The sequence below is a fragment of the Heterocephalus glaber genome, unplaced genomic scaffold, assembly GCF_053883595.1.
Source record: "Heterocephalus glaber isolate CG9 unplaced genomic scaffold, H.glaber_assembly_v1.0 deba00001561, whole genome shotgun sequence".
Classification (NCBI taxonomy): domain Eukaryota; kingdom Metazoa; phylum Chordata; class Mammalia; order Rodentia; family Bathyergidae; genus Heterocephalus; species Heterocephalus glaber.
The window spans coordinates 4891339-5013234 of NW_028258349.1; the positions used below are offsets into that span (position 1 = coordinate 4891339).

Below are 121896 nucleotides of genomic sequence, written 5' to 3' on the forward strand. Positions count from 1 at the left end.
CAGTTTGTGATAGCTAAAACTTGGAAACAGCCCAAATGCACATTAACTGGAGACTGGATAAAGAAAATGTGGGGGTTTTTTGTAAAATGGAGTACTACTCAGCCATAAAAAATGAGAAATTAGAGACATTTATAGCTAAGTGGATGCACATTGAGGCAATACTCTTAAGTGAAATAAATAGGACACACATGTATAAATACTGAATAGTTTCTCTTGTGTGAGAAACTGAAAGTGTAAATAAGGACTAAAATGTATAATAGGTAATGTGAAATAGGAAGAAAAGGGGCAAATGGGAAGGAAGTGGGAGGGCTAGGGGAAAGGATAGAAGGGAATGGGATTAATATGAGAAAATGGAAAAATAGGAACAAGATCTTTGTAAATAGTGAGGAATGGAGGGGTTGAAGGGAGGGCTGGGCAAGGGTGAAAAATAAGAACCAAGAGAGACTATGTAAAGGTACAAATTTCCAATGATGAATGTCATTATATTGTATACCTAAAATGTACCAATGATTAGAATGAATAATCGATAATGTGAAATAGGAAGAAAAGGTCCAAAGGGGTAGTGGGAGGGTCAGGGGAAAGGAAAGAAGGGAAAGGAAAAATGATGAGAAATGGAAAAAATGGAAATAAAGTCTTTGTAAATAGGGAAGGGTGGAGGGGGTGAAGAGAGGGCTAGGAATGGGGAAAAAATAAGAACCAAGATGCATCATGTAAAGGTACAATTCCCAACGAGAAATGTAATCGTGTTGTATACCTACAATGTACCAATAAAAGAATTTAATAAAAAAATAGATATTTAAGCTAAACTCAAACTAGAATTCCTTCCCAGTTGTAGCACTGCGTGAAATTTGGTTGAAACTCTGATTTGCCCAAGGTTAACCCTGAAGGACGGGGGAGGAAAGCTGTTAGAAAATGGGATGGAGAATGGGAAGCAGCCTAGGAGACCTACCATCTGCTTCACAAGTTTCTTAGGAGCCAGTTCTGCTTCGTAGACCGCTGTGGATTAAAGTGTCCGCTGACTTAAAGTCGAACCTGAAAAGCAGGGTCCTTGTGCCCTGAGGTGCTACCCTCTCCTCATTTTATCTCATTACCTTCCTGAGTTTCAGCTTGTTGTTGAAGACAGAATTCTGTTTGCTGTTCAGGTTGGCGTGTCATTGTCAAGGATTTTCTTTTCCAGCTGAGACAATTTTGGCCCCTAATTTCTGACTGACACTGTCGGTCCTCCTTTTTTATACCCTGCATCAAGCCTGCCTGCTCTTCCTGAAGAGCTTCTGATGCATTCAGATCCCACCATACCTATGAGTAAGTCAGGGCACCATATGCGCTGCACTGATATTTGACTGCCCTCTCTTTCCTATTAGCTCTAACCTATGGGCCATGCCCATCCTCTCACCTTCTTCCTCTATTAGCACTTTAAGATTTTCAGGATACCAAGGTATCATTATATCATCAGGGCAGCACAAGACAATTGAGGCTGAAATTGCCACACTGACGCAGTGATAATTTTATTTTAAACAGACCCTTCTCACTTGGCGACTGAGTTCCAGATATAAACTCAGGGGAGGCTCTTGAGGGTTTCTCCCATTACATTTTTCCTCAGGACTAGCAACTGAGTAGCTGTAGGTCTTCTCAGGGATATTGATGGTATTATGCACACTCATCCTTTACCTGCTTTGACTGCTCCCTTTCATCATCAATTCCCTCATACCTATTGTTCATCCCTTGACTTAATCTTCTGTCACATCAGAGTTCTCCCAGGTGCCACTCTATTTTCTACCTCTGGTCTTTTGCACATGAATAAAAGTACAATAAATACGAGTGTCTCTGTGAAGACCATGCCTGTCCAGTGGGTCCCTCACTTCTGGTGCTGTGACAAGACTCCTCCATTAACAGATCTATGGGATAATGATGTATTTACCTGAATTTTCCTCCTCCAGAGGAGATACTTTCACTTCTTTTTCTATTCAACTGAAGTTCAGTGCTTTGTATGTGATAGGATTTGATATTTATCAAATAAAGAAATAACTTAGGAACTTGAAAATTTACTCTTTCTTGTGAGTCTCAGGAGTGGTAAGCTGAACCTGTTTTCTAAGATGTCAAACAGTGTCCCTGCTGCTGACGGTGATGATATCCATTATTCCTATATGAACGGACTATAAGACAATCAAACAGAAAGTTTAGCTGAAGATGATTTGCACACACTGTGAAATGAATAATTTATTATTTTTAAATACATTGATGATTCCATAGGTCTAAGGGCCTGAAACTATATAAACATCATTTTGAATAACCCAATTGACTACTTAGAAGGAAAATTGCCTGAATTTTGGTGTCAGCTTTACCTCCTGGATGTTAAATGAAGCCTGAACTTCAGCACATTGCTTAGCCTCTAATGATATTGCTCAGGAAGCAGCACAACCCATCTGGAGGCCATTAGGCACAATATGAATAGCGCTGTACAGAGGCACATCCCATTCCAGAGGAAACTATGTTTTACTTTTTTCTGTGGTTTGTTTCTATAAATTCTTCATTTTATCAATTTAAAGATGTGATGCATTAAAGAACTCAATGCACAAGCAAAAACCTCGGTGAATCAACAACTGCGGACAATCTAGAGTTGTTACAATGACTTTCTCAGTGTCTACAAGGCATACAAAGGTGCTGGGCACAGAGTGCTCTTCATATGCTGACTTAATCCTCACAACCGCCCAATGTTTTCAGCACCTTTACCTCTATTCATAACTGATGTGAAAAGATGAATGATTTTTCTAAGGCCATTTATCTAAGAAATGTGGAGATGGGGGTAAATGCAGGTAATCTGTCTATGGACATACACTGGCAAATATCCTCCCTGCAGATAAGTAGATGTCTATGGGTATAGCCAGATGGATTCAATTCTGTACAAACAGAAGTTGTTTGTTTGTTTGGCTTCTCTATACATGGCAGTCAGAGTCCATCAACTGTGTTTAAAACTTCACTTGAAATTAGTCTGTGTAGATACGGTAATGATAGGTATGGCTTTGGGCCTGGCATTAGGGCACAGGTATATTATCCCCTAAATATATCAGGATTGCCCCCTGCCTCTCTTACCATCGCGCTGTGCTTTCTGGGTTCCCCCTTCCCGTATACAATTTTCTACCTTGTCCAACATCTTTATACAACTGCAGAATTTTACCACATTTTTATTTTAAATATCCCTTATGAGATGCAAATCAAAATCATAGTAAGGTTTTATTTGAATACCACTAGAATGGTTATTATTAAAAAAAAGCAAAGGTAGAAAATACTGGAAAAAATGCAGTGAAAGGGGAATTCTTATCACTGCTGGTGGGAATGTAATGTAGTAGAGCCGTTATAGAGAACAGATTGGAAGCTCCTCAAAAACTAAAAATAGATTTACTGTATGATCCAGCCACTTCACTTTCAGTATATATCTAAAGGAAGTGAAATCAGCACATCAAAGTGATCCCTGTACTCCCATGTTTATTGCAGCACTATTCACAATCGCTACCATATGAAATCAACTGAAGTGTCCATTAAAGGACAATGGATAAACAAAATGTAGCTATAACACGGGATATCATGTACCCATCAAAAAGAATGAAAGTTTGTTATTTGCAGCAATATGGATAGAACTGGAGAACATTAAATAAGCAAAATAAGTCACTCACAGAATGACAACTACTACATATTCTTCCTCACAGGGAGAAACTAAAAAGTTTGATCACCAAGCAGAAGAGTACAATAGGGTCTACTAGAGTCTAAGAAGTATATGGGAATGAAGGGTAGAAGAGGGTTGTGTAACAGTTACCTAAACACTAATAGATAGAAGTAATGGAATCCAATATTTGACAGAACAGTGGGGTAACTATAGTTTACAATAACTCATTATCAGTTATTAAGAACTATAACAAAAAAGCTCAAAGTATCCAAACATGAAGAAATGAGGAGATGGAACTGATAATTTGATCATTACACATTACATACACTTACCGAGATAACACATTATGCCCCAAAAGTATGTATAAATATTAGATTCTGATTAAAAAGCAAAAAATAAAAGCACCTTGAGAATATTTTAAAAATACTCCTTAGGTACTATATCCATAAATTTACAGGTTTAAGAATCAGTAGCAGGATACTGACAAAGATATGTTTGGATTAAGGTTTTTAAATGCAATCTCATTGAACATCTGGGTAAAGTAAGGAGATTTTCAAGTTTATGAGGGATCTGAAACCATAGGAATGATGAAGGACCAGAGAGTGTGTAACCTGGGTAAGAATAAAATGTCCCACAGAGGCCCACCTAGTTCTTTCGTTGCCTGTCCTCCACATTCCTTCTCATTCCCTGTCTGGATAGCTGTCAATAGTCTGGTTACCTGTCATTTCAAGGCAGGGACAGTCTGCCCCAGGTACTCTTCAGTAACACTGATACATCAGGCTGGTCCCTGAGTCATGTGTGGCATGACAGCACAAATGTTAGTTAGATGGTCCCTGAAGCAACAAGGACAGCAGTAGCCAGCCTTTTCATCGGCACTGCCCCTCACCAGGGACAGTGCCTCTTAGGGCATATTGTCATGGTGACCTTCCTTTTCCCAACAAGACTGTGGCCAAGTCACCTTAGGGACCATTTTTAGGGCACCTGTGATATAATGAAGAGCAGGATGGACTCACAGATGTGTACTGAAGTAGAATAAAGACCTTTAGTTCACTGCCTGAATGTACCACTTTTCAGAGGTGCTAAAGAGGTAGATAGATATGAAAACCCAAGACTAAGACTCTTTTGAGAAATAGAACAATAAAGTAAGAGAGTTGTGGACAAATGAATCCTGGCATTATTAAATTTTGACAGTATTTTCAAAATCTATCTTATCACTTCTGTGTGTTCATATGTGAACGTCAGATTATTTATCTCCCTTTCTTAAGTCTGGAAGATGCAGGAAGAAAACATCTTTCTTTACTCACCTTTTTTTTTTTATTCATCTCTTTGTAAATAAAACTGGGCTAGAAGAGCACACAGGGAAGACCTCAGGATAACTGAAGTGAGGATGGACAGAGGAGTTATTGTAGATTGTTGATTTGGGCTTATATTTGGGTCTGTATTGAACATGATAGAGGTCTTCCTTTCCTTACAACTCTGATTTTCCTGATCACCCAAAAGCTTACTCCCTTGGTTATTCTACTGGAGCTGCCATAAATGAAGACACTTCCTGGGGTATGTGCAAAGTTCTTGCTACTGAAAGGGTTCAAGAAAGATGAAATGACGCACACAGGATGTAATATTAGACAAGGGGTTCAGAGAAGCAAAAGTGTTTGCCGCCACCCTTCGGTAATTGTTAGTAGAGAATAATAGACTTACAAATAGAGTCATGTACCACATAAAGACATTTCTGTCACCAATGGACTACATATATTGTCTCATAAGATTATAATGATGCTGAAAAATTCATAACATCTGGAGAAGTTAAAACATGTGCATTACACAAGTATTTGCGGTGATACTAGCATAGACAAGCTTTCTGAAATACGTAATACATTTTCATTATCTATAGTCACCCTACCAGAACTTCTCACTCCCATCTAACTATGGCTTAGTGTTCATTAATCAACCTTCCTCTATCCTTGTTTCCCTCCTTTCCACTCTTCGCAGCCTCCAGTAAGCATCATTCTATTCTCAACTTCCATAAGATCAACTTGTTTAGAATTCATAATGAGATCATGTGATACTTTTCTGTACCTGATTTATTTCATCTAACATGATGTATTCCACTTTCATTCATGTTATTTCTCTTTTCTTCTTCTTATATTAAAGGGAATATTTTCTTTTTTTAAATTTTTAAAAATTTTATTTTATTGGTACATTTTAGGTAAACAATATAATGACATTCATCATTGGAAATTTGCACCTTTACATAATCTCTCTTGGTTCTTATTTTTTCCTCCTTCCTCTACCCTCCCTTCAACCCCTCCACCCCTCCCTATTTACAAATACTTTGTTTCCATTTTTTCATTTTCTCATATTAATTCCATTCGCTTCTTTCCTTTCTCCTACCCCTCCTAATTCCCCTTCCCCTTTGCCCCTTTTCTTCCTATTTCACATTAGCTATTATACCTTTTAGTCCTTATTTACACTTTCAGTTTCTCACACTAGAGAAACTATTTGGTATTTACATATGTGTGTCCTGTTTATTTCACTTAAGCGTATTGCCTCAATGTGCATCCATTTAGCTATAAATGTCTCTGATTTCTCATTTTTTATGGCTGAGTAGTACTCCATTTTACTAAAAAAAAATCACATTTTCTTTATCCAGTCTCCAGTTGATGGGCATTTGGGCTGTTTCCAAGTTTTAGCTATTACAAACTGTGCCACTATGAACATGGGTGCACATATATCATTGTGGTATGATTCTTTTAATTCTTGGGGGAAGATCCCCAGCAAGGGAATAGCTGGGTTAAATGAGACTTCCAGTCTTAGTTCTTTGAGATGTCTCCATACTGACTTCCACAGTGGTTAAACCAGTCTATACTCCCACCAGCAGTGGAGCAGGGTTCCTCTTTCTTCATAGCCCAACCAGCATTTGTTATTATTTGATTTCATGATAGCAGCCATTCTTTCTGGGGTGAGGTGGAATCTCAGTGTTGTTTTCATTTGCATCTCTCGAATGACCAGTGATGTTGAACATTTTATCATATGTTTATTTGCTATTTCTACTTCTTTGTCTGAGAAATGTCTGTTCATTTCAGATGCCCATTTCCAGATTGGGTCTTTAAATGTGGGAGGTCTGATTTTTTTAAGTTCTTTATAGATTCTAGATACTAGGCCTTTGTCTGAGGGACAGCTGGTGAAAAATTTTTCCCACATTGTGGGTTGTCTCTTCACACTGCTGGTGGTTTCTCTTGCTGTGCAGAAGCTTTTTAGTAAGAAGAGATCCCACTTGCTGATTGTGGTAGTTCACGCGCAACTGAGGTTTTGTTCATAAAATCTTTTCCTACACCAGTGTCTTCAAGAGTTCTTCCTAAACTCTCTTCCAGCTGGTTTAATGTTTCTATTTTAATATTTAGATCTTTAATCCATTTCAATTTTAGTTTAGTGCATGGTGAGAGATAAAGATCTAATTTTAGTCTTTGGCAAGTTGAAACACAATTTTTCCAGCATCATTTATTAAAGAGGCTATCTTTCCTCCAGTGAGGGTGTTTGGCTCCTTTAGCAAAGATGAGATGGCTGAGTGTGTCTGGCGTTGTTTCTGCATCTTCTAATCTGTTCCACTGGTCCTCAGGTCTGTTTCTTTGCCAGTACCATGTTTTCATCAGAGTAGCTTTGTAGTATAGTTCCAAGCTGGGGGTTGTGATACCCCCTGCCATGTCTCTGTTACCTAGAATTGCTTTTGCTACTCTGGGTCTCTTCTTGGATTGTTTTCTCAAGGTCCCTGAAGTATGCTGCTGGGATTTCAATTGGAATTGCATAGCGGCTGGCATAGGTCTTACTATTTACATCTTCACTTATTAGAATTAGATTTAGAGTTATAGTAACTCAGTTCAAGTGAGATATATAAATGTTACTTCTTCTTTTTTTGGTACCAAGCATCAAACTCAGGACCTTGCACTTGCAAGGCAGGCATGGTACCCCTGAGCTAAATCCGTGGCCCTAGAAATGTTACTTCTCTATAGCATAGTTCTATTCATTTCCATGTTGCATTAGTTTTTCATTATTTCTTTCCTTTATTGCCTGCGTTGCGTGTTTTTCATCAGTCTAACTTTGAATTTCCTATTTATTCTCCTGCCAGTTCAAATCTATCATTGCACTGTTTTGTTCATTTTTCATTTCAGTGAGTTTTTTTCAACTTCAGAGTTATCATTTGCTTCCTCCTCACAATTTCTATTTGTAACTTCTCATTTCTAACTTATAATGCACTGAAATTCTATATCAGATATGATATTGTCATATTTTCTTTCTTTCTTTAAACATGGTTTTCTTAAATGTTTGAATGTATTTATATTGCATTAATAGTGAAGCCATTGTCTCTTAAATATGGCTTATAGTCACTCTCACGGGATGCTTCTGTATCCTGCTTCTGTTGGGAAAGTCACACTTTCTTATTTTTTGCATAGATTACAATTTTTGGTAACTAAATATTTTACATAATATGATGTAGAAACTCTAGACACCGGCCTGCCCACTGCTATCACAACACACTTCAAGTCTTCATTTTATTATTTGCTTGTTTATTTGTGTAGTGACTGGATGGGTCATTTTAGTAAAATTACCTTTTCCTGTGCTCCTTGGTGAGTGAAGTCTCTGGCGTTGCTCCTCAGGAACCACAGCCACAGTATATGCCACAGTCATTTGTGAAAACAATAGTTTTAGCAGGACTGAATCTGGCTTCCATTTTTCCTTACATACCCAGATTTTAAGTACCAGATTGCAGTGACTACAGCATCTTCTTTTCTAAATTGTCAATTTCCAACCAAAATCTGGTACTTATGCAAATAATAGCAAATAGCAATCCACACACAAGAAAAAGAATAATATATAGAAATTAATTTCACGTAAATGCAATTTGGATTTTTTTACTCTTCACATCAAGGATTATAAGTATGTGTGAAAAATGAAAGGGAAATATAGAATTAAAGAGTAAACAGATGGATAATAGTATGGAAATGGAAATTGTAACAAGGAAGCAATTGTAGCCAGGTATGGTGTTGCATGCCTGTAAGCCTAGAATTTAAGAGGCTGAAGCAGGAGAATCACCATAAGTTAGAGGCCAGCATGGGTCATTGGTGAGTTAAAGGCAAGCCTGAAGTAAGTGAGAACTTGTCTCCAAAAAAATGAAAAGAAACAAAAAGAAGGAAATCAATTGAAAACCTGAAGTTTAAATGTATAATAGCTGAACTGAAATATCCAGGAATTGGCCTGAATAAAGGTTGGAAATAGTAGGAGAAAGAGTAGTGAATTTGAAACTAAATCAAAAGCAATTATCTGACCTGAAAAATATAGACAGAAGTAGAGATGAAGTGGATAGCTTGTTTTAGACATTTTAGATAGTATTCAGTAGTTTAATACAGGTGCAATTAAAATCTAAAGAGTGGAAAAGAAACAAAAAGCAATTGAAGAAATAATAGAGTCCACCAAAAATGTTTACACTCTTCAGGAAAGAAAAATAGTATACTTTTTTTTTCAAAGATGATGTGACCCTTCTATGTGGGACCCTAAAGGATATCTTATATCACAGAAAACACAATACACTGCCAGCCCGTGGAGAAGAAAGTGAAAATGCATGTGCAGTAATCTCAATGGCCAAGGTTACCCAAGCAGGAGTTCACTGTACTAATAAGTGTCTGAAAGCTAGTGGCCACCACTTTGGCACCTCTTGTAATTGGAGAGCCTGAAGGTAACCTGTACTAATCTCATGATGTCTCAATAAACTTAGTTTTAAATATTTATAAAAGTTTTTCTTTTCCTGAATTATGTATACATTTTTTGGCAGACTCTGTACTTAAATACTTTCTAATTTGGGTGGAAAATATGAAGTTATTAGCTCATCATATTTAACAAACCAAAAGTAAGAGAAAGATAGGAAGTACACCAAGCCCATTATAGTCAAATTATTTTATGTGCATTATAGTAATAATAAATTTTTTTAACTTATAAGGTTATTTTATGATAATTACCCAAAGAGTCAAATGCAAGGGAGTGCAAGAGATTAACCACACGCTAGAAGACCAAAGGATTCAACCGAGGGCCTAGATCCCAGCAATTTCCCACACAAGTCCAGCTGAAGGCCTAGAGTCCAAGGCAATGTCCTCCGGGAGTCCAGCCAGTGACCTAGGGCCCACAGCAATGTACCATGCTTGTTCGTATTGAGGATCTGCACCTGGGAGGCCCGAAGGCCAGTGGTGGAAGCCAGAATATCTACACTGGTGAGATGGAGGATTTCTGCCCCCGAGCTGAGAGATCCACATTGGAGCCAGGAAGTGATGCTTACAGTGAAGATAAGAGCTCCCCTAATGAAAACAGCAGCCATTCCCAGCGACAGCGAAGTCCGGAGCTCCTCCTCCGAGGAGAGCAGTCTAGTTTGCATGGGGAAAACCATCTGTAGCAAGCTTCTCCTAGCAAATCAACAGGCCAAGATCTTCCCCTACAGTTCTTTTTTATGGCTATTGGTAGCAGTCTTCAGGTGGATCCTCCACACCCAGACCATGCTGATTCGGTTCAGCTGGGTGTTACAAGTTCACCATTAGTCAATCCACCACAATCCACCCCTGGTCAACTTAATAACCGAACATATTTCCTTAAACCATAGTCTCTAGTGGCAGATTTGTGAAAAGTTAACATATCTTGATCTCTTCAGATTTGCAGCAATATAACGATCACGTGAACACAGTTATTGCACTAATTTCCATTATGGGTTCAAATTTTAAAATTCTTGGGTTTCCATTTACATACATAAACACTTAAAAACAGAATCACATACATCAACATACACTACATGTAAATCTTAGGCTAAAGGGAAAGTGTTGAAACGAGAAAAATGAAACATAACAGTAACTTGGTTATACTGAAAAGAATGAAGAGCACTGGAAACAGTAAGCATTGGTTAAAAGCAAAAACGATTATGCATATAGAGAAATTCTCTTATTTTCTTTATTTATTTTTAATTTATTAGTATATGTTTGAGATACATGATGAGTACATACTTTCACTGTGAATATTTGGTACATGTATAAGACATATTTTAATTATTTTTATGTCCCCTTCCCCTCCTTCCTTACCCACTCCCACCATCTCTTGTCTTTTGTTCCATTGGCTGTAGATCTATCTCCCTATTTCCTTTTATCCATCTTTTATTTTGCTCTTACTTTATCATACTTTGGATTTCTCATGTAAGAGAAACCATACAGTATTTAAGCTTGTGTGTCAGATTTATTTCACTTCACATTATGTTTAAAAGGTGCATGCATTTTCTTACAAATGACTCAAATGTATCCTTCTTTTTAGCAGAGAAGTAGTCCATTATGTATAAATACCACATTTTCTTTATCCATTTGTCAGCTGATGAAGACATAGGCTACTTCCAAGAATTAGCTATTACCAACTGTGATGCTATAAACATTGATATGCACATATCACTGTAATATGATGCATTTGACTCTTTGGAAAGATGACTAGTAGGGGTCTGGCTAGGCTCAATCCATTTTCTAGCTTTAGTTGTTCATACAAATTCCTTCAGAAGTTTTATTAGTTTACATTTCCACCAATAATGTAGGAGAGTTTCTTTGTCATCACAGCCTCATCATCATTTGTTTGCTTGATAGTTGCTATTCTTTTTTGAATAAGATGAAATCTCAGTGTTGTTCTAATTTGAACTTCTTCAATGATGAGTGATGTTGAACATTTTTCATCTACTTATTTTCCATTTGTAATTCTGAGAAGTATCTGTTCATTTCAGTTGCCCATTTCTGATTGGGTTTTTTATTTGGGGGGTCTAGTATTTTTTTAGTCTTTATTAGATATTAGTCCTGTGTCCAAGGTATAGCTGGAAAAACATATTTTCACATTCTGTTTCTTCACTCTTAATTGTTTTGTTTGCTGTACAGAAGCTTTTTAATTTGATGTAATCCCATTTGTTTATTCAATGTTATTTCTTGTGAAATTGGTGTTCTGTTCAGAAAATCTTTACGTATGCCTATGACTTCAAGAATTTTACCAATTTTGTCTTACAATGGATTAAGTGTTTCTGTTTTAATTTTTAGATCTTTGATTCATTTTGATTTTAGTTTAGTACATGGCAAGAGATAACGGATCTAAATTCAGTCTTCTGCATGTATATAGCCAGTTTTCCCAGAACATTTGCAATAGAGGCTATCTTTCCTCCAGCATATATTTTCTGTTCCCTTTGTCACAGGTGGCTACCTGTGCCTGGGATTGTTTCTGTGCCCTCTATTTTGTTCCATTGATCCACATGTCCATTTTTGTGTCAGTACTATGCTGTTATACCATTATAATTTGTAATATACCTTGAAATATGGGATTGTGATCCCACCTCATTTGCTCTTGTTACCCAGAATTGCTCTTGCTATTCTGGGTCTCTTCTGGTTTCATATGAACTTTAGGATTTTTTTGCAGTTCTGCAAACAATGCTATTAGTATTTTGATTTCAATTGCCTTAGATCCATGTAACAGTTTTGCAAATATGGCCATTTTGACATTGATTCTCCCTATCCAGGAACAGGGGATACCTTTCTATTTTCCAGTGTCCTCTTTGATCCTTTTTTTTTCTTTTGGTATCGGGGATCAAACTCAGGTCCTTGTGCTTGCACAACAGGCTGCGAAACCACTGAGCTAAATCACCCACTCCATCTTTGATCCTTTTTTTAAAAAAGAGTATTGTAGTTCTTGTTTTTGAGGTTTTTCATGGCCTTGGTCAAGTTAATTTCTAAGTATTTAATTTTTCTTGGTGCTATTGAGAATGGTATTGTTTTCTTAATTTCTTTGTCAGTGAGTTGATCATTGGTGTACATGAATGTTATTGATTTTTATATATTGATTTTATATCCTGCCACATTTGGATCTGTATACTGCTAAATTTGCTTATTAATTGTAGAAGACATTGGTGGAATGTTTTTGGATCTTCTATGTAGAGGACAATGTCATCTGCAAATAATGATAATTCAATTTCTTCCATTTCTATAATATTCCTTTCATTTCTTTCTTCATCTTGATTGCTCTGGGTAATGTTTTGAGCACTCTATTGAACAGGAGTGAGCAGCCTCCTTTTCTTGTTCCTGATTTTAGAGGGAAAGCTTTTAGCTTCTCTCCAACTTAATGTGATGTTGGCAGTTGGGTTATCATAAATGGCTTTTATCAGACTGAGGTAAGATCCTTCTACACCTAGTTTCGTCTGGGTTTTTTAAAATCACAAATGGGTTTAAAATTGTAAACATGTGATTTAGATTTAAATAAATGAAATTATACCATTGGAAACTTTCAATATTTTATTGAAAATAATTTAATATGAACCTACATAGATTATGGTTAAAATCCATACTGTAAATCCTAGACCAAAAGCTATAACAAGAGCACAAGAAAAGTAGTTATAAATCCAGTGTTTATACTAACACTGTACTCACTTTCACATCTTACTCATCTTTTAGCTCTTCCTAATTGAAACAAGGTACCAGAAATGACTTTATAGTCAGGACAAAAAGTTCTGAGTCTACTTGCCATGTGTTGTCAATTGACTGTGTTATTTTAAGATATTTAATTTCCCCATGCCTCAATTATTTACCTGAAAAACAGATAATAATCTTTTAATCCATACAATGGATTTAGTCATTTTCTGGCCTTAAATTCATTATCATTATTGTTATATTGAGTCATTGAATGAATGAAGATAAATATTGAAATGGAAATATTGTAGAAACACACATTTTGAAAATGAGCAGTCAGATAAAGTGTTTATCTATGCTGTTATTTGGAACATTTCCAGCTTTCAGGACAATCTATGGATGGAGAGTCCATTGAAAATTTGGGCACAGACATTATAATACTATAGAAAAATAAAAGAGGATGAAAATAAGTAAAGCTGTGTTAAGAAAGTGGGATAGATAGATGAGGATAAAGGAAGAAACTGACCCTGAGAGAGACCAAGATACTCTTCAGAATGGTTTTGATAATTCCTGATTATTACATTATAAAATTATGTCTTATAGTGTGACTATAAAAGCACAAATCCTGAGTTCCGTGATCTTGTACTAGTCATTGCATCACTATTGGACTCTGTTTTCTCTTCTGTAAAATGTAAATATGAACATTATCTAACTAGCTTGTAAGTTTTAAGAGATTTATCATGTAAAAACAATATATTCAGCACATAATAGATACACAAATTATGGCTTGAATCACAATCTTAGCATTTCTTTGTTCACATTCTCTTTTCTACTTGCCCCAAAAGGATATTCCCAACTAATGACAAGAAGCACAATTAGATGGGCTTCCTGAAATAGTACCCAATGGGACTGCAGAGTCCTCAGAGAGACACTGTTTGGATAGAAGCAAATGTGATTCATCACTTGGGGCCAGAGGTTTTTGAAAGAGGTTTTTTGGTATCATTTGGAGATCACTGTACTCAGAATAGGGGTTTCTGAGATGGACTTCAGGTCTTTCACCTTCTATAATACAGTATAGTGCATGGCTGCTAAAGGGTAGAATTTACTCTCACTGTGAGTCTCTTTGGGTAAGTAGAGAATCTTCCCTGAATTAATCTCTCCCACAGTTTGGCTTTTCCTTCACAGCACACTTTTTTGGGGGGGTCAGCAGAATGTAATAGTTGATCTTGATGCAATAGGGATGCTTGATGCAAGACCCACCCAAGCCCTGTTCTTCCTCCAGTGCTCAGCATGGTTGAACATGTAAAAGTCTACTCTACTCTGCCCAAGGAGTTGGGAAAGGGTAAAGCAACTTGGGGAGAGTTGAATAGAAGAAAGTGATTAATGTTGAACAAGATGTTCCTTAATTTATATTCACAGGGATAAGTTTCCCACCATGCCTAAAGAGAGTAATCATTGTATGAGTAAATTAAAGTTAGATTAGAACTCTACATATTCTCTTCTGTGTAACTTCAAGAGAGTCACTTCACCTTTCTTGGTCTTTGTTGTCTGATCTATAAAATTATGTCCATCAAGCCCTCTATTTCCACTGCACACTCTAATAGACAATGTATATTTGTGTCTTTGTGTGCATTCCAGTATATGTACAATCAGTATGAACGTGTATGTGGAACATGGTTCTTCTAATCTGCTGATTATCTGAATACTTATGTGTTTGTCATGTAAGGACATGACTTTTATATTTATGGATATGGTAATAGTAGTGTGCAATGCATAATTCTGAATATGTGAAATATGCATAATTAGAATGTATGTATTTTCTATGTGCCTGTATATATGCAGTCATATATGTGTTCATTGTGAGTGTGGGCACATGAATATGTATAATGATTGTGTATCTGTGCACATGTCTATGTACATGCATGCATGTGAGAGTGGATCCATACATTTTTGTTCCTAATATAACAAATAACTTTATGAAATTTGACTCTAGAGTAAATCAGATCTTCCTTTTTTGTTTACAACAGGCACAAAGCAAAGAGTCTCCCGTGCCTTTTAAGGAAGCTAGACATCTACTGGTATGGTGGAAGGAATCAACAAACCTGTCAGCAATATCACTCAGAATGGTGCAGAAAAATGTAACCTGCTGGAGGGGCTTTGTCTTTCTGGGCTTCTCCAGCTTTGGAGAGGTGCAACTCCTGCTTTTTGCCTTGTTCCTGTCTCTGTATCTCATTACACTGACCAGCAATGTCTTCATTATTGTAGTCATAAGGCTGGATAGTCATCTACACACTCCCATGTACCTTTTCCTTTCCTTCCTGTCCTTCTCTGAAACCTGCTACACTTTGGGTATCATCCCTAAGATGCTCTGCGGCCTGGCTGTGGGAAGCCAGGCCATCTCCTATGCAGGCTGCGCTGCCCAGATGTTCTTCTCTGCCTCGTGGGCCTGTACCAACTGCTTCCTTCTGGCTGTTATGGGCTTTGACAGATATGTGGCCATCTGTGCCCCGCTGCACTATGCCAGCTTCATGAATCCCACCCTCTGTTGTCAACTAGTCATTGCCTCCTTTCTGAGCGGATACCTCTTTGGCCTGGGAATGACACTGGTGATTTTCTGCCTCTCCTTCTGCAGCTCCCATGAGATCCAACACTTTTTCTGTGACACACCTCCTGTCCTGAGCCTCGCCTGTGGGGACACAGCACTGAGTGAGCTGGGGATCCTCATCCTCAGCTTGGTGGTCCTCTTGGTCTCCTTCATCTTCATCACCATCTCCTACACTTACATCCTGGCAAATATCCTGAGGATCCCCTCTGCCAAGGGCCGGAAGAAGGCTTTTTCCACCTGTGCCTCACACTTCACAGTGGTCATTATTCACTATGGCTGTGCCTCTTTCATTTACTTGAGGCCCAAAGCTAGCTACTCTCCTGAAAGGGATCAGCTTATTGCTGTCACCTATACTGTGGTGACCCCTCTCCTCAATCCCATTGTTTATTGTCTAAGAAATCAGGCTGTGCAGACCGCTCTGAAAAATGCTTTCCAAGGGAGCTTACTGGGTAAGGGGTGAAGGATAGTGCAAAGGGGCACTTGCCTCTTGGAGGCTAGATCAAAGACTGGGAATCAAAGTCTGCTAAGTCAGTTATCCCAGGACTTGGGGCAAAATTTTACCACCCGCCAGGCCTGAAAGAGCCCACTCTGCCTGTGCCTGCCCTTCTTCCCAGCTGCTTGGGTATGCAGAGACAGGTTTCCTGATCTGCCTACTTTGATCCACTCATGGTGGGCTCAAAACCAGAATTTTCACTTTCAACTCCATAGATGGTGCCCCTCATTACTGAAACCCATTAAGAAGTAAGACTTTCCTTAATACAGTAAGATCATTACATGTTTTCTAACCAAGCTGAAAAAAAATGATGATTTTAAAGTGTCCAATTTTAAGGTAGAGTTGGCAGGAACTCTACTGGGAACACTAGAGAGATTTCTAAGATCATTACATAATTAGTATATTGTGTACAATGTTTTCCCAGGATCTGAAATTCAGTGTATGACAATTTGAGAGATTAGTTTAATGCCTTGCTAAATGGAGGGATAGGTTATTCTTGTTCTCTCCCACTGGGTGCCTTTATTTTATAGAGTAGAATTCTCTATCTCTGATTTATTATTATTTTACCTATTTCATTTTAATTTGTTATCTAAGCTGAGCAGATTCTATTTAAGAAACTGTATTTATTTTCTTTGATAATTGCTCATGCTCTCTGGTATCAAGGGCCCCTCTCATTCCCCAAATAGAGTATTATCTTTTGTATCTCTTGTAGAACTACGTATTCTATCTAGTCTCCTTCCTGCCTACAATAACAGTTCACACATGGCTTACACACATTGTTAGTGATAAGTAAAAGTGTAGTGAATTCTCACAGCTGTCAGGTAGGAGACTGAATGCAAGGTCTAAAGCTTACCAGCTTTGCATCTCTGAGTAATCTTCCTAATCCTTTTTAGCTTCTAAGTCCTCATCAGCAAGATGTTTGTTACATCATAATTTTTGTAATGACCAAACAGAATCATATATAAGTAATGTAACACAATACTTGGGTCATAATGGTGTTGCAATGAATGTCAACTGCTACTATCAATGTGTTAAGGAAAATGATGTTGGGATTTAGTTTAAGGAAAGTTTACTCTAGAAGGAGGGTCAGAGAAGGCTGCATGTCAAAGATAGTGATTGATCTTGTTCCTAAAGAATGAGTGACTCTCAAGTGCAGAGACTGGAGACATTCAAAGAGACAACAGAATAACCAAAGGCTGGGTAGTAAGACAATACACCCTGTTTCAGAGCCCAGTGAGGTGTCCGGATGGGTTGGTAATGCTGCACAAATCCTGCTGCAAAATTTACTTGGGAGAGGATTTCTTTGTAGGGGGAGGGCAGCAATTAGAATGTGTCACTTCAGACATGATCCTTTTGGTGTGGGAGACAAGACATAGTCAACCTATGAGCAGAGAGTTTAGCAGCTTCCCTGAAGCGACTTAAGGAAATTAACCAATTAGCAGGGAGGATAATTCATTTCAGCATTAAAACAACAGAGACAAAGAGACAAAGAGAAATTAAGAAATGTATTGCCATCTACTACAGAGGGATAGAGGCCTGAATAGGGATAATGACAATGGACACTGAAGGACATTACAAAACATTTTAAAATGGTAGGATCCAGACCCACAGCATTTATCAATGAGATAGAAGAGGGGAATAACTTGCAAGATCAAGGAGGAATTAGGCTCAGATGATACTTTTTCAGATTGGAATTGATATTTTTATGAAATTTTATTTTATTTTAAGAAATTTTATTTTAAGAAATATATCTTCTAGTTAGAATTTGATGCAAAATAAATTTGAAAGTAAGGGACTTAAATCTCAGAGAAGAAAATAGGCCAGAGAGAGGTAGATGAGTCAGTCAGATGGCAGAAAGGTTCTGTGTCAGAGAGGGTCCTTTTCACTGCAGGTTGGATGTCTTCCCCAGTGTACTGAGGATGTTTGAGCAAATTGATTTTCACAAGCTATTCTGTCCACTCAGTACAACAGTCCCCAAACACACGCACCACTAGTAGGTAAGGATGTTTCAAATATTGCTAATTAATAACCAAAATTATACTTTCCAAATATGGTAGTCTTTTTTTATTCATTAAGTTTATTGGTACATTTTAGGTATACAATATAATGACATTCATCACTGGAGAATTGTCCCTTTACATGATATATCTTGTTTCTTATTTTTCCCCATTCCCCTGCCCTCCCTTCACCCCCTCCACCCTTCCCTATTTACAAAGATTGTTTCCATTATTTTCTTTTCTCATACTTATTCTTTTTCCTCCTTTCCTTTCCTCTACCCTTTCCACTTTCCCTTCCCCTTTGGACCTTTTCTTCCTATTTCACATTATCTATTATACATTTGGATCATTATTTACACTTTCAGTTTCTCACACTAGAGAAACTATTTGATATTTACACATATGTGTCCTATTTATTTCACTTAAGAGTATGGCCTCAATGTGCATCCACTTAGCTATAAATGTCTCTAGTTTTTCATCCTTTATGGCTAAGTAGTGCTACATTTTTTTTAAAAAGCCACATCTTCTTTATCCAATCTCCAATTGATGGACACTAGGGCTGTTTCAAAGTTTTAGCTATTAAAAACTGTGCTGCTATAAACATGGGTGTGCATGTATCACTGTGGTATGATTTCTTTAATTCTTTTGGGAGGATACCCAGCAGGGGAATAGCTGGGTCAAATGGGACCTCTAATCCTAGTTTTCTGAGGTATCGTCATACTGATTTCCACAGTGGTTGCACCAGTGTACACTCCCACCAACAGTGGAGGGTTCCTTTTACCCTGCCAGCATTTGTTATTAGTTGATTTCTTGACAACAGCCATTCTTTCTGGGGTGAGGTGGGACCTCAGCATAAATATGGTAGTCTTAAGTGTAGAAGGATATAAAATCACTTGGTGGTATTTTTCAGAGCAAAAACTCCTGGAATCTATCTCTATAGATCTTTCCATAACTGATCTGTGGTAGAGACAACAGGAACAGTCTACAAAATCTCCCTCCATGATTCAAATTTCCTGTGTTAGGTAAGGAGCTGTACATGTTCTTCAAAAGGACACATTATTCTAGGTGGAGCTGCAAATGTCTCTCTGACGTGAACATATCCACTTATGCAATGTTCTTATAAAGGAATAAATTAATACCAGAGGCCTTAATGTTTTAAGTGTAGGTTCTACCATTTATTTCTATATGTGATCTAGAACAAGTGTCGTAAACATTCTGCGTCTCTACTTTTCAACTGACCAATAGAGTGATAACAATATCTGTCAGATAGGTTTCTTTTTTATGAAGATTAATATCAAATTTTTAGGGCAAAATCTGCTACACATTAAGTACAAAATACAACCATTATTTAGAATTTCTAGACTGTATCACTTTAGGGTACCCAGTATTTTGCCTAGCTAATGCTAGTGGAAACCAAAGCTGGGAGTGTGGATCATCTTATATTTCATGATATATCAGGGGGAAGAGGGTGTCAGAAGAGCACAGGAAGATTCCAGAAACCTGAGAGGATTAAACACTGGAAAATCAGTCAAGCTCTATGTAACATGGAAACAAGCATAGGATGGATGGTATCAGAAAGGTCCATAAGATGTAAATGTAATAACATTCTGTTATAAGTGAAATAATTTTGGAGAGCAAATCAAGCAAGGAAAATAAAGTTTGAAGCTATATGCTGGGGCTCGGAGAAGAATGTAATCTTTAAATTATAAAGAAGGTAATTAGCAAAAATTTAAAAAGAGGATTCCAGTTTAAAGTGAGTAGGTAGTAGATCAACAGAAGAGATTTAGTTAGGAAGAACTTAACTCAGATTAAGGAGGGCATGTTGTAGAAGTCCTAATTGTTATGCTTTGAATATCTGTAGTCTCTTACTAAATTATGTATCCTGTTTCTAACACTATTTTTTTTTTGCTTGATGTGTAGGTGGTCAGAATCTAACTTCAGAAGGCATTGTATGTCATTGTACTGACATTTTTACTGCTTTTTCAGATACTATCTAGCCTTTATATTACTCAATCTTGTAAAAAATGGCATTATGAAACATTTTTGCCTTAACATTTTTTTAACTCATCAAATGCCTAATATTCTAATTTGGCCTTGAAAATCCTTGGTAGTGGTGGAACTGGGGAGGAATGAACCACACCCACACTTCCTTTTGATTATTTTTAGCACAATATTATTAGAACTCCCCATACTTGGTAACTGTGATATTAAATAAAACTGATTATAAATTGCCTATCGGGCTGTATAATTTCATCTTTAAAGTTTTGGGTTATTTGTAATCAGGCAATGTAGGCTTTTGTAAACATGCATTTTCAGGATAGTTGCTGATTGTTACATTGCATAGTATTTCCTTGCTTATGTAAAAATCAGTAAAATGGTTATATATTACTAGTAGCAAAGAAAACTTGAATTTTAACTGCAGCCCTATTAAATGGCTCCTCTGATAGGATATCCTGCTAGACTAAGCAGGAGTAATTTCTGTGTGGTGACAGGGATTCAGGCTTAAAATGGCAATCACATGGCAGTATTTATGGATTGGGGCATGATGGTAGTTTTTGCAGGATACTAGCAGTTTTATACATGGCAAAAAAAAATGACTTGGGAATTCTCACCAGCAAATTACACCATCATCTTTTATAGGTCAGATCAGAATGTTAGCTTTTTAATCTGTTCAGATCAAAATTGTTTGAAAGACAGCACTACTTATTCTTACTTTTTCCTTAATTTGTAAATTTATAAACAATTCTACTTGCTCTAACTCTAATACAAGATGGATGCAAATAAACAAAAATGTTCTTTTTATCACATTGAAACTTAAGGGGAAATTCATGGTATTAGAAGATGAGAGGGAGCCCTGCTATGCTGGAATTGTGTTATTCTGAAAATAATAGCATCTAATATAGTATTTAAATAAAAAAGGGACAAATGTATGCAGGTGTGGTAGGACACACCTGTAACTTCAGCACTGAGGAGGCCAAGGCAGGAAGACTGCCAGTTTCAGCCCAGCCTGGGCTTCATAGAGTTCCAGGCCTACCTGATTATGCAATAAAAACTTGTTTCAAAAAAAGAGAGACAAGTTAAGAAGGAAACAGGTGCTATGCCTATCTCTGTGCAGTTCAGTTTCACAGACTAAAATATTGCACTCCCCAGATATCAAATGTCTTCATTTTCAAATGTAAGAATTTAAACATATTTTAAAATGAAAAAGAAATTGCAAATCAGTTTGGATTTTATTATTTCTTCTACAACGGCTCCTTTTTACAGTAAAATTAGCTGTTCATATCTAGACAATAGTGTGGTTCCTAGAAATACAGAAGCTCAATTGGGCAAGAAATACTTTATTTAATTTTGTTCTTTTAAAAATAAACACTTTGTTCTATACTCACAACACACACACAGAGAAAAAAAACTGATAAAGGTAAGCAGAACACAACAAAATGGTTAAAAAGTAAAAACACTAGCACTCGCTCCTCAACAGTGACTAATTACTTACAAAATAAACCCATGGCCTCTTTTCCTCCAATTTGACTGACACCTATACCCACCAAGCTTGATTGGTGTCTTTTTCAGATCTGGAAAAAATTATTATACACACACACAACAGTCTTTACACCCCCACACTTGCCTGTCTCTTTTATCCCTCATACTTCCCAGGAGGTCAGTTGTCTATGATCCAGGAGGATCTGCTAATCAGTTACCAAAGTAGGAATTGGTGAAGCCAACATAATCATAGCCAGCGGGTTGGCTTCGACCTCGTGGGTCCACATATTGCTGCATATGTATGGTACAGAATGACACTTGTTCTGGAGTGAGGGCCTGAAAAGCATAAAAAGAGAAAGACATAGTTATAGAGATTGAAAGTCTTTATAGAGATTGAAAGGTTTGGGGGATTTCTGACAGGATCTAAATGCAGAAGTTGGAGAGCCTTTGGAAGGACAGGCAAGCCCTATTCCTATCATATCCTTTTCTCTAAAATGGATGGTTTTTAATCAATAAGACCAACTCAAACTTTTAGTTTATCTCTTTTTTGAAGAAAAGATCTAATTCACTTTGAGTATTCTATATTTCTCATTTCCTAAATTTCATTTATTAAGCAAAAGGGATAAAGATTGCCTAAAAAACTAAGTCACATGTTTTAGATTGACTCTGATAGTTAATAAAGAGTCACTGTAGGTTTCTGAGCTGGATCAAGACAAAATGAATTAAAACAAATGACATCCTATGAAAGAGGAGGTCTTAGGAAGAAAAAAATAGGTGGCTTGGTGAGAGTTTAGTTTAAGTAGACAACCAAGAACGAGATGACCCAAGTGGAGAATATCAGAGCATAACAAGGGGAATCTGACCTGTTTCAGGTCGTCTTTGGTAATGTAAGACTTTCCCTCTGCCAGAGCCTGGAAAGCACTCTCTATGTCATCGCTGGTCTTGATATTTTCCGACTCCTTGTCAATCAGGAAAGACGTGTAATCCTCCAGTGAGACATAGCCCTTCCTATAGGAGAAATGGATCAGGAGCTGTGCTTCCTCAAGACAGGAAGAAGGTCCTTCCCCATCCTATGCAGGCCGAGGGAAGATGGATTCTCTATGTTCTCTTTCAAATAAGCTCTCTGAGACTATGAGTTGCACTCTGCATTCTGACTTCTCCTCTCTCCCTCTTACAGGTAAATAAACACTGTTTCCCAAACTTCAGACTCAGCTTCTAGCTTGGTTCTCTTCAAAGAGTTTTGAAATTTCCCATCAGCACGAGTCCCCAGATACCCAAATAATTTCTGGTGTTCTTGTGTCTTTGCAATTAGAAAGAATTAGTCCCTGAAGACCAACTTGATCTATCTATAACTCTGACCCCTGCAACACAACTCTACCCACTGGCTTTTTGGTTATCCATGTCTCCTTAAAATTCCACATCTATGAAATGATTCTTCTCTCAATTCTTATCTTCAGAACCAGCTAAGATTCATAGAGCAAAGACAAATTATGAATTGAGTAATTTGCAGAGCTAGGTCCTGAGAGAACTGGTGTCATTTACTTCTGGGATAATCTTGAAAAGATACCAAGAGCTGCCCAATTACTTATTGTCTGTATTGCCCTATTTTTCAAATCAGTGAGTTTCATCTTTTATGGATGACTTTACTCTTTGAACTTTTCCCTCTAAGTCCCAATCCTCCCCTGATCTGGCCTTTGGTCTTCTTCTTACCTCCCTGGATCCACAGCATCCAAGAATTTCTGAAACTTGGGCTCAGGTTCATCATCCTCTACCATGGGCAAATAGTAATTGAGTCCTCTCAAGCAGGATCGGAATTCCTTGTGAGTCAAACGCCCTGTCAAATTTTCATCAAAATGTCTAAAGAATAAAACATGCTATCAAGCTCAAGAAAGAGTCAGATTAGAACAGAAAGGAATAGGTCTTATTGCATCAGCTAGAGCTTTAATAACATATAAAAACATCAGAGAGCTGAGAAGTGAGTTGTCTATACCTCTGTATTTCTTCTCCTTTACATAACGGTTAGAGGGAAAAACATAAATCATTAAGTGTGAAAGAAATATATTTTTAAACTCCAAGAATCTCATAGGAATTATGTTATATTACATTATAATTGTATTTTCTTACTATATTACAACTAAAGTTAATTAACATATCTAGAACCAGTTAACTATGAAGTTATACTCACTTATAGGTGGTACTAAACTCCTTTAGCGTGTCCTCACTCACACCTATGGTATCCCTGAAAGGAAAATCATGAATTAAACATGAGATAAAATAGAACAGTAGCAAAAGATATGTTACAGGAAAGAGAGAGGAATGTTGACAGCTAATGTGCTACTTGATCATCTTGTTCAGAGTTTGGTAATCTATTCTCCATGGCTCAAGTCCAACTTGCCACCTGTTACTACACAGTCCATGTTTAATATGATTGAAAATAATTCAAAAAAGACTATTTTTATCAAATATAAAAATAACATTAAAAATGGCCAGATTCAAATTTTAGCATCCACGAATTAAGTTTCATTGCAGCAGCCTTGCTTATCCACTTGCAAATTATCTATGGCTGTTTTTCTACTGTGTTGGGAGAAATGAAAAGTCAACATGAGTCACATGACTCACGAAGACTAAATTATTTTAAATAAGACTCTTTATAGAAACAAGTTTGCCAATTCCTGATCTAGATAAAAACACTGCACCTATTGAGACCTAAAGCCACTTTGGTATAATTAGTTTTTCTAGAAAAAAATTAATTTCTGCTCTTTTGCTCTATTAGGCCATATTTTGAATATTTCTTCAGTTCTAGATATTGTATTCTGAATGGGATTTTACAAAAGGGATGCTTTCTGAAAAGACCATATAATATGGTAAAGGGACTCTGAGAACTGGATGGAGGAACCATTTGCTCTGACAGATGATGAGGAGAACGAGAGAGAGGCAGATATCTCTTATCTCGTGATAGACACAGTACGAAAGTCAATAATCCCTCCTTGGAGCAGTAAAGAGAGTGTTGGCTTTGGAGGTAAGTGTGTGATCTCTGAGGCAGCTCTTTAATCTAGTACCCCAAGCCCTAGCCCATAGATATGCTCCTGCCACCCCTGCATTCCTCCTCATCCTGGCTGTGGACCCTCAGTACTTGGCTTGGATCTGCTGCTCCAGGTTGTGCTGCATCCGCATCCCCAGTTGGTGGAGCTGGTCCCACTGCTGGGCCAGTCCAATGGTGCTGTATTTTATGTCAAGGATCAGAGCCTCCTCCATGCTGTCCCCCAGGTCCTCAATCTTGGTTAGCTGACGCTTCATTGCTTGGATCTCCTTCTGTTTCCTCTGGATAAAGACAGAGAAGAGAGTCGGTCATTCAGGCCACTAGCTCCAAACCTAAAGATGGGAGAGAGGGAAAAAGGCTGATGCGTTTGAGTTTTCTTTTCAATTATTTTCAGGGATCTTCTTGTCCTCTATAAAAAATGAACAACTCAAGAGAACCATTTCTTTTCTGTTTTTCTCACTTATTAAATAGTGAGAGATTCAGGTGTGACAATGCCTGTAATTCTTGTACTCTTCATTATGTAAATTTAAGAGTTACTGGTTATATAATGCAGGTGAAGAAGAGTACACTTCCTAGGACTCATGTATCATTAGCTTCCTGTGGTCTGCATTGTGAATTATCTGGATCATCAATTGTGGCTGAGTTCTAAGGTTCATCTAACTGTCCCAGTGTTCACTCCTGGGTCTCCTTCACCAGCTTGGGCAGATATGTATTTGCTGCTCCTGCCAATCAAGCATGCTACATGCAAAATTTCTGCATCCTGTCCATGAGTTCTCAATGAGGAGATATTATTATTCCTAAAGGATAGGAGGGGGAGATTGGGTATGATGACAGTGAGGTGTGTGTGAAAAATTTTAAATGTTATAAGGCTTGTGGCCCTCCAAAGAGCAACTACACCTGGAATCATACTCTACTTTCATAAGGCAGAATTAAATTTAATTATTTTTTTCTTCTGAAAGGAGGTAATATTGAAAACAAGACTGAGAAACCCAATATGCTAGCACATTGCTACACTAATTGTTGGGAAAGTATTTAGATTCAATTATATCATTTCATCAAATCAGATAAAAAATAAAATTTGTTAATATTCCTCATTGTAGGCTAGGAACTTTTATATCTGGTCTCTTACTTAATCATTACGGCAACTCTGTAATGTAAGTTCCAACTCTATTTTATGCAGAAACAAAAGTTCAGAAATTTTAAGTAAACTGAGGGTTCATAACCACAGAGTGGTAGTCTGTGGTTAGAATGCAAACGGATGGCAGAGTCAGCACTAAGCCTTGGCTTTTTAACTTGGGGTGATATGTACCTAAAAACATCACCAAGTTGCCTTTACATAGTTTCTCTTGCACTTTTATAATTCTAGCCACGTCTTCATCTAATGAGCAAACATTACTTACTTTATTTGCCTCCAGTTGGGATTCCAGAGTTCCTGTTTCTTTGAGCAAAGATCTAATTCAGAACCAAAATGAAACATTATTTATAATATCAGAGGTCAATGGTTCATACATATATACCAACTCAAAACTCCTACATTTCTGTTTCTACTCCTTACAAATTATATGGTCTTTATTTTTTATTATTTTAGTTTATTAGCATGTGTGTAATATATCACGTTTACTTTCCTTGTGGGAAGTTGTTGCATGCATATAACACATCCCAATTCCTTTTTTCATCACTTTTTCCTCCCCTTCCTCCTCCTTCAGCCATCCTTCATCCCCTTCTTCTTCTTTTTTGCTTTGTCCATGTTTGCGGTACATAATGTTTCCATTCTTTGTGTGGAGTTCTCAAAGGGGGAAGGGGATAAAGGATGGAGGAGGGAGGGAAGGTTAAGGGATGAAAAAAGAAATTGGGATGCGTTATGTATATGATATTTCTGAAATGATATTTCAAAAAGTCACATTTTTACAATCAAACCCTGTATCTTCGCATCTTTCCCGATTCAGGAGAAGGGAAGTAAAACCTTCCCTATTTCTTCCCTGCCTAGAAGAGGGCTCTTACATGTCTCTTGTAATTCTATTGTCACTAACAGTCATACTTGGTATCCATGTGTGAGTTGCTCCAGTGACCTTGCAGATACCAAAATAAAGGATGCTCAAGCCCCTTATATAAAATAACACAGTATTTGCATAAAACCTATATACATCCCCCATATACTTAACTCATCTCTAGACTACTGACGTAAAACCTAATACAATGTAAATGATAAATAAATAGTTGCAATACTGTATTGTTTAGGAAATAAGGATAAGAAAAAGCTGTACATTTTCAGTACCGACACCTTTTAAAAAATATTTTCAATCTATGTTTGGTTGAATTCAAAGTTTCAGACCCAATGGAGACATAAGATTGACTCTACATACTTAAGTGATATAGGCAAGGCCCCACTGACTGAAGTTCAGGGGCAGAGAGAAATATAACAGGCTTCTGCTTCTTTAGGCACTATCAGATCAGGATGGTACAGTGGTGCCTCAGTAATAAGCCCTCTTTAATACTTCCACAATATTACAAGAAAACAGAAATGATAACATAAAATACTGACCCATCCAGAAAATAAGACCTGGACATAGAGGACCGGAACAGGAATCAGAAGAGAGAAAAGAAAAATCATTGTTAGCATGGATTATTTCAACTGACCTTACTTCATCAGATTTTAAGTCTTCTGTAGCCACAAAATATGACCCTGTTCACAGGTCTCAAAGTCTCTCCTACTCTGAGAAGCTCAAAGCCTCCTATGAAGCACCTTGCTTTAGGGAAAAGAGCACAGATGTCAAAGGATATGCTCTTCATTGAGGGCTCACTGCCAGGCTGTCATAAAGGGCCCAGAACCAGAGGCAGAGGAGGGTTTATGGTTTCCTCTAACTTCAGTTGGATTTTCTTTTAGATATGTTGCAAGATTTCTTTGTGTTCATTGTCTTATTTATTTTTCCCAATGAGTATGTACGAAAAGTAAATATCCTGGATTGTCTGGCCACCCCCTTCGCCTTACAACCACCACAATGCTGACCCACCTAATGGATACAGTCTGATAACCTTGAGCATTTGTTCTAACATTTTACTATCTTTCTCTTTTTATTCTCTTTTCTAGGCCATTTACCCAGATGATGTGATAAATGTTATCCTAATTACAGACTATTTTGCATTTAATGAAAACAGCCTATATTATCTCACTTGATTTTCATTACAGCTTTACCAGGCAGGCAACATAGCAACATGAAGATATTAGGGTGTTCATATTAGGTGTATATTCTGTTTCTGGTAGTTCCAATAAATACATATGCGACCTTGAGCAAGTCAATTTATCTACTTTTTTCCCACATTTGGAAGCAGAGGAAATAAGATCTTCTGTGTGCACTTTTCAAGGTTCCTTTGAAAGTAACAAAATGGATATAAAAGTGCTTTTAAAGTGCAACGTGGCATCATCAAACATAAAGATCATTATTATTTTGCATTATAATAATAAGCAACAGGAGGAAAATTGATTGTCAAGAAGAGAAAAAAAGAGGGCTGGGGATTTAGCTCAATGGCACTGAGCCTGCCTCGCAAGCGCAAGGTCCTGAGTTTGATCCTGGGTACCAAAAAAAAAAAAAGAGAGAGAGAAAAAAACAAAGTTGCAAAAATGGGGAGCAAGATGAAATTCCCATTTCCTGATTTTGGAAAAATTGATTCAGAGAACAGTGAGGTCCAAATATAAAGCACAGTGAAGATGTGGTGATCTGGAGACAGATCACAGGCAGTGAAAGTCTCTCCACTCCCCTTCAGATATCTACGCCATCCCTCCGGCACATGGTGTGTGTGGCGTAAGGGTCATGGGTTTGGAGGCAACACAGCTTACCTGGTCTCCTGGATCCACTGAAGGAAGGCACTGGCATTCTGTTCAAACTCTTGGCACATCTCAAAGTTCTTCATCTGTCTTTCCTCTTCTTTTTGCAGCTCCTGCTCCCGCTCCTAAAACCCCAAATCACAGACAGTAGGGCTCACAGGAAGCCTCTTCTCTGCCATTGGGAAACCAATTTGCAGTCTCAACTGCATATCTCTCTCCTAGATCTAATCTTCCTTCCGTATGCATGTGCCTAAGGGCTCATATTTCTTCTAGCCCACCTCTTCTGACCTCAAAGGCAAGAACATAGTCCATCTCACTCCCCGTAAGTACTTACGGATGTTTCTAAGATCAAGTCCAGGAACAAGTAAACTAGTAATAAAAGCAAACATCCCTTCTCTCAATCTCTTTGCTCTGATTGGGGGAGAGGGTAAGTTTAACCTAAGTTGACCTAAGGGGGAAAGTAGTAAGTAATAAGAGTTGTTGCACAAAAATGATGATAGAGCAAGATTTTTTGCTAACCTTTTTTGAAAACTTTTCAGTTTGAATATTGAATATTATAGATAGACCAAAAATTAAGGATAAACACATAAAAGGCACCTTGGGAGGTGCATACAAAGTAAAGAATATCTTGGATGGGGGGATACATAGGATTTGGGAATTTTTTTATCACTACTGTAACCACCTATTGAGCTTTTATTTATTTCATTGAATCATAGAAATATGGCCCTATCTATACTGCAGGGAATGAGGTATACATATTGTGACACGACACAGGTATACACACTTCTCTATTTTTCCTAGACAGTCTCATCTGATGACTGCTGTCGAGGTATAATTATTAACAGTCTTTTATTGTTTCCCCAGAGTTCCCCAACTTGGACAATGAATCAAGCAGTCAGGCTCACTGTAGACCACAATCTCTGTTGTGCCCACACAAATTACCTTGACGACCTCAGATAAGTGTTTCCAGATCCTTTCCAGCACCTCCACTGTCAGCCAGGTGTAAGGGCTAGAAGGCACATTTAAGGCCTTAATCTTCTGGTCAAGCTCTAGTAAATACTTAAAGTCTTCTTGAGGCCCAACCAGGGAAGCCACAAATGCCTCATGGTCCTTCTGCAGCTGCCGAATCTCATTCAGGGAAACACAGTGCACAGGCTCTGATAGGTCCTCCTCTGCATTCTCACACCAGTTGTTGAAAGCTGAAGCCTTGTGTGCAAACTCCATGAACAGCTCCTCAGCCTTCAGAAAAAAGAAGACACCACTATCTGTCCTTGTACAGCCTCTCAGCAGAAGAGAATCTTGAGAGGAAAAATCATGACTATTTTGAAGTATTTCAGGGCAAGCACTCTAAAATGACAGAGCTAAAACCAGTGGGGACCATGGGATCCTATGTCTGGACATTAAAGTTAGAGGAACAGCTCTGGTCTTAGCATTTTCTCACTGTGTGAAATTAGTCAAGTCTTCCATCATTTACAAAAGAAAAGAGGACTGACTTCTAAATTTATTTCACCTCTAAGATTCTAAGGGGTAGTTTTCAATTATGTGATTTCTTATTCTAAAGTCTGTGCTCCAGTTCTGCCTTGCTTATAACAAACATGCAGAAATAGGTGTTATTATGGTATGCATCTGAAATGTCTACCAAAAGACTCTTAAGTTCAGGGGTGGAGCTTTTAGAAGGTGATTGGGTGATGAGGTGATGTACTGATCAGTGGATTAACCCATGGATGCATTCAGTGCTCAATGTGCTCTTAGGAGGAGGGCTTGTTTAAAGGTGAGTCACTGGGGCATGACCTAGAAGGGTGTATCTCCCTCCCAGCTCCTTCCTTCTCTCTCTGCTTCCTGCTCACCATGACATGAGCAGCTTTCCTCTGCCAGGCCCTTCCACTTCTTCTACCTTAGAGCCAGCCAATCAGAGACTGGTAACCATGAGTCAAAATAAACTTCTCATCCTTTCATTTGTGGGGATCCAGTATTTTGTCTCAGAGACAGGAAAAAGATTAAGATGGGTATTGAATGAATCCATGGAAAATGACTGAATATTCAAGCCAGGGAAGTTTGTTTCATCCTTTATCCACTTCCTCTTTCTCTTGTCCAAGTTTCTGCAGGCCAAAGCCTGCTCGTGTCTCTTGGGCTACACTAAGTCATTTCCCTGACTTCTTTTTGAACCTTTTTCAGGTCTCATCTTATGCCTGGAGTTTTTCAAGCCACTTCTTCAATCCATTTCCTGCACTGTGAACTGCATCCTTACCATGAATCCTTATGCCCCTATATTATTGTCTGGAGCTATTCGCATATTCTGAATGACTCTACATTGTGTATGTTACTGAAAGAGAGAAAAGACATGGGTTGTTTGGAACATCAGACAATTAAAAAAAGTTTGAGACTTAAAATGCTTCTTAGATTTTGGGTCAGCAGATTGCATTTGTAAGGAGATTTGTCTGAAGAAAATTTTAAAAAATGAATTTTCTTCCCCCCATAAAAGGGAGTTGCAAAGAAAAAATTGCCCTAACTGGAGGGAGAATGACAAGGCATCACGTTACCTCTTGCTGTGTACTAATTTCACTAATATGTATGCTAAAGTAAACAAATGAGAGAAAATTAACATGGCCCTTACACAAGAAGAACACAAAAACCCACAAAGGACTTCATATTCCTTTCATAATATTATGGATTAATTGAACAGTTTATAAATATTTTATAATCAGAAAATAAAATAACACAACCCCCTTGGCAGTTTAAATACTGAGCAAAACAATAAAAAAGTGAAGGAACTTCCTCTATAGAATGTGTGTGTAAGTACGCAAGCTTGACAATTTGATGGTTTTACTTTTTGTTTTAAGATTTATTTCTGTTGTCTTATATCCTTGAATAGATGAGAAATTAACTTAAGGTCCAGACTGATTGATATTCATTTGTAAGTTTCTTTTCAAATTTCTCTAACTCCCTGCCTTAACTTATTGTCAGAGTTCTTTATGCTTCAGAAGTGTTCAGTAACTTCACTGATCATCCTGATTTCTTTTAATTATTGATATATTCTATGCTCAGCCTCCAACGTCTTAGCAGCCATCCTTAAAAAGAATATTTTATTCATTTACATCTACATAGAACTTAGTTGTTTATACTGCAGTTTTAGAACTTAGCTATTTATACTTCAATTTTTAGATCCAATATCTCTTTTAATAGTAATAATACAGAAAAGCAGGTGAAGATGGCAATACCGTCCTATTTCTTAAATAGAAGCAAAATTCAACACGTTAAGTGATACATGCAAGGTTTCTCACCCAAGAAGGTCAATCTAAGTTAAAAATAAACTTTACGGTTTCTTATAGTGCTCCTTCTATGTTGGCTACATTAAAGTACAAAGACAACCTTGAACCCTTCCTGCCTTCATTGTATCATGTACAAAGGCCTTTGACTGTCTTGTCCTATCCACTTTTCCCACTAACATGTGTCTGGCTTCTATTTCAACTCAGTTCATTCCTAAAAACCTTCCTAGCCAGATGTACTGCTGCACCCCTGTAATCCCAGGTACTTGGGAAGGGAGTCTAAGGCAGAGAGATTGCAAGTTCAAGGCCAGCCTGGGCAACTTAGACCTTGTCTTCAAAAGCTGGGGGGCTAGCAATGTAACTTGATGATAGGGTGCTTGCTTAGCATGTGTAAAGTCTGTTTTCAATTACCAGTAGTACAAATAACAAACAAAAAAATCTTATGAATCTAAAAATCACGAACTCCTTTTTACTCAATGAGAATCTCTTCTTGTGTCTTTTCAATGCCCCAGACTATCTGTGGATTTTTGAAACAAGGTTTCCAGCATATATTTCTAAATTCTTTGGCTTATAGCTAGATAATAGAGGCCTCACCAAGCCTCATCACTTTTCTTTCCTTCTTTATACCTGCTGTAGAGGCAACTGCTTCTCCAGCAGTTTCTGTCTGTGGGTTGCAGCCGCTTCCAGCAACTGCTCCCAGCGCTTCAGCAGGGCAGCATGGCGCTCCTCAATGGCTTTGGCCTGGCTGTGCTGAGCAGCCAGCAATTGGTCTTTGAGGTCAGTGATCTCAGAAAGTTGTTCTTTCTGGAAGGTTTGAAGACTGGCATCCAGTGTGTCCTGAGAAAAAACAATACAGAGGCTATGAACAGGAAAATAGTAGAAGCTTCAAGGACCCATTCTTAACCAGGTTCCGCCAGATTTCTATCATGGACAGGATGAAGGGTAGGTAAGAATTAGCATGCTGACTAAGAAAAACAAAATGTAACTAAGAGACTAAGTGAACATTTGGAGTTGAAATTATGCTTAATTTCTACCATATGTATATTTTGTAATTAGAATTTGGATTAGATGTAAAATTAATATTAAGGAAATATTAGAACATAATATGATATTCCAAATTTTCCCAATTAGTACACAATCTAACAAGAGCTCCTACTGGTGAAAGGTACACAAAGTCTTTATATAAAATTGATATCAATGGGCCGGGAATTTAGCTCAGTGGTCCCACTGTCTGCTGCGCAAGCACAAAGACCCGAGTTCGATCCCTGGTACCAAAATTAAAATAAAATAAAATAAAATTGATATCAAAATCACAAAATTGGAAGTTACACTTGCAACTTTAACAGAGTGGCTTGCATTGGGCGAATTCCTCCTTTGAGAACAACTCTGACAGCTACATACCAGTTCAAATAGAAAACAACGAAAGAACTGTTTGAAAGGAATCCAAATGCAACTCAGGTAGCTACAACTCAAGAGCCTAAAATTCCAGATTGCAGAGAGTAGGACTGAGTAGAGCACAGTTCTCTCCACTGTCCCCTTTGAAGTATAAGCTGTACAACGTAAGTGGCTGAGAAGAGTCTCTCAAGACAGTGTGACAATCCCATGGAGTTTCAGGAACAACACTGGCATACTAAAATGTTGGAGAAGCCAGGATTATAAGAGCCATTAAAAGGGAAAGGCTAAAAAGTGGTTTCAACATTGTGCTGTCTTTCCCTCTCAAGGAATTTTAGATTCCTAAATTGTATAGGACACAAGTTCTAGAAGCCAGGTAGAAACAGTAGCTGAGACTCTAAAACACTGAATAGGTTTTTGGTGTTATAAGAGTGATGACTTCAAGATCCATCAAGTAGAAGCAGCCCTGTTTCCAGGACTATAAATGAAACCTCAGAAATGCCCTGGGAGTAAGAACAAACTTAACACACACGAGTCCACAAACAAAACAAAACAACCCTGAAACTGTCTTGAGTCATTGCAATTCCTGAACAAAAAGTAAAGGAGGGAAGGAGGGGTGGGGTGTTAAATTATAGCTTCAAACCAAAATTCATAAGTTAAATTCTTTAAATCTAAATGGACACGTTTTTCCAATAAAAATTATTAAAATAGAAAAATTAAGTAGTAGCCAATTTTATGCAATATATAATACTTACAGGAGACACATCTAATTTAAATACACAAAAATGCAAAAATAAATCCTAAAGCATGGAATAGATATACATGGCAAATATTATAAAAGAAAGTTGGTGTAGCATATTAATATCTAAAAAAGAAAACTTAAATGATGAAATGTTGTTAGAGAAAATGAGGAACATTCCATAAGTAAAAATATCCATTCATCAAGACGATTCCACAATTCTACATGTGAAAACAACTTTTAGTCTAGACCAAAGTATGTAAAAATAACAAAGTATTTTTAAAGCATAGTTAACAACCAAAATTTGATTAATATAAACTGCTGTAAAATACATATTCTTTTAAGTTGTATCCGGAATATTTACAAGCATAGAGCTTCTCAAATAATGGAGCATATTTTCAAATCACAGAGGAATTAAACTAAATATAACTAAATATAATGAGAAAATTCTGCAGTCTTTGGAAATAACAGTACACTGCCAAATAATTCATAGACCAGAAGAAATTAAAGTAAAATTGTCAGGAAAGGTTTGATTAAAAAATGACCTAAAATTTGTGGGAAGCAGCTAAATTTTTGTTTGGAGAGAAAATAACTGAAATTTATATGCTTATATACATAAAATAGAAGGGCTGAATTTTGATCATGTAATTGTCCATCTTTTTAAAATTAAGGACGAAAAGCAAGAACATCAAGTTAATCTAAAAAAAGTAAAAGAAACTGATAAAGATGCAAAAATATATTGCTGCATTTTGGATATGAGTTAAATGTATTCACCAAAGGTTCATGCATTGGAAGCCTTATCTTCAGCATAGTGATAATGGTGTGGAATATCTAAGAGTCAGGGTTTAAGTCAACTGGAGGCTGCCCTCAGAAGAGATTGGGGACCCAACTCTCCTCTCTCTCTCTCTCTCTCTCTCTCTCTCTCTCTCCCCTTCTCCCTCTCCCTCTCCTTCTCTCCCTCCTCTCTCTCATTTTGTAGCTGTGCTCTCTTCTTTCCATCCTTATTCTTGCCACTTTCTAATAGGTCCTCAGTATTCTTCTCAGACTTTTACTACCAAACTGTGAGCTACATAAACCGCTTCTCTTCATATAAAGTTAGCTTTCATCAGGCATTTAATTATAAAAAATAGACTAGTACAGACATCAGTAGGATATACAAATAAACAAACAAACAGAAAAACCAGAAAGCCAAACACTGCTTTTTGGAGATGGTAAAGGAATCTGGGGATGGGGAGAAATAGGAGGGAAGGGAAAGTAAAAAGGATCAAGATGCAATATGTTTAAAAGGATTAAAACAAATAATTGATAATTTGAAACAGGAAGAAAAGGTCCAAGGGGGTAGGGGTGGCGGGAGGGGAAGGGGAAAGAAGGGAAAGGAAAAATTATGAGAAAAGAAAAAAAGGGAAACAAAGTCTATGTAAATAGGGAAGGGTGGAGGAGGTGAAAGCCGCACAGGTAATGGGGAAAACATAAGAACTGAGATACATCATGTACAGGTACAAGCATCCAATGATAAATGTAAACGTATTATATACCTAAAATGTACCAATAAAAGAATTTAAGGGGAAAAAAAGATGCAATATATATATACACCAATTCTCTGCGATGGATGCATCCATTGTGTATTTAAGCATACATTATACTTTTAAAAAGAGAAGAAAAAGTGTTGGTTCTCCAAGAAAATAATAAACACTTAATACCAATACTAATATGAGAAGAGAGAGAGAGAGAAAGAGAGAGAGAGAAGAGCAGTTTTTAAATATTGAGAAGGGAGAAAGAATACAGATGGTACAGACAATAAAAATCACAAAATTCCAAGTGAAACAATCCTAGAGGACTGAACATCCCTGTCTTGTGCTCCTGGCCCTCCAGGCACCTGACCCCATGGAAGCCTGCTCTTACCTGTTTCGCCAATGGCATGAGAAAGGCAGTGAGGTCTGCACCATTGGCTTTTATTTTCAGGCTTACTTCTTTCTCACCTAAAAAGCAAAGCAGATTAATGAAAAGATAAAGATAGTTGATCTTATATGAACAATGGTGATTATTTATAACAGACAACAAACAAGTCTCTGACTGAGAAGTTGTTTCCTGATTCTCTTAGACTGCAGAATATGTATTCTAGGCCACTCATTGGAACATGGGAGCATTGAAGAATAATGGATTGCTTTTCTATTCTTATGCAAGGTAGAACTGACTAAAGCAGAATTATGGCTAAGGGAAATTCTGCCTTCCATTAAAAAAAAGAACATTGCAGATCAGATATAAATTGTGCTTAAATCACACACTGTAGCTTCACTCTTAGAATGTTTTGTGATAGCCAAATATCATGTGTTAAATCACCAATTCCTGCTTCCCCAAAAATGTGACACTTAGTTCCTCTATCAGATATTTGCTTGGGTGTGTGCATTTGTGTGTGTGTGTGTGTGTGTGTATTTGTGTGCCTGTGTGTGTGAGTGATTAGTAAAGAGAAAACATCTTTTCCCACAGCAAGAGAAAAAAGCCTTAGAGAACATTCTGTAAATGCAATTTATTATTAGTATTCTTAATTCCAATGGATGCTGGACCTGACATATCATACCTATCCAGGACTCTGCCACATCAGCCTTCCAGTTGAACTGCTGAAAGGCAACATCATCTTCCAATTGCAACTTCCAAGAAGCTAGTGCCTTGTCAAGAGAAGAAGTCATTTCATTCAGAGCTGCAATCTTAGCAGAAATCTTCTCCTTGTTTTTACTTTCCTCCTGCAACAACAAGGTTTAGGGGAAAAGGAGACAGGTAAAAATACTGATGCATGTCCAGAGCTAGAAGTGTTAATTTCCACAGTACCATTAAGAAGCTTTAATCTCTTTGAGCCTAAATATGTAACTACTGTCTCTAGCACTAGTGTAGTTATTCCATTATTCATTCATCTCTAAAAATGTTTTTTTAAATTTTATTGGTACATTTTAGGTATACAATAAAATGACATTCATAATTGGAGATTTGTACCTTTACATAATATATCTTGATTCTTATTTTTCCCCGTATTCTTCCCTCCCTTCAATCCCTGCACCGTTCCTTATTTACAGAGTCTTTGTTTCTATTTTTCATTTTCTAATGTTAATTCCATTCCCCTCTTTCTTTTCCCCTACCCCTCCCAATTTCCCTTTGCACCATTTCTTCCTATTTCACATTATCAATTATACATTTTGATCCTTATTTACACTTTCAGTTTCTCACATCAGAGAAACTATTCGGTATTTACACATGTGTGTCTTATTTACTTCACTTAAGAGTATCGCCTCAGTGTGCATCCATTTAGCTATGATTGCCTCTACTTTCTCATTCTTTATAGCTGAGTAGTACTTCATTTTATATTTTTTTAAAAATCCACATTTTTCTCTATCCAGTCTCTAGTTGATGGGCAATTGGGCTGCTTCCAAGTTTTAGCTATTAAAAACTGTGCTGCTATGAACATGGGTGCACATATATCACTGTGATATGATTCTTTTAATTCTTTGGGGAAGATACCCAGCAAGGGAATAGCTGGGTCAAATGGGACCTCTAATCCTAGCTCTTTGAGGTATCTCCATACTGATTTCCACAGTGCTTGCACCAATCTACACTCCTACCAACAGTGGTGAAGGGTTCCTTTTTCCCCACAGCCCTGCCAGCATTTGTTATTGGTTGATTTCATGATAGCAGCCATTCTTTCTAGGGTGAGGTGGAATCTCAGCATTGGCATTGTTTTCACTTGCAACTCTCAAATGACCAGTGACGTCGAACATTTTTTCATGTTTATTTGTTATTTCTACCTCTGTCTGAGAAATGTCTGTTCATTTCAGATGCCCATTTTTGGACTGGATCTTTAAATTTGGAAGGTCTGGTTTTTTTAGGTTCTTTATATACTCTAAATAGCGGTCCTTTGTCTGAGGAATAGCTGGTAACAATTTTTTTCCCACATTGTGGGTTGTGTCTTCACACTGTTGGTGGTTTCTCTTGCTGTGCAGAGGCTTTTTAATAGCCTCTTTAATAAATGGTGCTGGGAAAATTGGGTTTCAACTTGCCAAAGATTAAACCTAGACCTATATCTCTCACCATGCACTAAACTAAAATCAAAATGGATTAAAGATCTAAATATTAAAACAGAAACACTAAACCGGTTGGAAGAGAGGTTAGGTAGAACTCTAGAAGACATTGGCATAGGAAAAGATTTCATGAACAAAACTTCAGTTGCACGTGAACTAGCACAAAGAATCAACAAGTGGGATCTCTTCTTATTAAAAAGCTTCTGCATCTCTAAAAATGATACTTCTATTCCAGTATTTAAAGGATTTTATCATGTTTGGCCACATAAATGTGATCTTTGTTGGTGTAAGCATCTCACATTTATGGTGCCATCTCTGCTTTGGGTCTTCATATAGCACTCAGATTAGTGAGGTTTTGTAAGAATAACATTGAAACAAAACAATGATTCTCAAGCTACAATAAGGTTGTTTTTTGGTCTTCCTTTTTGGAGACTTAGAAGGAAATTTCTTCAGATTCTTAAAATACATTTTTTTTTTTTTTTGCCGCAACCAGTGGTAAAATCCACATAGGGCAGTAAGGATATCAACAAAGGATTTAAGGGAATCCTTTAAGGAAATATATGTGTGTGTGTGTGTGTGTGTGTGTGTGTGTGTGTGTATGTGTGTATCTTTAAAAAATACTTTCCATAAAACAGTAATTAAGTAAATAATGAATTGCTGGCAGCAGCAAAAATAAGGCACAGCTTAAAAGAGATTGTTAAAGTTTTAGATATAGTTTTAGCACTACTCAAAAACACTATCTATGATTTTAGCCACTTTTTGTTTTCAGCCATCACTTTCTGAAATGGAAGTTTGACTGGGAAACCCTGGTTGAGCTCACCTTACTCAGGATGTCTTCTCCTTGTGCACACAAATTTTGCACTCGAGTCTCATGAACAGTGAAGTCACTAGCCAAAGCTTCATGCTTCTTTAGCAGGTTCTGCATAAATGAGTCAGTGAAAATCAGAAAGTTCAAGGGTGGAAAATCAGTCTCTACCCACATTCAAGCTCATTGTGATGTTATTCATAAGGATTAATTGAGCTAAAGAGGCAGACCACATGAATGTCCACTTCCTCTGGAACAATTTTACTAAATTCATCTCCCCAAACTCTCCCCTTGTTAAAGAAGAAAATATTACTGGGAAAAAAAAGAAAAGAGTCAAAGGAATACAAGTTTCACTGAATTTAAATTACTATGTGACTTTAAGCTTTTTTGATTCTGGAATGATGGTGCTGATCAAGTTGATATAAAAGGATTTTCCAGTATTGACATTTATACAAGTCTATGTAATACAGCATATATTAAAATATTATGTAACAAGAATATCCTAAACTAATAAGGAGGGAGAAGTAAAAAATGAGGAAGGGAAACATGGAGCTGGCTTTGAATATTACTCCAAATCTTCTTTGCTTTTGAGTACTCTCTGGAAACATAGCATCTGTGTAGCTGGAAGAATGGAAAGAGAATAGTGAAGCATGAAGAGTAATACTTCTCCATCTTCTGCTGCATGTTCCTAAGAAATATCTCACTGCCGCCCACCTTCCACTCTTGACTTTTGCCTCTGTCTTGTCATACAGGCATCTCATTAATATTTTTCCTATATAACTTAGAAATCCAGGCTAGAGGAAGAAACAAAATTTCAATGACTAATATATCTTTTCAAAATCACCACTTGTAAATAAAAGAACTTCTGATGCATGATATTTTGGGGCATTAAAATAAGACAATTACTCCTTTTAAAACAAGATGGGCTACATTATATTTAATGTTCTATCTTTTTGAACAGACTGTAATTAGATGTTAGAAAGGTAAAGTGCATTATAAGAATGAACCCCTGAATTAACCATGTTTTGGGGCATACATCCTGCATTCAATAAAATCTCTTTAACACCTTCACTTTTGTCTTCTATTTCCAAATTTTATATATACAAACATATATGAAGTGAAAAGAGAGATATTAAAACTGATGCCACCAAAATAAAAAGATCATAAGAAATAATAGTGTTACATGTATATGTCAACAAACTGGATAAATTAGAAAATATGGTTGAATTCCTTCAAACATACAATCTGCCAAAAATAAGTCAAGAAGAAATAGTCCAAATAGTCCAATAAGTTATATAGAGATAGAATCAGAAAACAATAACCTCTCAAGAAAATTTAGGACCAGATGACTTCACTGATGAATTCAGTAATAAAACAATCAGGAAAGTTGCAAGACAAAAATCAACTCATAAAAGTCAGTTGCACTTCTATGCATTAATAATGAACTATTGGAAGAGGAAATTAAGAAAACAATTATTTTTATAATTGAATTTAAAATACTTGAAAATGTATTTTGTCAGTGAGGTTAAAAATTGTACACTGACAATCACATAGCATTGATGTAAGAAATTAAAGATACAAACAAATGGAAAGATATCTTGTGTTCATGAATTGGAAGATTTAATATTGTTAAAATGCTGATAGTCCAAATGATCTATAGATTCAATACAATCCTTACAAAAATTCTACTGGCATTTTAACAAATATGGAAAAATCAATTTTAAAATCCATATGGAACCAGAAAAGATGATGAATAGCCAAATTAATCCTGATTATGCTAAAGAAAGAAAGAAAGATCATACTTCATTTTTAAAAAATATATTTCAAAATTCTAGTAATAAAAACAACATAGTACTGGCATAAAGAAATACAGGGCTATGGAATGGAAGAGATATCCCCTAAATGAATCCATGCATATACTTTCAACTGATCTTTTGCAAGTGTCAAAAATACACAGAGGATAAAGGACAATCTCTCTAACAAATGGTTGTGGGAAAATTAAATTCTCATTTGTTGAAAGACAAAGTTGTACTATTCTTATATATAATATCCCCAAATCAACACAAATTAAAGATTTAAACATAAGACCTTAAACTATAAAACTTCTGAAAGAAAATATAGAGAGAATGCTCAATAACATTGGTTTTGGGTACCATCTCAGGAATATCACCCCAAAAGCACAAGCAGCAAAACTAGAAAGTGAGACTACATCAAACTAAATAGTTTTGCACAGCAGAGGAAACAAAGGAGTGAAAAGTTAAGCTACAGAATGCAAATCATTTATCTGACAAGGGAATTATCTCCAAATATATGTAAGAAATTACTTCAAATAAATAAATAAATAAAGCTAATAACTGTTTAAAAATGGGCTAAGGACTGGAATAAAAATGTCTTCATAGACATATAAATGGCACAGTGTTATATGAAAAGTATTCATTCTCATTAGTAAGTAGGGAAGTAAAAATTAAACCACAATGAGATATTACTTCATACCTGCATGATGGCTATTAACAAATAATGAAAGACAACAAGTGTTAGTGAGGATGTGGAGAAATTAGAACACTGATATGCTGTTGGTGAAAATGTAAAATGATGTCGCTGCTATGAAAAACTATTGATGTTTCTTGAAAAATTGCAAATAGAACTACCAAATGATCCAGAAATCTTAATTCTGAGTATTTATCTAAAAATATTGAAATATTGACAAGATATTAGCAGTAGTGACAGTTAGGGTGGAGTTTCAACTTGACTGGCTTTTGGATCCACCCCCGGGAATGGTGGAGCACACTTCTATGTGTGTCTAGCTGGCTCATGGCCTTGGTCCCTCACCCCTACTTCTCAGGCACTGTTCTCTTGCTCTGTTTCCCAGCTGCCAAGAACTAAGCAGCTTTGCTCTACCATGTCCTTCCACTGTGAGGTTTCTGCCTTGGAGCCTGCTGATAATACACAGAATCTTCTGAAACCATGAGCTAATTTTTTTTTCTTCTTTTAAGTTGTGGGTGTTGGATTTTGTGTCTTACCAATGGGAGAGCTGATTAATACAGCACTCCTATGTTCAATGAAGCACTATTCATAATAGACAAAATGTGAAAGCAATTTGAATGTCCATTGTCCACTGACAGATGAATGGATAAAGAAAATGTGGTATATATGTACACTGGAATATAGTTCAGCCTCATAGAAGAAGAAAGTTAGCAATATGTGACAACATAGATAGATCTTGAGGGCATTATACAATACTAAGTGGAATAAATCAGTTATATAGAGACAAATACTGCATAATTTTATTTATATAAGACAAATTTATAGAAGAGTGAAATTGCAATTACAGGAGACTAAGCAGAGGGGAAAATGAAATGTTACTAATTATTAGACATAAATTTAGTCAAATAAGAATAAGGTCTGGAGATCTGATCTATAGCCTTATATCCACAACCAGAAATAGTGTGTTGAATACTTAAAAACTTCCTAAGATAACATATCTCATGTTAAATATTTTTATGAAAACAAATCAAAGCAAGTCATCCACCTAGAAAATGTTTAAATGACCTAAAGAAGCATTTCATTGCAAAGAACATACAGGTGTCAAACACAAAAAGTACAAAATAGCATTACCTGCTAGGGATATCCACATTAAAACTACAATAAGGGATCATTACACACTTATCACAACCACTACATTAAAAATAGTGACAATATAAAATATGACCAAAGATATGGAGAAATGTTGTCACACAAGCATTGGTGGAGGGATTACAAAATGTTACAGACACTCTGGAAAAAGGTTAGTGTTTCTTTTAAACTAAATAAGTGGTTGATATATGGCCCAGCAACTGGAATCCTGAAAATTTGTCCCAGAGAAATACAGGCTTATTCTTGAATGAGAATTGTTACATGAATATTCATAGTAGCCTTTTTCCAAAATGGCCACAAAGTGGAAACATCCTATATGTTTTTACAAAAAGTGAGTGATCGGGCTGGGGATTTAGCTCAGTGGCACCGCGCCTGCCTCGCAAGTGCAAGGTCCTGAGTTTGATCCCCGGTACCTCAAAAAGAAAAAGAGTGATTAAATTCTGGTGTGCTCATACTATGATACTATCAGTAATGAAAAGGAATGAACTCTTGTTATATACAAGGACCTGAATTAATCACCCAAATACCAGGCTGAGTGAAAAGACCAATCTAAAATATTATGTGTTCTATGATTTCATTCACATTCTTAAAATGACAAAATTACAGAAATACAAAAATGGTTAGTTGTTGCCAAGGAATAAGAATAGGATAAGGGCAAGAGAAAGAAGATGTGGCTATAAAAGAGCAACAGGAGAGATCATCAAGGTGATGGTCACATTCTGAATCTTAACAGTGCCACTATCCTGGTTATGATATTATATTACAGTTTTCTTGATGTTACCATTGAAAAAAACTTGGTAAGGATCTCTCTGTTACTTCTTAAAAATGCATGTGAATCTGTAATTTCCACAATAAAAAGTTTAATTTTTTTAAAAAGTCTTTGAGAATATTTGATACAAGGCCTCTAAATGCTTAAACATATGCAGTGGTGGCATGCACATGTTCCAAAAGACTTTTCCAAGTAAGAGAAGTCAATAATTTGAAATACATGCCAATTAAATGTTAAGCTTTCATTCACAAGTCTAAGTCGTTTCTATGTCATCAAATAAAAGTGGATTAATCTCCACAGGAGTCCACAGTAAATCCTCAATTTTTAAGGCTATTAGGCACAGTTCTGAAAGTCCTAAGAACATTATTATTTTGTAATCACTCTTTTAAAATCTATATTAACTCAAGATCATACTGCAAACTTGTTCATTTCTTTATTGGGAAACCCAATCCTCATTTAAAAGAGTACCTTTAACCTATTGAACTATTCTGTCCAATAGACACACTAAAATTATTCTTCTACTAAAATTATATATTCTGGAAACTGTAATCAATGTTTACACATAGGAGGAATCTTTCTCAAATAGATATAATATTAGGATTTGAAAAACTATTTGGAAAAATCTATAACCTGTAAGGACTCTAATGTGTAAGAAAAGGCCTTAACCATGCTGTTTAGGTTATGGACCACAGATGAATTAAGATTTGAGTTCTGGCTTCCTGCCTGATTGTTCCTATAACCTTGGCCAATTCAATTATGTCTTTGGACCTTGATATTTCATTTTTAAAATTGGCAGAATTGTCCATATTTCACTCATCTCATTCTCCCACCAGGAGAAAGTTTCTAATTGTATAGATGAAAATATCACCTGCTTAAGAAAAGATTCAAATTAAAGAGACGAAATTGGACCCATCCTTCCTGTTCCTCACCTGAGTAGCAGTCAGTGTGTCTCCAGAATCTCCTCGGGCAACCATAGCTTCCTTCTCCCCGACCCACACTTCTTCCTCCTCTGCATTCTCCATGAACTGCATGTACTGCAGAGACTCTTCCAGATGAAGGCCTCTGCAGTAGGGTGATTAGCCAGGTAAGGGTAAGAAGGTGCTGATAAGCAGAGGAGCTACAGCAGGGCGGTTCAATCTCAACAAAGCCCACCAAGGAGTCTCACAAGGCAGTCATAGCTGAACTAGATCACAGGACAATCTGTTATGCGCCTACTACTGGTCAGTGGTATAGATCTCCTGTGAAACAGTGGAGACTCCTGCCCTAGAAATTCATTTGGGGCCATCACTTACTCATTAAGAGATTTTACTGAAGAAAGAAAACCCCACCAAACCAAAAAGAAATGCTAAGACTTCAAAGTTGGAGACTATAAGCACTGAGGCCTTGTCTCTATGGGGAGCATCACCTTTCTTCTTATATGATAAAGATATCACAAAAATAAAGGCTCCTTCTTGTTCCTCAGGAAAAAACATCTTCCTACTGCCAACCAGACGTGGGATTCTAGACAGAAATTGTTTTATATGCTATATGGCTCCGTGGTTCAATTTATCTATATGGCTGCAAGGAAGAACAGTATGCTTCCACTGTTTTGTTACAAAGAGGTGCACATGATATTAAAACTGGGGCAATGGTGAAACAGATAAGTGGGTAATAGCCTGATATGTAGGATAACACATGTATGAAATAATGGTATAAGATAGCTGCAGTTCAGTGCAGGAGGAAAGCATTTCAGAACAGAGACAGTGATTATTTCTGTTTAGGTGAAATGAGAAGCTTCATGGAAACCTTAGTTTTTGGATCAGGGATTTATAAGATAGATAGGCACTTAGGGTGAGCAGTCAATGCTAAAGCAGGCCCTGAAGAATCTTCCCAACACTGACCAATACACAAATCCAAAGAAGATAACTGGGCTTTTTATCCCCCCACTCACCGAGCATTGGCCAACTCTTTGAGCTTCTCCCAGTGTTCAACAAACTGAGCCATCCGCTCCTGGATCTCTTGTTGTCCCACAGCAGCCTTGTCTTTCAAGCTTTCTGCCATACCCAGAACATTCTGAAGAACAAATCCCCATCGTGTCTCATCATCCCACAATCTCTCCCCATTCAGCTATTATCCCTGGCAAAGTACCTAGTCCTACCTACTCTTTAGAACATGTATAAAGTCCATGGGACATGAGATGGTTCAGGAAATTCTGAGAGGAGAAAGAAAGCTGCAGCAAGATCTATCATGCTAAACACTCCCAGGTATGTTGGCAAATATCTCAGCACTTATATACTAGGCTATACCTCATGATCTACTTTACAAATTGTTCATGGTCACACTGGGACTGCCATATCAGAATGAGAGTCACCTTCACCCCGTAAGGATCAAATACAGCTTTCTCAGTTGTCCCAACCAACATTTCAACTATTAGTGACTACCCAGTGGTGTCAGAGGTGCTCCTTCCGGGGAAGAACATGGTTTTCTGTCCAGAATCTCCTATTTAAAGGGGACAAAATATGGATGAGTGAGGAACACTTGTGGTTGTGACTAGCTCGCTGTGACTGTTGCATGCTACTTTCACATTTTGTGGTGTCATCTATGTGACTAAAATACAAGGGATTTGTATTCAGTTATTTATATTTCTTCAGGTCTGATATTCTATTTCTACCTGGACAGCAGATTCATGGGCCACCAGTTCCCCCTCTAGGCGTTTGTGCTTTTTCATTAAGTTCTGAACACTCTGAAGATCTTTGCCATAATCCTGGGAGCTCACTCCTAACAACTTCTCCCTGGGACCGAGAGGAAAAAAACAAAAAATGAAAATTTGGAATTTAGACATCTGAGGTCATCAGAAAGCAGCAATTTTCTAAGAGTATGTATGCGGAGAGATGGTAAGTTCTGGAACGCCGTGGTGCCAAAACCAAAATGATAAGTAGTGGCAGAAGCTTTCAGAAAAAGATCTAACTTATGCTAGTACAATTTAAAATAAGCTTATCTCAACCATTGTAGAGCTGTAACCATATTTCCATCAATCCCTATTTCCTGAGCATTTCATTCACTCAAGAACAAACAATAATGTTTCTCTTTTCAAAGAATGTAAAAACTATATGACTTTGTGGCTTTTATTATTTTGTCTAGTAATATCAATAATCTTTAGCTAGAATGGATATAAAGTTAGTGTTATTGGAGTCATGGCAGTTTGGATGGCTCCAAGTATAAAATGTTTGAATGTTACTGCATCTTGGCCTTTTGGCTAAGATCAAGTGTAAAATGTTTGAATATCATCATGAAGGACAAAAACTGCAGAGACAACATTATGCTACTTTATGATTTCTGGGGTTCTGGAAATGTCCCAAGTATTGTTATATCAACTATGCTTCCCTCTAAATTGTCTCATTACTCACAAAAATGAGTATATTTGTAGAAAAGAAACATGATGAGACAGTTTAAATGAGAAGTGGGCAAACACTTTGATTTGCTAAAATTTTCCCATATTATTGTAGCAAAAATTGTATTTATACGAAAACATGAGAGACACTGTATAACATTCTCTACCTTTTGTCCAAGTCAGTGTCATATAAGTTACACTGGATATGGAAATAATAATGACAATGTCCTTATCATCTGGGTAAGCTCTAAGTGCCTAGCTGTCTCTGTATTACACATTCCATGAACAATGCAGAGCAAACATCTATAGCCTCTGAATTTTTTTCTAGCAGTGCTCCCCAGTCCATCCACACTTGTCTTACTCTGCCTGCATCCAGTGAAGAAATTTGAAAAAAATTTTTCTTTACTTTAGACCAAGAAAAGTATAACTTAAAAGTTACACCAACTTCAAAAAAATAATGACAGGAAAGGGCTTTTGGGTTGCTGTCTGTCCAGCCCCTCCCAGCACAGAGGAAGGGGCTTCTGGGCCACTGTCCATCCCGCCACTCCTGGCCCAGAGGTAGGAGCTTCTGAGCCACTGTCCCACTGCTCCTGGTAAAGAGGAAGGGGCTTCTGGGCCACCATCCCTCCCGCCACTCTTGGCTCAGAGGAAAGGGCTTTTGGGTCACTGTCCATCCATAGGCTCCCGGCCCAGAGGACGGGGCTTCCAGGCCTACATCCATCCCACTGCTCCCAGCCCAGAGGTAGGGGCTACTGAGCCAGCGTCCCAGTGCCCCTGGTCCAGAGGAGGGGTTTCCAGGCCACCATCCTTCCCACCACTCCTGGCTTCTGTCCCAGCTCTCCCAGCTCAGAGGAGGTGAGCCACTCAGGTGCCAAAAGCAACCACCTCAACCACCCACCCCTCCCCCACACCCCATCGAAATGAGAAGACACGTAAATAAGTCTCAAAACCAGACTTCCACATCACCTACAGCAACCCCAAAGGGAAATGAGATGGAACACTCTGATACTCAACCACCTGGACCCACTGAACTGGCAACAAAAGGGAATCTGGAAAAAATGAAATCAGAAATAATTTCTTAGATAACAGGAGAGATTGTGCTCCTAGTGCAAGACATGATTAATAAATCTAGAGAGGAGCTGAGGAACATGATGGAATCCAGCATAAGAAATAAATGGACTCCATAAAACAGATGCAAATAGATTTCGAGGAGATAAAAAATTCCATTGAAACTCTACACAGCAGAATGAGCCAATGTGAGGGCAGAATTTCAGATATAGAAGATAAGATTGTAATTAATGACCAGGAAAAGAAAAATTGCTTCAAAATTATAAGGGAACAGGAGAAATCAATCCAGCAGCTGCTAGACAATGCAAAGAAGAAAAACATAAGACTGATTGGAGTCAAAGAAGAAACAGGAGAGAGTGGAAATGACATAAAAAATCTCTTCACAGAAGTAATGGCAGAAAACTTCCCAAGCAGGGGAAAAGAGCTTAACATACAGATAAGTGAGGCATATAGGACTCCAAATAGCCTTAATCAAAAAAAATCTACACATCGGCATATAACTGTTAAGATTCCAGAAACTCAACAGAAGAAAAAAGTTCTACAAGCAGTTAGAGAAAAGAAACAAATCACATACAAAGGAAAGCCCATCAGTATCACAGCACACTTCTCAACACAAACCATCAAGGCAAGAAGACCTTGGAGTGATGTATTCCAAGCCCTAAAGGAAAACAGCCTCGAACACAGATTGATGTACCTTGCAAAACTATCTTTCAAAATTGATGGAGAAATAAGATACTTTCATGACAAAGAGCAACTTAGGAACTTCATGAATTCCAAACCAGCACTCCAAAGAATTTTAAAAAATATCCTAGGAACAGACATTGAGGATCAAAACCCCAGGAAGCAAAGCAGAATGAAACCATCTGGCATGACAAGAAATTAAATGCAAAGGGGGAGAACCTGACAAAAAGAAAACGTCATGGCAATGGCAAATCAATACATTTCAGTGATAACAATCAACATTAATGGTCTCAATTCACCAATCAAAAGAAATAGACTGGCAGAATGGGTCAAGAAGCAAAATCCAACAATATGCTGCATACAAGAAACACACTTAATTCAAACTGAAACTCATAGACTGAAAGTGAAAGGGTGGAAAACAATACTCCATGAGACAGGAACCCGAAAAAAAGCAGGAGTAGCTATCCTCTTAGCAGATCAAGTAGATTTCAAACCAACACTAATTAAGAGAGATGAAGAAGGACACTACATCCTTGTAAAGGGAAGAATCCAAGAGGAAGAGATGACAATCATAAATATCTATGCACCAAACACTAGTGCACCCAACTATATAAAACAAATACTAACAGACATGAAAAGTCATATATGCACTAATACAATTGTAGTGAGGGACCTCAGCACCCCACTGTCACAAATAGATAGATCAACTAGACAAAAAATAAGTAATGAAATACTAGAACTCAATTGAACTCTTGAACAAATGAACTTAACAGATATTTACAGAGTCTTCCACCCCACAAAATAAGAATACACGTTCTTCTCAGCTGCACATGGGTCATTCTCCAAAATAGACCACATACTCACACAAAGAACATGTTTAAGTAAGTGCAAAGGAATTGAAGTTAACACCTGTATATTATCAGACCACAGTGAAATTGGAGATCCATAGCAAAACAAACTGGAAAAATTTCATAAACACGTGGAAACTGAACAACACACTTCTGAATAACCAATGGGTCACAGAGGAAATTAAAGAAGAAATCAGATAGTTCCTTCAATTAAAGGACAATGACAATACAACATATCAGAATCTGTGGGACACAATGAAAGCAGTCTTATGAGGGAAATTCATAGCAGTGAATGTGCATATTAGCAAAACAGAGTGAGCCCAATTCAACAACCTGATGCTGCACCTCAAGCTTCTAGAAAAAGAAGAGCAGAACAAAGCAAAAGCTCATACAAGGGAGGAAGTTATAAAGATCAGGGGAGAAATCAATGCAATGGAGACTAAGAGAATGATACAAAAAAATCAATGAAGCCAAGAGTTGGTTCTTCGAAAGTATCAACAAAATGGAAAAATCCTTAGCCATCCTTCTCAGAAAAAGGAAAGAAAAGGCCCAAATCCATGCAACTAGGAATGGAAAGGGTGAAATTACAACAGACCCAGCAGAAATCCAGAGGATCATCAATACCTACTTCCAGAACCTATATGCCAATAAAATGGAAAACACAGAAGAAATGGGCAGATTCCTAGATACATATGAATTACCAAAGTTGAATGAAGAAGACCTAAAAATTCTAAACAACCCAATATCAACCAATGAAATTGAAAATGTAATTAAAATCTTATTAACTAAGAAAAGCCCGGGCCCTGATGGCTTCACTGCTGAATTCTACAAGACATTTAGAGATGAACTACTGCCACTACTGTTTAAACTTTTCAATGAAATTGAAAGGGAAGCAATACTCCCAAATTCATTGCTGGAAGCAAGCATCACCTTGATCCCCAAAGCAGAGAAAGACCCAACTGAAAAGGAGAACCATAGGCCAATCCCACTAATGAACATAGATGCAAAAATCCTTAATAAGATACTGGCAAATAGAATGCAGAAGATCATCAAGAAGATCATACACCCTGATCAGATGAGATTCATCCCAGGGACGCAGGGATGGTTCAACATACACAAATCAATCAATGTATACCAATAGAGCCAAGGACAAAAACCATATGATTATCTCCATAGATGCAGAAAAAGCATTTGACAAAATCCAACATGCATTTATGATTAAAACCCTCCAAAAAATTGGAATAGAAGGTCTCTACCTCAAACTGATAAAAGCCATCTATGAAAAACCAACAGCCAACATCATACTAAATGGTCAAAAACTGAAATCCTTTACACTAAAATCAGGAACAAGACAAGGATGTCCACTATCACCACTCTTGATCAATTTGGTTTTGGAAACATTAGCCACGGCAATTAGACAAGAGAAAGAAATAAAAGGAATAAAGATAGGAAATGAAGAAGTCAAATTGTCACTATTTGCAGATGACCTGATACTCTATATACAAGACCCCAAGAACTCCACCAAAAGTCTTCTAGACTTAATAACCAAATTCAGTCAAGTAGCTGGATACAAGGTCAGCACACAAAAATCAATAGCTTTCCTCTACACCAATGACAGACTCACTGAGAGAGAAATAGGGCAAATAATTCCTTTCACAATAGCATCCAGAAAACTGAAATACCTAGGAATCATCCTAATGAAAGAAATCAAAGACCTCTTCTCTGAAAACTATAGCACTCTGAAAAGAGAGATTGAAGATGATATCAGAAAATGGACAGACATGCCCTGCTCCTGGGTAGGAAGGATTAATACAGTGAAAATGTCCATACTTCCAAAACTGCTATACAGATTCAATGCAATCCCAACTGAGATCCCAGCAGCATATTTCATGTACCTTGAGAAAACAATCCAAAAATTCATTTGGAACAAGAAGAGACCCAGAATAGCAAAAGCAATTCTAGGTAACAGAGACTTGGCAGGGGGTATCACAATCCCCAACTTGCAACTATACTACAAAGCTACTGTGATAAAAACAGCATGGTACTGGCAAAGAAACAGACCTGAGGACCAGTGGAACAGATTAGGAGTTGCTGAAATAATGCCAGACACCCTCAGCCATCTCATCTTTGATAAAGGAGCCAAACACCCTCTCTGGAGGAAAGATAGCCTCTTTAGTAAATGGTGCTGGAAAAATTGGGCTTCAACTTGTCAAAGATTAAAACTAGACCTATATCTGTCGCCATGCACTAAACTAAAATCAAAATGGATTAAAGACCTAAATATTAAAATAGAAACACTGAACCAGTTTGAACAGAGGTTAAGCAGAACTCTTGAAGACATGGGTGTAGGAAAAGATTTTATGAACAAAACCTCAGTTGCCCATGAACTAGCACAAACAATCAACAAGGAGGATCTCTTCTTATTAAAAGGCTTCTGCACGGCAAGAGAAACCACCAGCAATGTGAAGAGACAACCCACAATGTGGGAAAAAATCTTCACCTGCTTTTCCTCAGACAAAGGTCTACTATCTGGAATCTATAAAGAATTAAAAAAGATCAGACCTCCCAAATTTAAAGACCCAGTCCGAAAATGGGCTTCTGAAATGAACAGACATTTCTCAGACAAAGAAGTAGAAATAGCAAATAAATACATGAAAAAATGTTCAACATCACTGGTCATTCGAGAGATGCAAATGCACACAACACTGAGATTCCACCTCACTCCAGAAAGAATGGCTGCTATCATGAAATCAACCAATAACAAATGCTGGTGAGGCTGTGGGGAAAGAGGTACCCTGCTCCACTGCTGGTGGGAGTGTAGACTGGTGCAACCACTGTGGAAATCAGTATGGAGATACCTCAACGAACTAGGACTGGAAGTCCCATTTGACCCCGTTATTCCCCTGCTGGGGATCTTCCCCAAAGAATTAAAAGAATCATACCACAGTGATATATATGCACCTATATTCATAGAAGCATAGTTTTTGATAGCTAAAACTTGGAGACAGCCCAAATGCCCATCGACTAGAGACTAGATAAAGAAGATGTGGTTTTTTTATGAAATGAAGTACTACTTAGTCATAAAAAGTGAGCAATTAGAGACATTTATAGCTAAATGGATGCACATTGAGGTGATACTCTTAAGTGGAATAAATAGGACACATGTATAAATACTGAATAGTTTCTCTGGTTGAGAAACTGAAAGTGTAAATAAGGACTAAAACATATAATAGTTAATGTGAAAATAGGAAGAAAAGGGGCAAAGGGGAAGGAAGTGGGAGGGGTAGGGGAAAGGAAAGAAGAGAATGGAATTAATATGAGAAAATGGAAAAATAGGAACAAAATCTTTGTAAATAGGGAGGAATGGAGGGGTTTAAGGGAGGGTTGGGCAAGGGTGAAAAATAAGAACCAAGAGAGATTATGTAAAGGTGCAAATTTCCAATGATGAATGTCATTATATTGTATACCTAAAATGTACCAATGATTAGAATGAATAATTGATAATGCAAAATAGGAAGAAAACGTCCAAAGGAGTAGGGTTAGTGGGAGGGGTAGGGGAAAGGAAAGAAGGGAAAGGAAAAATGATGAGAAATGGAAAAAATGGAAATAAAGTTTTTGTAAATAGGGAAGGGTGGAGGGGGTGAAGGGAGGGCTAGGATTGGGGAAAAAATAAGAACCAAGATGCATCATGTAAATGTACAAGTTCCCAATAAGAAATGTAAATGTGTTGTATACCTACAATGTACCAATAAAAGAATTCAAGAAAAAGAAAAGAAATAATGACATATCTCATTTTAGCATATATTAGAACATGTTTGATGTATTGCTTCTAATCTCTTGGATTATTCACATACTGAGTTGGTGATACATACTCTATCCACGACTCCTCATCATCTAGGTCCTGAAAGAACTGGAACAAGGCATAGTCTACTTTCAGTTTCTCATGGTGTGCAGCTGCCATGTCTTGGACACTCTCAAAGCGTTCATTGATACTCTTCTCTTTCTTTTTTATCTGGTCAATGTTGAAAGTTCCACTGGAGACCAGATCCTGAGCCAAATTATTCAGGTCCTCAAGTGCATCCTAGAAAGGCCCAGTGTACTCAGTGAATGGTATAATACATGTATTACACAGACTTCAGACTTTAATCTGTACTGCTTCTGGTTTAAAGCTCAGGCCAAGTAGATTGTTTCTGAAGATACTGAATTTGAGGTTATATAGTGTTATGTGTTTTATACAGTATAATGTGTTCAGGTTGAATAAAAGCCAGATCAGAAAGCAATTAAGAGGGCATGAGTACATTATTCAACTGTACATTATTTAACTGTACATTATTCAAACTGTACATTTACTCTGATGTTGGTACCTGTATTTTCTTGCTCTCCCCAACCAGAAAATAAGATCTTGGTGAGCAATCACTTGTCCTCATGAAGGACTGCCTGGCTTCATAGTACTGAATTTTATAGTTACTGATTGATTAAAATATTCAACAAGAACTATTGTATTGGAAAATTTCTAGGCTGGCCACTAAATACACACTGCTTCTTCTATGTCTATTCCCATTCCCAGCACTTCCACCCCAGTTATGTAATAGGAAATAGCACCAAGTCCTGAAGCCTCAAGCCTAGAAAGCATTTGACTTCTCACCTTTTCTGTATTTATCTGTATTAACAAATACAACAGATTCTATACAGCTCCCCAGTATGAATTTAGCACCTAATGGTATTTTTGTCACTGATTCCAGGGCAACCTTTTGGTTGACATTTGCTTTCAACTGGTCCTTCAAAGGACTTCCAGAGTGTGTATGTAGTTCAAATTCATTGCACATACCCCCATTTAATTTTATTTTTTTCTCTAATTTTGTAATATTAAACTTCTATTTTTTTCAGAGTTCATATCAAATATAAAGCTTTGGAAAAGAGTAAGTTTATATACATGCATTAGTAAAAAGATAAACAAGACAGCTTTCAGATTGCACTTCTTGAAATCGTATTCAACAGTTTAGTGACAATCAACAATAATTATTATATTGGCTTTGCAGCTGTTGGGTTGAATTTGACCCAGCTTAAAGGACTCTTGGTTGAGAAGGAGCATCAAAGTCAGTTCTGCAATGCTTTGTATTCAAATGATCACTAAAAAAGGGAAGAGTAAAGTCAGAAACATTTTCACTGGGCCCAGGGCAGTGGGAGTCCAGAACTACTTACCTTTCGAGCCAACATCTCTGTTTCCAGTAGCTGGTGCTTCTTGAGCAGGTTTCCTGCTGAAGCTAAGTCCTTGGCCTGATCTTTCATAGCCAACAATGTCTCTGCCTGGGAATGGAGAGATAAGCAATAAAACTGATAAATGAGATTGTGTTTAAGGAGAATTAGATTCAGCATCAATGTGCCCAGCCGTCCTCCATGACAGGCCAAGGAAATGACTCATATATAAATTTATTTATTTAATAAGTATCATTAAAGCCCCCTGCTCTCACCGTCTCCAGGCACAATTACCTCTGAGAGCCAGAACTCGAAGTCCCGAATGCCTGTGGTGAACCTCTGTTGGCGACTCGCCTCGTCAAGCTTCTTCCCTTTATCAGTTGTTCTCTCATAGAGGTATTCCCACTGTTCCTTTAGGTCTTGCAGCTGATTCTAACTCAAAGAAAATGAGTCTCATTATGGTCTCTGGGCCCCTGAGTCCTGTGATAACTTGAGAAGATAATGCAGGGTGGGTGTGGATAGAGAAATTAGCCAAACCTTTCTGATAATGAACTGTGATCACAAAATATGATGTGTGTTCAAATAAAAAATTATTTTAGTAAAAGACACATTGCCATTAATTTCCTTCAAAATATTCCTCCTTACTTCAAACACAATTAACTTATCATTCTTGCCACTTTCTGAAGTAGTTCTGGAAGTCCTGTTTTGTAAGGGTCTCAAGTTGTACCATTATGGATACCTCAATGTCCTGCGTCCATTCAAAACTTTTACCTTTCAGGGTCATTTTACTTTGAGGAACAACCAGAAGTTGCATAGTGCCAGACCTAGTGAATAAGGCGGATGAGGATACACTGTAATATTTTTACCAGCCTATCTTTCTATTGGACCGCATTCTGCAAAAGCATTCGCTGTATATTTTTTATCACACCTCATAAAAATACTCAAGAAAGAAGACTTTCAGAACTGTTTTAGAAAGTAGCAAGTGTGTAGGCTACGTGTGTTTGAAATGAGGGGGAGGATTCTGATGGGGATTAGTGGCAATTTGTCTTTTACTGTAATAAGTATTTAAAATGAAAATATTTACCATATTTTACATTTCAGACTAGTTACATGTAATCTAGGAAGTTATATTAAGTGTTGGGTTAAAGGCAAAGTTCAAAAAATTCCTGAGCTGATTATAGGATCTGGCATACAAATGCCAAAAGTTTCTCAGCAGAAAGGACAGAAAATGTAAAACAATCAGGATATGGCTTGGGAATGAAGGTGAAAGCTTTCTTAAATTCCAGGAACTATGATGGAAGTTGTAGGGTCTGAGCATCATTGCTTTCTTCCTCCTTTATGAAGACTATTGACCACAGAGTGTTGCTATATTGTTACCCATGGAACACTAAAAGAGTAAAAGATTTCTCTTCATGTGTCTTAATAGCATGAAATTCATCCTGAGCAGGACCTTTACCTCTACAGTCTCTTCATTGCCATCACATGCCTTTCGCTCAATCAGGGACTTGCCCAGTTCCATGACTCCTTCTACTTCCTGTTCTCGACCAGTGACTTCTTTTTCAAATGTCCTGTGTTTCAGATACTTCCTCTGAAAGCAAAGTAAAAACAATATCTTTTCATTTAAGAAAACAAGACAAGGTAAATTATATTTAAAAGGAAAGATTAACACTATCATAACCAAGGTGTTTGTGACTTCTGTAGGACTTGCCTGTTCCACATTAGACTCAGAAGTCCTGATGGCAGAGAAAGTAGTCTTAATAGTAAAGGATTGGTCAGTATGGGGTGGGATGGGACCTCCAACCAAAAAGCTGGAGTTGGTGAAAATTTCCAAGATTCTTATTTTGAACCTGCCTGTATGTTGGTGGTGTCTTTGTAGGATTCATCACAGGCTGTAGGTAGCATCTCTTCAATCCATTCTTTCAGTTCCTCAAGGTCACGGTAGAATTGTTTCAGGTCAGCCAGATTCCCAAGCTTTTCCCGCTCAGCACTCAGCAGTTCCTTAAGAGCATTCCATCTGGAGGAGGGAGCCAAATCACTCTTTTCCATCCACACTGCCCTCTCCTCTCATGGTCATCTACACAAGTATTTCCATTTTCCAACCTGCCCCATTTCTTTCATATATTCTCATTGTTTTCAGATATAAAATGCAATGGTTAAGGCAAGTAATTTCTAAGGCAATTTTTACGTCTTTTATTCTAAGATGTCAAGATAAGGAATCTAGAAAAGATAAGAACACATACTGTCACCCCCATCACAATACTAGCAAAGAGGCCACTTTTCTACATCTTCCTGTAAAAGGAGGACTGACCTGTCTAGCACTTTTTGGAGACGAGCAGCAATCTCTCGCTTGGCATAGTGGTCATCAGCTATAAGCCGATCAGCAAATTCTTCTAGGTTGGTGATCTTTTCTTCCTGATAAACCAAAACAAAAAATCTCAAATGAATGGAAATTAGGTCATTGGTACAAACCCAGACTCTCCCTAAAGAAGAACAGAGATATCCTTATGGCTTGAGGGGATGATCTGAACAATGAGTAAGTGCCTTAGAGGGAAAGGGATTTTAATTCAGTGAGAGGAGAAACATGTAACAATTATACTGAGATGGGCTACATGCCTGGTAGAGTTTCCTAAATAATGGGCCCTTCTCACGATTATTGTAGAGGGTGAACCCAGCATTAGACAAGATATTGCAACAGATTATACATAAAGTCACTTTTGATTCTAAACCTTTACAATACTGGACTTAAAATAAAGTCCAAATGCCACATATGATTTAAGTAAGCCAGTGCAAATTGTCAAGCTGCTTTTTCTGCTTCAAAGTTGTCTATAAGAAGCAAATGTGAATCACAATACTAATTAGTTACAAAGCCAGAAAAATATAAACGATTTCTGTTAATATTACTAATAGCTATTATTGGAGGTTTATATTAATTATTACCTGGGCAGAGATTGCTGTTTTCAAATCATCTCGTTTCTTCACCAAAGCCTCTAGACTACTTAAGGAATCCTTGTCATCTGATCTCAGGGAATTCTCACGTGCCACCATCCAGCTCTCAACCTGTTCGCAATCTCCTTGGAAGAACTATGGTGGATAAAATCAGAGTTAGATGGTATGTTTACTTCAGGTGGGCAGAGAGAACGGTCTTGTGCCTCTCACAAGACACTACAAAGGATCCTGCAAAGGGTGCTTATATCCTTCCAAGAAACTCTCATGCGATGAATCTTAAGACTTTTATTTTTTTCCTGGTTGAATACTTTGTTTCTATGCAAATTACATCCAATTTTGGAATGCTTTTTCCCATATCCTAAACCTTTTATATATGGACTTGTTATTTCTTTAAACTTCTGTTACACATTATCTATAAGGTAGCTTGTAACATTCCCACACCCTACTTTTAAAAGCTGTAATCATTCCCTTCTTCTTTAGCTTGAAAGCACTTATGTACTTGCTTTATTAACAACAATTTCCTGTATTAGAATGATTTATATACTACATGTCTCATTTCAATACTAGCTTGTACAAGGCCCTGGGTTTAATCCCAAGTACCGCCAAAAAAAACCCCACAAACAAGCAAAAAGAAAAACCAAAACACAAAAAACAGTACAAACAAATCATTCTCTTATTAATGTTTTTGGTACTAGGACCAGCACACAGTAGGTTCTCAATGAAAATCAGTCAGTCTTTTAGGCATTCAGTAAATAACAATCATCTCTATGACCAAGCTAACCACCATCTAATTTATCACTTCTAATAGGGATAAGAGCAGAGAACAGAGTAATGGTCAATTTAGAAAATAGGATACAGTGCCAAATAATCAAGAGACACCCCCGTGTTTATAACACAGTAACCCTAGTATGTTGAGGGCCTGCTATTACCACATAAAAGTTCATGCAAAGAAGAGATTGAGGCTAAATTTGCTTAACTGTTGGGAGTTTTCTGTACCTGCAATTCCAGGCATTGCTCTAGCATCTTTGTGCGGTCTTCCCAAGCTTTCTCCAAATTATCTCTGCTTTGTTGGATAGCTTGAAGCTTTTTCTCAATTTCAGGGCTCTTACTATGCCCACTGTCAATAAGTTGTCTGCCAAACTCTTCTAAGGCCTGAAAGGTGGGGATCTCTGCCTCCATTTCACTATGATGTTCCTGTGCGGAAACAGAAAAAGAGACTAGTGAGGAAAATCCTGTTGAAAAATGTTTAATGAGGGCAGGCTATCAAATCAAGGGATCAGTGGCTGTAGATTTTATTGTATGCATACCTGGTGTCGCTCTAGCAAGATCTCTGTGGCAGTTAAGTCACTCCCCAGCTCCTGTGATGACACCATACCACCCATGACTTTCATCCAATTCTCCAGGTCGCTAGAGAAATAGACATATTGGGATTGGCAAGAAGATCATACAATTGGCTGCAGGACTTTCTACAAATTTCCCATCTAGAATACATTTCCAAAATACGATTTTCCAACTGGTTTTGTATAGTTTATATGTCATATTAGGCTTGCTGTTTTTACTTCAAAACTATTGCTTAATAATAGTTATCCCTTGCATTTGAAAATCCCTTCATATATATTATTTCGTTTAATTTCTAAGGTAATTGTATAAAAGAATTCTGACAATACTTTTACTTCCTTTTTGAAGATGAAGAAGTCAGCTCCGAGAAGGTAAGTAATTTGCTCATGGACAGATCTTTGAAATCCTGGACTCATACATACCCCATTACTTCCATATTCCTGTCCCTTTAAGTGGTTTGGGGAATGTAAAGATTTATCTTACTACAGATTTTCAGGGAAGGCATATCTTTTCTTTTTCTTTTATCCCTAACACAATCCAGTACAACAGTCTGCCCCTCCACACACAAATACACACATATATACAAACATGACGCATAGTATTCGTTAAACCAGTATCTGCTTCCTGATCTTCTCTTAGTAGCAAAGAACTTAAACAAGATAAACTAAGACTTATTCTTCCAGACGGCAGATGTCAACCATGCATTAACTTAAGTTATAGATGATGATAAAATTAAACATGTCATAAAGAATATATCTAAGCTTGTTTGCTTAAAAAGAATCTTAAGCTTTGGGGAAGAGATGTCTTTTTTATAAACTAATTTATTGATATACTCAAGCAACTAATTTATATTGGGTGCCTGCTAAATATCAAACATTGTGAAAAAGATGTTATCTATGCCTTCTAGGAACTCAACTTTAGGTGGGGTGGGGGTAAAGGCAAACAGAACATAGACACTGGTAGCCATTTAAAAAGCTCAAAGCGAAAGTACCATAGAGTGATAAAATAGTGTTAGTATTCCTCAAGGCTGGGAACATTACTGTAATTCTGTAATGTTGAAAGATAAGACTCCATAAGGGGAGAGGAAGCATTTGACCTAGAATCCTAATGATATAAGCATGTATATGATTTTCAGTAATGGGTATGGTTCTATTTATTTATACGTGAAAAACTACAGATTTCTGGAGTTGTTAAATTGGAGGAGGAACTGCTGAGAACAAATGCAATCATTTTGATTATTTCTTAGACCTCCAATTCCAAATGCTTCTCCAAACAGACTGATATGAAGGGCAGAAGTATTCTGCAAAGTGTGTATTTGCAAGGTAAGTTTTTGATTTTGATAATGTCTAGACTGTAGCATGACATTGAAAATTCTTCAGGATTTGGTCTCAACATTCTAAACTTATCTCTTGCTATTTTTCCTTACCACCTCCAACATACAAATCCATGTCCTAGTTCTCCCACTTCATGAACATTTTCTGCTTTTCTTATCCTTGTGATTTCGTTTGCACAGTTGCATTTGTATGAATACTTTTTTTTTTTTTGGTACCGGGGATCGAACTCCGTCCTTGCACTCGCACAGCAGGCAGAGAAACCACTGAGCTAAATCCCCGGCCCTTGTATGAATACTTTTCTCTTGTGTCAACATCCTGACCAATAAAGAATAAAATGCTACTTTATGTATGATGTATCACCTGCTTCTCTCTCTATGGATTCCCACTGTTGTTGGTTTAAAATATGTGGTTTGCTATGTTTCACCATGGTTATCTGTATCCTTCTCTGCCTCCCAGCAGAAAGAAAACGTCCATGTCCTATAAATTCTGATACAGTCTCTACATATAATATGCACTTTACAGCTTACTTAATTGGCCGATGTAACCTCACATTCCTTCAGCTGTCAATATTTTATGGCTTTAAGTGCTGAACCTGCCATCTTTTAATCTAACCAGAGGTAAGCCTTAGATGTAGTGGTATCTTCCAAACCCAGCAGTGAACATCTGAACCCAAACTGTTCCTAGCAGCTCTTCTTAGGGCCAGATATGGAGATTGCCCATCTGCTTGGTGGCAGTTTCCCTTTTGAGTTTTACCTGGCCTTACTGAGAAACAGGTAGAATTTGTGAGCCTCACTCAGGCTCTCCTTGCGATCCTTTGTAAGCTCCTTCAAGTCATCCCAGGCCTTGTTCAGCTCTGCTCGCTGTCTCTGCAGGTCCCCAGTAGCATCTGGGTGGGACTCACTGAGCCTTTCTGCTGTTCCCACCAGCATGATAACCTGGGAAGGGGCAAGAGATCTGATAAGTAGCCTAGTGCAGCACCTGAATCTTAGCAAACAAAAGAATCCTAAGTCCTTGGAGTCATCTCCCCAAGTAGACAGCAGTAAAATAGTTAATCATATCTTCTTAATCCTTCATAAAATAGTATCAGCCTTTCATTTCACATAGCTATGAAGTATTCAAGATTGACCTAACCATTCTTCTTTTAAAAATAAGGAGCTGTGTGGGAAGAATGGTTAATTGACTATGCTGATTACTGGCAACATCAGTTAGAGAACCCAAGGGTCCTGATTCTTCATGTCAGGATCTTCATGTATCTTTCCAACATAGACAATTCTGTGCTTCTTTTTGTTTTACAGCTGTATCTTGGCTCCAGTGTTTTTTGTTCTACATGATAATGCCAAGCTGTATCTTGCCTCCAATGTGTCTAGAAGGCTCCAGATTTCACTTTGGGGTTTGGATTAGGATTAAACTTATTCAGTTTTGGGTTGAGGAGACACCACACGCTGCTCAGGCACAGGCTGGACCATTCAGTGTATGGATATTTGTTCTTTCTCCTCTACCACTGAACTCTAACTACTTGCCCAAGTCTGATCACTTGATTCTCACTAAAGAGACAAAAGGCCATAGGTATCTCACTCAGAAGTCCAACATATTTTCTCCCATGTTAGTGGTCATGGGAGTTACATCCTTTTAGTGGCCTTGCTTCAAGGTACTAGAGAGGAACAAATATGGTACAAGAAAAAGTGATACATAAAAATGAGGAGGCTGGAAAGAGAAACCACAGAAGGGGTGTTGTTATCAGTGTAAAAATAAAGAAGAAGGTATTAAAAGAGCTTGGAAGTTCATGTCTCACCTTCTCCTCCAGGGGGATGAGGTCTCTCTCAAAGACCTCATGCTGGCGCTGAAGGGCCTGAACACTGAGCAGGTCTGAGCCAGGGTCAGAAACCCTGAGGGCCTGGCATTTCTTCTCAATCTGCTCTTTCATGTCATCTGCTTCTCTGATATATGAGAGAATAAAGATCTTAGGAGTAGTGATGTGTATCAGAGGTAGACTAGCTGGGCATGCAAGAACTCATGTACACCTCTAACTTCACCACCACCATCATCCTTTATTACTCTGAGACTCCTTTAATCATTGCAACTTACCCTTATGGTGCCCACCATACATTTCAAAATATTGGGGTTCAAAGAAGATAAATATTTCTCAAGTTAACACCACTTCCAAACAGTGGAGACCAAGTTTAAGCCAAGTGAGCAATGTGTTTAAGCATCACATTCCAGGGCTTTCCATTTTAAGCTAATCTAACCAGACAGACCCATCTGATCTCTATTTTCTCTTCCCTGAATCTTTAAAAACACATGTAGACACAGGAACATCTTTGGTTTCTGTTTTTATAATTTTTATTTGTTTACTTATTTGTATTCATATGCCTATTTCTTAGTGTGGACATGAGCTTGTGAATGAAACCTAAAAGGACAAAGAAGCTATAGTCAGATTCAATGTGATGTTTGTTGCCTTTTATTGGCTGCTTCTAGTTTATGAACATCATGACTTAAACCTGTTTATAATTCAAGTTTAATTCACTATCATGAAAACATATATAACTATTAATTATGGGCCAGGGCTCAATCCAGGCATTAGAATGATGAAGTTTGTTGTCTTTGTGCATACAATGTGCAAGTGAGGAATCTATTGCTGAAAAACTTGATCCCCATTAGCAAAATGTCACTGACTCAGGAAGAAATGTTAAACTAATAGCTGTGATTCTGCCATAGTAACTAGGTTTGTGAGTTCTTTATGTAGATTCCAGCACTAATTTTTGTAGCTAAAATTCTTACCTGTGGAATACCTGGACAGCATGGGCACTGCTTAGCAGTTGTTGCTGCTCATCTGCAAGCATCTGCAAGGAATCCCAGCGGGTATTCAATTCCTAAAGGAACCAGGCAAATTGGACTTTAGACAGACAGCTCTCTCAGATGGCTCAATAGTATTTATGACTAGCTGGGATTTAAATTATTGCTTTCATGTCATTTTCTTCAGAAATTGTATAACATTACTTCTTTCTTGGATACCCTGAGCTTGGGCCATTTTTATGCCAGTGTAGCTGAGAAAAGGATTAGTTTTCTTCATAAATGGATGTTCCAGGGTAGAATGAAAACCATTCGCCTTGGAGCAAATCAATGCTTACTGTCACATCTTTGTTAATTTAACAGAGACTACATTACTCTGAAAATGAGTAAAAAAAATGTTCCTTTTAGAGTTAGAAGCTGGCACATTCCTCTAGGGAAAACATAACTTTCTACATTCTGAACTGAATGGAGGTAGTGGTCTCTCCTACAGCTGTACTTTCTGTAGGGAATAAGTATATTATTTTCATGCATATTCCTTCTCCGTCTCATTTAGTGACAATCACTAAAGAAAGAGGAGAGAAATTCATCCTCACTGGCTTTTTACAACCCAGAGAAAGACTGGTGTTTTTATTAAAGTGCATCGGTTGTTTGTTTGGTTGTTTGTTTTTGTTTATGGAATCATAGCTCCACACACAAATCAAGTGAAGAATTTCCTCTTTCTCATTCTCTTTATTTCTTCTTTAAATTCTCCTTCTCAGTATGTTTATCAGAACCTATCTCTTCTAGTAAGCTCTCTTGATTAACTTCTTCCCACTGGCATAACTTCTTGATGGACACTTTTTTGCATCCAAGTATTTGAGCCCTGGACACTGTGACAGTGAGAAGGAGGTGAGTATGTGTTGTAATGAAAGGATTCCATATCATTTCATGTGTATGTGTTTCAAAGTTATAATTCAAAAGTTGTATTTTTGGTGGAAGGCCTCCACCCTCCACAAAAATAGCCATGTGAGAGCATAGAAGATACTTGACAAATGTCAATAAATTAACCTGCTTTTTAGTTTACTTGGACAATAAACCTGAATTAATTTAAACTGAATTAAATTTACTTAGATAATAAAAATGGCTCAACTATTTGGACTACTGTCCTTGGTCTTTTCTCTGATCAGCTTCATACTGCCATGACCTTCCGTGTATCCTAATTGATCTGAGGTATACCACTGGTGATGAGGAGAAATACAGGGAGTCTTAGTTACCTGCCGGGCATGAGCACCTTCTGGTGTTAGAAGTTTCTCAAATAGCAGTTCATCAGCTACCTTGTTGATTTCCCTTAGCCGAGGCTCATTGGTCTTCAAATCCTGGATGGAAAAATTTGTCCAAAGTACTGTAAACCTTGTTCTCAAAAATCTGGCATATTTACCTGTCCATCTTGGTTCCCATTTGGCTAAGCATTGTTAAAAAATATTGCTGGCCTCACTTGCAATATACAAGCTGCTTTCTTCTTAATTGCCACTGGAAGAATATGTTAAACCCCAATACCCAGGGCCCACCTAAAGCTTTCCAAGAGAACTATTATTTTTCTGGAGTGTGCAGCACATTTATTTTCTTAGGTTTCTTAAAATCTTTCCCTGAATTAATTAATACTATCTGAGAGATACACACCTGAACTGTGTAATACTATTTTATATCACAAAAAAATTCCTCTATCTTCATGGCATTTCATTGACTGAGTTACAATTTTTCTATCTTAAGGGATGTTGGAAAAAAAACTCCCTCTATCCCTGAGAAAGTGAGAGAGGTAGAACTCCTTATATGGAGAGATTTTATATTTTTAAAAAGTGAGATTGTATACATATATAATCTTATGTATAATATTTATATATAATTTTACATGTGATATTTATATATAATTTAATATATAACACACATATATATATATATAATTCCCTGTAGAGAATACAATAAGAGAAAAGAAGAAAGAAATTTACCCCATGCTAGTTAAGATAATGGAGTAATTGTCAAAGAAGAAAGGATGATGAAAGGTTTTCAGGTAGAGAGACATTGTCTGCCTATAAACTCAGAGCATTCTTTCTACCCCAAATATAGAACAAAGTTCCACAACTTTCCATCTCAACTGGGCAGATCAGGATTTTGGAGTGGCAGTGACCATAGGCTGCAAAGCTAGGATACTGCTTCTTCTGCAATTGTCTTCCAGCTATTAACAAGCACAGCACCCAGGGGAAGATCCAGGCCATGAAGCTGTCAGTAGGTTCAGTAAGAATAATTAATGAATATGAAGTAAAGTGTAAAAATCATGTCAGAGGAGACACGAGATCTAAGGAAACAGGGACAACCCTCAAAACGGTGTCTAGAGAAGCTTCCTCTTCTCACCCTTTGGAACTCATCACACTTTTTCTGCAGCTCCCAGACATCATCTAGCTGAATTCCAGTGTTTTCTGCCTTTTTCTCTTGGATCCACTCCAGCATATCTCCTGCCTCATAAGCCAGCCGGAACTCATTGTAACGTTGCAGTAGACGACGTCTCTGTTCTTCTGCCCGATCAAGGAGGGTGCCGTACCTGGGCAGGAAATGAAGAGAATGGGAAACATGAGATAAAAGATGGAGAAAATACAGAGGTCAGGCAAGGTGAGAGAAGTGGAGGGTGAGAGGGACAAAAAGGAAAGGAAGAAGTTTGAAAAGAAAAGTGAAGGTGAAGAAGAAATGAAGATGGAAGAAAAAAAGGCATTAGGAGCAGAGAGACATAGTATTACATTTAAAAATAATAAAAATTCCAATGTCTCAACAATATGTCTGGCAACATCCTTTCCCCATTCCGTGAAGTTCAACTGCAAACTGACTACTGAATCAAAACAGAGAGAAGGAAGGTCATAGAAATGGCAGAAGGAATTTTGATAGCCTTGAAGGAATACTAGGCAGGGAGTCAGAAAGACAGTATCTCAGCAACTAGCTTCATAGTTCTAGAGTTCCCTTTCTTCACATAAAACCTTAAACATTTGAAGGATCCTGTTTACTTCCAGTCCTTAAAATCTGTGAATTTTCATCCCTAACTGAACAGACACAGAGTCATGAATGAGAGCTTTCAATCAGGAGAAAATATTTGGGGAAACACTGTCCAGTCCTCCAGCCTCTAGAACTTACAGGTGTTCAATCTGCTCCTGGCTCTGGGCTATGTTGCCTGGCTCCTCCCGTCGCCTCTGTGGGAGCATCGGGAGCTCATCTGGGGCCAGTTTCCTGACATGGTTCGCTGGGACAAAACCCTGGTGATCATCAGCTTCAACCTTCCACCAGTCCTGAAGGAAAAACAGATTCCCTAAGCCTTGGAAAATCCACAAGCAGGAGAGATTTTTACCAGTCCCTAAGTCCTTAGGCACAGGCAGAAGCTGGTGGCCAAGAAAGGCTAACCATTCCTTATAGAGGAGCATGTGATTTGCACATACTAGAAGGAATGAGTTTCAGAGATTGCAGAGCAAGAACCTGAAATCCACTAATTTGATGATAGATCCTTAAATACGGGGGAGGGGTGTCAAACCCCACGATAGTTATCCTAATGATGGGGCTCTTTGTTCACCAAGAATCCAGTGGGGCTTCTTGATGGTGGAACATCTGTGCATGACAATATGGCAGACAATTTCTCCTCCCTACACTACTTTTAGAGGTACTAAACACCTGAATTGCACCAGAATTCCTTAGTGTAAATACTTTATTTTTCTTTTTTGGAGTGCTGTTTTACTAACCATTCTACAGTTAATTTGTAAGGAATATGTGGTGAAATCAAGAGGCCTAGACAATGAGAAAGGGGACACCTACAAAGCTGATTTGATGAGAGACAACATGCCTCTCTTATAAAGCATTCAGTTATCTTCAGAGAAACTGTATAGCAAATTCTCTGCTTACCAAGAACTTTTTGGAGACTAGGCATTAGAATATTAAAAATAACTTCTTATGACAAATACATTAAAAATCCCAGACAAGATTTTCTCATAATTTTCCTGGGTATAAAGTCAAGTTGATAAAAGCCTTCCCTTTTATGAGGCTCATCCTAACCCTAGACATTGTGATTCTATCACTAGGAAGAGTGGCACAGAGCAGGAACAAGCAATGAGAGAGGAAGAAAGGAACAATCATACCTTACTTCTTTGATTCTTCATTGCTTTAACTGTGAAATTAGGATTATAATTCCAAATGGTATGTATAGGATCATATGCATAATATCTGGAGAAAATGTACTACTTAATAAATTATAAATTATTAAGGCATAAAGTGACGAAAAATGTTCTGTAGTCAAAGTCTGAATACCTGGCAGTTTAGGAGAGATGGCTGTGGAAGAATCATTTTGCTGATGAAAAGGAAGATAAAGGACAAGTCACCTTGTTGATGGAACTGAGCAGAGTTAAGACATCATTCTTCTTCATGGTGACTTCTCGAGGGCTACGGGCCTGGAAGTCGAATAAAGCCACTACTCTCACTTCTTGAGCAGCGTCCCCCACTGGTGCTGCCTGTTGTTGCTGGAAGACAAAATAAAACAGGAAGCAGATGAAGTTTCCCACTGGAAATATCTCCCTGTGGAGGGCAGTCCCCAGAAGAGGCCTCTGGCTGCAACCTCTTCCCTGGCCAGCCACAAGAGGGAAATAAATCAGACACACAAGCATAAGTATCTTAAGTATCTCTCTTAGATGAGAAACCCAAACTAGAAATATAGAGCAAAATAAAAGATAAATAATAGGAAGAAGGGAGATCCGTTGCAAATGGGAAGGGGAACAAGAGATGGGGGAGGGAGGAGAGAGGAGAATGAAATGGGATGGAAAAAAGAATTGAAGAAAAACTAGAAATGGAGCTTTTGCAAATGGGATTGGGGCCAAGAGTTGTAAGGAGCAGGGAGGAATGGGGGAGTAAACAGAAAAAAAAAGGAATTAAGATGTGTTATGTATGTGTACCAACTTGCCACAGTGACTATAATCATTATGTGCTACAAATATGTACAAATAAATAAATAAAGGCCCAAAATACAAAGAGGTGACAATAAGTGGTCTTCAGAGATACCGATGTACTGGAACATGTATCAGGCAGGATACTGGCAGTTTGGGAAATATGAACACAGAGTGAGCAAGCAAATATGCAGCTTGTAAGAAACATTAAACATTCTAAGCTACTCTTCTTGAAGTACAAGAAGTAATACACTTCTCTAAAGTCTAAAGAGATTATGTTTATCAGCATTTCAGAAAATTGTTACAGTGCAAGATTCACTGTGGCCATCACCTTCCCATTTCATTGGACCTCTACTAACAATTCTTCCTACTTGGCCGGCTTCTAAGTCATTATGTCAAGGAACTGGGGACCTCATAGAGTGTTTTAGGGATGGGTAGCCCACAACAAGGGTAAGCCCACAAAATTTTAAAATTGAGAACATAAACTGTATTAAAAACATCTTCTGTCTCACTTTTAGTAAAGAACTTGGTCCCAAGGGGGAGTTTTCTGAGTTTTACTTTCTGTAAATATTATATCTCTGAGAGAATGAGCAAATTACAACTTCTCTTCCTTAAGCAATCACCCATCCCTTTGGAGTTAAAGATAGATCATACCTTACACATCCTTTGATTTGATATCCTTCAATTACTGCTTCCTTATAATGTTTAATGCATAAATCTGTCTATTTTTCTACCCACCCTCTGTGTACAGCCTGGCAAAATCCCAGGCAGGAGCTCTAAAAATGTATGTTGACTCCATATACTGAGTCTATGTTTTCTCTATGTGTATGTGAATTCTGCACTTCTCATCAGAAAGAATCCTTGAGTGTAATAATTTGCCTCTCTTTTTTCTTCTTCCTTTACATACAGGAAACAATTTTCTATGATTTACTTGATTCCAATATCATCCCAATTCATAATACTCCCTTCCACCTTATGCCCTAGATGTTCCCACATTCTCAACCAACTTAATTTCCAATTTCCCAAATACACTTGATTGTTTTGTGCTTCAGTGCATTTACTCATGTGTTTTATTGACTAGAAAAACACTTTTCTTTCTCATCCACACTGAAAAGCACACTTAAATAAAAAGGAACTCAGATAAAATAGTTTCTCTTAGCTATGAAATTTTTTGTCTTCTAGTATTCTTATTTCAGGGAAACAGAAGGTTCTTTCATTTGGGATTCTTTTTTATTGTTGTTATTCATATATGTATTACATGCATGTATTGTTTAACATTCTGGTCCCTGAATTAACTGTAATTTTCATGCAAGTAGGATTATTTTTATTCATGCCTGCATATGGTAGACAAGTCATAAACATTAGTATAAAAAGACTAGAGAATGAAGAAAAAAAACTAAGAAGATTAAAAAGGAGCCAAGCAAACAGGAAGGGAGGGAGGGAAGGAGGAAGGGAGGAAGAAAGCAAGGAAGGAAGGATGGAAGGAAGGAAGGAAGGAAGGATATAAAAGAGGAGAGAGAAGCCAATACAAAATCAATGAACACATGATAACATTAATTGAAAGTTTCTTTTGAATTACATTGATGTTATAAAGATGTTACAGTTTCTGTCTAAAGGATTATAAAACTTAGTATTTTCTCTGAAATTGTTTCCTGGTTTTTAGGAAGTAACAATTGATAATAAAGAAAATTCCTTTGCTTCTGTGGCAAGAAATGTGATTCCTGTCATTGGTAAGTTCATCTTACCTGGCAGGCTTCTGCTTGATCCTGTAGTGCTTTCATACTGTTTCCAAATGCATTGAGATCCACCAGGAAGGCCTCATGCTTCTTGAGAAGAGCCTGAGATTATGGATAAGAAGATCATCAGAAAAGATCCAGTAGGACTAACAAACATACAAGGGGTGTGTTTCAACCACTATTATTTTGAATTATGCTGATTATCTTAAATCCTGGTAAAAGCTACTTTCCTTCTATCACAAAGGGTTTTTTTTAAAATCATGCTTCAAGAGTCACAAAGATTGAGTTAATAAACAAACAATTTCAATATATTTGCTAAGGTTGAGATTAGCTCAAATTTGTGTATGTTTTAACCAACACACATCATAGCTGAAAGACGGTGCTATTGCTAATGTTACTTTTAGGATAAATACTAGCATAACTTTATACAAGCCCGTTATTTCTAATGCCTAAGGTTTCTGAAATACTACATAGGCTTCCCATAGGACAATAAACAGCATAAAGGGGTAGGTATAAGGTGTAGTTATGATATTTGAAGTTCTTCTTGCCCCAATATACCTGTCTATGTAATAATATTTCAATAAAAAATTAAAATGCCTATATATTAAAACTATGGTTGGTTGATGAAAGTCTAAGTTTACTCTGAGAAGTTTAAAATGGGACAAAGATAACCATGGATCTTTGGTCCCAAGTTCTGAGTTTTGATACTAGAGAATCAGAAGATTTTTGTAGGATTGGAAAAATGTAGTACATCTTTGGCAATCCCTGTTAACTCTCAGGGTATTCCAGAAGATGAAAGCCCAAGGTGATCATGCTGGAACCCCCATATAACCAAGAAGAATGTGTAGCTGTCTCACAATCTACACAAACTTTGAATTAATAATTTGCCAGCATTTGGTGAATACTCACTAGATAATGTTCATCCCACCCCCAGCTCACCCCAGCTGCTTCTTCATCAGCCCCATAGTTGGTGTTGTCTACAATCAGCTCCTTCTCTCTAATCCATGCTTCTGCTTCATGCAGGTCAGCCAGGTATTGCTGGAAATGGACGTTAGCCTCAAGATCATCATGCCGCCTCTTAGCTCGTGCACAGAGAGACTCCATGTTCTTGTTCAGGCTATCAACCCGTGAGGCTATATCTTCTGCAGCAAAGTGTCCTATATGCAGTTGAAAAACAAGGTGAAACATATAGAAAGAAGTTGACCAACTTGACCCTTCCTTTTTCCATGACAGCTAAAGGATGTGTGGTTCTACTAATAGCTATCAAATCCATCTCTTCACTTGTCTTTACTCCTCCAAGGTCTCTTGAGGATAGACCCAGTCAACACTCCAGTGTCCTCCTGCTACCCCTAAGGTTACTTCTCAGCCTCTCTGAAAAATATAACTTGGTTGACATCCAGTGCCACTATCCAGTTCCTGCCATTCCTGGTGCTCATGCACTTCTATGAGAAATAGCTGGGAATTGCCCCCAATGGGGCAGAGATCAGGTTGGAATTTGGACCCACTGTTGCCATCCCCCAAATCCCCAAACCCCAGTAAGCTGTAACTGACATGGTTAGCCCTCCTGGAAACTTCCTCAAGGTGGAAGTTGTCTTATTTTAGTCCCTCCATTTTAGAGACAGGAAGCTGTCCGTCAAACTGCTGCTTTTCCTGATACACCTGCAAACTGTAACTAGGACAGTTGCAGCTCTCCTTTATGCCCTTCACCCACTTCAGGAGGTATCTGCCCTGACCGCAGCAGATGACTCTGCCTCTTCTGCTCTATATAAGCACCACTATATTAGCAGCACTCCTATTAAATTCCTTTCCTCGGGGTAGTCTAGGAGGGCTTTCTCTGGTGCACTGAACCTCTACGCTCCAGCACAGGCCCTCTTAATCTGCACATAATTCATTTCTCAAAAGTCCTGTAAATCCTCTCAGAATTCTTATCCTAAAAGCTATGGACAGAGTGGTTACTTAAAAAAAAATCTATATGAGCTAGAAACACTAGGGGCTGCTAGTCCTGAAGAGCTCCAGAAACAGACAACAAAGATTAGCAACCAACAAAGATCAATGGTGATAATTAGCAGATACCAACAGTTGCTACAGGCTTACAAAACTAGTGTTAACCACGGTGATCAGCAACAAACATGAGTGGAACCAATGGGAGCTACTCAGAAGTGCTCTGGATAGCTGCATAGGATTAGCTTCAGCTATTATGGAACTGATAGGGGTGGCTGAGGGTTCAGAGCTATAACCCTAAGGGACAATAGTTATAGGCATTCTGGGGCCCAGAGGGCTGAGGGCCATTGGCACTCAGCAGTCCAAGCTACTAGCAGAGCTGCACTTTTCCAATTTGTGATTTCTACTCAAATCAAGGAAAAATCCCTTTATTGACTTGCAATAAGTTGAGTATGACCCTCGTTAATATCCTCCATGATCTAATTATTTTTGTAACCCAGGAGGAATAAAAGGAGCCATGGGGATGATGTTACATTTAGCTAATGTCATGCTTTTCTTAACTTCCCTGGAAATGGGAATGTTCTTTCTGAGATAAAACAGCAATAGGTATTAATGGGGGATAAACAGATATATATGATGATGAGTACATTAGTGTAGTCTTAGAAATGCAGACCAGAAATCAAAACACACATGTGTGATTTATGGTCAGAGTATCAAAAGCATGTATTCTCTAGACTAAACTGTAAAATCAACAGATTTTCCTTTCTACCCTTCAGAGATTTATTATAAGAATTCATCTTTTCTAAACAACTAGAAATGAGAGGACAGACTATAAGATAACAATGGATTTCAGAAGAGCAAAGAAAGGGAAGAAATAAGATATGTCCTGTAATTATTATAGCATATGCCGTGGGCAGTTTTTGAATGCAGTGTTGGAAGTGCTAACTCAAACAGAATGCAGAAGAAACACTGAGTTGAGGAGACAGAGATCAGAGTTTGAGAAAGTCAAGACAACTAGAATTTGAGAGCTAAAGTACTAAAGAGGAGGGTGCCACGCTGAAATGGAGCTTCAGAAATACACACAGAGGTCCCTTGGGGTATCTGACTCCTTACTCATTTGTAGACAACAGGAAGACAGTGGTCAAAGAATACCTAGGTTTACATTAAACTAGAAATCATTAAAATACCCACACAACAAAGTGGAGGGATATTGTAACACATGAAGTAGAGTCTTTAGAATGTAAAATCTCAGTATTTGACTATCTCTAAATCAGTCCCAGGATAAACTCTGCCTTGGAGGAACCATAACTAGGTAGATCCAAGAAGTTCAATGATTTCAAAGCCAATGAAATAAAGAAAATCACATTAACTTATATTATAGTAAAGTTGATGAACATCAGTGAGAAAGAGAAAAACTTGAGTCAGGGAAAAGGAGGCATCACATATAAAGGAACAATGATAATAATTACAACAGACTCATCAGAAACTGCAAGACAGTGTAGCAGCATCTTTAAAGTACCAAAAGAAACTGTCAACTAACAATTTCATATGTGATAAAACACGTTTCAAAAACTAAGGTAAAATAGACTTTTAGATGAACAAAATATTAGAGAATGTATTTTTAGCTGATTTGCACTACCAAGATTGTTAGAGACAGTTCATCAAACAAAAGGAAAGTGAGGCAGATGAAAATACATCTACAAAAAAGAATGAAGAACACTGAATGTGGTAAAATATGGGCAATTTTTCTCATTTCTTAATCCAAAGCTAATTGACTAAAATTAATCAAACATAATGTTAATGCATTGTAAGGTTTATAATATATATAAAACTAAATGCATGATACCAATAGCAACTTACCATAGAGTAAAAGTCAAAAAATAGAAATATGTATTTGTGGATTTTAAAATAATATGATATTATTTGAACTTAGGTTGTCATAAATTAAAGATCTCTATTTTAAGTCCTAGAGCAATAGCTCTCAGTTTTTGCTCTCAGATCGTTGTGAAACTAAAAATTATGAAGAATCCTACAAGGCTTTTGATTATCTGGCTGGATTTACTGATAGTTACCATATCAGAAATCAAAATGAAAAAGTTTGACATTAAAGAATATATAAACATGTATTCCATTAGACAATTGGGAAGTGACATCATCATGTATCTTTTAAGCTCTGGAAACTAGTGTGTGTTAGTATAAGGATAAGTATGAAAAAATAGTGTCTTCATATTATTACCAAAATCTTTTTACATTGTCTACTCTCTGAAAGTGTCTCTGGGTACCCAAGCTGCAACTGGAAAATCACTGCACTAGAATAAACATATTCTTACACAAAACAGAGCTGTAACTAACAGGTCAACATGAAGATCAAATAGATTCATTCTAAGTACAAAATGCAACGAAGATGCAAGAAATGTGCTTTAAATAATTTTTGTAAAAAAACAAAAGGATGGAGAAATACAGTAATAATTTTGCTTCCATTCATGAACTCTGCATTAGTGACTAACGTGACTGAGGCCATCTTCCCCAGAATCATGGTATGAATTAAGTTCACAAACTGAGGTATCACTGTATATACCATGAAAAACTAATGAAGAAAGAGTTCAAGTGGCTGTATTATAACAAATTTAATGGAATTTCAAAATACATAAAATAAAAACTTATAAAAATAAAAGGAGAAATGGACAAAATCTACACCTCCATTCAAAGATTTAAAGAAACAAAATATGAGTTTTTACAGTAACATAGGTATAAAAAAATGTTGGTTTGAGTCACTCAGATGGCATGTGATCTTTTGCTCATGAAACTGAAGGCCTTTGCACCAAGCTACATTCCCAGCCCTTTAAAAAATGTTTATGTTTTTGAGACAGCGTCTTGCTGAGTTGCTAAGTTGCCTAGGTGGGGTTTGAATTAGCAGTTCTCCTGCCTCAACCTGACAGTGTCCTGGCATTATCATGTCCAGCCTCATCAAATTGAATTTTTATGTTTTTGAAATCTGGATACTAGATGGAAGATACTGCTTTTTCCTTCAACCGGGGAAAATCTCTGCCCTGCGCTTATACAACTGACCTCTGATGATCAAATTTGAACATCATATTTAAGTGGCAGAGGCTTCTGAATATGAAAGACCAACGTGATGAGAGTCAATGAAATATAAAGTGAGAAATACAAAGAAACAGCACTGTTTACTGATAAGATGATTAAACACTGGGAATGAATCTTCACAGAACAGGAAGCTTCTACATGAAAGGGACTTGAGCTGTTTTAGAGGCTTTAAAACTTGGCATTTGAATTCCATAACTTCCACAAAAAAGGGTATTTATGATTAGGGTAAAACCATTTTAATAACCTTGACTTTATGAAAAATAAAGAGGACCGGAAAATGAGTTTGGGAGGTTCATGCTATTGGAGTACACAAACAATGCTGTATACACCTTTGTCAGAAACACTTAAAAGGAATTTCAGCATTGTGTGGGGAAATGGATCTATTACTTTTCAGTTCTCTTCAAATCCGAGGACTGTAGAGAGGTCTTGCACAGTGATGTTTTGGCCAATCTGATCTGAATCGCACATTACATACCTTCCTCTACCATTGTGTTTCCCCTCTCCGTGATCACTCTGATACGTGGCTCGTGGCTGGCGATATCTGCCAGGATGACTTGGTGCCTGTTCAAAAGATTCTTGGCTACAACCAAGTCCTTGCCTACAGAGAAAGAATTTCAACATATAGTATTATCTTAGGGTATGGAAGTATCTTATAAAAAATGCTTCACTTAGTGCCCAACATTAACAATAGTCAATGAATAGGACTACTGTGAAATTTCCTCAACCTTCTAAAATCCCCAGTCCTTACTGCCTGCCTCACCCTCCTGATCTCCTAACCATGCTTTTCCTCTCTTCTACTGAAACTTTATTTCCCTATACTTCCCGTTCAAAATCCTTCTCCAGGAACTCTCTGTTTCTCCAAGAAGCCACAGTCTTTTCTGAAAAGTTTCTACAGACTACCCCTTTATTGTTATTGTCAAGCCCCACACATATATGCCCAATACATGGGCACAAAATTGTACTTTATTTATCTGCACTTTTTCCTGGGGTACATCAATATAAATGTCCTGGTGCTGACACTTGTAAACTGAGAGTTTCCAAAGAGTAAAACAATTGTACTATACCTGTTACTTCCTCTTTGTGATAGCTCATATAGTTATAAAAGGAGCCACCAACAACTTAGATGAAAATATTTGGTACATTGAGAATTAACTATGATTGCTCAGCTAAGAACTTTCACAATAACGTAGATTGTAGGAGAAGCAGAAAAAGCTAACCACCTAGATATTAGAGATACCAAATTAATTCCATTGCTTGTGTCTGTCCAGTTTTAAGAGGTGAATTTGTTGGCATGATTAAAACTATATAAAATGTATGGAGGTCTGGACAGATTTTCATGAGTGTGAAGGGGAAGTGGTGAGAGAAAACTTTTGACTCTCTTCACTGCTCTAGCTTCACAGCTCTCTCAAACATTTATTTGCAGATCTTGATCTCCTTGTGGCTCAGTCTGCTCACATTGTACTGACCAAGGTAGGTGGAAGCTGCCGAGGGTTCAGTCTCTTGGATCCAGGCCTCCTCATCCTCTGAGTCTCTGCAAATCTGCTGCAGATGGAGTAGATCAATCAGCTTCTTTTTCCGGGTAGCCAGTGGCTCTTTTAGAGCTTCAAATCGGGACATCAAGGACTCCTGCCTTGCCCGCATGTCCTCAGAATCAGGATGGCTTATTTCTTCAAAATGTACAGCCGTGTCTGTGAGGGTTTCCACTTGATTCTGAAGCAAAAATAGAAGGTGTTTCAGGAAAGCCCATTATTTAGTAGGAAGAGCCTGGAATTCTTGGTGATGGGAGGTAGTGACAATGGGAAGATTGGCTCCTACATGCATCATGTTGGGTATCTAATTAAATCAGAGAAACAGAGCAGGTGAGGGTATTATGCTAAGGATCACCTCAAGGTAAGAGCTCTTCTATAGAAAAATAGTTTTCAAATAACATTTAAAAAGCACTAAATGCTCTAAGGAAATCTGAGGCAGATATGAATTATAGAGCTTAGATTTCAGGTGTTGAAAAACGACACAGCCAAGGAAAACAAGTGGGAAACTTTTTCTATCTGTGTTACCCATTCTTTTTCTCTCCTTTTGAGTGAACTATATTTGCAAATGAAAACTTCTGTGGATTAAGTTTGTTGTGTAACAGGAACAAAGCTTGCAAGATGAGATGAGGTGCTACAAAAACAAATGTCAGAACCTCAGAGAGATACAATGGCATTTCCTTAGCCACAGTACAACAGTCCCCATTTGGGCTAAGTCTGAGACAGGAGAGGCACTGAAATAGGCTTTTAATCTTCCTAGAAATAAAATTCTAGTGGTATGCCTGTGTGTTAGAATAGATATGAGAGGAAATTCATCTTTACTAGTGAGGCCCTCTATAGTCTGGTAAAAACATAATAGCCAGCATTGGAGGGGAGAGGGGGGTGTTAGCTTGTTTGTTATTGAGGAGGAGGATATGGTACAAAAAGAAGTTCTTCAAAAAACAGAGAATGATCAGGTATTGGTTTTTACTCTTCTATTTTCTCACCCAGTGTTCAACCTATAAATGATTTGAGCTATGTCTACTTACTTTGGAATAAAATATTCCATATAATATTCATAAAAGCATTCCATAAAATATTCCATAAAATATCAATGATTCTCCATACACTCATTTTTCCATTAGAATTAAAGGCTGTAGAAAGAATTGAAATTAAGATCTTCCATTAGCTAACTTTTGTCATTTCTCAGGACCTGGACAACATCATAATATAATAGAGCGATTTTCAAACATCATCATCATTATGGTTACAGTGTACTCTGAAAATCCCTAATGCAATGCAAGATGTCTAAGGCCAAGGAGAAAAGAGATCTGGCTTCTGCTCTTGGCTTCCAAACAAATGCAATTTGATCTTGGGAAAGCGTTTTCACTTATTTTGTTCTTAGTTTACTCACTTATACAACAAAGACTTTAGAATAGAAGATACTATTTTCCAACTTTAACATTCTATATCTACAACTGACTTTGCAAGCACCATTCCTTAGCCTGTATTCCTTGTAGGGGAACCGATTCCTGGTGATCAGCCACTCTAACTTTTCCAGATGGGAATCACACACACTTATTTCTTCAGTGTTCACCTTATTCAAGTGGTCTTTGCTTACTTTTAAGCAAATAAAACCTTTTTTTTTTTTTTTTTGTACCAGGGATTGAACTTGGGACCTTGCATTTGAGAGGCAGGCGGTGGAACCACTGAGTTAAATCCCCGGTCCAATAAAAACTTTTTTGAAAGAAAGTAAAAAATAAAAAATGTATCCTTCCCTCTTTTGAAAATCTGTTCCGAGCTCTTTGTATGTAGATTTCAAAGTCATCTCTGTGTGATTACCCTACCTCTAGCCTTTTGCTTTATTTAAAAGCTCACTGAGCCATTCTTTTTCCCACCCCCCCCCTCCATACTAGGGATCGAACTCAGGACCTTGCTTTTGCCAGGCAGACACAGCACCACTGAGCTACATCCCTAGCCACAACTGAGCCATTCTTTTTTTTTTTAATTAATCTTTGTTTCAAACTTTATTCCCAGGCTTCTTCATTAATTGCCTGCAAAGAATGAATTGTATGTAAGCAAAAACTGAAAAGAGCTGCAGTGTCCAAGAGGCTTGGGATTAAAAACATTAGAGATCTAGATTTTAACAGATCCATAAACAAAAAACAATTTTAAAAAGGAGTCATAATATAAAATAGCAGCTCCTGGTAACTTCTTCCAATTTATATCTTCTTCAGAAGCTGACTCAATTCAGTTTGCCTCATTCTTAGAAGCCTCATCAAAATTCTCCACAAGATCTGGAACTTCATCATCATCCTCTCCAGTAGCAAGTGATGCTTTTCCATCCACAGATTGTTTGGGCAGAGCTTCAGCCAGTCTCCTTAAACTAGTCAGTCTGTCTGCACTGAGCTGGTTCAAGATGCTGGGTAGCATTTCTGTCAGCTGTTTTGTCTCAGTATGGCCTGTAATGGTGAAAGTGTTTGCTGCCAGAGATGCCTGAACTTTTGGGTTGTTGAAATGGATCACTGTTCCTTGGTTTGTTAAACATATTCACCTCTTCAATACCAGAGATATTGTTTACCCCTAACTTCTTTAATGAGAACTGAAGTTTTTTATCATCTCCTGTAGCTGTTCTATGAACCACCTTCTTCTTCCTGGGAGCAGTTCCTTTCCCACCAATGTGCACTTGTGCCTGCAATTTAGCAAGTTTTTCCTGGTTCATGATAGTTTCTTTCATCTTGTCGGAGCAGTTACGGGGCAGCGCAGGGGATTAGGGCTGGCACTCAGGGGGTTTTGGGCAGACCTGCTGAGATTAGGCACACACACACGGGGACTCAGGATGGCAGCTAAGAGCAACCGAGCCATTCTTAAAGCTACAGAGCAAAAGTTTCTTTTTCTGCTTTCTGTAGGTTATACTGTCTCTCTTATTTAATTCAGAATAACCAAAGATCAGACATTTAAAAAGTGTATTTTAAAAGTGCAGATCTAGGGAATAGCAGAATCAATTTTAAATAAGCATAAGTTTCCTGGGATAAGAAATCAAGTAAACTGAAAGTGGATTTCCAATGAATTCTCCCCAAACTCTCAATATCTATACTATGGAAACTTACTGGATAAGTTTATTTTAAGGAGCAGACTGGGATGTTGGGAGAGATGTTGGGAGCGATAATCCTAAAACTAAGAACTTAGAAATCTGTAACATATTCCTAGCCCTGTTGTTAATTTTCTATGTGACTTTGTAAAAGTCATTTTATATCTTTGGATTTTATTTTTTGTAACTAAAAAGTTTTGATAGACTTGACTAAATTTTCAGACTTTGAATAATAGAATCAAAGTGGGAAAAGATAATTTCATCTAATACCCTTATTTTATAGGTGATGATATTCAAACAGCTGAGGGTAAAATCATCTGTCAAAGATCACACAACTAGTAAGTGAGAAAAGCTGACTATAAAATGTAGGTTTCAGGTAAAAAGGGTAATGGAAGAGGTGGAAATGATCAAAGTATGCTATATGTATGTAGAAATATGCTAAAATGAAACCTGTTATTTTGTATAATATGCAGCAATAAAAACTGGTTTTAAAAAAAACAGGGTTTCTGGATTAAGAGAACAGTATTTGCACTTAGAAGAGTCAATAAAGTCTCACATCAAGAGTTCTGATGAAAGCCATTGAGGAGAATGGCTGGAATGGGAGAAGGAAGCTGACATTTAATTCCTTGCTCTCCTGTTTTCTTAATAGTAATTACTTATTCTGGATGTGCTCAGTGCAGAAAGCCAGTTGCCTATAGTTGGCCAAAGAGTTAACAACTAACCTGACGAGCAATCACAGCTGATTCCAAGAGGCCATGTTTCCTGAGTAGATTCTGTACATCAGCCAGGCCTTTCCCATAGTCCTCGGAGGTGACCTGACCCTCCACCTCATCCAGCCAGCGCTTCAGGTCTTCTGCATTATTTTCAAATAGTAGTTGCTGATTCGCTTCATGCAACTGGGTCCCTGGGAGAACACATTAGGTATAGCACATTAAGAACCATATCTGTTACTCTCTACATGATGATGTACCTTCCTTCAGTTTAAGAGAAAATAGAATCTTTATATATTTTGATGAGAAAAATAGCATAACTGTCTCCTAGTCATCACACAAGAAGTCATTTTAAATTTGGAAAATTCTGATATTTGGCTTTACATATTACAATGTTCTCAAAACAATGAAAAGCAGTAAGTTATATTCCCTGGTTGAATATAGTTTTGCTGTGTCTAATTTAAACTATCTAAAGTATTTTCATATGTCATTTGTTATCCCCTATTTAGACCTTTCTTTGAAAAAGATTCAGACTCAAACATCATACTTTCTAAATGAAGTTATAAAACGTTGGGTTGATTCAGTTTGAAATTTGAAGTTTCTGAACTTTACTATCCTCGCTCTTAGTGCTTGTTCATCACAAACCATGGCCAAGAATTTTCTTTTCCTTAAAATGTCTTGATTATTCACACTATTTTGAGCTAAATTCTTTATTCTATGAGCTTGCAGCAATTATTTACATTATTTCTGCAAAGCAATTACTATATCTTTGGATGGTAGGGGATATCAATGACATTGTTATAACCACGTTAAATTCACCCTCTCAAAAAAAAAAAACCCAAATTAGGGTGACATCCAAAGTTATCAATGTGTCATATCTCTTCTGAAACCAGAGCAGACATGTCTACACGTGATATTCCTAACAAGTAGAGTCTTGACAGAGGAAACTAATTATTCATGCTACTTACTAACAAGTGATTAATTTTCCAAAATTAGAAGTGAAGTAAAATATAAGTAAGATTATTCCAGCATATATATGAAATATTTTTAAAAGTTTATAGCAGAGCCTGAAAACTTTTAGATGAGCAAAAAAAGCAACAAATGATCAGAGTCATTTAGAAGATAATGCTAACTATACATGAAAGCACATGCCTGTAATCCCAGGACTCTGGGAGCCTGAGCCAAGAAGATTGCAAGTTTGAGCTAAACCTATGCAATTTAGCTACTTGGTAATATTCTGTCTCAAAATAAGAAATAAAAAGGACTGAAAAAGTAGTTGTGTGTGAAGACCCTGGGTTCAATCCTCAGTACAAAAATATATATATGAACAGAGGCAGGGGAGAGGGAAAATAAAATTCTTGGGCACATATATAGTGAAAATAATATTTCCATATCTAATTTTTGATGTCCATTTTTTTTTTTGGTACCAGGGGTCGAACTCGGGTCCTTGCGCTTGTGCAGCAGGCAGCGAAACCACTGAGCTAAATCCCCAGCCCCCTTTGATATCCATTTTTAATGTCTACACTATGACTCATTCATATAGGTCTAGTTAATAGAACCAAAGTATATAAAATCTAATTAATAACTCACTAGATTTAGACAGCTAATATAGAATTCATGGCTCATGGATATTTATTCAATAAAAGAAAAAAGGAGAGGAGAAAAATGAAGAAAACAAAAGGTAATTTCTATATAAGGAAAAAAAAGTTTTGTCGCTATATTGTGTGATAAATTTAGGTTGGATTTTAAAACACTGACCAACAGAAGAAAGACACAAGGAAGCAAGCGGTAGCATCCTTTCTCACATCAGTCATTGGGTAAACTGACAATGGTAAAATGAAGGTGGTAAGTTTCAAAGTTAGGAGTTAGTTCACCATCAAAACTTCTGATCTAACCTTTTTGTGCTGTTGCCTCAAGCAACTCCTTCCAGAGGCCGATAATCTCACTGACACGGGCTGTCACAGCCTCCGAAGCATAGTGACCACCACCCACCATCTCCTGCCCCGTTTTCTCAAGGCTGTTCAGCATGATTTCATTAGCTTCCAATTCCTTTTCAAACTCTTGCTGCTTCTGAACACGACTTTTCAAGTTCTGTGTATCCTGAGTTAAGATGACAAACAAGCAAGCAAACAAAAATAATTAAGTGAAGAATGAGAGGCAAAAGTTCTGAGGACAAAGGATTAGTCTCACTAGAAATCTAACTGTACTAAGAAGAGGATACAAGGGAGTAGAATCCTTCCTCCTACATATGTGGAAGAATGGCTAACCATCCCAGCATTTATTTCTATCAAACCTGGATGTGGCTTGAGGATCATTTTGAATATAACACCCCATGCAAGCACTAGCAATCAATCAGAGCTGTCATGAGTGGTGAAAAGTATTTTGTATTCCTCTTAATGCACAAATCATCCATTCACTGGAAATGGAACTGTTACAGAGAATGAAAAGGCATGCAACCTAGTTTCACAGAACGAGTTGATCAGCTCCCCTCCATCATGACTTCCACAACGCCATTTCTGCCTTGGAGCTACTGTCTGTGGACTAAAGTGTGAGCCAAAATAAACTTATCCTCCTTTTATTTTTGGTTGTCAGGTGTTGTGTTTCATTAATAGGAAATAAAGACACTCCTGATGAGGATTTGGAGGACCTGGAACTATGCCTACCTTGTAATCTTCATCATCTGCCAGCTTTTTCTTCTTGTTGATCCAGTTTTTTAGATAGTCTGAGTCCTGATACAGACGTTGCAAAAGCAGAGAATCTGACAGCAGTTTCCGTCTAACTGCAGCCCTTTCACGTAGGGCATCCCGCCGGGCCAATAGCTGAAAAATCATGAGAGGATTCACTGTCAGCAGAACCAAACATGGATCCATGAGACTCCCTGCCCACCCTGGCCAATGCCTCCAACACTCTTTCTGATCCCAGTGCACAGGCAGGCAGGTAGAGGCTCTGGCTCTGGACGTACCCCATCGCGGATAGCAGCAATGTTCTCTGAATCATAATGGTCATTGTCAATCAGTCTGGTGGCAGTCTCATCCAAGGTCTAAAAAAAATAGCAAAGACAATGGTGTTCTTCCTATGACAGCTAAGTGTCATAGTTTGAGTAGATGTTTAAAGATAAAGCCTAGCAATGTGGGAAGATGACACATTTCAGGGTGAAAGATCTAAGTTCCAGTTATCATTTCTTTAGCAGTCGTATTTGAAAACATACACCTTAGGTTTGTCATTTATCTTCTCTGTGCCACAATATTTTTCAATCCATTCAGGTATCACTATAAGGTGAATATTTTATCTATTCTTAAATCGTTTAAGAGGAAGAAGTATCACTGACACGCTGTCTAGGGGTCAGTCTATCCAGGTTCTCTGTCTTATTTATTTATCGTTTAGAAGGATAGATAGATAGATAGATAGATAGATAGATAGATAGATAGATAGATGATAGATAGATAGGGCTGCATCTACATCACTGAGGGAGATAAATCAGAAATTATAGGGGTGAATTTTGACTCATATTAGTTCATAATTTCTCAAATCATGACAGCTCAGAATGGATTAATTGATTGAAATAGAAAAATGATCTAAAATAAATAACATTATAAAACAATCACACTGTTAGTATTTACCAATGAGAATCAACAGAATAATCATATGGCTTACTATGGGATCATTTTAAGCACCACGCTGGTGAAAGGGAAAGATGTGGAATTTGTCAGTTTGTATCCTGGTGATGGTGTGTGCATGTGTGTGCACGCGCGAGTGTGGTGTGTGTATTTAAAGTTAGCATCAGCCTAGGAGACAGTCAAAGACACATGTAATCTTCCTCAAATTTCTTTGAATCCTGCTTATATATATTGCTCACTTTTCTGGGAAGTTATAACTCAAGTTGACAGGAAAAAATATCTCTGCTACTAGCATTAAATAAGAAACACAAAGATGAAGATATTATAAAGGAACAAATACCATAAGGGAAAAGAAAAGATACTAACTTAGATATCTAGACACTATGAGAAAAAATTCTATTAAGATATTATTAGAAAGGAAGAGCCAAATTGTATTTTGAATGTTTACCTAATAATTTTTTACTGAGTCTGAAACTAATCATTTTATTTATATTATGTAAAAAATGAAACACATGATGGACCTCCTCAGAAAAAGCAATGCCCTACCAGTTTGAAAAACTTTATAAATATCCTTTAGAGAAAAAGAAATGTATTGATAAAAATGGGCATGGTTATTTTTCTGCATATTTTGTAAAGACAAACCTTTATTAAGTTTTGGCTTTCAAAACATTTATATGTTTACAAAATTAAGTCAAAGAACTTTTAAAATCCACAAGCAAATATTACCAACAACAAAACATGGATGGAACTTTATCAAGAATAACCCTTATGCTGCATCAAATAGTTATAGTCATGATTATGCCTAGGGATGTGTTGGATGAAGTAATGTACACAAACAGGAAGCACGGGGCCCAACCCTCTAGGGCTTATTTCTTACTATGATCTTCTCTTCCTGGGCAGTAAAGGCTTCCTCAAAGTCATCATGCTTCTGAAGCAGGGCTTCTACACTCCCCACTGAGTTTCCCAAGTCCTCATTTTCCAGAAAGGCCTGTAGAAGACAGAAAGAGACATCCCAGATGTCTTCATTGGTAAGAAATATTTCTCTTGGAATATCACTGACACAAGGACTAAAGGAAGTAGGCAAGAGAATTGGATTGCAAAGTAGGAATTAGCATAAATTAAAATACTGTGTAGAAATTAACCTCAAACAACATAAGCTTTCAGACCTCTTTCCCAGAGTTCTCACATGATTTTCTCACCTGTATCTATGGATCTGTCTGCAAGAAACTCAAGCAATCTAGGTATTATTTCAAGTTCTCAAAACTGTCTCAAAAAAACCCACACGCTTCCTCCAGGAAACCTCTGATTAACCCTGCCTGACTTATAACACTCTTTTTCTTCCTGACCCCTTGGCAGTTTGACATCCATTTGCCTTGTGTTCACCTGTGGTAATCCTGTTGCTATGTATTTAAATATTTTTTTCTGTGCCTTTGCCCATGAGACAATTATAGGAGCTTTACAGAGCAGGTTCACTTTTTCTTTTGGTTATGAATCACTCCCCAACTCCCAGCACAATCTTCAGCTCAAAGACTGGTTTGGAGGCTGAATGTAGGATGGGAGAAGCAGTCTCCGAAATCTGACTGGGCCCCTCTGTCACCTCTTGTCTACTCATCCAGCTGTCCACTTGCTCACTGTCTCGGCAGAAGAGGTGAAAGTCCAAGCACTGCTGGTACTGATGCTGACGCTTGTCCCACAGCTCCAGCAGGGTGGCCCAGGCATTGGCAAGTGTTGTCATCTTTGAAAAGAAGACATTTAATTAATTTATCACATTTAATAAATGCAAAGCCTGTTGAAGGACAGGAAAATGAATAGGAAATAATGCTGTTCTATTATGTTTCTAACATCTAAGCAAATAGTTTTAGTATAGCAAAAATGGGATAAATGCCATAAAGAGATACAATAGTTTTTATATCTAACAAAGGAAGAAAAGATTAATTCATATTGGAAGAACCAGGGGTAAAAGCATGGGAGGGGCCAGAGACTTAGCTCAATGGCCCCACACCTGCCTTGCAAGCTCAAGGTCCTGAATTCGACTCCCAGTACCAAAATTTTTTTTTAAAAAACCTAAAAAGTTGGGCATGGATGTAGCTCAGTGGTGCCGCACCTGCTTGGCAATCGCAGGGTACTGAGTTCAATCCCCAATCCCTAAAAAAAAAAAAGTAGGAGAAACTAGGAGAAGTTTCATTCAAAACAGAAATTTAAAGAGGAAGGAATATCAGCGTTGTAGGAAAACATATTACCAAGAGCAAATGATATTATTGGGATATCAAGTAATTGTTAGATTATACAATGTGCTCCCGAGAAAAAGTTAAATGCCTTAAAATGCATAGACATTTTATTAAGTTCAAGTTCATGGCAGATTTAAAATGTCAGACTAAGAAGTTAGCATTTTATTCTGAAAACAAATAACTATCAAGGAAAGAGGAAAAACAGTTCTTACAGAAAAAGAAAAAAAGTCTTTGTTTCTGAACAAGTATCTGCCCAAGAAGTCCCAGCTTATCATAGTTATTCCTGTTAACTTCTTCAAAAAAAGCAACACAAATTCTCAGAATCTTGGAACAACACCAACAATAATAATAATAATAATAATAACAACAACAACTAAGTTTTCAGAGACTTGGGGTTTTGTCAAAGAACAAAATCCGTAGTATAATATTGTCATAGAATACTAGAGAAATTAAAAATATACTTATTTCAATTTCACCCATCACACAAAGTTGAAGGCTGTGTTTGGAATCTAGTGGGATAAAAAGTGGGTGAAAATCTTACTGTGATTATTATTCCAAAGAATGCCTGCATGCTATGAATATAGCACAATCTCTCCATGTCAGGGGGTTAAGACAGGGCTCCTGTGATCCACAAGGTTGGGATTTCCTCACTCAGGAGAAGTCTGAGCATTTAAAATTTGAGAAACATAGACATAGGAAAAATCAGCTTAATACTGTTATATGGAGGAGAAAAAAAAAGGTACAGGTGTCAGCCATGGGCCAGGCACTTTTCTCAACACTATGAGGGAGCCAACGATTATTAATAAGCCAGAGTCCATTGAATTTACAATCTAAAGATGAGCATGGGAATGTATTGAAACAGCATGTACAGCAAGCAAAATGGTATGGAGGTTTCAAATTACATGGAAGGCAGAGGATTGATGGCATAAAGGTCACAGGTGCACAAGCACTGGTTTCAGAGCCCTCAGTTTAGCTAAAGCATATATGAAAGGAAGCAGTATGAAAATGGGATCCCCTTCCTGTTCTGAGATTACAGTACTATTGTACGATTAAATGAGTGCTAAATATGTAATATAAATTTAACAAGCCCTGTTAAACTAGCTTACCTTTTCCCGAATTTCATCAGAGGCTTCGTGCTTGCCCTCCAGTAGTTCTCCACCAGTCTCATCAGCAGATTGAAATCGGTCATCGTAAGAGTCAATCTCATGCTGCGGGCAACAGACAAAAATATTTCAAATACAGCAAGAAACCTGGCATTCTTGGCACTGCACTACATCTCTCCCTCACCCCTACCCTTCTTCTTCCTTCTCCTGACAAGGCCTTTGCTCCCTACCTTATGCTGCTGGTGTCTGTCTAGTAGGGCTTCCCCTCCAGCCACATCTGTTGGCAGCTCATCAGCATTGATCAGAGCAGTCTTTTCATCCATCCAGCCAGATAGCTCATCATAGTCTGATAAGAACCGATGGAACCTGTGAGTTAAAGGACAGAAGAGCAAAACCAGATGTGAAATGACTTTGAACAAAGAGAGTTGGGATGCACTAAGATATGTGAGGTGCTCCATGTACTAATCTGACCCCTTCCCTTTCCCTGATGGACTTCCTATTATTAACAGAGTTCTTTTCCTGGTGCAGGCTGCAAGTTTTACACATCAGGGTGTATATCCTAGTATAGGTGTGTCATTGTGTGACAGACACCATTCTGTTCATGGATGTTAAATCTCTACCATAACCAGGTCTTGTTACCCAGAGGTACTGTAATGGAGTAAAATATTCACAATGCAGCCAATAAATAAATACATGTTATGTAAATAACAGAAAGCACCTTGTGGAAAGAAGGGCTAGAATTAAGGTTAGGATTTTTATGTATCTCAGCTCTTATTTAACTCTATTAATAAAAATCAAGAACTCTTAAAAATGGTTATCTATTCAAAACAAGTGTTTGCTACTTGGTTTCAAATTATAACAATAAGAGAAACACTATCTTCTGGTGATTTCACTAGTAACCACGAGAATTAACTACTAAAATGATACTTGGTTATCACAGATTTTGTAAGTTTTAACTTGTAGTCAGGAGATAATTCTGGAATTATTTTAATATTCTTCCTTCAAAACAATTTATTTTAACTCCTTAGCCAGAACCAGGAGTTTTCCAGCTTTATAGGCTACTTTATAGTACCCTACAAATGCGAAAACAGGGGAATGTGAGTGAGTAGATGTGGGATGCTGAGTTTTACACTGATTAACAAATTTCCCTTAGAAAATTAAAACTCCATCTTCCTCAACCTAGCAAGCAGGAGAGCCTGAATCCCTCTCTATGTTACCCCTTGCACTCTCCTTCTGCTTTTGACATTATGTGTAGGCTTTGTAGAGATAAATAGAACAATAGAGGGGAGAAATTTCCTACCCATAAGAAGCCTGCAGCTTCACATATCTGGCAGTAGCCAAGACACGAATGTGCTCCCAATTGGAGACCAGATCTTCTTTCATTTGCTTGATCTGAGGTTCATCCGAAGGATGGGAGATCATCAACTTGTCTGCTTTGGCACATAGCTCCTTTACCTTTGGGATGGAACAGAAACCTAATAGAAAGTCCAAGTACTCTGATTCTTGGCCAAGTTCATATAAAACAATCATATGAATAATAATTTATGTTGCTTATCCATTATTTTTGTTTTTAATTAATATGTTTATCCATTCTATTAATAACAATTTATGGAGTACATTTTATCTCTCATTGTGTTCAGCAATTTACATGCATTTGCTCATTTTATAATATTAATTTAATAATATCTTCAGGTAGAAACCATCTTTATTCTCCTTTTATGTGTCAATGGAGGAACAGTGCTTTCTTTGTTCATTCAGCTAGTTTCAGAAGCAAGGTTTTGACCTAAGTCTGTCCCTCACTATCTCTCTGTATCCCTAAATAGTACTGTAGTCATCAGAAATACATACCTGCCCCAAAGGTTAATACCAGACCTTTTCAGTAACACCAGACCTTTTCAGGCACAGTTCTTCAAAAGCAGGGCTCTTGTGGCAAAATGTGGACATGGTGACTTTCTATCTGTTACAGTTTTTTCTCATATTCAACTGAAATCTAGGATTGTGGAGGTTTGACAGTTGGTCATCATTGTTCATCAAGTCCTAGATTTTATTATTCACTATTAGAAAAAAGGACCAAAGTAAAAAAAAAATGAGGAAAAATGACTGAAGCATGGTAGAAGTTTAGAGAAACTGTCCACAGTGTCAGCCAGTAGTTAAAGCACAGCAAGTTTGGATCTTTCTGTGGCCGGCTCTTCTGTGGGCACTCAGTAGTAATTGTTTCCAATCGTGGCTAAAGTTGAGAGGTGAATAAAGGGTAGGAATCACTTAAAGATATGGGTGTGTTCTGAGTTCTAGTATACTTGTTTCTGGTCCTTTAGACACAGAACTAGGCTTTTCCAGCTTTAGAGAGAGCCAAATGATGGATTGAGCATCAGTGTCTCAGAGTTTATTATAAAAGAAAGAAGAAGATGTTTTCCTGATCTACAGAGTGAAGGTTAAAATAAACAGGATTCAGCTTCTAGAAGAAAAAATGCTCAAAGGAAAGACTGTGGCCACCGAGAGATTATGGAGCCATCTTGGAGGTTTTATTTTCTTTTGTTCTTACATTGTGAAATATAATACAAAACACAAGAAAATATAAAGCATATATGTAAATTTCAATAAAAACAATTTGAATAAAGATAAAAACTTTCCAGTATCTGTGAACAAGTATGAACTACATTGAGGAAATATATTTCTTGAATTTATTGTGTCGTCTATTGATATTGGTGTTAGGGCAAGGCACAATGATTGCCAAATACCTTTTTTAGTCTCAGAGGCCAGCTATTCCTGCAAAGTGGCTTACCTTGTCCTCCATAACTGCAAGGTTCCTCTCCAGTCCCTTGTGACTGTGAAACAGGGCCTCAGAAGTAACAAGATCTTTGCCATAGTCCTCAGAGGTGAGAACAGGCTCCTTCTCCTTGATCCATTGGATGGCTTCGGTCACATCCCTACCAGACATTAATGTAAGCTCCGACAGAATGAATGACAGTATTACAAGACAAACAGCAATAGATCAGACAGCGTGGATCAGCCTAATTCACCCAGGTCCCAAGTTCCCTACCCTCCTACAAACCAGCAAAGGTAATTTTAAAAGTTCCTACTTATTGGTTATTTCCACTGGGATATGAGGGACCTAGGCCTCCTGATGATTGAGGTTTCAGGGATATTATTCACGTCTGAGTAAACTACTCATGAATACCTTCTCCCCCTAACTCTACCTCATCTAAGTCTTACTCATTTTTCTCTTCTCTACAGAGCTTCTATCACTAATAATCAGTGCTATTTTTTTTATTGATTTGGGTTCCAGCCTCCTTCCCATAATTGGCTACTTAGCAGTTCTCATTTTTCTTAACTTCCTTGCTATTTCAAAGGCAAATGCATGATGCACTTTGATTTGAAGTGTTGGCTACCAATTGCAAACAGGAGTAGACAGAGGCTGTTAGGGTTTAGGTTTAAAATAGCCCCAAAAGTCTCAGGTGTTTGGAATGTGATTGCATCATAGGGATGGCACACTCATCAGTGGATCTATCCAGCATCTGAATGTGCTATTAGGAGGTGGGGACAGAAGAGCTGGGTTCCAGTGAGTGACCTGGAAGGGTTTATCTCCCTCCCCAGCTTCTCCTTTTGCTCTGTGCTTCCTTGGCTACCCAGACATGAGCAATTTTCCATCATTATATCCCTCTGCCATGCTGTCTCTGCCTTAAAACCAGCTGACCACAGACTGTAACCATGAGCAAAATAAACTTCTTCAAATTGTAAGGGTCAAGTATTTTGTTCCAGTGATGAGGTAAGTGGCTAAGACAGAGGCTGATGCAAGTAAACATTATGCTATTTCAAGGTAGCCATAGTTATACCTTTTGAATCGCTGAAGGTCTGCAGCACTGGACAAAGTTTCCCTTCTCTGGAAAGCCAGATTACAGAGATCCTCCCAGGCAGCATTTACCTCATCCTGCTCTAACTTTATTACAGGCAGGTCAGGATGGTTCTCCTGTGGAAGGGTATCAACAGTGAACTTATGCAAAGATGAAGGTACTTTAAAAATCATTTCATCACTTTATATGGTTCATATCTGGTCAGAACTGGACAGTGACCACTGTAACAAGACCCTGACCTTCACCATAGCCCTGTTCTCTGGCTTACCTGATCCACTTAATCAAAATCTAGGACACCAACCTACACGACTCTGTATTCTGTGCCCACAGCACTGGACAAGCCTGCCAACACAGGTTTCTTTTATATATTAGGGTCATTTATACCCATTTTGTACCTTTGGTCAAAGTTTGCCAAATTTCATAAGTACTTCCTTAAGTAAATGAGGTAAATCTGCCTCTTCCCCTTCCAACCCCTGAAGATAATAATGCATAATGATAGTATGTATGTATAACTAAGCAGATAGGTGAACATTATTTTACATTCTCTACTACTTTATTTTGTTTCTTTTCATGAAGAAACAAAATGTACTCATAAAGATGAATAATCAGTCTACTTCATTGAAGATTATTTCTGGTGGATTTAATTTCTACACACACACACACACACGCACACATGCATGCAGACACACACAGACACACATATGTGCCCTTATAGTTCCATTTCCGTAGACTGACAAATGATGGTTGCAATGGGAAGAAGAAACTTCCCGAGCATACTGCATCAGCAACAGGTACTCCCCTGTTTTCTCACAATGTCCCGTTTCCCTCATACCCCACCGGCTATTCTGCAGAGAAGCTTTCCCTGTAATGAGTCTTCAACCCCCGGCTCACCTCAGCGCAGTCATTGGCATACTTGTTCACTTCATCCACTCTCCTCTTTCGAGCGGACAGCTCCTCCTGGAACTCTTCAAACTTCTTATGCAAAAATTCTGTGCGCTCCCAGGCCTCACCCAGCTCTGTAGATGTCACTATAGATTTCTGTAGACAGAGAAAAGTTTACTGAGTCAACAGAAACATTGAGGAGTTCCAGCAGGTCAAAAGCCCCAAACCCTAGCTTGTAATCTGGGAATTACTCAGATGAAATAGTAGGAAGCCTAAAAGAACCCTCTCCAGAAAAGTCAGAAGCAGGAATATAATTCGGAGGTAGCACCTTGGACAGAGAGACAGACCTTGGGGTTCTCTTTCAGTGAAATCCAGAATACTGTTGCCAAGAGCCCCTTACTCTTCATGTTTTGGGAGATGAGGAAGCAATTCATCCTGGTTCTACTCTAGTATCCTTTTATAAGTACTATTTACAAGAAAATAAAAATAAACCCCTCCATGTCTATAGGCACTGAGAGAGACAAGGGATTTGGGAAAGAGCTGGAAATACTCTCAGCCAAGCCCCAGAAAATGAGCAGAAACCTGGGAGAAGGAGCTAAAGATCATGAAAGGAGGGAGGGGGATGAACCTAGACAATATTCCAAGGCAAGTTCTTTTTGTAAATTGTGTCTTCTCCGTATTCAGATCCACAGGTTTAGACTTATCCTCTACCATTTAATATCCAGAATATCCTTGATTCTTTGCCAAAGTTCCTCTTGTTCCAAGGAATGATGTCCAGAAACAGGCACTCTGGCTTCTTTGTGAATAGTATGAAGTGAGTTGCTATAAAGTTGCTGGGCCAGAGGGATGGGATGTCCTATCTGCATGCTGTCTGTACCTTCTCCTTGATCCACTCCAAGATGTCACCACACTCCAGGAAGTACTGATAGAACTTCAGGGCCTGTAGTAGCCAGTCGCTCTTCTCCTTGGTCAGCTCCAGCAGTAGGTCCCACAGGCGGCGTAGTTCCTCCAGATGGGTCTTTAGGGAAGAGAGCAGAAGTACTGAGGCATAGAGGCTATGAAATAGGTACTAACTCGGAGACTTGTGCAGGAAAACACCTAGTTAAAACACCTTGTTGAAAATTATTTTTCCCATCATTTATGCATTAATTTAAAAATTGGATATGTATGCTATTATTTATTACATTGAAACAAACATGATCTTCCATGAGAGAAATGTTTGTTAAAATGCTTTGGAGTTTTAGAGGATAGATTAACTCCAAGCAATAACATGGGTAAGAGGAAAGATGTATGGAAGACTACTCATACAGAGTCTTAAGGAATGGTAAAACAGGTAGATGACAGGCACTGAGTGTTCTAAGTACAAAAGCAGCCATGGTGTCAGAAAGAATAAAAACTAACTTTTGCTGAGGTATTAGCAATCTGTGGCACCAAAAGAGTAAGAATATTTGGAGAGTGTATACTTTTAGACTATATTCAGGGTTTTGGATGTCAGATTAGCTCAGAACATCATTTATTACATTTTTTATAAAACTAAAGTTACCAACTATATCGTGTCTTCAAGAATCTTAGGTTTTTCAACTACTCTGGATCACATTTCTCTCTGAACCTTGCCATGATTCTCTCCAATACAGTCTTAGTCATTCTGACAGATAGAAGATATCTTAAACATTTCTCAAATGTTTTGATTAATGTAGGAGATGACACACAAGACTAATCAATATGAAATCATTTATATTTTATATAAATGAACAAATTTAGAGATTTTCTTTCTATGATTTTTTTCTTGAAAATTATTTTCTGGTTAAAGCCTGTATTGTTTGGATATATTTTGCTGCCAGTAGGATGGGAAATAATTTTTATGCTATATAAAAAACACCAGCACAAATTTTAAAATATATAATGGAAATGTCTTTTAACAATGTAAAAATATGCAAAGTAAAAAGTTCAGTCACACAAAAGGATCATGAATTCACCATATAATATTTAGAAGAGTGCATGAGCTAAGTAAGAAAATAACTGCTACACTAATATTTAGAAATAGAGCAGTAAATGCTCTTGAAATGGTGGTTGTCTTTAGATCTGGGTGTTCAAAGAAGATTCTCTGAAGACATGAGATTTTAAGGATTACTTGAAATAAGTGGAAAAGAGAGTTTAGAAAGATACAAGAGTAGTTATAGGAAGTAGTGTGTGAAAATAAAGGGCCTTTATCGTAAAAGAGGAAAATTCAGAAAAGATTCAAATGGGGGAACATAACATATTTGAAGAGAGATGGGGACAATGAAGTGAGACTAAATAATTAGAAACAAACACTTGAGAAAGCGGAATCATCTAAGAAGTAGAAAGCAGATTGAAGTGATCTTCATCTTGAGCCAAATTATCCCACATGGCATAAGTAAAAATGAGATACCATCCAATGATATTCCCCATCCAATAGGGATATTCTTTTCCCCATCCCACTGAACACAATGAGATCCCATCATTTCTTCTGCCATCAACACCAGTAGAACCCAAGAAGCAGGAATCCTTATTCTAAGCCAAAAGTATCAAGGCTTATATCTGGCATAATCAGTGGAAGCTCTCATAGTATAATCAACAGATAGAAACTTCTCTTTGAGATCCCTACTATACATTCACCTTGGTATCTTCATGAGCAAAATGATCTTCAGTGAACCGGGCTTCCCTGATTTCTTCCAGTTCAGGAAGGGCATTGGATTTTGCTTGTATCTCCCCTGCAAAGGCCTCATGCTTCAGGTGTTTTCCCTGAGGTACAGAAAGCCGAAATCATGACTGATGAAGCATACTGCCTCTGGAACACAAGGTAGGTCACATGCTCCTCCTCTGACTTTCAGGCAGAATTACATGCTCCAAAGCTTGGATTAAATGATAATCCTTTGGCCATAGATTATTGTTTAATCCAGGTTTCAGAGTATGCCAAGTAAGCCATGATCATCACTCAGCTGGATTAGTGCAGTTGCCTGCTAACTGGTTCCATTGTTTCTGTTAATGTTCACTCTCCCAACCTGTTCTCCACAGCACGACCAGAGTGATTCTCTTATAACATAAGTCATAGTATCCTTCTGGCTGAAAGCCTTAAAATTGAAATCCAAATTCCCCACAACAACCCACATAAAACTCTACTTTATTGAACCCAGGGCCACTTCTCTGACCTCATTGTAGAGCAGATTTTTCTCAGCTTTTGCACTATTTCCCCTGCTAGCTCTTCTCCCTTTCTCCCTTCAGATTTCTGTTCAGATGTCATCTCTAATATTAAACAAAGTTACTGACTCTGGGAGTACACCATCCAGCGACCTCTGCCTCCTGGTACTCACACCTTTGTGTACTCTCCAACTCATGAATATGAGATTTAGTGACTCGTTTCTAGCAAATAAAATTAGGCAGCCACAAATTTGTTTTAAATTATGGTGGAGGATTCATTACACACAAAACTGAATAAATCAAAATTATACATATTTTATATATGTGAATACCTTTTGAGATTTTCTTATTATGAATTCTTTCTAAAATTTTTTTCTGGTAGAGTCTCTTTCATGATTATATTTTACTGACAGCAAAATGGAAAAGAATTTTCCTGCTTATATAAACACCAATCCCAGTATTGTCACAAATTAAAACTACCTAAAGAGTAAACCTTCATTCATACAAAGAGGTTCTGAACTCACTGTCAATGCATACATTTGGAAAGTGTATGGTTTAAGTCGGAAATAGCTGATACATGAGTAATGGATAACAGGAGTAAACACTATTTGAGTAGTGGTTACCATTACTTTTTAGGTATTTGAGGAAAGTTTTCCAAGGTTACAAGTTTTAGAAATTTTTTGAAGAAAGGCAAAAGACGACCTTAGATAAGTAGACTAGTAATTAAAAGGTATGTTATGTCAAAATAAAGACAAAGAGCCTTAATACACAAAGAGAAAAGGTGGCAAGAAGATTCATATGGGAGAATATCAATTACTCAATGATTTGAAGAGGCAAGGAGAAAAAGAATGACTTTTAAAAGAAGTCATTAAAAAGACACTTAGAAAATCTAGTTCATCTGAGAAATGTGGAGCAGGTAGAAGTAGGTTGAACTTAAGCCAAACTATCCTTCATAATTTGGTATAAGCAGACACACCCTACCATCCAATTATACCTTGTATGCCTCAGTTCTTTTTCCTACTCCAGTGAACAACAGGATAACCCATCATTTCTTCTACTTCAACACAATAGAACACAAGAGGCAGGAACCTTTGCTCTAAGCCAGTTGTATCAAGCCTTATAGCTGATATAATCAATTAAAATTGTGACAACAAAAAGTAATCAGAAGCAGAATCTGGAAACCTCTATCATATGTTTACCTTGATGTCTTGATAGACCAATTGAGATTCAGTAACCAGGGTGTTTTTGTACTCTTCCATTTCAGGAAGGACCTCTGATTCTGCTTGTAGCTCTCCCTTGGGGTATGTAGGTTCCTGAGGTTTAGAAAAATAGAGTTTATGGCTAATGAAGCATAGTGTCTCTGGACCATAAAATGCACTTTGTTCTCCTCATGTTACTTTCAGGCAGAACTACTTGCTCCACAAGCTGGATTAAATCAACCTATGGCCATGCTTAAAATAGCCATATCCTAAAGCAATGGCCACTCTAGGTACAGCCACTAAACACAGATTGTAAAAGTATTCCAGGCTCAATGTCAGAGGCCAGAGAAAGTCTTTCTTGCGTCTCTTTGCCTTTGAAGAATTTTCAGTAAATACTCTATTATTTAAAAGCCCTCATGGATCCCTGTGGGAATAAAAGTATGTTTACCATACTATTCTTCTTTAGAAAACAGGAATAGCTGAGATCTTTTGAAAGGAGGACAGAATGAAGAAGACGGTAGCTTTAATAATGGCTTTGTAAACACACATAATTAGCACTCTCTTGTCATATGTGAATTAATTCATCTGAGATACATGACTTAGATTTTGTTCCAGGTGCTCGCTGTCTAGTATCAGTTACACTTTTAACATGTGTACCCCTTGCTTTTGATGACAACAATGCCATGTGCTACGATGTGCGGTCCATAGGCAGTTGTAGAATTTTCTACCAAACATCCCCACCTAGCACCTTTCAGGAGAAATTAATAAAAGCCACTGATAGGAATTTAGGAGAAACTTAGCAAAGTCCTTGGTTCTGAAAAATAATAGAATAAAAGAATAATAATAGAATAAAAGAATAGCGAGTACTTGCTTTAGAAGTATTGATGATTCTTTACCAATAGTCTGTTATTAATGTCATAAAATATTGAAAACACATGATATGTCAGAGATTTCTTAAATATTTACTCTTTTTCATAAATTTGTTAATTTCAAATTATTTCAAGCTATCAGTACTATCTAGAGTTTTCTTTGTAAATCAAATGCTAAAGTTTGGAAAGTTGAAAATATGTCATTTAGAAAAAGAATTAGCATCCTAATAGCCTAATCTTTCATTCTTTTATAGTTAACTAGCTATCAATTTTCCTTACAAGAAAGTGTTTTTACTATAAGTTGTTTTTATAAGAAACAGTTCAGTATTTCAACTCTCACCACTTTTTTCTTTGAGTTTTCTTTTCTCAGTCTCACTCCTCCAGGTTTATAAGGAAATGCAACTTTGGATTTTCTCTTAATTTCATCTTGAAGTTCACACGCCATCTACTTATTTTGTTTTGTTTTGTTTTTCAGTAGAATGAGATTTTATTCTGACCCATCTGTCCTCATGAACATAAAGAAAAACTTGTTTCTCCTAGAGTTTTGAGTCTGAGCTAGGGAAGTGCCTGGAACTGACCTTTATGGTAGTAGGTGTTTCTTTATAGTTTTTATCCTCTACGATCTTGATCTTCTCCAAGATCCACTTTTCCAGGTCATCTACATCTCGCCTGAAAACCTGGTAGTGGTAGGACTCCTCGAGCTTCTGACCCCGCTCAGCAACCCGTTCTTTGAACCTCTGGTAGCGATTCAACACTTCCTGACGCCTCTGCTGGATTTCTTCTGCTGTCTCCAAAACCTTTGGCCCACTGCTCTCCATAATTTGCAAGTTAAAAAGCCTCTATGAATTCTGAAATATCACATTGTATCTCATAAATATATAAGTATTATGTATCAATTGAGAGTTTTAGAAAAATTTTAGAAACAAATGTAAAATTAAAAAGCTTCTATTTACTGCTACTTCTCACATATCTCAAGGCATTTACTTGTTAAATCTATATTTCCGTATCTTGACACCTTTACATGTTTATTGCTAGAAGGGCTACATATATTTATACAAATTTAACCGTATATATCTACTGCTTAGACTAATAACTCTTAATCATCTGGAACACTTTCCAAACTTCTCAAATAAATGTGTGTCAACATTTATTCTTCTACAGATAAAATCCAATTGGACTCAAGATAAAACAAGTCTAAGTTAGGAATTTGGAATTTTAGGTAGATCAAAAAGAAATATAATTTTATGGCATTCTAATGTTAAAAAGACATAGCAAGTAATGATCATCCTGAACTTAATGTAATAAATAATTAGAAATGGTTTGTAATTAACTTAATTATACAAAAAATTTGAAAAATTTACTTTATACTTAGAAACATGGTTAATGTTATTTTTTCTTTGTATCTGCTTTATCCAAAAATATTACAAATCCAAATTTAGCATGTTTTCTACTGACTTAATAAATTTCAAATTGTTAATATTTCAGTAATCATTTTTTGAAAACTTTATATTGTCACATAACAAAAAATAACCCTCTCTTTGGAGGAATCCAACCTGTGTGAAAATATTCAGCAAAATTTCCAAAAGTACACTTCTTTCATGATGATTTGAGCACTGTTTCCCTAGTTTACTCTCTCCTGAATTCTTACTACAGAGTTTGAATTTTACTCTATTTATTTTTCTCTATTGTTTCTCTGTGGGGTGCATTTACTAGTGTGGCTATCATATAAAATTAGTCCATGGAGACTCAAATCTTTAACAAGTTTCTTTTGTTCCAAGTTACCCAGTTATGGTATATGCAAACTAACTTATGTCATTGCTAAGTTTTGGTTGCTGTATAAGTTATAGGTTAGTGCTTAAATTTAAACATACATAAAAGGAGAATTTAAATTCTCTACTTCTTAAAAATCAAATAACAATTTTAATGACCCTGAAAACATAGTATAAACAGTTCAAATGAGACAGTTTTCCTAACAGTATCAGTGACAAATTGCACTGAAGAGACTTGAATTCAGTACTCACGGTTTCCTTTGTTAATTGTTCTATTTTTCTTAAAGCTCTAGAACTTGCCAAGATGAAATGTATCTAAGAGAGATAGAGAGTGAGAATTCACGTGGAATTCTTTAGTTGAATTCAAAAATGACTGTCAGAAACATAAATTTGGTAAAGACCAAAAAAAACTCTCATAATCATCCCGCCAACCATAGACAATCAACTTTATCTTCAGGAGACATTCAGCTCTTTCACAGTGCAAGATGACTCAGCACTTTGGAAGAAGGGGCTGTTACTCTCATTTTCTTAAGAGGACTTCAAACAAATGAATGCAGTTTTAAGATGAAAAAGTACAAAGAAAAAACAGTTGTAGGTGCAAGACAACAGCTATGCTAAGACTGTGTTTTGTGTCTTTGATTGGCTTTAGATGCTATAATGTCTGGGAATCATTAATGCAGAAGAACTATGGGTTGCTTATTCTCCTGACTGTAGTGCAGAAGTACAAGAATTCAGGTCACACACAGGTTCTTCTTCTGATCTTTTCTAGGAAACAGAGTTCAACAACTTCATCAAGATCTAACTGCAGATTTGTAACAGACTTCTTCAAGTCAAGAAATTACCCTGACATTTGCTGTAGGGTCTTTTTTAAAACAAGAGAACAATTTTATTTCTGGCCTCATAGGTCAGATTTTAAAAAATATGATTTAGCTGTACCTATAATCATTCAAATAGAAGGAACAAAAAAGTAAGATATATAAATATGTTTATATTGCATTTCATGAAACAAAAATTAAGATACTTCACTGGATAAGCTAATAACATCACAAAATAATTGAAAATGTGACTTATTTTTAATATATGGTATAAAAGTCATACTATTTATATATTATTTTGGTGGAGATAAAAAGAGGAAGCAGAAATGATTCTCAAAGGTAGTTATTTTAAGCAACCTTACTGAAGTGAAAGAAACAAGCAAAAAGAAAATAATAGGATGATTTCCATCCCCTCCTAAAAGGAATGGGGCTATCCATGGCAAACTGCATTCCATTTGGTCTTATTGCTTATGCTGTTGTTCCTTTATCTCAGAAATTATTGCCATGACCAATGAATGTCATGTTTTATTCTGGGCATTTTATAGTTTTGTGTCTTACATTTAAATCTTTAGTCCAATTTGAATTGTTTTTTGGGTATGGTGTAAGATAAATGTCTAATTTCCTTCTCTTCTATGGTGATATGCAATTTTCCCACCATTGTGTGTTGAAGAGACACTTTTCTTTCATGATGAACAGTCTTACTGATTAAACTACACTATAACTTCGGTCAAAAGATTAATTATATATTTAATTGTCTTGGTGAGTGATCCTGGAATACAGGGAAAGGAATCAGAAATGTTAATGAATGAATTGCAGAATGGTATAGTAGTCAGATTGGCATCGGATTTGATTCTTTATGTGAATACTTATTAGTCAAATCACAATAGAATGATACTTCAGAGACTTTCTTGTACAAAAATAGGGCTGATGATATCTTTGGCATGATTCTCTAAAAACAAGAGATTAATGTAAATTAATCATGTCAATGTGTAAATTAATGTACAGTGATTCCTCAATAGATGTTGCTTCTAAGCTCTTGGATATAGATAAAATAATTTATTTTCTTCACCTCAACTTCAGACCGAGGTTCAGTACAGCATGTGATATAGTTGCTTTTCTAGACATGAGTTTTTACCTTTGTATTAAATTTTATCTGAATATAATGAAATCATATAAAACTTCTAGAAGAAAACATGGGAGAAATCTTCATTGATCTTCACTGTGGTTTCTTGTATGTAGAAATGAAACCATAAGCAAAGAAAACAAAGATAAACAATTCAGACTAAATCAAACTAAAAAGCTTTTGTACACCAAAGCAAACAATCAACAAAATAAAAGCGCAACCTAAGCAATGCAAAAAAATTTGAATATATTTGATAAAGGATTAATACACAAAATGTACAAGGAATTGTTCCAGATTAATAGTAAATAGAACACGAACTGCAAAACCAAATTTAAAAATGAACAAAAGCTTAAATAGACATTTTCTAAAGAAAATAAACATATAGCCAACAGATATATGAAAAGATACTCAAATCACTAATTAGGGTAGTGCAAATAAAAACTACAGTGAAATATCATCTTTCCTCTCTTAGAATGGCTACTGTAGAAAAAACAAAGGAGAGAGATAATAAATATTGCCAAGAATATGGGGAAATTTGAACCCTTGTATATTGTTGATGGGAATGTAAAATTGTGCAGCCATTATGGAAAATAGTATGAGGTTACTGAAGATTAAAAATAAAACTACCGGATGATCCAGCAATACCACTTCTGGGGATATATCCAAAAGAATTTAAATCAGGGTCTCAAAGAGATGTATGCATTTCAAGAGCTGGGCATGGTGGTTAAACTTGGGAGGCTGGGATCACTCTGGGAGGATCACTCTGAGTTCGAAGCCAGCCTGGCTTACATAATGAGTTCAAGGCTAGCCTAAACTACATAGTGAGACCCTGTCTTCAAAAGAAAAAAGAAAAGAAAAAGAGAGAGATGTGTATAGTAAAATGTTTATTACAGCACTATTCACAATACCCAAGATACAGAAAAAAATAGAGCATATATTACAAATGAATTAAAAAAATGTGGTATATAAATACAATGAACAGTATTCAATCTTTGAAAAGAAGGAAATCTTGACATTTGGGGCAACATGGATAAACATTTAGGAAGTTATGCTAAGTGAAATAAATCAGACATGGAAGGACAAATGATACCACTCATAAAATAAATAAAAAAGTCAAACCATGGAAGTGGAGAGTAGAATGGTAATTGTCAGCTCTGGTGGAGAGAAAAATGGAGAGTTGCTCTTTCATGCATGCAAAGTGTCAGTCATGAAAACTTATTAAATTCTGGAGATCTGGTGTGCAACCTTGTACCTTTATACAATACTGTATTAATTATTTACTCTTACAACTTCTGAAGCAGGTAGTTTGCAAGTTAAGTGTTCTTATTACATTTTTTAAAAAGTAGATAAGAGCCATAGAGCAAGGAAACAAGGCTGAAGTCCACAGAAGACATTCAGAGAAGAGATTCGATGTATCAAAAGAGATGACCTCTTCAAGGTTTCAGTTACTGCAGCCTGGAGTGAGTCACATTAGGAATTGCTCTGACAGCTATCCAGCTGCTGTTCTGACAGCTGCTGACGTGAAATACAGTCTTACCCTGAATTCCCACTCTCTTGAAACTGACACAGATTCTCCAGTGTCTGAACATTGTTTACCACTATCAGGACAAGCATCAAGACCCTTCCTCGGGATACACTGAGGAGCATACTAACAAAGCTTTATGCCTTAGTGGCTTAACACCTTTTGATTTTCTTGTTGTACTTTTATCATCGCCCATAACTGCTCATAAATAAAGACCTGATTAGAAAAGACTCAGGTAAACAATGCACAGTAGAACCCATGGAGGAGTAAAAATGTGCACGATATATGAAACTGGCATGAATGCAGTACATAAGTGAGTACTGAGGGCTTACAGGAGACACAAGTGTTAATCATAGACAGATTAATGTAAAAAGACAGTAAGGAGAGGAAATTCTCCTTTTTTATTAAAGAATTGCAAATGTGATTTAATGTACACATTTTCAAACAAAACTAAAGGTCAAATAAACTTAGAGGACATCCAGTGGTAAAAGTTAAATTGGATAGTGTTAAATGCAAAAAGACCCATCTTTTAAATGTTATCTAATACTCATTTTGGAGTTTAAAAAGGGAGAAATTTTAAAATAAGAACTTTTTGAGAGCTGTTTTTTAAAAGGAGAAGCCTTTTGCACAGTCCTGCCTGGGTGGGGTGGTTTGGAGGCTGTGGGACTTGGCCCCAGTTATCGGCTTGGTACAGATCTGTTCTTCACACAGCAGGGAAATCAGCACGGAGCAGCTTGCATCAGCCCAGTTTGGGATCCAGAACAAACTGCTGTGTCTGGCCTCCTCCTCCTGGGCTCAGGCCTCCCATAGCTTCTTTGCCAAACAGTCATACTTTCTTTATTGTGGAGATGTTTTTGGAGTTTGACTTTCTCCATTTGTTTACCAAGATAAATACGTTTTCTCTAATGCAAAATCAAGTTCTTTCCTCAGGGAATATAGGTCACCATTAATCTATTATTTTTATATTTTATCTTTTTTTGTCCTACTGAAATACCTCTGCTATAAAAAAGTATCCCATTTTTTTTTCTTTTTTTTTGTATTAAATTCTTTTATTGGTACATTGTAGGTATATGTGAGACCAAAGCGACTCCATTTTGCTAAAAGCCACTATTCCCCTAGCCTCTATTATTAATGGTTGAAATGTGCTTGCTCTGGGACAAAAGACACACTCTGTAACAAAGCAAAGTTCTTAAGTTAATTGCTCAACCATCTGTTTGCCCAGGAAATAAATGTTCTGGGCCCCCTATTTGTAAAACAATCTGTCAATGTGCCGACCATCAGTACACAATGGTCGTGACCATTAGCCATTGTGTCTACTGACTGCCAGTACTTGACAGTCAGCCACTAACCTTTGTCCCTGTTTTCCCTCGTAAAACCTATATGTAATCACCCCTCAACCCCCAATGGGCCTAGCCAATCAGAAGTATACACTTCATGCTTGCTAAATGCCAGCCAATCATGTGATTGCTAAATGGAAAATCCCCAAACCTTGCTGTAACTTTAGTAAAAACCCCGCTAATTTGAAATGTGGGGCTCTCATTCTTGACCCACTGCATCGGTGACAGTTGAGAGTCCCTGCTCGAGCTTGAATAAAAGACCCTCATGTGCTTGCATCAGAAACGACTTCCTGGTGGTCTTTGGGACTTCACGATCTGGGCACAACAATATAAGGTAAGTTTTTTTAAACTTTAAATTACCATTAAGTACTGTTAATTTTACATTGGAATATTTAGGTTATGAGATATCAGAAAAGAAGTAAATATCAATCAAGAACTTTACGTATCTGTTCAACTAAGGAAGGAATAAATGCTTTTCAGGTTGTACAAAGGGTAGTTGCATCACATTAGGCAGAATTTTGACTTTCTTATCATTTTTATTTTAAAATTAAATCTGGTTTGAAGAAATGCCAAATTTACAAGGAGTGGATTTGTGATAAGCAGCTTTATATTTCAACTTGAATAGACTAAAGTATTCCCATATAGCTGGTGAAACATTATTTTTGCATGTATCTATGCAAATGTTTAAGAAATAGATTTGCATTTGAACTGGTGGACTGGGTAAAGATTACCCTAGCTAATGTGGGTGGCCATCATCCAATCCATTTGCAGCCTGAAGAGAACAAGCAGGTTAGAGAAAGGGTCAATTTGCTTTTGTTTTGAGCAGAAACAACCATCTTCTCCTTCTCTTGGATATCAAGTCCTCCTGATTTTCAGGCCTTTGAACTTAAATGTGAATTTACAACACCAGTTTTACAATGTATTCATGTTCGTGGAATTGGAATTCCTAGTTCTCAGATTTTCAGATGCATATTGAAGGGCATGACCAGTTTTCCTACTTCTACAACTGGTAGATACAGATCACAGACAGCTATTGGTGTCCATATGCCCATAAGACAATTCCTATAATAAGTATTCCTAGGTAGATAGATGATAGATAGATAGATAGATAGATAGATAGATAGATAGATAGTCCATTGGTTCTGATTCTCTAAGAAAACCTTACTAATAAAATATCTCTCTATTTCCTCAAGAACAAAACACTGTATTAGGAAATGTAGCATGGCTATTAAAAGCAAAGGGTAGACCTAGGTTTAAATAGCAACTCAGCCTCTTATTAAGTGCATGTCTTAGGACAAATATCTTAAGCCCTATAAAGCACATTTTCCTCCCTTTTAAAGCATAAATGACAATAACACCTATTACAGATTATTGTTACAAAATAAGATATATAGAAGACAGTACAATGTCTTCAACTGAAAGGTGCCTAATAAATGCCAAATTCCATTATTTTTACTATCAAATATAATTACAATTGTGAACTCACATGTTGTTGTATTATTATAAGTGAAATTTAATTAATAAATGCACCAGAATTTTTGGCAAAAGAAATATGTTTAAAGTCAACAAAACATGAGGTAGCAGCTTCTGTTGTTTCCAAGCCAGAAGATATGTTTCTTTAAATCTGTGTATTCACTATGGGCTTGTTTTCAAAGTAAGATTAATATCAACATGCCATAAACTTTTTTACTGTTTCCTTTTCTCTTATTTTTCACTCAACTTAAAATATTATTCAACACACACACACGCACACACTCACTAGTAAAAGTACTGTAAACTCATCATTTGTAGTGCAGTTGAGTTAAATCATGGGAGGTTTTTAGACAGAGTAGTTAAGTGATCAGATTTTTATTTTAAAAAACCAGTCTTCAGGGAGAAAGAGTGTGAATGTGGTATAATATGAAGATAAGAGAGATATCATAAGACTTAAGGTGACGGTGTTGGAAGGGCTATGATATAGAGGCAAGGGTACTAGACTGACATTTACAAGATTTGTGTTAGTGGACAGAGGAAGTGTAAAACTCTACCAACATTTGCAAAATATTGGGTTTCATCCCATCCAAACTAGATGTTGACCTGAAGAAATCAAATTTTAAGAAGCACGTACAACAAGAAAATTCAGCAAAAGAGTCTTCAATAAGATAAGATAAAAGAGTCTAGAATTCTCAATGCCTAAGGAGGAGGGTGCTTGGAATAGAACAATTATTGTCCAATACAGTTGATCAATTGGCAAAAAGGTCAAAATTTAGTGTAGTGATAGGTTGGACATTCAATGATACTTACTGTATGTATGATTTAATATGTGCAATACATTTGATCACAATGAAAACAAAAATTAAATTTTCATTTATCATGTAATACTATTTGATGCATAACTTATCTAGATTGGTTATTGATTGATACTTTTATTCTCAATTTACAAATTAGGCTCATTCTTCAAATATATACGTTGGCAGTATAATGGGGAGAACTTCACCATGTAAAAGTTATTTTAATTACTATGTTATACAAACAAACATTTTTATTGTGTTAAAATTATTTTCCTAGATCATTTTAGTGAAATGAATTTACATCAAATAACCTGAGTAGCATAGAGTTTAATTAACAGTTACACTTAAAATATGTTGAATTGGATAAAGATAGAAAAGTAGCTATAAACGCTCTTATTAGTGTTTTTATTTATAATTTAAACTTTTAAGACATCAGTTTCAGTGAAAGGCTGAGGGGAAAACACAGATTGTTTTTATGGTTGAGGATGAAGATGAACCAGCATATACAGATACTCCCAACGGAGGTTGTTCTTTCTTGAGGTCCCTCAACTTACGAAAAAAATATTTTAGCTTGGCTCATGTGCTTTTTTATAGCTTCTTTTATCTCTTTATTCCTCAGGCTGTAGATAATAGGATTAAAGAAAGGGGACAAAACTGCAAAGGCCAGAGCAATGACCGTATCCCAGAATAAAGAGTATGTGGCAGAAAAGCGTAAATACATGAGTGCCACGCTACCAAAGAAGAGCACAAAAACTGTGAGGTGGGAGACACAAGTGGAAAATGCTTTGCAGCGGCCTTCAGCAGACCGAATACGAAGGATCACAGCCACAATACGAACGTAGGACATGGAAATGAGCATCACGGCTGTGATAATCTCTACTGCGTGGACAACATCCACTACCTGAATCACGGTGATGGTCTGTGAGCCTGTGCAGGCCAGACGCAGCACTGGGAGGAAGTCACAGAAGATGTGCTCCAGGAGATTAGAGCCACAGAATGGTAGTGTAGAGATCCAGGCAATCTCAGGGAGGGGCGTGACAAAGCCACATACACAGCAAGCCAAAGTCAGCTGAGCACAGAGCTTGGAGGTCATGATAGTGGGATAATGAAGAGGGCTGCAGATGGCCTGGTAGCGATCAAAGGCCATAGCTGTCAGAAGACAAACCTCGCTGATGCCGGTGGAATGGAAGAAGTACATCTGCAGGAGGCAACCATTCAAGGAAATACTCCTCCTTTCACTAAGCAGGCTATAGAGCATCTTGGGGGTGGTGGCAGTGGTATACCAAATCTCCAGGAAAGACAGGGCACTGATGAAGAGGTACATGGGGGTGTGAAGATTACTATTCAGCTTCACCACTGTGATGATAACCAGGTTTCCAAGGATAATGAACATGTAGATGAAGAGCAGTGGAATGAAGCAGATGACAGAGTCTCCCCAGGAAGAAGGGAAAGCAGAGAAGATAAACTCCTGAGCAGTGGTCCAGTTGGAGCTGTCCATCTATAAACAGGAAGTTAGGATTTCAACTCCTGCTGCACTCAAGCCTTCTAGAAGGTGTCTACTATTGGTCCGAAAGGAAATCTATTTACAAAAAGCCAGCCTCTGGGTAGACCCCTGTATTGAGGATGTGGAGGAAGAAAAATAAAAAATGAAGTAGTCCGTATTTTGTTTGCCTGCAACTAAATTTGTAATAAGTAAAAAGATACAGTCTGAAAATGCAACCAGTATTTTGAGCCAGTGATACTCAAATATTAGCATCCCTAGAAGCAGCTGGAGGATTGCTAAAACTCAGAGTACTGGTATTCATACAGAGAGATTTTATTTCAGCAGTTCTATGGTAGAGCCCAAGTATTTTCAGGCAGTGTTGATTCTGCTGGTAATAACAATATGTTTTAAAGGACTGTGTAAGGCATTGAAGTAATAGGAAACAATTAAGGTGCTTAACTTTCTCATATCCAAATCTTACTGATTCCGTAACAGTCTCCCTGCAACTTTTTCAAAATTCTTTCCTTGAACTGTCAATTCATCTGATTCTTAGATGATTTGATTAAATAATTTAATAAGAAAGATAAAGCCATTATTGATCAATTCTGGGCATCTTCCTCTTTCTTCCTGTAATTTACCCTGTCTTTGTATAGTCTTAACAATGACTCAAAATATTTGGAGGAGAAAAAATTATAGAAATGCTTATATTATCTTATTTTAAAATGAACAATTCTACCTCCTCCTGTCCCTTCCGCATCTTCTCCATCTCAAGGATGTTTTTGTACCGGAAACTTTTGGTCAAATGAAGTAATTTATGGAAAAGTAATATACTAAGTTATACGTCCAGGACTGAGCTAGAAGACTTGTACTGAGTAGTTCAGTACAAGAGTAGAGCAGTAGAGTTTGTGTAATGCAATTTAAATACCACACATTATAGGATATTGTCCTAATAGTTTATATTGATTTCTTCTCTTCTGCTATCAAATATATTCATATCTTCTTACCTTGAGGAGTGCATCTCTATTCAGCTAAGTTTTTCATCAGTATTTTTCTAATGTGAATGCATTATTTAGTCTCTTCATTTCACCCTGAATCTTTTAAATAAATTGCCTACCATCCACTTTCCGCATTCACTGCCAGTGATCTCAGAAAATCAATCACTCACTCCTCAAAAGTCTCCCTCCTTTGCCTGTTTGATTCTATATTATTCTGGTTTCTCTCATTGGCTATTCCATTTTCTACCGCTTAAGTGTAAAGATAACCCAACATTTTTTCTTCATTTTTGTTTCTTCATTCTATATTCCCTTCTACATAGAAGAATTATTTATTTCAAGTTCCCATTTATTCAAGAGTATCAACTTCTCTGGACTTCTAATCTTAATCACTGTGACTCCAGAATTCCTTGTCTGGGGTTTTTCTCCTGAGCCTCATGTTTTCTACAGGATTCTCCCACTTGAGCCTGTCTATTATGGGCTGAATTATGTCAGGGCAAATTCAAATGTTAAAATCCACAAGTCAAACTTCAGTACCTCAGAATGTGATTGCATCTAGATAGAGTTTTTATTTATGTGATTATATTTAAATGAGGTCATTAGAGTGCATCGTATTCCAATATGACTGGTGTCCTTAGAAAAAGGAACAGTTTGGCCAAAGTTTTAAAGGGAAAGTCGTATGAAGATTCTATGCTCTCCTTAGTTTCCAAACCAAATTAATCATCAAGATTGGTTTAACTTATTCTTTCTTGCTATATTATTATTATTATTATTATTATTATTATTATTATTACTATTTCTTCCCTGATCTTTTATTTCCACTAGCTATATCCAATTTTAATGCCTAGGGATGCTTGAACTCTTGTAATGCACATCCAAGGGTCTCTACTTCCATTCCTCCTTTGCTTAAGCCTCCATTCTCTAAATCTCAGTCCTTCCAGAGCATCAGTTTCCCCATGTGAATGCCCTCATAGACCTGCATTAAGTTTTACTTTCTTACAATTTTTTCCCTTTAAACTATCCCATCTTTCATAGGAGCAATCTCAAATTATATAGGACCGCTCTTTCCTAACCACTGAATCAGGAAATGATAAAATTTCTTTATTTCTTTGTATACTTAGTGTATGCCTTATGAAAGAGCACTTCATTAAGATTTTATTCATATTATCTCTGTGCATCTAGATGCCAACATTATATATATATTTATTTATTAATAGGTATAGATATCTGCATATATATAAAACTTTATATATTATTTATATGATATGCAGTTCCTTCAGTTCCCAAACTAAATTAATCAAGTTCTGTTTAACTTATTTTGTCTTGCTATTTCAGTGACATATTTTATGTATTTGCTTATCAAATATATGATCAATCCCCATCAAATTTCTAACTTCTATTTACATACAGGTGGAAGTTATCACTTTTCTTTAATACTATACTTAACTTTTTGTTTCTGTAGAAAACAAAGGCAATTTATCTTCTGTTGCCATAGCAACTTGCTACTTGCCAATGTAGTGGAACAAAAGTGTTATTATTCCACACATATAATAACATTTTCTAGTTTCTAACCCCCCCCAAGACTTCTCTTTCTCTTTCCTGAAATGCCTCTTCTCATCTCCTTTACAATTATCGTATCTGTGTTTTCTAATAAAGTTCTACTTGTAATGTGTGTCCGAGAGACAGAGAGAGAGAGAGAGAGGTAGATGTCTGTATCTACACTTATACACATATATTCATTCTTTTAAGCTTTCTTCAGTCTACCCTCACATACCTGATTTCTTCCATAAGTTTTGATGTCTCCAACATAACCAGCACATCTACTACCTATGACCCTTACAACAAGATTCTAAAAACTAAACCAAGCGCTGGTCCAAGAATTTGTCTTCTGAGTAGAGGCAGATCTGTCTTTAATCTCCTAAAGAGATATTTTTAAGCTAAAGAAAGGACATGGAAGAGCTGAATCAAAAAGGAAAATTATTTGTCTTTACTCATTGAACCTTGTTTTATTCTTATACAGAATTCAGCATAGTAAGTGTAGTGTAAATATCAATGGCTTTAACTGCACAGTAGCCAAGTCGAAATCTCAGCTGATTCCTCAAACAATTCTTCCTAAAGTGTCTCAGAAATTAATCACAATGCTTACTTGTAATTTTATGGCAATTCTTTGATACTGGATGCATTTACGTCTCAACCATTTCTGAGGAAATTTAGTTATCAAAACCTGACCTGAGTTGGGCATGATGGCACAGGCTTTTTATTCCAGCACTTTGGAAGCCTGAGGCTAGGGGATCACAAGTTTGACTCTAGCTTGGGCAACTTAACAACTTAGTAAGAGCCTGTCTCAGAATCCAAATAAAATAAAGACTGTGGATATAATCTCAGGATATGTCCTAATTTTATTTCTGGGTACCAACCCACAAACAAACAAACTGCCCTGTAACACTTTCCCACCTTCTACTTGATGAAAACCTTCCTAACAAGTGGTCAGTCATCAGATGCAGGTGTGTTGTACTTTCTCTGGATACCTCCCATCCCCCCGCTTCAGTCAACTCACAGACCTTTCTCTTGTTGAGTTCCAGAGTTGGAATGAATATAGATGAAGATTCTTCCTCTGATGTATACTATTTAGAACTATTATAGTAAAGCAAACTTCCTTTGCTTTTTTGTTGTTTCAACCCTGAGGGCTCTAGCTAAATGGAATTTCCTCATCAGTTAATGATATATGGCTCTGACTCCCTGTATATCCCCCCCTCTCCCTCTCTCCTTCCTCATTTCCCTCTGTATATGTATCTTTTCCTGAACATCACCAGAATGCTGGAATTAGAAGATAGACTCTCTTGGGAATTTTAGACAAATGTGGGGAGAAAAACAACAAGCCCTATAATGGCTCCAATTAGAAAAAGCAACTCCGGCTGTTAATTAGGAGAGCCCCAGTCCCAGCCAACTCCAATCTAGCACAAATGAGTCAACTTGGGAGCTTTAGGGATTAAAATAAAAGTACTTTTTTCTATTTAAAAAAATGATTACTTACATTACAGTGGTATTTCTGGATGGATTGACTTACAGACTTTAAAGGAATCAAAAATGATAAAAAGCAAGAGTCAGATTTGAGAGGTGTTGATAAAATACAGGAGAAAAAATTAATGACACAATGAAAAGAGGGAGCTAGGCTTACATCTTGCTCTTTTCTAGGCATTCAGCTTAATTTAAATCTTTCAAGAATTAAAGATAAAGTGATACGTGCATAACAATATTTCAGCAGCACAATTCAAAATAGTTAAATCTTAGAAGCATAGTATATGTCCATCAATAGAGGAATAAATAAAGAAATTGTGGTATTTACAAACAATGGAGTATTGCTCTGCCATAAAGAAAGATAAATTTGAGTCATTTGCAGGAAAAGGGTTGCCTTTTGATATCATAATGTTAAGTGAAATCAATCAGACATACAAGCTTAAATATCACACTGTTTCTCTTATATGATTAACATAAAATATGAATAAAGAGCAAAGTGAAGGATAATAGGACATAGGGAGATAGATCTTTCTCCAGCGAGAAAAGTATCAAGAGAAGGAGGAAGAGAAGAGAGGAGGGGGTTGGTAGTTATGAATGTTTAAGAATTAAGATGCGTTATGTACATTTACCAACTCCCTACAAGGGATCCAATTATTATGCACTGAAAACATGTACTAATAAAAAATATAGCAGCAGTAGTGAATGTAAAAGAAAGAAAAAGAAAAACAATGATCTTTCTGGGGGTTTTGCCTACTAATTTTATACTGAAGTTTGGGCCTGATAGTTTAGCTGATAACACTGATTTTTCTCCTCTGTCTCTGTGAATAAAGGTTAGACTTCTTCGGGAAGAGAAATGACCGATAGGGAATTCTTCCCAAAATTAAAGCAAATTACCAGTGCTGTCTGCCATTTTTATTATGATTGTTCCAATTCTACTCTCAACTTTCACATAATTGACATATAAGAATTTTATTTTCCTGTATAAAGTCAAATTGTATAATTACTTGAAGAGAAAACCATTTAGATAAAATTGCTATACTTTTGATCTTATCACCATTCAAATTTTATAAGTTTATTTTTAGTTAACTTTAAAATTTTTTCCATTTATTGTTTTGTATTTTTCTCTAGAACTTTTTCCCAAGCCAAAAGATGTTTCATTCTTCTCTTAAATTTCTTTTGCTTTACAATATAGAAAATGATTTTTCTTCAAAGAGTCCTAGTTCCTTTGTTGAAATTAACAAATTGAATGGGAATATTCTTGCCTATATCTCAGTGATAAGAACCCATCAACAGAGATAGACAAGGAATAATGGGTTGGCATATGGGTTTTGGAATGAACAGGTGAGCCAGGAATATTTGCTATATACCTTCTTAGCTTAAAATATTACTCTGAAAATTAAATTTGACTTTAAAAGATTATTCTAAAAATTACATTTGATTTTAAGTGTTACATTTCTTTTATGAGACTCTACAAAATACCTTATCTTCATAGAACACTTAGTTAAAAATGCATGGTTACATGTAACTCTATTATAATAAATTACAAACATGGATAATAGTAACCTTCATTTAGTATATAAACACATGTTTAGGAAATTTATTAGTTACAATCATAGATTTATTTAAAAAGTTATATATTTTTATAAATTATAATGCACTAAGTATATTTTAATTGTTTTATACTTTCAAAAATTATGGCAAAAATGAAATATGGAGTTATTTTTAATAAATTGATTTTTATAGTCAATAGGAAAATTGGCAATAAATATCCAAGCAATTAACAACAATAACAAAAAGCACTACAATTGGCTAAAATACAAGGAGTGATATACAGTATGTGAGATGTACTGAAATAGAAGCATTCAATGTTGCTGAGTGTTTAAATTTGAACCACATTTAAAAAGTGATTTGGTAGTATCTACTTAATTTTCAAATCTTGGAAATTATTGTATACTACAGTTATACTTCTAAGAATTAATCTCACAACAAAACTGCTGTTTTCAAATTTATCCAGAGAATTTCACTGTGAACTTGTTTATGATTAGAAGTAATTTTAAAAATCTAAATGTCCACCAATAGAAAATTTAAAAATCACATAATGTACAATGATAACAAAATATCACACTACACTTACTTTATTTGAAGATAATAAATCTCCATGCTATCATTAGAAGTATAAAGAAACTCATAAATAAATATTGGAAAACATAACAAAGTCTATTAGCAACTTAGACCACAAATTTCAGAATCCCCACTTCATGTAATCTTTTTTGGGAAAAAGTACATATCTAGATGTATACATAATTCATATTGAAACTTACTTTTATTTAACTTCTTTTTCCTCCATACACAACAATCTTATTTGACAGATATTTTCTGTATGTACACATTTGTATAAAGTATGTATTTATGTTTTATGTACATGTACTTTCAACTTACACAATTGTAAAGAATTTGTTTCACTTCATTGCTGATTTTTTCTCTCAGCATTTTTGGGGGGAATTATTTTTCCTTGTGTTCATGTGTTTCACTGCACCTAACATTGTTATCATCCTCTAAAATATTTCTTCAGCATGTGGGTACCTGCTTCTCCATAGTATTTCCCAGATTGCTTCAACTGCTTCAACCTCTCAAACATCTATCTGCAGGTCAACTTAAAAACATGTGTGGCAACATTGTCAGAAAGCCTTCCTAGGAACAAAGTTACTGGAAAACAGCATACTCTCACATTGCATTTTAATTATACCAGCTTTTTTCCTAGAATGGTTACACCATTTGGCTTCCATCAGTTGTCAAGTATGTGTCTTTCTCTCTACATTCCCTGTAACATACGGCCTTGGTCAAGAGTCTAAGTAACTCTTTATATAACTATAAGAATTTTCTCTTTTTCTTCTGTTGAATTGTTCATATTACTTGAAATTTTTTTCAAGTTTTCCCTATTTCCTTATTTCTTTAAACAAGTATCATCTTTTTAAGTCTTATTTTTTCTAAAATGCAACCCAATAGCATATCTTAAAAAATCAAGTAGTACATAAGCATTTGCTCTAAAATTTCTAGAATCTCAGGATGGCAAGATGTAAGTTGAAATCTTCAGGTAACACAGTGCAATAATTTATCAAATGTTTCACACATAGATATTAAGCAACAGTCATCTAGCTTTGTACTCCAAAGTCTGTAAGTCCACTGCACCTGGACAAAGGAGAATCAACTTCAAGCTCTTAGCTCTGGGTTCTGGGGGCCAAGCACCAGGATTCAGGTAGGCTGAGTTGGGTCAGCTCCATGTGTCTCTCTCCTCTGAACCAGAGTGGATTCAAGGCTGAAAGGGAAACCCAACTACAAAGAAATGTACTAAATATCAGGAATGCCTATTAACACCCCAGTAGCTGAATAAGAATTAAAGGTCAATCCAAAATTTTGAGGCAAAACAGTATATTCTATCCACCATGAGTTCATTCATTGCAGAGAGGTGGATGTTCATTCCAATCCTTTACTATAATAAGGACGCAATTTCAATTTGCCAATAGTAGACTTGGTATGCTCCACAACTCTTTATTTAATCAGTATATCAGTTGTTATGCAATCAAAACTGTACAGAAAGTATTACATGAATGCATTATTTGTACTACTATTTACAAAGCTGTATTTTTATTAAGAATTATTAACATATTTGCACATTTTTCTCCAATAAATCAATTTCTTGAAATTTATCCTGAAATATTTTAATGGAAAGAACTTTATGCAAGAACATGATTATTGCCACATGTATAAGAGTGGTGAGTGAGATTGGCCCATGCCTGTAATCCCAGCACTGGGAAGGTTGAAGCAGGAGAATTGCCAGGAGTTCAAGGCCAGCCTGAACAACATAGTGAGACTCTGTCTCAAAAAAACAAACAAACAAACAAAGCAAAACAAAACAAAAATGAAAAAAGAATAGTGATGGGCATAAAAAAATGTAAAATTCCAACAAAAAGGACTGTATATCTACTAATTACGCTAGTGCCTATAAATGCTGTGTGAATACACAAATAAATCTTAGTATGTAATTTTGAGTTTGTAGAAATATAGATTATAAATTTGTATACACATCATGGAACAAGTACTATAAAATTATGTATTTTAGCCCTGGTATGGAAGGGAGAAGAGACCAAATACTTTTACACTGATGGATTTAACAGTTAATAACTTTAATTGACTATAGATGTAAACATAGGCACTTATGTCTTAACTGTCTCCTGGATTGAAGTTCCTGGAGGTAAAAATATGACCTACTTATTTGCTTTTTTACAGTAATTAACACAATGCCAACTAAAGTCTATAATGTCTTGTTGATGAAGCATTACACTTGGATCACACAAGTACATATGTATGTTTTAAATTAAGTCAGGAGACTGGAAAGAAAACAAAGACAGGAGGATAAAGTCTATGGTCTGACTACCAGGAATCTTGGCTTCTTCTTAATATCAGGTAACTTATTAAAAAGCTTTAGATAAATCGCCTTAATATATTAGAGTTAGTATGTACACCAACTCTGGCACGTGGATGTTTTTAAAGAACACTAACAATATTGTAACGTAATTTACATATCAAAGATGGGAAGGAGATTACTAATGTTTCCACAATTAACCATTTTGAAATTAAATAATAAATTAAAAACAAACAAAACTAGAGATACTGAAAATATTTTATAGGCCCTAAAAATTAAGGCATATAGAAAATTTTTAGTTTGTAATCTCTAGAAATTATCAGAGAACTTAATGAAAAAAAAAAAAAGAAATTATCAGAGGACTGTCTTTGCCAGTCTGTTTATCAGCTCATCGGGTAGGAAAGTTCAACTAATTGCACAATCCTTTAAATTTTTTCTTTTGTGGAATCAATATTTCAGGAAGTGGTTCCATAAAATAAAGACCTTTTATCTAAATTATCTATCACAGACATTAAATACTTTTTGAGAGCAAGAGTTTGTTAATTGCATCTTTCATGTCCTTATTTCTCAGGCTATAAATTATAGGATTGAAAAATGGGGTAAATTCATGTTCAGAGCAGCACAGTTTGTGATAGCTAAAACTTGGAAACAGCCCAAATGCCCATCAACTGGAGACTAGATAAAGAAAATGTGTTTTTTTTATAAAATGGAGTACTACCCAGCCATAAAAAATGAGAAATTAGAGACATTTATAGCTAAGTGGATGCACATTGAGGCAATACTCTTAAGTGAAATAAATAGGACACACATGTATAAATACCGAATAGTTTCTCTGGTGTGAGAAACTGAAAGTGTAAATAAGGACTAAATGTATAATAGGTAATGTGAAATAGGAAGAAAAGGGGCAAAGGGGAAGGAAGTGGGAGGGCTAGGGGAAAGGATAGAAGGGAATGGGATTAATATGAGAAAATGGAAAAATAGGAACAAGATCTTTGTAAATAGTGAGGAATGGGGGGGTTGAAGGGAGGGCTGGGCAAGGGTGAAAAATAAGAACCAAGAGAGATTATGTAAAGGTGCAAATTTCCAATGATGAATGTCATTATATTGTATACCTAAAATGTACCAATGATTAGAATGAATAATCGATAATGTAAAATAGGAAGAAAAGGTCCAAAGGGGTAGGGGTAGTGGGAGGGGCAGGGGAAAGGAAAGAAGGGAAAGGAAAAATGCTGAGAAATGGAAAAAATGGAAATAAAGTCTGTAAATAGGGAAGGGTGGAGGGCGTGAAGGGAGGGCTAGGAATGGGGAAAAAATAAGAACCAAGATGCATTATGTAAAGGTACAATTCCCAATGAGAAATGTAATTGTGTTGTATACCTACAATGTACCAATAAAAGAATTTAATACAAAAAAAATTAATTCTCTCTTACTCTGAGACTACAAAATATCTGAGCAGAGAATATAGTCCAGATATAAATGCATAGTCAAAGAAAATTTACCTGAGGCTACATTTTCATAGAAAAACCTCAAATTGGACAATCTATCCACATTTAACAACTCAAGATTCTGAAACACTGTTCATTTAAGGTTATTTCAATATTATTGAATTAAGAGAGAGGTCAGTGCTACTGTTAGTCATTCCACACACATTTTCTTTCATATTCACTTTTTTTCTTTGAATTAGTTAAAAAACACCAACCCATCTTCCATTATGGAGCATTTCAAAACATTATTCAAAAATAGGAAACAAACTCATTTATCATATTACTAAAAAGAAAAAAAGTGCTGTCTACAGAATTCCTATTTTCAAAAATGTCTCTTTTTTTTCACTTTCAGTACACTTGGAGCCTCATTATCCCAAGACACAGAATTTCTGAGTAGAATCCTACAATTTCAGGCCACATGGGCCCCCGGGGTTTTAGAATTCCAAATTTGGAGCTACTGGGGGAAATGTCAGAGTCAGTTGGTTTTTTAAAGCTCTGTTCCGTTAATCCATACACTTCTCATTTTTCATGCTTTCCTGTTACTGCAGATACACGTAGAGCAAAATTGTTAGACAATATGTTCCCGTTGGTGCTTGCTGGATGGTGTGAGTATGTGTACAAATGGGAGGGAGAGAATGGGGGGAATCTTCAAAACAAAACTTTAAGCTTCTTAAACACAGAAAATATGCTTGCTTTTTATACCTTGTCTTCATGCCTAGAGATAGCTCTTCACATAAGAGATTCCAACAATGACTGTTTTCTAATTGACTGTTTATTTCAAATTCAAAGTGCAAGGAGTGTTTCTGTAACTCCATTTAGATCATCAATTTGCTGAGCAGCTTTTTCTCAAATCTTCTGCCCTTTCCTAGCAGAGAATAAATTCTCTATTTACTGGAAACAGTCTTTTACTGCAGGACCCTCAAAGCCACATTCTTGTGGACATTATTTCATAGCTCAGCAATCCATGTCTGAACATTTATCAGAGGTTCCCTTTATTTTTCCTCTGGCTGAGCTCAGTTTATGGCTTCTTACCCCTTCTGAATGAATTTAATATTGACCACAGCCTCACAACTAGTTTCAGTTCTTCAGATGCTCCCAACATAATTCAATCTCTCTGCAAGGTTCTAAGTTAACCCAAACATTTGTACTTCATTCTTTGTTGTTGTGATTATTTCACTTTTTCTCATATTAGCAGTTTGTGGGACCATATTTCTTCTCTTTCCATGTTTCTCAATTTGTCCTCCACAAGAATCAGTCCATTTTAGTTCTATATTCTGCATATGATTTGATTGATTGATGATTAACTAATCTTTTTGATTAGCAACCTAAAATACACTTGTCAAGTGGATGACTATAGTCAAACACAATCTCAGGGTTACTTGAATTCACCCTTAATTCTTCGGGTGACCCTTCTAACAGCCTCCCTCACCTCCTTGTTACGAAGGGTATAAATAATAGGATTGAGAAAGGGGGTAAGAAAAGCATAAACAAGAGCAATAAATTTGTCTCTGCCCTCAGAATGCACTGCAGGTGGGCCCACATACACAATCCAGGCAGAGCCATAGAATAGCGTTACTACAGTTATATGGGAGGAACAGGTAGAGAAGGCCTTGGCACGACTGGCAGCTGAGGGCAGCTTCAGTACAGCTTTCAAGATGCCTCCATAGAAGCCTAAAATGATTACAAGATTGCTGGTGTTGATCAAGCCAATCACCACGATATAGACCTCAGCATGCCAGCCTGTGTCCACACAGGCCAACTGCATCAGGGGAGCCAGGTCACAGAAGTAATGGGCTACCTCTCTCAAGCAGTAGGGAAGAGTGGCAGTGAGGCTGACTGGAACAAGTGCAGCTGAGAAGCCAGCCATCCAGGTGGCCCCTGCTAAGCATTTCTGTACCTGTCTGCTCATGAGAGCATGGTAGTGGAGTGGGTGACAGATGGCAAGGTAGCGGTCCAGCGCCATGATACAGAATAGGTAACACTCAGTTAGTCCCAAGGAATGGAAGATGTACAGCTGTGTGAAGCACATGGTTGATGAGATGGGTAAACTTCCATGGAGCAAGTTGTACAGCAGGGTGGGTACCGTGGTGCTGACATACCACAGCTCCAGGAAGGACAGCACACTGATAAAGAAGTACATGGGTGTGGAGAGCCCAGAATCTGCCTTAACCAGGACAATGATGAATAAGTTCCCTCCAAGGGTAAGGAGATAAATGCACAGGGTCCCCAAGAAGGCAAGAGATCTTATGGTCCCAGAGATATTGAAACCAGCAAGAATGAATGTCTGGGTCCAGGTGTGATTGATATGATCCATGATTCCTAAGAACAAGGGGTAAAGGCAGAAGATGAATGACTTCAGCATTCTTTCTCCTGAGAAACTTTTCCTGAACCAAAAAAGCAGAATGCAAAAGCCTGAAAGGAACTTAGAGATTATCAAATCAACCCCCTTCATATTGCAAAAGAGGAACTAAATATGAGAAGTCAGAAATTATTTACTCAGAATCTGTTGCTGACAGAGTTGGAGAAGAGTTCAGGTTTCTTACTTCCCAGCAGCACTTGTCCTACAGAGTGCATCAAAGTCTCGGTCTCCAGGCTCTTCTTCCACACTCTCCTGCTAGGTTACAAAAGATAAGAATTTTCTCTTGTTCACCATTCTACATTCCCAAGTGAAATGTTCCAAGATAGTTGAAGATATTTACTCATATCGTATACTCTGTATTCAACAACCAGCCATACTAACCTGTTAGAAAGGAGACATATACTTTTGGGAAGATGACTTCTAAGATTCCCTCAAGGAGACTCTGGAATTTAGCAATGTTCTCATTAAAGAGTGAAGTGGAATAAACAATTGAGGGTCCTCTACTGGCATTTCTTAAAGCTCAGAACTGCAGCACAGACTGAATCATGGAAAAGCAGACAGGACACATTGCTTGGAAGGATCTCAAAGGGAGGCATGGTTAAGTAATTCTTATACATTTGGGGAGAGGAGAGAATGAATGCAGTAAGGCCCATATTATACAGGTCAGGAAGGGCTGTAGTAGGAAAAAAAAATTCTTTAGGAAGTTAATTTTGTAAACTTGTTTTGTCACTTTTTAAACTTGTTTTATCCAAAATGAATACTGGGACTGACCATTTCTCTCCTCTTTACCACACTTGCCTGTTCAACAAAATGAAACCATTTAAATAATTGTTTAAAAAGCTATTTTCGAGTCTCTTTGTCTATGATTCCTGAAAGTTATTAAGGCATTTATCAGATTACTGTGATGTGTGGGCTAGGTCAGTGTTCCCAGGCTTTTATTTCTACACCCTAATTGACCTCACTCAGGAAGGGTCGAAGCCACCTCCTAGTTCTCTTCTTTAGCTACTTTTACCTCTTCTGTACAAGCCCTGCCCATTACCTGACTCTGATGACAATAGTAACTGTTGCATTCACCAGAGTGTCTTTACTGCTCCAAGACACTTTCCTATTTATATTTCTTGTTCCAGGAAGTGTGGGTCTCCCAAGGGCTACCTGCCTTATGTTCCCTGGAGTTGCAAGAACCAGTTCTCAGTATGGGTCCCTCTGAGTCAGGAACTTGGGCACAGGGATGCTTTATTTTGCAAACAACTTTGCGAACCTCAGTTTTGGGTTCTGGGATCTCTTCCCAGGGACATTGCCTTCTCTGGGCCACCAGGAGATTTGCAATTATCATAGAGTGGTCTGTTACAGAGGCAATGTCTCTTGCACCCATCTGTAATTCCAGCACTTTCAGGCCTGAAGAAGAAAGCTTGCAAGTTTGAGCGCAGCCTGGACAACTTAGGGAAACCATGTCTCAAACTAAAATAAAAATAAAACTCTTTGTGAATGTAGCTCCACGGAAGAATGTCCCTGTGTTCTTTCAATCTCCAGTATGAAAAGGAGAGAGAGAGAAAAGAAAAAGAAGGGAAGGAAGGAAGGAAGAGAGAGGGGGAGGGAGGGAGAGAGAAAGAAAGAGAGAGAGAGAGAGGACAAGAAAGGGAACCACTTACATATCATAGAGCGTGGGTATAGAATAACATCTTCACACCCCAAAAGTCAAGATCACCTTCTTGAAAATTCTCTTTACATGGAGATTTTTTTATTCATCACTACTAAATTCATTGTCCCATTAGCACAATCCACAAGTGTACCACCTTTACTTTTCTGTTTACCCTCTCTACCACCTCTTTCCTACAACCACCCTGCTTCCATGGTGTCCATTATTATTTATCCATTTTCCCAATGATTGCTTATTGAAAGGCTCAAACACAGTTATCAATGCAGTGTTCTAAGTCTCTATGAATGTAATTGTTGTTAGTTCTTACTCCACACTTCCTACCATTATTTTTATGATAGAAATCCTCGTGAGGCTAGCCAAATTTTTGACTACATTTAATTATATTCATAACTTTCTTACTTTCATCAAAAGTTATGATTTTAGCATCTGATCTGTGATCTCAGCTAAGTATTATTGCTGAGTGTCCACTTGGATGGATATGGAGTTCAGGGAAACCATAAAAAAACAATTATCTATTGGTAGCGAAGTATTTGAATAATTCACAAATCCAAATGTATTTTGATTTTTCAAAGAGGTCGGGGAAAGCAAGGTGCTAAATTGAATTTATGGCAAGGAGGTAATCATAAAAGCTTCATAATCATCACATTAAATGGGAAGAAAACATTGAATATCCTGATTAACTTAGAAAATTTTTAACAAAAACATTGATTTTTTTGAGTGAGAATAAAAAATATTTGTTTATGAAAGTGCTCATGTAAATTTAGAGATTGGAAATTGTCTTCTCTGTATTTGGAAAGTTTGAGAGTCTCAGGGTTATCCCACATTTGCCCTATATCTCACATCCTCTGGAATACTTGGCAATTCTCCAGAGTGGATATTTGCAAATTTCCTTCACTACATTACTGTACCTCTACCATT

At 37.0% G+C, this 121896-nt stretch overlaps 4 protein-coding genes and 1 pseudogene across 4 annotated transcripts; 1 reads left to right on the forward strand and 4 right to left on the reverse strand.

Annotated features, from left to right (window-relative positions):
• The first annotated feature begins 15230 nt into the window (after nt 1-15230).
• Nucleotides 15231-16173, forward strand: LOC101705830 (olfactory receptor 10Z1). Its single transcript, XM_004858766.2, has one exon. The coding sequence runs from the start codon at nt 15231-15233 to the stop codon at nt 16170-16172; it is 942 nt and encodes a 313-aa protein (XP_004858823.1). The 3' UTR covers nt 16173.
• Nucleotides 16174-21413: 5240 nt separating this feature from the next.
• On the reverse strand, nt 21414-98975 carry Spta1 (spectrin alpha, erythrocytic 1). The gene is made up of 53 exons (XM_013077556.3): nt 98748-98975; nt 97305-97574; nt 95858-95971; nt 94137-94262; nt 92377-92517; nt 91509-91655; nt 90600-90733; nt 89549-89693; nt 88067-88221; nt 86997-87132; nt 86770-86871; nt 85033-85170; nt 84313-84423; nt 82781-82858; nt 82482-82637; nt 81714-81918; nt 79831-80012; nt 75979-76222; nt 74988-75110; nt 70406-70623; nt 69476-69568; nt 67173-67310; nt 65944-66095; nt 65176-65362; nt 64041-64142; nt 62776-62867; nt 61790-61934; nt 60751-60932; nt 58633-58732; nt 58322-58519; nt 57317-57460; nt 56688-56791; nt 56231-56393; nt 55836-55967; nt 54674-54811; nt 54386-54490; nt 53056-53264; nt 45867-45987; nt 45147-45268; nt 44146-44278; nt 38830-38928; nt 36521-36683; nt 35845-35921; nt 32439-32648; nt 29488-29784; nt 28558-28670; nt 27265-27282; nt 26123-26174; nt 24816-25003; nt 23868-23921; nt 23393-23539; nt 22546-22690; nt 21414-22018 (listed from the first exon to the last, which is right to left on the reverse strand). The coding sequence occupies exons 2-53, from the start codon at nt 97542-97544 to the stop codon at nt 21893-21895; spliced, it is 7344 nt and encodes a 2447-aa protein (XP_012933010.2). The 5' UTR covers nt 97545-97574; nt 98748-98975; the 3' UTR covers nt 21414-21892.
• LOC101706181 (transcription factor BTF3 pseudogene) lies at nt 78206-78774 on the reverse strand (annotated as a pseudogene).
• Nucleotides 98976-106023: 7048 nt separating the features above from the next.
• On the reverse strand, nt 106024-107088 carry LOC101708259 (olfactory receptor 6K2). The gene has a single exon (XM_004859141.2). It carries the CDS (start codon nt 107058-107060, stop codon nt 106113-106115), a length of 948 nt encoding a protein of 315 aa, XP_004859198.1. The 5' UTR covers nt 107061-107088; the 3' UTR covers nt 106024-106112.
• Nucleotides 107089-118337: 11249 nt separating this feature from the next.
• On the reverse strand, nt 118338-119279 carry LOC101708597 (olfactory receptor 6N1-like). Its single transcript, XM_004859142.2, has one exon. The coding sequence runs from the start codon at nt 119274-119276 to the stop codon at nt 118338-118340; it is 939 nt and encodes a 312-aa protein (XP_004859199.2). The 5' UTR covers nt 119277-119279.
• Nucleotides 119280-121896: the final 2617 nt, after the last annotated feature.

Bases quoted from the DNA above. Each gene is read 5' to 3' on its own strand.
- LOC101705830 (XM_004858766.2), top strand. From the start codon at position 15,231: ATGGTGCAGAAAAATGTAACCTGCTGGAGGGGCTTTGTCTTTCTGGGC.
- Spta1 (XM_013077556.3), bottom strand. From the start codon at position 97,544: ATGGAGAGCAGTGGGCCAAAGGTTTTGGAGACAGCAGAAGAAATCCAG. The intron at 58,733-60,750 runs GTAAAACTCAAA...CTATTTCTCTAG, and splicing joins CTGTTTCTCAGTAAGGCCAG to CGACCTGGAGAATTGGATGA. The intron at 44,279-45,146 runs GTGAGTGGGGGG...ACCCTACTGCAG, and splicing joins AAAGAGTTGGCCAATGCTCG to AGGCCTTCATCTGGAAGAGT.
- LOC101708259 (XM_004859141.2), bottom strand. From the start codon at position 107,060: ATGGACAGCTCCAACTGGACCACTGCTCAGGAGTTTATCTTCTCTGCT.
- LOC101708597 (XM_004859142.2), bottom strand. From the start codon at position 119,276: ATGGATCATATCAATCACACCTGGACCCAGACATTCATTCTTGCTGGT.